At 43.6% G+C, this 144,179-nt stretch overlaps 2 protein-coding genes across 2 annotated transcripts; one reads left to right on the top strand and one right to left on the bottom strand.

The window, feature by feature from the left end:
• The first annotated feature begins 44,804 nt into the window (after positions 1 to 44,804).
• Positions 44,805 to 96,336, top strand: LOC144693549 (cytosolic carboxypeptidase 2-like). Its single transcript, XM_078563393.1, has 17 exons — positions 44,805 to 44,895; positions 46,590 to 46,760; positions 47,289 to 47,465; positions 50,898 to 51,005; positions 52,117 to 52,264; positions 53,776 to 54,558; positions 56,144 to 56,306; positions 56,966 to 57,092; positions 61,578 to 61,678; positions 66,907 to 66,990; positions 68,258 to 68,380; positions 72,013 to 72,183; positions 74,112 to 74,187; positions 83,118 to 83,198; positions 85,064 to 85,222; positions 95,362 to 95,638; positions 96,327 to 96,336. The coding sequence occupies exons 1-17, from the start codon at positions 44,805 to 44,807 to the stop codon at positions 96,334 to 96,336; spliced, it is 2,850 nt and encodes a 949-aa protein (XP_078419519.1).
• An 11,916-nt stretch (positions 96,337 to 108,252) lies between these two features.
• hhipl1 (HHIP-like 1) lies at positions 108,253 to 143,620 on the bottom strand. The gene is made up of 9 exons (XM_078561992.1): positions 143,147 to 143,620; positions 137,648 to 138,294; positions 133,533 to 133,676; positions 126,972 to 127,300; positions 117,685 to 117,811; positions 115,807 to 115,952; positions 111,931 to 112,012; positions 110,528 to 110,610; positions 108,253 to 109,118 (listed from the first exon to the last, which is right to left on the bottom strand). The coding sequence occupies exons 1-9, from the start codon at positions 143,432 to 143,434 to the stop codon at positions 108,526 to 108,528; spliced, it is 2,439 nt and encodes an 812-aa protein (XP_078418118.1). The 5' UTR covers positions 143,435 to 143,620; the 3' UTR covers positions 108,253 to 108,525.
• Between the last annotated feature and the right edge of the window lie 559 nt (positions 143,621 to 144,179).

Genomic DNA, 144,179 nt, shown 5'->3' with positions numbered 1-144,179 from the left:
TCGAGGCCAATAGGACAGCAGAGTCAGCAGGCTGTCTCTCAAGCCACTCCAAGCGATGGAGTGGCATCTAGACGTAGCACCCGAAAGCGTAAGCAATAAGGCACTTAGGCATCCCACGGGTATGTCACTGGTGATTTTGTGTTACCCTTAGAATAGGGACCCAAATTGTTCTTAATGCAATGGAGGATAGTTTGCTTTTCTTTTGGACATAATAAAGTCCACTTTTGTTACCATGGCTGAGGGTGTTTTGTTTGTGGTGCATTTTTCTTTTTCACATTTTTATCATGAGTGTTTGAGTGGACATTGATGTTTCTGTACTAAGCCCTTAGTTGCAGCTTAACAAGTGGAAGATGTGGCACCTAAGTGCCACGTGTGGAAGTGCCAAGCAATGCTGCTCCTGCTGATCCATGAGTGTGGAGCTCGCTGAAAGTTCGCTGGATTAAATTGTCCCGGGTGTCCCTGCCTCCTTGGTGTAATTGTGGGTCATCATCCTGCCCCTCATCATCGCCCTGTGCTTCCTCATCCTCAGGCACTTCTGAATTCATCATGTGCAGCCTCATCCAGGGTGTCAAGGTCTTCATCATCATCAACTGCATCCCCCCTTTCCAGCGCAAGATTGTGCAGGGCGCAGCATGCTACCACTATCAGAGAGACGCGATCTGGGGGGTACTGGAGTGCGCCCCCAAACGGTCCAGGCAATGGAAGCACATCTTGAGAAGACTGATGGTTCTCTCCACCACAGCCCTTGTGGAGGTATGGCTCCTATTGTACAGCTGCTCAGCTTCTGTTCTTGGATGGCGGGGAGGTGTCATGAGCCACCTTCACAGGGGATAGCCCTTGTCACCCAGCAGCCAACCATCCAGCCGGGCTGGAGCACTGAAGAGCCCCGGCACCTGGGAGTGTCTGAGGATGTAGGCGTCGTGGGAGCTGCCTGGGTACCTTGCACAGACTTGTAGAATCAGCATCCTGTGATCACACACTATCTGCACGTTCATGGAGTGGAAGCCCTTCCTGTTGACGAAGGCACCGGGCTCACCTGTTGGCACCTTAATGGCCACATGTGTACAGTCTATAGCACCCTGGACACGGGGGAAGCCAGCAATGGCCGCAAAGCCTCTGGTTCGCTGTGCCTGACTTGCCTGGTCACAGCGGAAGTGGATGAAGGTGGATACCCGTCTGAACAGAGCGTCCGTAACCTGCTTGACACAAGTGTGGACAGCTGATTGGGAGACACTGCAAAGATCACCCACCGAGCCCTGGAAGGAGCCAGAGGCATAGAAGTTGAGGGGAACTGTGAGCTTCACAGCCGTTGGTGTGGGGTGTCCACGCACACAGTTAGGGGAGATCTCAGGGCCAATCATCTGACAGATATAGTTGACTGTCTCCCTTGACAGTCGGAGCCTCCTTCGGTACTGCACCTCGGTCGTATTGAGGTAGCTGCTTCGCCGCCTGTATACCCTGGCAGCAGGATAGTGGCGTCTTCTGCGGCCCCTTTCACCTTGGACAACCTCTTGGCCCTGCGCCCCTTATGCCTGTGCCTGGCAACCCAAAGGTGGGTCCCCTGGAGGTTGATTGTCCAGTCCTGGCCTCCTCCTTATTCTATCCCTCTCTTCCTCCTCAGGGGAGCTGCCTCCAGTGGAGAGGTCAGAACCCATACCCCTGGGCTAAATGGAGGCCTCCGGAAAGCTGCAGGCCCGAGAAAGATAACTGTCTGCAGAGTGGTCTCAAAGTACACAAAAAGCCCTTGGAAATCAATGAGAACTGCTAACAATCACACAGGCAACTTTTAAACACTTTCAGCAATTAAAACTTCGTGTAAAACATGAACAACCCCTCTGAGTCCACATATCCCGAAAAAATCTCCTACCCACCTGCCCATTGGGCCCGTGCTCCGACCTGAAGTTCGCACGGGCCCCTCAAAATCCAGGACAATTGGCAAGTTAAGGGCCTTAACGAGGTCTTCAATTAATGCTGCTGATCGCGCCCGCTGACTGAAACATCGCGATGCTGCGCACTGACATTGGCACACTCGCGCGACGTCAGCACGCGACATTTTAAGCGCTGACGTGCGGGCTCCGGCACCCGCATGTCAGCCAGAAAATCCTGGCCTTACAATCTGATTTTTACTAAGTTTTGTTCTCCCTTGGCAAACTTCACAGTACAAAATAGGAGAGAACGGAAAGTTAACTGATGCAAAGCATGCAAAACAGTATTCAAATTATGTTAGAAGTAAAACAAGTGATCTCCTGTGGAGGATGCCTTTTAAAATTAACCTCTTCACTCAAGCTATTGGTCACTGGTCCTAATATCAGCTTATATTTTATTTGATAATGCTCCTGTGAAGTGTCTTGGGATATTTCACTGTGTTAAAGGCAGATTGTTGTTTGATATGTTGAAGCTACCACTCCCTTTGTGAACACATTTCTTCCAACTTCCCCTTTGTTCTCCTCCTGATAATATTCAGTCTATGCCCCCTTGTTACTCCAGTCTTACGAACGAGTTCTGTTTCCATTCACAGGATCCAGCCCCGAATATCGCTTCTGAGATTCCACCTTTCTTTATCAACCATTCCCATTATTTATTTACTTTCACATTCAGCAGCTGCAGCCACAGTTTGATCTCAGGTATGTAATGAATACTTTAAAGGGAGTACAAGAACTGTCTCTTTATGTTTGAGATTGATATATGTTCAGTCTATGCCTCCAAGCAGGAACATCTGGCAAAAACCCAGCATTATGGAGTCTGACTATTCCTGCCTGCATCTTTTATGGCCTTAGACATAGAAAGAGTGGAGGCTGCGCTAGTGTTGGAGCTAGGGCAGAGCAAGGAATTTCAACTGAAATTCCATCCCTCATGTTTCGAACCCACCCAGGATTACAGGTAACTCCGGGACATAAAACGTTTCTCAGACTGCTGTTCCCGTCGCATTCTGAGATCCACACTCAGTGCCATGCGCCGCCAACATTCCTTGTTCCAGTCCTACTCTGTCCCCCTCCCACAACTCTTTCTCCGGTACATCGATGATTACTTCGGTGCTGCTTCATGCTCTCGTCGGGACCTGGAAAAATTTATTAATTTTGCTTCCAATCTCCACCCCTCCATCATTTTCACATGGTCCATCTCTGACACTTCCCTTCCCTTCCTTGACCTCTCTGTCTCAATTTCTGGTGATAGACTGTCCACCAATATCCATTACAAGCCTACTGACTCCCACAGCTACCTCGACCACAGCTCCTCACACCCCGCTTCCATCCCATTCTCTCAGTTCCTTCGCCTCCGTCGCATCTGTTCTGATGATGCTACCTTCAAAAACAGTTCCTCTGACATGTCCTCCTTCTTCCTTAACCGAGGTTTTCCACCCACTGTCGTTGACAGGGCCCTCAACTGTGTCCGGCCCATCTCCCGCGCATCCGCCCTCACACCTTCTCCTCCCTCCCAGAAACATGATAGGGTCCCCCTTGTCCTCACTTATCACCCCACCAGCCTCCACATTCAAAGGATCATCCTCCACCTTTTCCGCCAACTCCAGCATGATGCCACCACCAAACACATCTTCCCTTCACCCACCCTGGTGGCATTCCGTAGGGATCATTCCCTCTGGGACACCCTGGTCCACTCCTCCATCACCCCCAACTCCTCAACCCCCACCTACGGCACCTCCCCATGCATACGCAAAAGATGCAACACCTGCCCCTTCACTTCCTCTCTCCTCACCATCCAAGGGCCCAAACACTCCTTTCAAGTGAAGCAGCATTTCACTTGCATTTCCCCCAACTTAGTCTACTGCATTCGTTGCTCCCAATGTGGTCTCCTCTATATTGGAGAGACCAAACGCAAACTGGGCGACCGCTTTGCAGAACACCTGCGGTCTGTCTGCAAGAAAGACCCAAACCTCCCTGTCGCTTGCCATTTTAACACACCACCCTGCTCTCTTGCCCACATGTCTGTCCTTGGCTTGCTGCATTGTTCCAGTGAAGCCCAACGCAAACTGGAGGAATAGCAACTCATCTTCCAACTAGGCACTTTACAGCCTTCTGGACTGAATATTGAGTTCAACAACTTTAGATCTTGAATTCCCTCCTCCATCCCCACCCCCTTTCCGTTTCTTCCCCCTCCCTTTTGTTTTTTCCAATAATTTATATAGATTTTTCTTTTCCCACCTATTTCCATTATTTTTAAATCTATACCTGTAATGCCCTGTCAGTCTTTCCACCCCACCCCCACTAGAGCTGTACCTTGAGTATCCTGCCATCCATTCTTAATTAGCACATTCTCTTAGATAATATCACCACCTTCAACACCTCTTTGTTCTTTTGTCTGTGACATCTTTTGATTATCTGCTCCTATCACTGCTTGCTTGTCCCTACAACCTTTCCCCCCACCCCGCCCCCCACCTTAAACCAGCTTATATTTCACCCCTCTCCTAATTTTACTCAGTTCTGTTGAAGGGTCATGAGGACTCGTCAACTTCATTCTTCTCCGCCGATGCTGCCAGACCTGCTGAGTTTTTCCAGGTAATTCTGTTTTTGTTTTGGAGCTAGGGGTGTTGGGTGTTATTTGGGTTCAGGTTTAATCTGTCTCAATTACCTGCCACTGCTGTATGCTTAGAGCACTGTGCAAGGCCTGGTTATTTACTTCACTTTTCCTGCTCATTATCAACAGAAAACAGACACAAAAAAAATCCACAGTCTACATGTGCAGTTGTTAGCTTCAGTGGAAGAACACTGGAATAAGGGTTGGAAGGAGTTAAACCTGAGAACCTATACTAAGCATAGGGCATGCAATGGAGAGATTAACTGAGAATCTTGTATTGAGGGTGGGGTCTAATAGACAATGTGTTATAACTAAGAGTTTGTGCTAATGGTGGGGTGTGATAGACAGTGTGCTATAACTGAGAGCCTTATACTGAGGGTGGAGTAACTAGAGAGAATGTTACAACTGAAAACCTTATATTAATGTGTTTGTTCAGATCATCAGTGAGAATGGTGATTACAAGCTTCCAACTACCAATGATGAAAGTTGAAAAGTGCAAACAACATCATAAAACAATGTAATAACTTGACTTGTTGATGGTGGGTGTAACAAAGAAAGTGTTGTAACTGACAGCTTTACACTGAAGGTGGGGTGTAACAGAGAGAGTACCAGAACACAAGAAATAGGAGCAAGAATCAACCATATGGCCCATTGAGCCTGCTCCACCATTCAATACAATCATGAGTAATCTTGAGCTTCAACTCCACTTTCCTGCCCATTCCCCATTCTCTGAGAGACCAAAAAATAATGGCTATCCCAGTCTTAAATGTACTAAACAATAGAGCATCCTTCTGGAGTAGCGATTTCCGAAAATTCACAACACTTTGAGTGAAGTAATTTCTCCTTATCTCAATCCTAAATGATCAGCCTCTTATCCTGAGACTGTGACCGTGTGTTTTAGATCCCCTGAACAGGGAAACAATCTCTCAGCATTTACCCTATCAAGCCCCATCAGAATTTTGCATGAGACCACCTCTCATTCTTCAAAATGCCAGAGAATATAGGCTCAATTTACTCAGCCTCTCATCATGACACAACCCCTTCATCCCAGGGACCAATTTAGTGAATCTTTGCTGTAACACCTCCAATGAAAGTATTTCCTTCCTTAAATATGGAGACCAAAATTGCACACAATACTCCAGGGGCAGGATTTTAAGCGTCGGCGAGTGGGGGCGGGGCCCGCTCGCCGACGCGTAAAATGACGCGTGGTGATGTCGGGCAGAACTCCCAATGTCAATGTGCTCCATTTAAATTTTCAGGTAGGTGGGGATGCAGCGAAATCAGCTGCGCGCCCGCTGACCTGTCAATGGCCAATTGAGGCGATTGACAGAGTCAATTAAGTAATTAAAGGACCTGCCCGTCCAACCTTAAGGCTGGCGGGCAGGCCAGGAGCCCCGGCACGAATCAGAAAAAGCATCAAACCTCATCCACCGGCGGGATGAGGCTTCATGTAGGTTTTTAAAAATTTTAATCAAGTTTTTATAAAAATTATGGACATGTCCAAACTCATGTGACATTGTCACATGAGGGGACATGTTAGGAAAATTTTATTTGTCTATTTTGAGCTTTTTTACATTTACAGCTGATCTCCCTGAGGCTGCACTTAGCCTCAGGGAGAAGAGTGCGCTCTTTCATGTGCATGCGCGAAAGAGCACACTCTCGATTTTCGGATTCCCCTCCCCCGCCCGCACAGGAAGTGTATAGCGCTTCTGTGCGGACGTCACGCTGGGCAGGTCTTAATTGGTCCGCCCACGTAAAATGGCGCCAATCGGAAGGCTGCCTGTGCACGCCCACCCTTCAACTTTGCCCCCCGACGGGGGGGCGAATCCTGCCCCACATGTATTCTCACCAAAGCCCTGTACAATTGTGTGTTATAACTTAGAGTGTAACATAAAGGGTAGAGTAAAAGATCCCATGATACCATTTGAATAAGGGCAGGGGAGTTCTCCCCAGTGCCTTGGCCAATATTTATCCTTCAACAAACATCACTACAAACGGATTACCCTCTCATTATCACACTGCTGTTTGTGTGCAAATTGGCTGCTGCATTTCCTGCATTATAGCATTGATCACATTTCAAATGTACTTCATTGGCTATGAAGCACTTTGGACATCCTGAAGTCAAGAAGGGTGGTATAGGCCTGAATTTTACCTTTGGCGGGCACGTGTAATCGGCGGGCCCGGGATCCAGCCACGATTGGCACCCGACCGTGATGTCACGCTGGCCGGCCAATTGGCAGCCAGCCAGTGCGAAATGCGTGCTGAAACCCGGGGTAGGGACAGGAAGAGGGCTGGCGATGATGTCACCGCGGGTGTGGGCGTGCGCTGTGAGAGAGGTCCCTGAGGGCAGATAGCTGCCTCAGGAAGCTGCAGACCTCCAAAGGATGAAATAAAGGTTTAAAAAGCTGCAAAAAAAAAATGTTCATGCATCACAATCAAGCACCTGAAAATACACCTCATAAAAATGCTGTCCACAGATATTTATTTCTCTTTTATTTCATAATGGAGATTTCATCCCACCCTTGGATGTGGTTTGATGAAAAATGTAAAAGGCTGCCTGGCCGATTTGCCCGTCCACCAACTGTAAGGTTGGACAGGCCACGGAAAATCGGAGACAAGTGCACCGTTAACGGGCTTACGACCCTCTTAATTGTCGGCGGGTGTGCTTCCGAGTTTTCCGCGCTCCTGTTGAGCGTCCTGACGTTATATCCCGCGATTTTACCCTCAGTCGGGTCGGGCGTGCTCCTGCCCGAGGGGCATAAAATCCTGCCCATAGAAATGTAAGTTCTTCCCTTTTCCACATGAACAAACCCCCGCTAGTAATTTCTCAACTTTCATCCAAATGCAGAATAATTTCATCCCGAAGGTTTACAAAGCCTGTACTGCTCTATGAAAGTATCTATGCAGACATCAGGCTGGCACAAGGCATTCTGCGTGTAGAAACATGCACCCAAGGAATCATTTGGTAGATTATTCTCAGGAAAACTTAAGTTTTGTGCTGCATGATTCCAACTTCAAAATGACGAGGGCTTTTGATCGATTAGATACTGGCAAGAGGATCGTTAACCAGAGGACACAGGTTTGAGATCATTGGCAAAAGAACCAGAAGCAGATGAGGAGGTCTTTTTTTTGCACAGTGAGTTGTTGTGATCTGGAATCCATTGCTTGAAAGCTTGGAGGTAGCATTTTCAATAGTAACTTTCAAAATGAAATTGGATAAATACTTGAAAAAGAAAAATTTACAGGCTTCTGGGGGAAAGGACAGGGGAGCGCCGATTAGTTGGCTAATTCTTTCACAGGCATCATGGGCTAAATTTTTCCTTCTGCGCTGTATCATTCAGCCCGTGATATATACAGCAAGAGATGGAAGGGAGCGGTTCTAGATGCAAAACCCAGAAATATGAGTTTCCCAGCTGTTGCACAGGTATTAACAGGCGTTCTCCGCATTTTTTCTGCATGCTTCTACCTGATAGGTTGATTGACAGGCTGGGAGCTGAGGAATAAGAGGGCGGTGATGGACAAGTTTGGGACAGACATAGGAAGGTTTTTTTTTAATACAGAATTGTGATCAGTGGCTGGAAAAGGGTTACTGGACTGGTGTGGGTGAGGCTGGACTTTGGACTTATATAAAATATTGAAACACAGTTAGGTGGTGAGTTGGTAACCTGAGCAGAACTTGACCTGAACTGATGGGGCAGGATTTTTAGTTTGGCAGGCGCACGTGATCGGTGGACCCAGGAGTGGCCGGGGAACGGACCAGCGACAGCGATTGGTCCCGGCCGCGATTTCACACTGGCTGGCCAATTAACAGCCAGCGTGAAATGTGAGCTGAAAGGCTCAGCGCTGCCAGAGTGGGGGGCGGGAGGAAGACGGGCGCTGACATAAGACCATAAGACCATAAGACATAGGAGCAGAAATTAGGCCATTTGGCCCATCGAGTCTGCTCCGCCATTCAATCATGGCTGATAAGTTTCTCAACCCCATTCCCCCGCCTTCTCCCCGTAACCTTTGATCCCCTTACCAATCAAGAACCTATCTATCTTGGTCTTAAATACACTCAATGACCTGGCCTCCACAGCCTTCTGTGACAATGAACTCCATAGATTCACCACTCTCTGGCTAAAGAAGTTTCTCCTCATCTCTGTTCTAAAAGGTCTTCCCTTTACTCTGAGGCTGTGCCCTCGGGTCCTAGTCTCTCCTATTAATGGAAACATCTTCCCCACGTCCACTCTATCCAGGCCTTTCAGTATTCTGTAAGTTTCAATCAGATCCCCCCTCATCCTTCTAAACTCCATCGAGTATAGACCCAGAGTCCTCAAACATTCCTCATATGTTAAGCCTTTCATTCCTGGGATCGTTCTCGTGAACCTCCTCTGGACCTTCTCCAGGGCCAGCACATCCTTCCTGAGATACGGGGCCCAAAATTGCTCACAATATTCTAAATGTGGTCTGACCAGAGCCTTATAAAGCCTCAGCAGCACATCCCTGCTTTTATATTCTAGTCCTCTCGAAATAAATGCCAACATTGCATTTGCCTTCCTAACTACCCCGTCAACCTGCAAGTTAACCTCAAGAGAATCCTGGACTAGAACTCCCAAGTCCCTTTGCACTCCAGATTTCTGAATTCTCTCCCCATTTAGAAAATAGTCTATGCCTCTATTCTTCCTACCAAAGTGCATGACCTCACACTTCCCCACGTTGTATTCCATCTGCCACTTCTTTGCCCATTCTCCTAACCTGTCCAAATCCTTCTGCAGCCTCCTCGCCTCCTCAATACTACCTGTCCCTCCACCTATCTTTGTATCATCTGCAAACTTAGCCAGGATGCCCTCCGTTCCTTCACCTAGATCATTAATGTATAAAGTGAAAAGTTGTGGTCCCAACACTGACCCCTGCGGAACTCCACTAGTCATCGGCCGCCATCCTGAGAAGGACCCCCTTATCCCCAGTCTCTGCCTCCTGCCAGACAGCCAATCTTCTATCCATGCTAGTACCTTGCCTCTAACACAATGGGCTCTTATCTTACTGAGCAGCCTCCTGTGCGGCACCTCCTGTGTCAAAGGCCTTCTGGAAGTCCAAGTAGATAACATCCATTGGCTCTCCTTTGTCTAACCTACTTGTTACCTCCTCAAAGAATTCTAACAGATTTGTCAGGCATGACCTCCCCTTGATGAAACCATGCTGACTTTGCCCGATTTTACCATGCACTTCCAAGTATTCTGAAATCTCATCCTTAATAATGGACTCTAAAATCTTACCAACGACCGAGGTCAGGCTAATCAGCCTGTAATTTCCTGTCTTTTGCCTCACTCCCTTCTTAAACAGGGGGGTTACATTAGCGATTTTCCAGTCCTCTGGGACCCTCCCTGACTCGAGTGATTCCTGAAAGATCACCACTAACGCCTCCACTATCTCTTCAGCTATCTCCTTCAGAACTCTGGGGTGTAATCCATCTGGTCCAGGTGATTTATCCACCTTCAGACCTTTCAGTTTTCCTAGCACCTTCTCCTTGGTAATGGCCACCATACTCAACTCTGCCCCCCGACTCTCTTGAACTTTGGGGATGTCACTCGTGTCTTCCACTGTGAAGACTGACGCAAAGTACCTATTCAGTTCCTCCGCCATTTCTTTGTTCCCCACTACTACTTCTCCAGCGTCATTTTCCAGTGGCCCAATGTCCACTTTTGCCTCTCTCTTACCCTTTATATATCTAAAAAAAACTCTTGCAATCTTCTTTTATATTACTGGCTAGTTTACCCTCATATTTAATCTTCTCCCTCCTTATTTCTTTTTTAGTTGTCCTCTGTTGGTATTTGTAGGCTTCCCAATCCCCCTGGTTTCTCACTGCTCTTCGCCGCATTGTACGCTTTCTGTTTAGCTTTTATGCTGTCCCTGACTTCCCTTGTCAGCCATGGTTGCCTCGTCCTCCCTTTAGTATGCTTCTTCTTCCTAGGGATGAATTTTTGATGTGTCTCCCAAATTACTCCCAGAAATTCCTGCCATTGCTGTTCCACTGTCTTTCCTGCTAGGCTTATCTCCCAGTCAGTTCTGGCCAGCTCCTCCCTCATGCCTCTGTAGTTGCCTTTATTCAACTGTAATACCGTTACATCTGATTCCAGCTTTTTCCTCTCAAACTGCAGGGTAATTTCTATCATATTATGGCCACTTCCTCCTAAGGGTTCCTTCACCTTAAGCTCCCTTATCAAATCTGCCTCATTACACATCACTAAATCTAGAATTGCCTGTTCCCTAGTGGGCTCCACCACAAGCTGCTCCAAAAAGCCATCTCATAGACATTCCACAAATTCCTTTTCTTGGGATCCACTACCAACCTGATTTTCCCAGTCTACCTGCATATTGAAATCCTCCATGATCACTGTAACCTTGCCTTTCTTATATGCCTTTTCTACCTCCTGGTGTATCTTGTGCCCCACATCCTGACTACTGTTCGGAGGCCTGTACATAACTCCCATTATGGTTTTTTTACCTTTGCGGTTCCTCAACTCTATCCACACAGATTCTACATCATCTGACCCTACATCATTTTTTGCTATCGATTTAATTTCATTTCTTACTAACAAAGCAACCCCACCCCCTCTGCCAACCTGCCTATCTTTTCGATAGGATGTATATCCTTGGATATTTAGCTCCCAGTCCTGATCCCCTTGCAGCCATGTCTCCGTGATGCCCACCACATCATACCTGCCAATTTCAATCTGCGCCACAAGCTCATTTACCTTATTTCGTATACTGCGTGCATTCAGATACAACACCTTCAATCCTGTATTTCCCGTCCCCTTTCTCATTGTCGTCCCTTTATCTGATGTGCTTGAAGTTAGATTCCTAGCCCTTTCCAAACATTCTGTCCTATTTTGTGTTCTGGGGACTTTAATAGCCTCTCCTGGGAACGCCTTTCTTTTCAGTTTTTTCATAATTTTCCATGAAGTTGAATCCACCCCCCCACACGCTAACCTGCTGCTTTGTTTCCCATTAGTCATACTTCTTGGAGTTTTACATAAGTGCGAGGAAGCACGGAAGGAAAGCTCCCTGAAGACAGAGAGCTGCTTCAGGGAGCTGAAGAATTTAAAAGCAATCAATAAAGATTTTAAAATCCAGAAAAAATTGTCCAGGCAACAGAGTCAGTCACCTGAACATATAGATGATGAAAATTCTGTCCAAACATTTTTTTTATTTAATAACTGAAACTTCATCCTGCTCTTGGATGAGATTTCATCAAAAATGCAAAGTCTACCTGGCAGATTCGCCCGTCTGCCAACTGTAAGGTTGGACAGACCATGGAAAATCAGAGTCCATTGGAACTCTAATGGGCTTAATTTCTCTCTTAAATGACGGTGGGTGCACTTCCGATTTTTGCGTGCGCCCGCCGACAGAAATAACGCGCGAGCGCGGGATGAGGCGGGACACTCACCCGACATCATCACGCACTATTTTACGCTGGAGCGGGTCAGGTGCGCGCTCACACAGCTAAAAATTCTGCCCCATGGTGTAAACAGGGCAATATTTCTTAATCTAATGCAAAAAGATCGTGGAAACTCGATTTGCACTGGATGCAACTTATGTATGAAATTCCGTGATCTTTTGCAATGGTTTGATCAGTTTCTGGTGAATTACATTGGAAGAACCAGTGCAACACAGCTCTATCCACCAATGTCCAATCCATTTAGTTCAGAGTGAGTGGCACAGCCAAGCTAGGTTCTCTATTTCTCACACACGCCCTTTGTAACATCCCTTGAGCAGTGACCCTTACTAATTTTACCCTTCTTAGCTAAATATAAGTAGAAACCAACCAAGGCTTCTCAGTTTATGCCCCACTTCAAGACTTCAACTCATGGCCCAGGCCAAGGTTGTGCTGAGAGTGCTGAACTGTCAGGGGTGCCATCTTTCAGATGTAACGTTAAACCAACACCGTGTTTGTCTAGTTGTGTTAGTGCTATAGATCGCATGGCTCTATTTGACGAAGATCAGGAAGTCCTCCTGGTGTCTTGGCCAATATTCCTCCCTCAGCCAACTCCACTCAAAACAGATGAACCGGTCATTCATCTCATTGCTGTTTGGTGAATCCTATTGTGTAAAAACAGAAATGCCTGCCATGTCTATCCACACAACAGCAGTCACTACACTTCAAGGTATTGGAAGCGCTTTTGAGATTTTTCTGAGCTAGGTGATAAGATGCAATTCTTTCTGTTTATTGAATTTAGTTAACCTAGTACAGACCAGGGATTCAATTTGGCACTGTATTTTGTGGTGGCAGGAGGGATTGGGGGGGAGTTGGTAGTGGCGTTAGTTTTACACCGTCCTGTGCATTGAACCAGCTGTTTGCAGCATTGGTAGAACAACTGGACTGAAGTTGTAACATAGCTCACCGGATTGCATTGACTCCATACATGCATATGGGAATGACACCGGGATCCTTGTTAACAATTCATGGGAGGAAAGCACTAAAAAGATGCTTTGGACTATTAAAGTTCTCCATACACAGCACAATGTTCAACATAGCATCTGTGCATAAACTTTGTTAACGTCTGCAGCTTGTATGGCCTATGTCAGAGGGCATTAAACTTAAAACGCTAATGAGCTTCTAATTACTGATTGTGTTGGGAAATCTCTCAGGCTCATCTGGAAACTGTAAAATTCCACTCACCACTCATTCAGTTACCTTCCACCTCTGACAGATGCAGGAAACACAGCCAATCCCTCTCTCTGATTTAGTGTATTTGTCACTTTGTCCTTGTAGGATTTGTGACCTCTCCAAAAAAAAAACTTCATAGTGCCTGTCACACCTGCAGGATGTCCCGAAGCACTTTACAAACAATTAAGTACTTATAAATTATATTAACTGTTGCAATGTATGAAATGCAGCAACAAATTTGTACACTAAAAACTCCCACATACAGCAATGTTTATAATGTTACGGCCACAGCTGATGTTATAGCTGAGCAAACCAGACCCCAGAATGAAGTCTGTCTCGCTGATCATAAACATTTTTTTCAGTATGAAGATGAGGAGGAAGAACTACTGACCTCAAAAGCACAGAACTCCAGTAACACCTTTAGAATTTTAAACATTAAAAGATTTATGAAAAAAACTTTAGCACACAAGATAAAAGTTATACAGTTAAAACATCTCACAGGGCAACTCCCACACAATCATGCTTAGTCAAAAGTATATAATTAAACTACCTTTCTGGCAACAACTCCTTATAGATTTTTAACCGTAAAAATCCAGCAAATATTACCCAAATCAAGGAATTGTTGTCACTTTAATAAAGGTACACCTCATGACTTCTCAGGCACTTCCACTCTGGTGTGGAATTCCAAAAGGAGGTTCAGAAACAAACTGTTTCCTAAAACGTAGACTCTCCTGGCTAAACACTGGGTGGCTGCTTCCAATTCAAAGCTTTCACAGTTTGTCAGCAGCTCACACATAAAGGAGCTGGTCTTCAGTGGGTTCCCCCACAGCAACTCTCGACAGTTAAACCTTTCCTTAAATACCTTTTTCCCCCTTTGAAACCCAAATTCTCCAAATATAAAAATCTTTCATGTTTTCTATTTTGCCTTTACTTTTGGGTCAATAAAATTGAATATACCTTCCCCTGTTTACTCCTTGCACCCCTGTCAGATGCAGATGTTCCTTTTTACCTCTGAACTCTCTTTGAAGTTCAACAGCTGAAAAACCAATTTCCTCACTATCTCACAATGCAAATTTCAGATCCAACATGTTTACTTGTAACTCAAACTCACCATAACTTCTCATTACAAATGCACAAACCTAACATCTTTAACCTTTCATCTCTTAGACTTCAAAGTCAACTTGTCTCTAGTAACCTTCCCCATGTTTAATTAAACCTGGACACACACACACACCCACAGTTTTCCACACAGCAAACATAATCACAAAAATACATCTCTCATCACAATAATATTAGCCACCATTCTGGGGAGAACTCTCCCGTTGTTCTTCAACATAGTGTCATGGGATTGTCTTCATCCATCTGAGAGTGCAAATAGTTTATCATCTCAACGGAAAGACAGAGCCTCTAACAATGCAGTGCTCCCTCAGTGCTGCATTGATGTGTTAGCCTATAGTTGTGCTCAAAGGCCAGATTTGTGCGGAGTTGGCTAACTCTGGAGACTTTTAAAAATAGCAGGTGGGTCCTGGATGCGGAAGTCCAACAGATCTTATTTTTCTCTGCAAGGGGAAGGGGGCCAGGGTGTGAATCTCACGGGCGGGAAGCCCAAACTCGGCGGGGCCACTTGATATTAGTGCTGAGTACAAACAGACTCTATATTCACTGTTTCAAGGACCTTTACCCACAGTGTGAAAGTCACGTATTAATAGAACATGGGACTTAGGAGCAGGAGTAGGCCATTTGGCCCTTCGAGCCTGCTGATTGGGTTGTGGTCTCAGTCTCACTTTCCTGTCTTTCTCTTGTAACACTTGACTCCCTTGGGCAGAATTTTACCCTTGGCGTGGGGGCTGGGTGGGGGTGTACAGGGGTGGTCAGAAAGCTACCCGCTGCCTGCAATCGACAGTGCTCCGCAATTTTACGCGTGCGGGCCAGCCAAGGGATGCCCAGCGTGAGACACGACCTTTGAGTGAGCGCCAAGGGGTGGGCGGGGCCGGGGGCATCATTTCCACCAGGTCCAATGGCGACCCGGCGGCCGGTTCAAATGCAGCCTTGGCAGCCCCTGGAGAGCTGCCACCAAAGGAGGCGGAAGTCGTGCAGTGGGTGGACATGGCAGGCAGGAGGGCAGGTTGGTGGGGCAGTCAGCTCCGCGTTTTTCGGACGAGTGCCTCGCTGCCCTCCTGGAGGAGGTGGCGGCCAGGAGAGAAATGCTTGTCCCCAGGGACGGGAGGAGGAGGCAGCACCCCCCACCTCACCAAAAAAGCCCGGGAGTAGGTGGCATCCAGGGTCAGCAGCCACGACGTGGGGAGGCGCAGATGGGCTCAGTGCTGGAGGCGCTTTAATGATCTCCTGTGATCGGGAAGGGTGAGTACCGTGTTGGCATAGGTCACTTTGCAGAACAAGTAAGAGATGCCCATCCCCTCTGTGGACCTCAGAGATGTTACAGTGTGAGTGGCAAATGTCAATGAGGCAGGATCCAGCCAAGGGGGTGAGCCCTGGCTGCTTGGACTGAGTGCCTTGCGGCTCACACAGGGTCACGAGTGTGCTGAACCCTGCGAGGTATTCCTCAGGTGGGATTGGCCAGGCTGCAAAGGCTGCAATGCTCCTCTATCCTTCCAGGAGAAAACATCCCATAACAATGCTGAGAGGTCACAGACTGGTGGGGGACCTTCACACCTCATCCTCAGATATGAACAGGAGGCCCTGGAGCTGGAGAGGCGCCATGCACCTCGGTCAAGTGGCTGTGGTGAGGTTGGGGTGCCAGAGTGCAGTGCACTGAAGTGAGCATGTCGATTACTGCAACCATTGCTGCGTAGTCTCTATATTGGTGTGAGCCTCAAACCTGGAATGCCCATTGATGGAAAGGCGAGGGCACCATGAAGCAGATCTCTGTCTCATCAGGGTGCCAGGCATGCACACTGACAGTCTAATTACTTAAACTAACGACATGTCCCTCTTCTCCCTTTCAGGCTCACCAGCAGCCCCTTGTGAGGAGCCTGAAGGCCCACCCCTGACCCCTGAGGACCAGCATGCTGAGCAGGCACCAGTGCCACACCCTCTCTGTGAAGTTGGCACAAGTGCAGATACCAGCACCCCGGTGGGCATAAGATCAGCATCTAGTGTCTCGATGCCCATTGGTGAGGGCACTTTACACTCGCTCGAGGCACAGACGGAGGCAGAGAGTGCCCAGGGCACCGGCAGTCGGAGGACTGCTGAGGACCAGGACAATGCTCAGTCTATAGCTGATGATGAGCCTCTGGAGTCGTCCCTGAGGCAGCAGCTGCTGGATGTCCAGCAGGGTGTGCGGGAGGATCTGGTGGAAATACAAGAGGGTCTGCGTGCCTTGGTGTCAGTTGTGCAGGAGTCGATGTGGAGCATAAGAGCTGCATTAACCCTCATGGCCGAGCGCAATGCCTCCTCCATGGAGAGAGTGGCGACTCTCACGGAGAGGCTCCTCCAGGGACTCAATCGGGTTCTGGGGATGCGCTCGGACCTGCAAGCCCTCACACAGGCAATGACCTCAGCTGGTCAGTGCCAGTGTGGGGGATGGATGAGGCACCCAGTATCCCAACCAGGTGCCCATATGTCAATGGTGAGCAGGGAGGTCCAGAGTGACCTGACGTTGGCGCACGAGCTGCTTGTCATCTCTGTGGGCTCCTCTCAGGGTGCTCTAGGTGATGGCAGCAGCTCCTCTGTCCCTCTGCAGTGACCGTGGTATCTGATGAGGCTGCGATGATTGGGGAGATGCCAGTCATGTCACTGGCTGCTCCCTCCCAGGCGGGACCAGCACAGGCTCCACGGGCCAGAGGACGCCCGCCAAAGTCATCAAGGCCAACAGGACAGCAGAGTGAGCAGGCTGTCTCCAATGCCGGTGCCAGCGAGGGGGGAAGCACTTAGATAGAACACTTGCAAACTCAAACTTAAAGCACCTTAAGCACTACACAGCCTGATCACGGGTGATATTTGTTTCCCTTGTTATTTTTTTAATGGGATGATGTAAAACACCGGTCAATGTTAATTTCTGAAATGTTTGTCGCTCAGGAGTAAATGGGATTTTTTTTGCAACTGGCCGCTGGATGTTTCTGTAGGTGCAGGATAGGCCATGATGTTATGATGGACGTGTGACTCCTTAAACTTTATTGCAAAGGCACATAGTGTTTGCTGTTGACCAAGGAACTGGTCCTGTCAGGGATCGAGTATGGAGCCTGCAGCTCTGGCATGTGGTGGTGGTTCTTATTTGGTCGGCTAGCTGAAGGAGCGTTGGATCAAAGCTTCCTGGGTGTCCCTGCCTCTCTGGAGGGTGCCCAGGTCTGCGACGATGCCCTCAGTGTTCTCATGACCGTGCTTGTCCTCCGACTCACTACTGGGCTCATCATCTGTTGCCTGTGCAGCTGCATCAAGATCTTCTTCCTCCACTGCATCCCCCCCCCTTTCCAGTGCCAGATTGTGTAGAGCGCAGCATGCAAACACTATCATTGACACATGATCTGGGAGGTACTGGAGTGCGCCCCCTGAAAGGTCCAGGCATCAGAAGCACATCTTGAGAAGGCCGATAGTTCTCTCTACCACTGCCCTACTCGTGGAGGCGTGGCTCCTATTGTACCGCTGCTCAGCTTCTGTTCTTGGATGGTGGAGAGGCGTCATGAGCCACTGTCTGAGGGGATAGCCCTTGTCACCCAGCAGCCATCCATCAAGCCGGGCTGGAGCACTGAAGAGCCCCGGCACCTGGGAGTGTCTGAGGATGTAGGCGTCGTGGGAGCTGCCTGGGTACCTTCCACAGACTTGTAGAATCAGCATCCTGTGGTCACACACTATCTGCACATTCATGGAGTGGAAGCCCTTCCTGTTGATGAAGGCACCGGGCTTACCTGTTGGCGCCTTGATGATCACGTGTGTACAGTCTATTGCACCCTGGACACGGGGGAAGCCAGCAATGGCCGCGAAGCCTCTGGCTCACTGTGTCTGGCTGGCCTCGTCTGTACGGTAATGAATGAAAGTCAATGCACACCAGTTTGACAGCTGATTGGAAGACTCCACACAATCCCCCACTGAGCCCTGGAAAGAGCTGGAGACATAGACGTTTAGGGCCACCGTGACCTTCAAAGCCACTGGCATGGAGTGTTCACCCACACAGTCGGAGCTGATCTCAGGGCCGATCCTCTGACAGATGGAGGTCACTATCTCCCTTGCGAGGTGGAGCCTCCTTTGGCATTGCACCTCACGTATTGAGGTAGCTGCATCGCCGCCAGTAAACCCTGGCAGCAGAACAGTAGCATCTTCTGCAGCCCCTTCCATCTTGGACTTCCTGCTGGCCCTGCGTCCCTTGTGCCTGCGCCTCTCCTCCCACAGGTCCCTCCCCAGAAGCTACATTGGGACACCCGGCCTCCTCCCCCTTCTACCCCTCTCTTCCTCCTCAGAGGAGGTGCCTCCAGCAGAGACCACAATCCCTGTTATCAGGGTAAGGGAAGGCTGTCTGATATCTGGAAGACCCAATGTGGTATGAATCCTCTGGGGGCCTGGAAGACAAGACTGAGCCCTGAACTGAAGTCTCTAAATGCCCTGAACACAGCGCTGAAGTGAAATGAAGTGAATTAGCGGTATTGTTACTGACTCATATTCAGGAAACCCAGGGTAATGCTCTGGGGACCTGGGTTCAAATCCCACCAAAGCAGATGATGAAATTTGAGTTCAATAAAAATCTGGAATTAAAGAAGTCTGATGATGACCATGAAACTATTGCTGATTATTGTAAAATCCCATCTGGTTCACTAACGTCCTTTAGGGAAGGAAATCTACATGTGATTCCAGACCCACAGTAATGTGGTTGACTCTTAAATGCCCTCTGAACAAGGGCAATTAGGGATGGGCAATAAATTCTGGCCTAGCCAGTGATGCCCACATCCCATGAAAGAATAAAAAAAGGGAAGCAAACAGCATATCCAAAACTAATCGCTATTTACTTTGTGAAACCCACTGACCCCTCTGATCCCGCCCATGGATGAGGTTCCATTCCCCTTGTAATAAATAAATTTAATAAATAAACATTGCATTTGCCTTCCTTGCTGTACCAGTATACTAACTTTTTTGTGACTCATGTCCCTGGACGCCTATATCCCTCTATACCATTGACTTCTGCAATCTCTCTCCATTTAAATAATATAGTGCTTTTCCATTCGTCCTGCCAAAGTGGGTAAGTTCACAATTTCCCATTTTATACTCCGTCTGCCAATCTTTGTCCCACTCACTTAACTTGTCCATATCCTTTGATGACTCTCTACAGTCTCTTGACAACTTATATTCCTACTTCATGAATATAAGTCGACACAGACACTCCTGAAGTTGGATAGGTCAGTGTAAGCATCATGATCTGAAGTTTCTCAAATCCTTATCCCTTTAAAAACAAAAAAAGAACCAGGCTGAAGCTGTCAGTTAGAGTTAAAAAAAAGTCATCTGCTGGACTGCTGCAACTCACTGGCCATCTGGTGTAGCTTAGGAAAAAACATGACCACCTGTTCCATAGTTTCAATAGAGTTCTTTGTTGGCATTTCCCAAGGGCTGTTATTATGGCTGGAATTTTCTGGCATCAGGCATCATGGCAGCCAGGGTGGGGGGTGGGGGGGTGGGTTGGGAGGGGACAAAATGGTGAGGCCAAAAATCGGCTTTACGCCATTGCGAAACCAGTTTGCGATCGTCCGCTCCACCCATCAATGGCAAGCCATGTTTCCCGCCGCTGCACATCGTTTTAATACATTTGCATCTAAATATAAGTCCTGCTTGCCAGAATCATCCCCCAATGTCAAAATTACCGTTCATGTGGCGTGACTTCAGAACAGTGTGCTTCACGACTGCCTTCAAAAGGCATGCACCTAGCGACCTGAACTTCGAGGGGAACTCGAAGATGAGTGCACACAAGCTTGCCCAGTGCTTGTGAGCATCACCCATAGGGCATCAAGGAAGAGGCGCTGCTCATTCGCAGGGGACACAGGCAAGTCACTTTTTCCCAGCCGGCTTTCAGTGCGGTGCCAGGGCAAGGGCTCCAGTGTGGGTCAGGCTAGGGGAGGGAGGGGGGATGTAAGGCAGCACAGACTGGAAGAAATACTCAGGCATACACCAGGGCTGTGGGGGGCAAAGCAACACAGACAGACTCAAGGAAATACTCAAGCACATTTCTGGGGTGAAGTGAGGGGAGGCGGGGGGGGTAGTGGGGAGAGTGAAGGAAGCAGCCACGTACTTGGAAAAGCTTGTCAAAAGTGAGCATTCTCCGCAGCTGAGACTGTTCAGCTGCAGCTCCATTGACCTGCTGGGAGTCAGGCCTCTGAAGCTTTTCTGCCACTCAAACAACACAAAAGCTTGGAAATACCATCAATGCTCCAGAACCTTTCACCCCTCAGGCACAGACTGCAAATTAATGTGCGTTTTAGGGGGCAGCATAGCAATTGGCCAGTTGGGCAAGTTGGAGAATCCTATTGCATCAGGTGGCCATGGTGCAGGCGCTGGTGGAGGCTCTCACAGCTCCCTGCAATGTCTTTATTAAGGTTTGGGCCAGTATCCATTATGGTTGAAGCTAACAGCGCAGCCTTGCAGTGCGGGTTAGGAGAATGCCTGTGCCTGAGCTGAGAGCACAGCAAGCAGTCCAATGGCCAAAGCTGCCGCCCATCGGTCAAATGGAGTGGGGCGGAGATGGGTGGGGTTTCGGAAAGCCAGTGAGCGCATTACACACTGACCATCCAAGTGGTGGCCAGCACTCTCCTGCATGCATGAAGGGGCCTTCAGACTTAACCAAGAGAGGTTCTTTGTACACCCATGCTAACCCATGCATCTCTCTCTTTGATCCTGCAGAAGGACAGCATCAGGATCATGGAACCTGGTGATTTAGCGGTCTGCCTCATGGCTTTCAGAGAGCAGAGAAGAAGAAGAAAGCGGCTGAGGCGCCTGGTTCAGCATAGGGAGGAGCACCTCCCCCAAGAGATCATTCATCCTCTTTCGGCACTGGGTGGCTGTCCTCTTTTGCAGTGGGTTGGCGCTAACCACCACTGCCACTGCCACTGCCACTGCCTCCCATGCTGAATTTGTCACCTTTCTTGCTGGTCTTCGCCCAGTATGGGGGTAGAGGTCTTCACGGCGTGCCTGCACTGCGTCCAATAGGCGCCCGAGGAAGACATCGCTAAATTTAGGGACAGCATACTTCCTCCCTTTGGCAGCCATGACTTTGTAGCAGCTTCCGATCCCTTAGAGAATGTTAGCTCTGGACAGGGCGCTCACTCTAAATATGGCGCCTGGTTTACTGACGGCCTGAGGTAACAGCAGGGCGGGAGAATCGGAGGCTGCCCCACCAGCGATCCAGTGTGTTTACCAGGAATTATTGATAGGCGGGGCATGCTGGGAATGTGATGATAAAGCGTGAAAACCCACCATTGTGGCCAGCGGGTAAAATGTTCTTTTTCCTGCTCGCTACCACACTTTGTGCAAATCTAGGACGATTCCGCCCTTTGGCTGGGATCATTATGAATGCATGGCTGAGTTTAAAAAGCTCCAAATGCAAGGGGTTCTGCATTCAATTTGAATGACAGATTAAAGAGGCTATTAAGGGATTGGATATCTTTAACGTGGGTACTGAATAGAAGTTTGTTTGTTTTTATAACAAATTGAACTCTTGAGTGGATTTAAAAACTCTGAATGGGACTTTTTTTCTCTATGAGTGTGTGTGAGTGGGAGCTGTATTAGATTGTTAGAAGTTTATTTTTTTCACTCCACATGGCCTCTGAGGTCTGCCCTTGGCGGATACTGGGTGAGTGGCTATGGAGGTGCAATGGGGGTATGAAGGGCCATGGAGGAATGAAAGGGCATGGGAGGGTGGTTTGTGAGGGCGTAAGTTAGTATAGAGGGGCCATTGGGAGTATGAGGGGCTGAAGAGATGTGAGCGGTGAGGTGTGGAGGGCCTAACAGCTTCTAAAACAATTGGGATGAAGTCCCAGAGAACCAAGGCTGGAAAATAGGGTGTAACGGGCCCTTTAAGCTGAGGCACATCTGTAGAATGGAGACATTTCTTGACTCGAGCTATCTACCTCAGTAACGAAAATCTGGCCCCAAGGCTCTGGAATAGAACTTAGATTGCACAACCTTCTGACTCAGAGTTGAGAGTGCTATTAGTTTAAATGTTAAGGATTAAACCATATTGCAATGTGGAAAATGTGGAAATGGGAACTTAGGACAAGAGAAGGAATTTGTATCTATAGAGCAATAAAATTCTGATTTACTGTTTTCCTCATTTCCAAAATATCCCCCAACACTATCTCCTGTTGCTAAAACCAAATCTCAACACAAAATAAAATTGAAAGTCCTGACCAAGCAACTCTAATATACAAACATCCAAATTAGGAGCAGGAGTAGGAGTAGGCTACACAAGACCGCTCTGCCATTCGACAAGATCATGGCTGATTGTAACCTCAACTTCACATTCCTGCCTACCGCTGTTAGCCTTTCACCCCCTTGCTTATCAAGAATCTATCTATCTATGTATTAAAAATATTCAAAGACTCTGCTTCCACTGCTTTTTGACGTAGAGAGTTCCAATGGCTCATGACCCTCCGGGAAAAAAATTCTTCTTTTCTTTGTCTTAAATGGGTGACCTTTATTTTTAAACAGTGACCCCTAGTTCTAGATTCTCCCAAAAGAGGAAAAGCCCTCTCCAAATCCACCCTGTCAAGACCCCTCAGGATCTTATATGTTTCAATCAAGTTGCCTCTTGCTCTTCTAAATTCCAGTGGATACAAGCCCAGCCTGCCCAACCTTTCCTCATAAGACAACCCAGGTATTAGGCTAGTAAACCTTTTCTGAACTGCTTCCAACACATTTACATCCTTCCTTAAATAAGGAGACCAATACTGTACACAGTGCTCCAGATGTGGTCTCACCAGTGGCCTGTACAACTGAAGCATAACCTCCCTACTTTTGTATTTGATTCCCCTCGCAATAAACGATAACATTCTATTAGCTTTCCTAATTACTTACGCTATCTGCATTTTAACCTTTTGAAATTCATGCACTAGGACACCCAAATCCTTCTGCATCTCAGAGCTCTGCAATCTCTCACCATTTAGATAATCACAGTATCACAGTGTCTTTACAGTGCAGAAGGAGGCCATTTGGCCTATCAAGTCTGCACTGGCTCTCTGAAAGAGCATTTCACCTAGCCCCACTCCCCTGTCTTATCCCTGTAACCTTGCACATTTTTTCTTTTCAAGTTGCAAACCAATTCCCTTTTGAATACCTCGATCGAACCTGCCCCCACCACCTTTCAGGAAGTTTGTTCCAGACCCAACTACCCTCTGAGTGAAAGATTTTTTCCTCACATCACATTTACTCTTGTTGCCAATTACTTTGAATCTGTGCCCTCTAGTTCTTAATGTTCCCTTCAGTGGGAACAGTTTCTCACTATTTACCCTGTCCATACCCCTCAGGATCTTGAATATCTCTATCAAGTCTCTTCTCAGCCTTCATTTCTCCAAGGAAAACAGTCCCAACCTTTCCAACCCATCCTCATAGTTACAGTTCTTTATCCTGGGAATCATTCTTGTGAATCTCCTCTGTACTCTCTCCAGTGCCGTCACATCCTTCCTTGAGTATGGTGCCCAGAACTGGATGCAGTACTCCAGATGAGGCCTAACTAGTGTCTTATACAAGTTCAACATGACCTCCTTACTCTTGTACTCAATGCCCCTATTAATAAAGCCTAAGATACTATAAGCTTTATTAACTTCTCTCTCAACATGTCCTGCCATCTTCTATGACCTATGTACGTATACACCGAGGTCCCTCTGTCCCTTTACCTCCTTTAGAGGCACTCCCTTTATTTTATGCTGCCTCGCCATATCTTCCCTGCCAAAATGAATCACCTCACACTTCTCTGCATTGAACTACTTCTGCTGCTTATCTGCCCAATCCACCAACATTTCTATGTAATAGACATATGTAATATGCTTCTTTCTTATTATTCCTGCCAAATTAGACAATCTCACATTTTCCCATAATATATTCCTTTTGCCAGATCTTTGCCCACTAACTTAACCTATCCATATCCCTTTGTAGCCTTCTTATATCCTCTTCACAACTTACTTTCCTACCTATCTTTGTGTTATCAACAAATTTAGCAACCATACCTGTGGCCCCTTCATCCAAGTCATTTATATAAATTGTAAAATGTTGAGCCCCAGCACTGATCCCTGTGGCACACCACTCATTACATATTGCCAACCGGAAAATGACCCATTTATGCCTACTCTCTGTTTCCTGTTAGCTAGCCAATCTTCTATCCATGCCAATATGTTACCCCCATATCATAAGGTTTTACTTTCTGCAATAACCTTGGGTGGGGCACCTTATCAAATGCCTTCTGGAAATCTAAGTACAGCACATCCACCACACATGTTACTTCTTCAAAAGCTCCAATAAACCTGGTTTTCCTCTCACAAAACTGTGTTGTCTCTGCCTGATTACCTTGAATTTACCTAAGTGCCCTGCTATAATCCCTTTAATAATAGTTTCTAACATTTTCCCTATGACAGATGTTAAGCTAACTGGCCTATGGTTTCCTGCTTCTGTCTCCCTTTTTGAATAAAGGGTTTACATTTGCTATTCTACAATCTAATGGAACCTTGCCCAAATCTAGGGAATTTTGAAAAATTAAAACCAACGCACCAACTATCTCACTAGCCACTTCTTTTAAGACCCTAGGATGAAGCCTATCAGAACCCTGGGACTGGTCTACCCACAGCTCCAACAATTCACTCTATTTGCTGCAAGTTGAACTATAATTCCATAAAGACCAGGAACAATCCCACTAACCCTTGATAGGAATAAAAAAAACAGGACAAGACGTACCAGAAAACATAAGCCAAATAGAGTGCTAAGCCCCGGACACCAGAATTTCCATCAATAAATGGAAAACAAAAGTGGCAGATGAAACAAATGAAACAAAAATTTTTAGCAAAATGAGAATATGAACCCAAGAGTGGACAACCATCCTCTTACCTGCACTCCCTAATCTAACCTAACCTACCATAATACTCACCCAAACCTGATGTTAGCCTGCTCCTAATCCTAACCTAAAGCTATCTACTGCTAATTCTAAAGATACTGCTAATCTTATCCTATCCTAATTTATTCTAACCCCAACTGTAATTCAAACCTTACCTCTAACCTGGGGAGGTTATCTGAAGGAAAATCAGTGTGGAATTCTGGAGAGAAGGAGCTTGGAGGCTGAAATTTGAGGATGCTGAGGAAAAACAACAAGACAAGGGGAGAAAGGAATTTAAAAACTGAACCTGTCAAGTTTGTCACTTAATGAGAACATCTAGTATTTTTGAAAAGAACACTGCATTAGGCCAACTATATAAACTACATTTTCCCATCAGTTATTGAATTGAACCTGACCTCATTCTGAAAATATGACCAAGCAGTTGTGCAATCCTAAAAGTTGTGGGGTCAAAGGTTACAGGGCAGTGTCAGAGTTTACACAAGTTGGGAAGGTTCAAGAAAACGAGTGTTCTTTCATGTCAAATTGCACTTTAAACACTACTCGGTCCTACTTCTCAAGTCCTCAATAACACGTTTACACCTGCTGTTAAACTAATAGCTTGGAATTAATGCAATTACATTAGTGAATCACATGCTGCGATATTTACTTTGCACACAGGAAAACAGAACTGGAAAATAAACACTTGCAAATTTAAACCACCCTTTGTGATGAACTGAGAGTTGGTGCCCTCTTGTGACAAGAGAAAGTACTGATGTCAGATGTTTTTAGACAGTTCCCAACCCAGCAACACCTCAATTTTAAAAATACTATCCTTGTTTTCAAAACTCTCCGTGGCCTTGTCCCTTCCCATCTCTGTATTTTCCTCCAGCCCAGAACCCTTTGAGATTCATGCACTCATCTAATTCTGGCTTCTTGCGCATCCCCCATTTTAATCGCTCTTCCATTGTTGGCCATACCTTTAACTGTCCAGTTTCAGACTTCAGCCTAAACCTTTCTGTCTCTCTAACTTTCTCCACTCCTTTAAGATGCTCCTTAAAACTCTTTAACCAAATTTTTGGTCACCTGTCCTAATGTCTCCTTATGAAAAAGGCTGACTGATAATGGCTCCTGTGATAGTCTTTATGATATTTTACTGCATAAATGTTTCAATATAAATACAAGTTGTTGTTGTATTTATACTTTGCTGGAGTAATTTAACACCTCACCACTATTGCTGGGAACAATTCACCGGCCAGGAACCTGCTTTGGAGATTCAGGAATGCCCTGTATATACATGATTTTCCAAATCATCAGTGAAGTTTCCTGAAAAGCATGCCCAACCCAAACCTGGAATTCCTGAGATTTTCAATGCTGAACAACGCACCTGCTGGGAGTGGAAATTGAAAATTACCCCAACTCATAAATTGACCCAGCAGAGGGTGCATAGTAAATTTGATCTTGGTTGTTGCTGGGAATGAATTGTACCAGGATACCAGCTGACTTGATACTGATTTCTTACATCAAAATATAACACATGTTCTCAACTTTTCTGCTTCTGAGGCCCCTACCCGTGTTTTCAAAAATTCTACGTGTCCCTTATAACACACCACAAGTATTTGTTCTGTATAAAAATTAGTTATACAATTAAACATATTTAATTATTATTATTTTTGGTTTACTTAATGTGAAACTCGTTGCTAGTGCTGAGCAGCAATTCTATAAAGACACAGAGGAATCTTTGTCAAGCATATGTGCATGTCATGGTTAGTCTTCAGTACAATGTTTTCATTGATGTCACTGCTGAATATCCAGCTTCACATAAGTAGGTTCTAAATGGGACAGCACTTTCAGTGCTGCAGCAGACGCAGTGCTGTATTCATCAAAGTATTCGCAACCAGATTCCTCACTGATTTCAAGGCCCAGAACTCCAATACTTGGAGCCCTCACCATGTCCAACACCCGAAGTCCTCACTGTCTCCAATATCCAGAGTCCTCACAGTATCCAATACCCGGAACCTTCACTGTCTCCAATACCCGAAATTCTCATTGTCTCCAAGACCCGGACTTCTCACTGTCTCCAATACCCAGAATTCTCACTGTCTCCAATACCTGGAATTCTCTCTCTAATACCCAGAGTCCTCACTGATTCCAAAGCCCAGAATTCTCACTCTCTCCAAAACGCTGAGAACACTTTCTTTACAAAAAGTTATAGCCCCACAAGTGCGGACAATTTAACAGAATGCTCGACTCATGCCATCCAGATTGATGGTTGCTGGGCAGTGGGGATTAAGTAGGGTGGTTGGGGAGAACATTAGGAGAGAATGATAATTAATCAGACATTACATGGTCATCAAATAATATTTCATTATTAAACCAAGACAGTGAATAATGTGTTAAAAATAATGTTGGCAGTTTAGTTTTAATGTTGAACTTTGTAAATGAATTGCTGTCTCATGAAAGGGATGTGAGAGGTCAGATAGGTCACATGACTGATGCTGCCTGTGATAGCTGCAGATCAGCAGTCAGTAAGAGTTAAGCCAATCCGGTGGCTGGATCGATGGTTTTGAGAGAAGTTGCAGTGATGGTAATTCATTCTCTCACGGATCCCTTCATCCCCTCATGTGCTCCCAGGATGTCACGGACCCTTGGTTGAGAATCCCTGTGATATAAGACTGCTTACTATTGACTGACAGTATCTTATTACAGTACTGTGAAATATCTTGAAGTGTTTGATACGCAATGAATTACTTTGTGATACAACTTGTGTTCAGCAAGATCTCAGAAACAGCAAATAAAATGAATGACCAGTTACTGTTTTGGTTGATGGTTGAGGGAGGAGTGTTGACTAGGAGTCTGGGAGAGCTCCCATTGATTCCACCCTCTCCCTCTGGTAGATTGATTGAGGCTGTTGGGAACCTCAGTTTCCTATTTAATCCTAAACTGAGTTCCCATATCCTCTGAATCACAAAGATTGTTGATTTTCAGTTCCTTAATATCAGCTGTCTCTACCTCTTCCCTCAGCCAATTTTTTGCTGAATCCCTCCCCCATGCCTTTGTTATATCCAGACTCGACTATTCCAATAGTTTCCCAGGCAACTTCCCATCCTCCATACAGAAAGATTTTGCAGTTCTTTAGCACCTTTCATGATCTCAGGGTATCCCAAAATGCTTTACAGTCAATTAATTAATATTGAAGTATAGTCAGTGTTGTAATGTAGGAAACAAGGCCACCAATTTACACATGGCAAAGTCACACAAGCGGCAATGCGGTAATAGCCAGATCATCTTTTTTTGTGTTGTTGGTTGATGGATAAACATTGGCCAGGACACTGTGGAAAACTACCCTGCCCTTCTTCAAAAATAGCATACTGGAATCTTTTTAGTCTATCTGCAAGTACAGTTAGGGCCTCAGTCATCTCATCTGGAAGATGGCATCTACAACAGTGCAGTATTCCCTCAGGACTGTACTAGAATGGTAACTTTGATTTGAAATGTCTGGTGTAGGCTTTGAACCCTGATCTACTGACTCACCAGGTGTGCATACTATCCAATGGGCCGCAGCTGAAATGACAACACATGCAAAACTCCGCTGCCTGTATCCTAACTCGCTCCAAGTCCCACTCACCCATTGCCCCTGACCCTGACCTACATTGGTCCCCTCTCCCTAACAACCAGAGTTCTGGGGCCAATTGTAACGTTCTTTCCTTACTGTGAAAGGTACAGAGCAGGATTGAAACTGGGACACTTGTTAAATGGCAATGTGAGGCTTGGTTGGTGGGTAACACTCTCACCTCTGATGAGGAAGGTTATGAGTTCAAGCCCTGCATCTGAGACTTGAAACTATATCCCAGGCTAATGCCCCAGTGCAGTGCTGGATGTGCTGTCCCTCGGATGAGAAATAAAACCGAGATCCAGTCTGCCTTCTCAGGTTGGATGTAAATGATCCCTCAGCACTATATCAAAGAAGAGCTGCGGAGCTCTCCCTGGTGTCCTGTCCAATATTTATCCCTCAGTCAACATCATTAAAAACAGGTTACTTGATCATTAATACACTTTGTTTGTGAGATCGTGCTGTGTGCTAATGGGCTGCTGAGTTACCTATACTACATCAGTGATTGATGCTTCAAAACATACTTAATTAACTGTAAAGTGCTTTGGGATGTCGTGAGGTTGTGAAAGGGACCGTATATATGTGAGCTTTCTTATAAACTCCCTGAGGGGTGATGAAATTCCATTCCCCGCTCCCTGCTGCTGCGATATCAGAATCTGACCACTGAACTTTCTGCCAAATAAATGTGTGTTTAATTACCATCTGTAACACAGGGATAGGCTTTGGCGCTAGACTCTTAAAAAAAAAGTCAGGGTCTCATCTGGTCTGGTGTTTATCGGGTTGTATTTGTTTGATTGCAAGTAAAATTTCCCTTTGGGAGTTTGTTTCTGTGTTTTGCTGGTCTATTTTCTGAAGCTTGACTTTGTCAACACCCACTATGCACAGGTGTTGGTAATATGTACAGAAGCCAGCACGCAGTCTAATGGAACGCACCCTGATTGAATTATGACTTAATCTGATTTGGATGACTGCACAAGCCAAGCTTTGAGACCTGTTTAATAATTCAGCCAGGAAAACTTTATCAGTCTTTGTTTAAGTAACTGTTAAGTCCTTTGCCTTAGCCTCATGTGGACTCACTAAAGACTGTGAGGCATGGATTTTGGAGTTTACAGTCTTTCTCAGCATTTGCCTGTTTATATTCTAGGGAGTCTTATTTTCTTTCTTAAGTGTTCAAGGCATATTAAAGCATTCCAAAGGTGCAACAGTAAGGGCAGGATTTTTACCTTGTCAGGCAGGCACGGCGGGCAGGCAGGCCTGGGAGCGGCCGTGAAAATGACCACCACCCGCCATCAGGCCCCGGCCGCGATTTCACGCTGGCTGGCCAATTAACGGCCAGTGTGAAAGGCGTGCTCAGAGCCTCAGCGCTGCTGGGGTGGGGGGCGAAAGGAGCGCGAGTGCTGAAGTGTACGCATGCACGGGGATGCACTCAGTGAAAGCTCAGAGCTGCCTCAGGGGGCTGAAGATTTTTAACATTACAAAGAAAGAATTGAAAAATAAGGAAAACGTGTCCCCTCATGTGACTCTGTCACATGAGCACGGACATGTTAAAATTTGGTTTTAAATTTTTAAAATTTTTTTTTAATCACTGGTCAAAACCTCATTCCACCCGTGAATGAGGTTTCGCAAAAAATGTGAAGGCCACTTGGCTATTCGCCAACCATAAGTTTGGACGGGCAGGGAAAAATTCAGTTAAATTAATTGATTAATGGGCTCTGCAGCCCTTTTAACTGTTGGTGGGCGCGCTGCTGATTCCTGCGCATGCCCACCGACCAAAATGTTATGCGCTATTTCATGCTTGTGTGTGTCCGGCACGTGCCCACACGCTGAGCCGAAAATCCTGGCCTAAAGGTTAAAATGCAAAGAAAGGGCTCATGGAGTTGGGGTAATATACAATGTTAGCAATGGATGGTTAATGGACAGGAAGCAGACAGTCGAGGTAAACAATATATTTTCAGGTTGGCAGGTTGTAAATGAAGAAGTGCCGCAAGGATCAGTGCTCGGGCCTCCGTTATATTTTCAATCTATATTCATGACTTAGATGAAGAGATTGAGAGCAATTATCTGAGTTTGCTGATGATACAAAGTTAGGTGGGAAAATTAAGCTGTGAGGAATCCTAGAATCATAGAGCCATTATGGCACAGAAGGAGGCCGTTCAGCCCATTGAGACCATGCCAGTGCTTTTTAGAGCAATCCAGTCAGTCCCGTCAGATCTCCCGTCAACCTCCTTTGCTGCAAGGAGAACAACCTCAGCTTCTCCAGCCTAACCTTGTAGCTAGGTTTCCTCATCCCTGGAACCATTTCAATAAATCCCCTCTGCTTCCTTTCAAGGGCACTCACATCCTTCCTACTTTGTGGTGCCCAGAACTGGGCATAATAATCTAACTGTGGCCTAACTAGAGCTTTATAAATAGTCCTGTGGTGGTATGGAACTTGAGTATTGCTGAAAAAGAGACATGCTATCTAAGCTTTTCACCTTGCACTCATCAGGACAGATTTGCAATAATAACAATTGTAAAGGGAATTTATACTGAATAAAAAGACAGTACTGATTGGTAGCAAGTGGACTCTGATTGGTAGAGGTGTTGCCATGAAGAATGCACCAGGGAACAATTAACTGCCAAGCTTTTGTTTAAATTCAAACCAGACAGGTCAACTCTGATTGGCCAAGGTATTGTCATAGGGAATGAACCAGTGAATGGCTGTCTCCCAAGCTTTTGGTTAGTTGAAAAAGGCGCTATGCGTGGACCTGCTCTTTCTGTTTACAAAGGACATGGCCTTGTGTGTGAATATATGCAGCTTCTAAGTGAACCACACTGAGAGCATAACTGATAATCATAAATTGTTTGTCAGTGTAATTCTTAGCATAATCAGGATTGTTCTAAACAATCAGCCCTAAAGCAGCCCAACTGAAGAGAGGAATTCCAAGTCCAGTACGCCACCAATCTGGAAAATCTTCACACACCTATCTCAATTTCTAAACAGTGAGATCAAATAAAGTCAGATGTACTAGACTCCTGTGCCTAGACCATTGGGTTCGAGCACCTTATCATCAGAACTGATTCAACGAAAATGATGCTCAAATAAGTGACCTCCTGGAACAAAACTGAGCAGCTTTCATCACCTGGCAGAACAACCCAAGGTTGCAAATCAAGAAAGCTGCATTTCAAAAACTCAAGGCTGACACCCAAAGACAAATCCGGAAGATAAAAGACAGTTTTTTAAATTCATTCATGGGATGTGGGTGTCGCTGGCTAGGGCAGCATTTATTGCCCATCCCTAATTGCCCTTGAGGAGGTGGTGGTGAGCTGCCTTCTTGAATTGCTGCAGTCCAGGAAGGCAGCTCACCACCACCAAGGGCAATTGGGGATGGGCAATAAATGCTGGCCTAGCCAGCGACACCCATATCCCATGAATGAATTTTTAAAAGTTCAAGGGATCCAACAATATACTGACCATCAAGACATGCAAAGCTTTTTTTGAAGCTACCAGGGCCACCTGCAGACTAAGGCCAAATGGACAAAATCCCCTTGGCACACAGGATGGTGTTTCTCTTTTTAAGGGTGACAATACCATCCATCAAAGCTGGAAAGAACGTTTTCAGTAACTTCTCAACTGTGAATCCACAGTGGCAGCTGACGCTGTCCAAGCTATCCCCCAGCACCCTATGGTAGAATCAATGGGTGAATCACCATTGATGGGGGAGCAGCAACAAGCAATCAAAACCAACAAAGCATGTGACACTGATGGTACTCCAGCTGAGGCCCTCAAAAATGGTGGGCTCATGCTCACATCAAGACTCCATGCACTTATCCTAAATGCCTTCAAGAAGGGAGATAAATCATGCTGTAAGGTATTTCGTTCTTATCCATAGCAGGGAAAATCTTGACTCGCATTCTCCTGAATTGTCCACTTCCTGTGGTTGAAGAAATCCTCTCAGAGGCACAACATGGACTTAGGCCTTCTAGAGGAACCTCTGACAGGTTCTTTGTTCCCAAAATATCCAAGAAAAATGTCAAGAACAACACCAGGAACTTTTCTTTGCATTCATCAACCTGACCAAAGCATTTGACTCAGCAAATCGCAAGACTCTGTGGATTGTGCTCCAAAGATTTGGATGTTCAAGAAACTTCATCACAATCCTGCAATTGCTTCATGATGGTATGACACCAGCTGTCTTCAGTGGGGGATCTGAAATAGATGTCTTCAAAATCGAGACCAGGCTCAAACAAGGCTGTGTGATAGCCCCGATACTATTTATAATCTACCTAACAGGGGCAATTCACCTCATCAATGATCAACTGCCCTCCGATGTCAGTATTAAATTCCTTAATACTGCTTAGATGAAAAATTCTTTCACCTCAGTCGCCTCTGCACCAAAACTAACTGACCGCCGTGTTGTGGGAGCTGCATTCATCCAGGCAAGTGGGGAGTAGGTAAATGCTGAGCTGTTCAAATCACAGAGGGAAACTTGAAACAGCTACCACAACTGTTTTGCAATTTGTATTTTTATTTCGAGATGCGTGCCTGGAATTCAGTAGTAATAAGCCCACTGAGTCTTAGAGGTTTTTGACAAAACTAAATTAAACATTTATTAATAAAAGAAATGATTTTAAGCACATACATAGGTCTACAAATTGCTACTATGATAACTCCTAAATCCCCTGATTAATCTAGCTCCCAGTTATGCTTCTGTTAAGGCAACAGTAAAACAACATAGATTTCAACAGGCCCAGGCAAAGCACACAATACCCTGGACAGAGATATTCAAAGTGAATTCATTCTCTTAGCTTTGGCTCCTGGAGACAGCAGCTTGGTACATGGAGGCTGGAAGCTTTTCACACTTGTTGGATCTTAGAATGCCTTCTTCCTTGCACATAACCTCATCTCCTTTATACAGGTTTCTCCCTTTTCAATGTAAATTCCAATGTCCCAATATGTCTTTGCAACTTTACTTTTTCCATAATATAAATCTTTCATAGTACTCATATTGTCAGTAATCTTTGGGAAAAATAAACGCACTGTTTGGCTTAGCCTCTGTTGGCTAGGTGTAACATCTTACCATCTCTTTGAAATTCACAACTCTGGTTTATCTAAAAATGCAAATGTTCCTCACACCTCACATTGTAAAACTTCAACCATGTTTATGTATTTAGCATTTCAAACCTAGTTTCCCTTTTGATACATCAAAGCACCCAGACCAACTTCTGTAATTCAATTAAAACCCCCTTACATACACACACCTACACACAGAGAAACTAATCCAAACCCCACTATTAACCTACCTTTACAATAATATTATGAAAATTATTATATTTTCATGACAGTATTCCATCACACTCCTGACCTGTGCCTTGTAGATGGTGGACAGGCTTTGGGAAGTCAGGAGGTGAGTTACTCACTGCAGGATTCCTAGCATCTGACCTGCTCTTGCAGCCACAGTATTTATATTATTTATTTTAGACCTTGAACTCCCTCCTCCATCCCCACCCCCTTTCCGTTTCTTCCCCCTCCCTTTTGTTTTTTCCAATAATTTATATAGATTTTTCTTTTCCCACCTATTTCCATTATTTTTAAATCTATACCTGTAATACCCTGTCAGTCTTTCCACCCCACCCCCACTAGAGCTGTACCTTGAGTGTCCTGCCATCCATTCTTAATTAACACATTCGTTTAGATAATATTCCTTCAACACCTCTTTGTTCCTTTGTCTGTGACATATTTTGATTATCTGCTCCTATCACTGCTTGCTTGTCCCTACAACCACCACTCCCCCACCACCAACCAACTTCTCGCCCCCCACCCCATCCCCCACCTTAAACCAGCTTATATTTCACCCCTCTCCTAATATTACTCAGTTCTGTTGAAGGGTCATGAGGACTCGAAAAGTCAACTCTTTTCTTCTCCGCCGATGCTGCCAGACCTGCTGAGTTTTTCCAGGTAATTCTGTTTTTGTTTTGTATTTATATGGCTAATCCAGTTCAGTTTCTGTTGGCAGAAAAGACGGTGGCTGATGAATGGGCCACCTTCAAAGAAAAAGTATTGCAGGCAAGGTCAAGGTATATTCCCTTGAAGCAGAGAGGTAGGACAAATAAATCCTGAGTGCCCTGAATGACAAGAGGAATAGAAGTGAAGATGAAACGGAAGAAGTGTGCATATGACAGATGTCAGGTAGAAAATACACTGGAGAATCGGGCTGAATATAGAAGGACCAGAGGGGAAGTGAAGAAGCTAATAAGAAAAGCAAAGAGAGAGCATGAAAAGAGACTGACAGCTAACATTAAAGGGAATCTTAAGGTCTTCTTTAAGCATATAAATAATAAAAGGGTGGTAAAAGAAAGAGTAGGGCCAATTAGGGATAAAAAAAGTACTTGCATATGGAGGCAGGAGAAATAGCGGAGGTGTTAAATGAGTACTTTGCATCTGTCTTTACAAAGGAAGAAGATGCTACCCAGGCCAAGGTGAGAGAGGAGGTAACTGGTACGGTAGAAGAATTAACAATTAGAAGGAGGGGATGTTAGAAAGGCTACCCTTACTTAAAATAGATGAGGTACCAGTACTGGATGAGATGCATCCAAGTGTACTGAGGGAAGTGAGAGTGGAAATTGCAGAGGCACTCGTGATTATCTTCCAGTCTTCATTAGACACTGGGGTGGTGCCAGAGGAGTGGAGAATTGTGAATGTTACACCCTTGTTCAAAATGGGGTGCAAGGATAAAGCTGTCAACTACAGACCAGTCAGCTTGACTTCAGTGGTAGGGAGATTTCCGGAAACTGTAGTTTGGGACAAAATCAATAATCATTTAGACAAATGTAGGATAATTAAGGAAAGCCAGCATGGATTCATTAAGGGGAAATCATGTTTAACTAGCTTGCTGGATTTTTTTGAAGAGGTAACAGAGAAGCTTGATAAGGGCAACACTGTTGATGTGGTTTATATGGATTTTCAAAAGGCATTCAATACAGTGCCACACAACAGACTTGTAAGCAAAATTCTAGCCCTTGGAATAAAAGGGAAAGTAGGATAAGAAATTGGCTGAGTGACAGGAAGCAGAGAGTAATGATAAATGGCTGTTTTTCAGATTTCAGGGAGGTTTGTAGTGGAGTTCCCCAGGGGTCAGTGTTGATATCCTTGCTCTTCCTGATATGTTAATGACCTAGGCTGTCGTGTTCAGAGCATGATTTCAAAATGTGCAGATGACACAAAGATTGGAAATGTTGTCAATTGTGATGAGGATAGTCTTGAACTTCAAAAGGACATAGACATGTTGGTGGATTGGGCAGAGAAGTGGCAGCTGAATTTCAATGCAGAGAAGTGTGAAGTGATTCATTTTGGCAGGAAGAATATCGGGAGACAGTATAAATTAAAGGGAGAAACTCTAAAGGAGGTGCAGGAATAGAGGGACTTTGGTGTATATGTATATACATCATTGAAGATAGCAGGGCATGTTGAGAGAGAAGTTAATAAAGCATATAGTATCTTAGGCTTTATTAATAGGGGCATGGGTAAAAGAGTAAGGAAGGCATGTTGAACTTGTATAAGACACTAGTTAGGCCGCATCTGGAGTACTGCATTCAGTTCTGGGTGCCATTCTTGAGGAAGGATGTGACGGCATTGGAGAGAGTACAGAGGAGATTCACAAGAATGATTCCCGGGATAAAGAACTGTAGCTATGAGGATAGATTGGAGAGGATGGGACTGTTTTCCCTGGAGAAATGAAGGCTGAGAGGAGACTTCATAGAGGTATTAAAGATCCTGAGGGGTATGGACAGGGTAAATAGTGAGAAACTGCTCCCACCCAAGGGAACATCAAGAACTTGAGAGCATAGATCCAAAATAATTGGCAAAAGGAGTAAAAGTGATGTGAGGAAAAATTTTTTCACCCCGGAATGAACTTCCTGAAAAGGTGGTGGATGCAGGTTTGATCGAGGTATTCAAAAGGGAATTGGATTGCTATCTGAAACTAGAGAATGCAGGGCTATGGAGATAAAGCACGGGAGTGGGACTAGATGGAATGCTCTTTCAGAGAGCCAGTGCAGCCTCGATGGGCCAAATGGCACCTTCTGCATTGTAAAGATTCTATGGTTCTGTGATTCTCTTGATCTTATAGAGGTCCCGCTGCCTCATGCTGCTCCGACCCTTGCTCCTCATGTCCCTGTGCCAAACGGTGATGGCCCCTCCTTCTCCACATCTGGATGAGAGCCATTATCAAGGCAGAGCTGCCTGTAGTCTATATCATCGTCGCCTCAGTGGATGTGTGAATAAATTGAAGTGATGCATTTAGTGAGCATCGCCTTTACAGGTTTCCCTCCATCTCAAAGCCAGCAGGCAAGAGATAAGCTCTTCACCTGGCCTCCATCTAGATATGGCATCCCCATGCCCTCACCCCCCCAACCCTTCCAGATAAAGGACATCCTAGAAGACCAGAGATAGGTGTTCCTCCCACTCATACATGAATGCATCTGGAGACATAGGAATATATGAATTAGGAGCAGGAGCAGGCCAATTGGCCCCTTGAGTCTGCTCTGCCATTCACAGGATCATGGCTGATCTTCAACTTCATATTCCCGCCTACCCCTGATAACATTTCACCCTCTTGCTCATCAAGAATCTATATAGCTCTGCCTTAAAAATATTCAAAGACTCTGTTTCCACTGCCTTTTGAGGAGGAGAGTTCCAAAGACTCATGACCCTCTGAGAAATAAAATGGCCCCTCATCTCTGTCATAAATGGACGACCCCTTATTTTTAAACAGTGACCCCTAATTCTAGATTCTCCCACAAGAAGAAACGTCCTCTCCACATCCACCCTGTCAAGACCCCTATGGCCAGGCTTTTATGGCCATGCCGTGGTGTGTCTTCCCCGGCAAATGCGGCAAGTCATTTAAATCTCCGTTTAGTTCAGCGGGACCATAATATCCCGCTGGGCGGGAGGGGCTGTAAAATCCTGGCCTACAGGTTTCAATCAAGTTGCCTCTTACTCTTCTAAACTCCAGCAGATACAAGCATAGCCTGTTCAACCTTTCCTCATAAAACAATCCTCCCATTCCGAGTATTAGTCTAGAAAACCTTCTCTGAACTACTTCCAGTGCATTCATATTTACAAAGAGACATTGCTGGTTGACCAGGGTGATAAGAACCATGTGGAAGAAGACTCAGACAGACACTTATCCGCTTGTCTCCAGTGCCCACGAGACTCTACACAAAGACCATTGTCTTGACAGCATAGAAAGACTAACCACATGATCCCTTGCCAGCCATAACCATTCAACTAGGAGGATGGAGGTTTGGAGTCACGAGTTGGCTGCCCTCCACCAACTATGCCCCTTAGAGGCATCCACCTCCCTCCCTTCCTGCCTCTGACTGCAGCCGATGGCAAATGGCACAGAACGAATGGCAGCTCCACACCTCGCTGGGATCTCGATGTTATGAAGCCTGTGAGTTGGGAACAAACTGGTTGCAATGTGGGCTTCACCACAGAGAGAACACAAGTGAACATCTTTGAAATCCAGTTGCCTCATAATTATTTGGGTGTCCCTTTAGTCGGCAACTTGCGCTGACCCTGTACCCCTACCCACCTGAAAAGACCCTCCCACTTCAAAGGATCTCACTGACTAACCAACTGTGTGGTCAAGGTCAGTCTGGAAAAATGGTGCGCGTCATCTTTCAAACTCGCTCCAGCACCTTCTACCCCTCAACCTGTACCCCCACCAACTAGACACTTCTTTTACCCGCCACCGAAGTCGGGAGAACAAAATTCCAAACTAATTTCCCGCCGGTAGGAAACCAACTTTTTCCATAACGCCAAATTTAGTGCCTCCACCCGCCATGATTCCTGCTGTTGGCAGAAACAGAAAATTCCGCCCATAAACTTTATTCACTAAACTGGTGCTGTGGCCCATCATCATCTGGAGGGAGTTGCATTTGTTGGTGAGATTTGTTACATGACATCATGAAGCACAGAAGAAAGCCATTCCCAATTTCCTTATGAAGGTCACAATTAAATCTTCCACAACCCTTTCAGGCATTGCATTCAACTTGCTGCATATAAAAAAAAATGACCTCATCTCCCCTTCTCTCTGATTCCTTTGCCAATTATTTTACATTGTGTCCTCTGGTTACTAACCCACCTGCCAGTGGAAAAAGAACATTTGCACTAAATCTTTTTTAGTATTTCGATTACCTCTTAAAAGTGCACTCAATGGAGTTGGTGGGCAGAAAATCACAGGATGTCAGGTGAAAAGGCATAACACCATGGCCAGTATGACCACTTTTGCACAGCCAACTTTCTTTTGCTGAAATCCCATTTCCCAGAACTGATGAGGGCAGCTGAGTTGAATCTGCTTTGTAATGTCATCAACACCCTGAGGTTACCATTGACCAAAAACTTAACTGGACCAGCCAGATAAAGACAAGACAGGTCAGAGGCTAGGAATTCTGTAGCAAGTAATTCACCTCCTTGATAATTGTATATTAATTATATTTGATTGGAAACAAGTGGTGGTTATTTACTGGGGATTCATTTGTGCCTTTATAGATAGAAGCAGACTGAAACTGCGGTTGTTGGTTTAGGAAGCGCAAGTTTGTAATGCGTATCTCTGTACATAAATGCTTATGAACGATGGATGTGAAGATTGGTTCTAGCTCTACCTTTCACCACCTGGAGTATAACAATCCTGACTCCCCAAAGCCTGTCCACCATCTACAAGGCACAAGTCGGGAGTGTGATGGAATACTGTCCACTTGCCTGGATCAGTGCAGCTCAACACCATGCAGGGCAATCAACCCACTTGATTGGCACCCCACCACCTTAAACATTCACTCCCTCCACCACCAGAGCACAGTGACAACAGCGGGTACCAGCAACAGGATGCACAGCAGCAACTCACCAGGGTTCCTTCAACAGCATCTTCCAAACCTGTGACTCTTACCACCTAGAAGAGCAAGGGCAGCAGGCACATAGGAATGCCTGCATATACCCCTTCGAGTGACACACTGTCATGACTTGGAACAGTTTTGCCATTCCTTCATTGTCATTGGGTCAAAATCCTGGAATTCACTCCCTAACAGCACTCTAGGTTTATCTACAACAGATGGAATGCAACGGTTCATGAAGGCAATTCATCGCCATTTTTTCAACGGCAATTAGGGATGGGCAATAAATGCTGGCCTAACCAGTGACAATTCACATTCCATGAATGAATAGAAAAGATTTGTGATGCCACTTGTCATTGTGATGTCACACCAATGAACCTATGACCTTTGCTCTCACAATTTCTGATATGCTTTCTTCTAAAAAAGAAGAAAGGGATTGCATGTCTTTTCTTTATTCTTTCATGGGATGAGTGTCGCTGGCAAGGCCAGAATTTGTTGCCCATCCCTAACTGCCCTTGAACTGAGTGGCTTGTTCGGCCATTTCAGAGGGCAGTTAAGAGTCAACCACATTCCTGTGGGTCTGGAGTCACATGTAGGCCAGGCCAGGTAAGGACGGCAGATTTCCTTCCCTAAAGGGCATTAGTGAACCAAATGGGTTTTTATGACAATTGACAACAGTTTCATGGTCACTATCACTGAGATTAGCTTTTAATTTCAGATTTTATTAATTGAATTCAAATTCCACCAGCTGCCACAATGGGATTTGAACCCATTACCACTATGTCACTGTCTGCCCTGAATAAATATAGCAACTTTCATGACCTCAGGGCTTCTGAAAACACTTTGCAGCTAATTAAGTAATTTCAAAGTGTGACCACAGTGATAGTGTAGGAACATAGCAGTCAATTTGCAAACTGTAAGATCCCACAAATAGGAACAAGGTAACGATCTGTTTTTTGTGATGTTTGTTGAGGAAAAATATGGGTTGATAAGGAAGAGCTAGCATGGATTAAAGGGGAAATCATGTTTAGCTAACATGCTGGAGTTTTTTGAAGAGGTGACAGAAAAGGTTGATGAGGGTAATGCTGTACATGGACTTTCAAAAGGCATTTGACACAGTGCCACACAACAGACTTGTGAGAAAAGTTATTGATCATGGAATAAAAGGGACAGTAACAACATTCATGCAAAATTGGCTGAAAAATAGGAAACCGAGAGTAATGGTCAATTGATATTTTTCAGGCTGGAGGAAGGTTTGTAGTGGAGTTCCCCAGGGGTGCGTATTGGGACCCTTGCTTTTCCTGATATGTATTAATGATCTAGAACTTGGTGTGCAGGGGACAATTTCAAAGATTGCGGGTGATACAAAGCTTGGGGGTGTTCTGAACTGCAAGGAGGATGGTGTGGAATTTCAAGAGGACATAGACAAGTTGGTGGAGTGGGCAGATAGGTGGCAGATGAAGTTCAATGTGGAGAAGTGTGAGGTGGTGCATTTTGATTGGAAGAATATGGACAGACAATATAAAATAAGGGGTGGAATTTTGAAGGGGGTACAGGAGCAGAACGACTTGGGTGTATATGTGCATAGATCATTGAAGGTGGCAGAACAGGTGGAGAGAGCAGTTAATAAAGCATATAGTATCCTGGGCATTATTAATAGGGGCATAGAGTACAAGAACAGGGAGGTTATGCTGAATTTATATAAGACACTCATTAGACCTCAGCTGGAATATTGTGTACCGTTCTAGGCACCATATTATAGGAAGGATGTGAACACATTGGAGAGAGTGCAGAAGAGGTTTACAAGAATGGTTCCAGGGATGAGACAGTTCAGTTATTAGGATAGATTGGAGAGGTTGGGACTGTTCGCCTTGGAGAGAAGAGGTCTAAGAGGAGATTTGATAGAGATGTTCTGAATCGTGTAGGGGCTGGACAGAGTAGATAGGGAGAAGTTGTTCCCGCTCGTAAAATGATCAAGAATGAGAGGGCACAGATTTAAAGTGACTTGCAAAAGAAGCAAATGTGGCGTGAGAAAACATTTTTTCACACAACGAGTGGTTCGGGTCTGGAATGCACTGCCTGGAAGTGTGGTGGAGGCAGATTCAATCAATGCATTCAAGAGGGCATTAGATGATTATTTGAATAGAAACAAGGGTACGGGGAAAAGGCAGGGCAATGGCACCAGGTCATAATGCTCATTTGGAGAGCTGATGCAGACATGATGGGCCAAATGGCCTCCTTCTATGTCTTTAAAATTCTGTGATTCTGTGAATAACTATTGGCCTGGACACCAGGGAGAACTCTCCATGTCTTGTTAGGTTTTTTCTTCCATGCGAGAGGGCAAATGGAGCCTTGGTTTAATGTTTTATCTGAAAGATGCCACCTCTGGCAACGCAGCACACCCTGAGCACTCCAATAGCATACATTATATGCTCAAGTCTCTGGAGCGGAACTTGAGCCTACAACCTCTGGCTCAGAAGTGAGAATGTTACTCAATGAGTGAAGCAGACACCTGGTAAGAGCACAAGAAAACGATCAGGAATATGAAGCCTAATTGACATCATTCCCTCCTCACCTTTGGCCCCCAACATAGCTGAGGCTGGTGAACTTGGCACCAATCAAGTATTGACTCTGGAACCATCTCAAAATGATTCAGTATCACATCATAAAGGATTTCTAAGCAAGCTAATAGGTGAGTTGCCATCTGCTTACTATAGGTGAGATGGGCTGCAGAATTCACAAGTGCCCCCATTTCAGGTAATGCATGCTGATTGTGTAACAATGAATTACATTTCATGAATGTGCTTTCTGATTGGTTAGATGAAGTTTCTATGACAACGGCAAAACCTCTGACTTCAGCAGTAGCTGCTTTAGTAAGCTTTTGCTAGCCAATCAAAAATGAAAATACATCGATGCGGGTACAGTTAAGTGATGGTTTTTATTTGTTTCAACTGGCTTGACTCACTAGTTGTTAATTCTGGAAGATTATGTTCAAGAAGATAATGGATTTGTCCTTTCTATATTTAAAGAATTTGGCCTGTCTTAAGTTGATCAGCTGGATCAAAAAAAGAAAATTTTAAACAGAAAGGAGCTGTGATAGAGGCCATGGAAGATGCTGTCTTTGTGAGTATGCTACCCCCTGGCAACCAAATTAAAATAATATGCATTTCTCTTGTGCTTTTCGCAACCATAGAATGCCCCAAATGACTTACACCTGATGAAAAACTTTTTGAAATGTAGTCATTGTTGTAATATAGGGAACACGGCAGCCAATTTATGCACAGCAAGCTCACACAAACAGCAATGTGATAGTAACCAGAGAATATGATTTCGAGGTGTTGCTTGAGGGATAAGTATTGACCAGGTCACCATCAAACTAACCAAACCTAAAAAAGTACTACGTAATGAGCCATGGCAGAGTTACCTCTAAGTTGCTGCTAAGTTGGTACAAAATTGAGACAACACAATGGTTTGTGTGAGAATCAGAAAAACAGTACCCAGGTAGAGCTGGGGGCACAACTAAGCTTGGGGCTGAATTGCTTTATTCACATAGTAATCAACAAGGCAAATGAAATGTTGGCCTTTATCTCAAAGGGGTTAGATATTAAAGGAGAGGCAGTGATACTTCAGCTGTACGGGGCCTGGGTTAGGCCCCATCTGGCGGGCTGTGTTCAGTTTTGGGCACCAAACCTCCGGAAGGGTTGTAGAAGAGATTCACCAGAATGATATCATTTTGGGACCTTGAAGGGTTCAATTAGGAGATGTTGCATAAAGGTACTGTATTCCCTTGAGATTAGATGGTTGAGGAATGACCTAAATGAGCTGTTTACATGATAAAGAGGTTTGCTTGGGTAGGTACAGAGAAATAATCTCCTTTTGCAGTGGAATCCAGAATAGGGATATCTCCAAACTAAATCTAGGTCACTGGGAGTGAAATCTGGAAGCATCTTTTACCACAAAGGGTGTGAGAAATTTGAAGCTCCTCCAAAAGGATGCTGGGGATCACTTGAAATTTTCAAGAATTTTTATTGGGCAAGACTCTCAAGGGATGTGGAAAAAGGTGGGTAAATGGAGTTGAGGTACAGATCAGCAATGATCTGATTGAATGGTGGAATATGTTCAATGAGCTGAATGGCCTCCTCCTGTTCTTATCTAAGGGAGTTTTACTCTGTGTCTAATCTGATCTGGAAGTGTTTGATGCGAACAGTGGTTGCCTGAAATAAGAGAAGTGTTCCATCCCTTAACAGTAACAGCCTTGGTAAGCACAAAATAAAACTTAAAAAGAGTTTTGTGTTGATAGTGCCAAGGAATGAAACTCTTTACACTCAGACAACCAATATCAACATTAAACACTCCTGGATCAGGTACAATGGATTCAAATGCAGCTTAAAGTCCCCTCAACTCTATCCCAGCAACTTGCTGTGACTCCACCCTCTACAATGGTATAGGGCATTGGTGAGACCAGGCCTAGGGTATTTTGCACTCCTTACTTAAAGATCTACTTACCTCCTTACTTGTCTTTATGGGAATGTAACTTAGGTTTACTAGCTGATTTCTGGCACATGCGTATTAACCTATGAGGAGGGATTGGCTAGACTGGGTTTTCATTCTTTTAAATTTAGTAGAATGAAAGGTGATCTTATTGAAATATATAAAATTCTTAAAGGGCTTTACAGGGTAGAAGGTGTAGGATGTTCCCCCTGATTGGGAGTTGAGCTAGGGGGTCATGGTTGCAGAATAAGAGGTTGGTCATTTAGGACTTAAATTACAAGAAATGTCTTCATTTAAAGGGTTGTGAATCTTTGGATTTCTCTACCCTAGGGAGCTGTGGATGCTCAATTATTGAGCATGTTCAAGACAGAGATAGATTTTGGACACTAAGGCAATCAAGGGATATGGACAGAGTATGGGAAGGTGGAGTTGAGATAAAAGATCAGCCATGATCTTATTGAATAGTGGGCCAGGCTTGAAGGGCTGAATGGCTGACTCCTGCTCCCATTTTTATGCCCTTATGTTCTAACAGCACTCTCTACTGTGTTGGTGAGTTTGTACAAGTATCTTCGGATGGTTGACACCTGCAGTGCTTGTTTTTCATCCTCTCCTTGTGAGGGATTTCATGATGCAAGATGGCTTCCTACTGTTTAGTGCAGAAAGCTGTTTGCCTTGGATTCACCATGGACTGTGCACTCCCCAAGAACCACATCCAATCAAAACCAAGTAGTCAACATTGCCCCAATCTGGTTTTTAGTTTGCAATCACACATGGAGAAACCACATGATATCTTGTGTGGGAAATGGAAACTGTCACATTGGTGTAGTGGAGAAGGGCATGGAACAGGCACATTGTTGGGGCAGAGTAAAGGGAGCATTACTCTGTATCTAACCCTGCTGAATCTGCCATGGAAGTACTTGACTGGACAGTATTGTGGGAGCTTTACCCTGTATCTAGTCCATGATGTAACTGCCTTGGAGTATTTGATTCAACAGTATAGAGCGTAGTATTCAAATGTTCTGTGTTTGATTATGTATCTGTTTAATATCTGTTCACTATGTTTGATTAGTTAAGCCTGGGTGTGATTTCTCAAAAAAGTAAACAAACTGCAACTAGCTGCTAGAAGCTGCTAGAAAGTAAGGTCCAATGGCATGGAGCAGACATTTTAAAGCATTGAATAGAACACATAGAAGCTTGTGTGTCATCTCTGCAAAACTCTGAGGCATATAAAATACACAACATGGAAGGAGCTTTACTCTGTATCTAAACCAACCTGTAACTGCCTGGGAAAGCATTTGATTAGACACTGTAGAAGGATCTAATCCATCCTGTACCTGCATTGAGAGTGTTTGACGGGACAGTGTAGAGGGAGCTTTACTCTGTATCTAGCCCTGTACTGTACCTGCCCTGGGAGGGTTTGTTTCAACAGTAAAGAGGGAGCTTTACTGTGTACTAGCCTCTGCCCTACCTGCCTTGGGAGTATTTGATCTGACAATGAGAGATTTGCTCTGTAACTAGGCAGTGGTGTAAGTGGTCAGTGAATACCATTAATGAGTTTGATTCCATTTTTCTGTTTGCAATTGTTTCACCTTGAATTGGCCAAATATTTAACATACATGGTGTAAAAAGTTATGTTGGCTCTCTCTTGACAGGCTGAAGATATATATGTCCAATATATGAGAAAGCATTTTCCAGAGGTCTTTGCAGGTTAGTTGCCAACGCCTTCAGTCTGTACTTCTAGTAAAACCATTCAATGAAAGAAAGGTAGAATTAGAGCTTCAGTGATTAAGAGTTTGTAAAGATTATTTCTGACTGTGCATATGAGCAGCCTAACACTGTCCCATTTCCTTCTTATACTCTATGGTCAATTATTAGAGTGTTGCAATTTGCACAGAAACATAGATGGTAGTCATGAGATATCATTAACCAGCACTTGAACACTCCACACATTCAATAATGAAGGGTGCTCAGAACATGCTATGTGTTTGATACAGAGGGTTGGGGGTGGTGGTGTGGGGGTGGTGGTTGGGGGCACAGAATGCTCCATATATTTGGTAGGAATGCACAGAATGTTCTATGTGTTTTATATGGAGGGGGCACTTGGAATGTGCTATGTTTGATACGTACTCTGCCTGTTCCTGGTGTTTGATACAGGGGAGCACTTGGAATGTTCCAAAATTTGAAATAGAGGGAGACAATTAGAATGTTCTTTGTGTTGATGTTTGGTGGTACTTGGATCACACCATGCATTGAATAAGGAAAAAACATTTGGTTCATCAAACCCCTTACTTCCACCAAATATAAGCAGTCAAAACAATCATGGATTCAACCAAAGGGAATTATTTGACAGAACTTAAAAATCTAGCTGGGCAAATTTAATAGTCAGTCATAGAGTTATTTGTCTCTTGTGATATTTTTAGCTCAACAGAAGGCCCATCGAGCAGATGTGGGAGTTAAAGTGAGGCATAAGGATCATGTGTTTTTGCTTTCAACGGGAAATGATTATGAGGATGAAATAGAAGAATTCCTACAGGATTCAGATGATGAATGTGATGAAAGAGATATTCCATTAACTGCCAAAAATTCTAAATGTAGGACATGAGTTTTGCAAATTCTTTTGAATTTTTCAAAAATTAAATCTTTAACAGTATGTTTCTATTTGTGTATCCCTTCTGGCTTTCCTTATTGTGAACAATGAACCTTTACCCGATTTCTCAATTTTCATGAAAAGTCTTGTATATTGGAGCATTCCTGTAACACTCTCCTTGCCACATTTTCTTCACACTTTCCTTCTCACTCTTACTTGTAACACTTGATCGCCACACTTTATCATATTCACTTCCTGAAACACTTTCCTCATTACACTTTCTCCTTCACACTTACTTCCTGTCACACTTTGCTTGTCATGACAATTATAATGATAACACTCCTACCTTTATAAAATAGTGTGTCCCCTGCCTAATCATGAGAAATACCGTGGGAGATCAATTAATAATTGCACCATGCATGAGCTGCTTATTGTCAATCTCGCTCTAATCAAGACAATATGTTTTAACTAGGAAGTTTGTTGTTAATGCAAAAAGAATCTCTTATCTTTCTTCCCACCCTTCCCCCTGCAGGGTGTCAACAAAAGCGTCGTTTACCTCGTACAACTCAGATCGTGATTGAGGATGGCTTTGGAGGGCTTGTCCATCGTTTGCGTGAGCCTTGGGACCTATATGGCCTTTCCACCAAACACCAATTGCCCTGCTGGCCACAGGAATGCGAAGTGATCAAAGAACGCATTAGGCACATTGGTGAGTTCTGACTGTAGACCAGGGAATGTGTCAGGAATTGGATGTGCAAACAGCAGCAAAAAGGATGCAAAGCAGATGGCGTTTAAGATGATGCACGTGTCACTCAAGCAGTCTATTGCTGCTTAGAACTACTTCAAGACTTGAGCACATAAACAAGGCCAACACTCTCACAGAACCAGGTATCAAGTCCTGACTCAGTGGTGGCAGCCCAACCTCAGAAATTTGGGGGTTCAGGTCTTACTCTGTACACCTGAGCACATAATCCAAGCTGACATTTCAGCACAGTGCTGAGGGAGAGCTACACTATCGGAGGTGCCATCTTTTGGATGAAACATTAAACTGTGGCCTTCTTCTTCCTCTCAGATGGATGTAAATTATCCCTGGAACTATTTTGAAGAAGAGAAGAGAAAAAGAAGGCTTTGCATTTATGAAGCGCTTTTCATGACCACTGGATGTCCCAAAGCACTTTACAGCCAATGAAGTACTTTTGAAGTTGGTCACTGTTGTAGTGTAGGACACATAGCAATCAATTTGGGCACCTATAAACTCTTGCAAACAGCAATGTAATAATGACCAAATAATCTGTGTTATTTTTAGATGTTTTTTGATGATTGAGGAATAGATATTGGCTAGGACACAAGGGATAACTCTCCTGTTCTTTTTCAAAATAGAAGCATGGGATCTTTTACTTCCACCTGACAGGGCCTCAGTTTATCATCTCATCCAAAAGACAATGCCCCCAACAGTGCAGCACTCCCTCAGTGCTGCGCTGGAGTGCCAGCCTTGATTTTTTTAGCTTAAGTCCTATAGTGAGACTTGAACCCAGAACTTTGTGACTGACAGACAAGAGTGAGCCACGGCTGATACAGAGCAGGGAAGTTTTCCCCAGTGTCCGTGGCCAATGTTTGTTCCTCAACCAACATCGCTAAAAACAGATTATCCAGTCATTTATCACGTTGCTGTCTGTGGGTGCTTGCTGTGTTTCCAACATTACAACAGTGCCTTAATTTCCAAAGTACGCTATTAGTTGTAAAGTGCTTCCAGATGTCAGATTGTGAAAGGTGCCGTATAAATGCAAGTCTTTCTTGGATAAAAACAGAACGTTCTGCAAACATCTACGAGAGAAAAGACAGACTAATGTTTGGGTTTGCCCCTGTATCAGATTGCACTTCTCTTTTCAGATGATGACAGGTCTGTTGCTTGGTTCTAGTACATCGTACAGCAGATTTGCATTTTATTGAATTTGGGTGTGATGGATGACATTGGTGAGCGTGTAAAAGAAAACTAGGACAGACTGTACCACACATGTGGTCAAGTCTATCTGATTTTCCATTCCTCTAAATTAATGAAGGGAAGATCACCCGGACTTTCTTCCTGCCTCCCTGCCTGATGTTCCTCTGAATTCCAACTAGGAAATCCTCTTCACCCAGGAGCAGGAACAAGAAAATAAATTTCCACTTTTTTTGAATTTAGATTTCCATTTTTGCAGTGTTTCTGTAATTCTGTTCCAGGTCTGAGCTCCCTTTCTTTTTATCAATTTTTTGAGATGATGCTATTGCCTTTTAGCTCCAGACTGAACTTGTATTTAGCTTAGTGTTGAAACTTCTTTAGCCAGAGAGTGGTGAATCTATGGAATTCATTGCCACAGAAGGTTGTGGAGGCCAGGTCATTGAGTGTATTTAAGACGGAGTTAGATAGGTTCTTGATTGGTAAGGGGATCAAAGGTTACGGGGAGAAGGCGGGAGAGTGGGGTTGAGAAACTTATCAGCCATAATTGAATGGCGGAGCAGACTCGATGGGCCGAATGGCCTAATTTCTGCTCCTATGTCTTATGGTCTATGGTCTTAGTGGCAGCAATCCTGCCTCTCAGTCAGAAGGTGCAGCATTTAAACCCCCAGTCCCAGATCTCTGGTCCTGGAATCTTGGCTGACATTCAGCAGGATACTCACATCTGGTGTGTGTAGGTAATCCCACCCCCTCTTCAGGTAGGTCGTGGGAGCCTATGAAACCCTCTCATTGTACCGGACTAACCAACCTGGATCGGCTGGTATCAAGGTGGTTGCTGCCATAGAAGGAGTAGAATGATGGGCCAAATGGTCTCCTTCTGTCCTTTAACCTTCTTTGGTCCTCTAACATCATACTGAGAGAGGGACAATCAATAAAAAGAAGGGAAACGCTTGAAAATAACTCGGAACAAAGGAAGGACATAACATTAACACCCAATCTGTAAATACTTACCAAGAAAGTTTGTTGCTTGAGGGAGCTGTGGAGGTTATCTTTCTCACTTGATCTAAGGACACTGGCATAATTCTGTTTCAAAGCTGAGATCCTCTTGCATTCTAGGAGCATTCCTCTGCACCAGAGGGAACAATTCTGTATCCACAGTTGTGCCAAACGGTTATGAGTGCAGGCTCAGAGGCTTGGATTACCAACTGTGCAGTCTTTTGAAAAAAAAAAAGGCAGGGTCTGGGACTAGCTAAATTGCTTTTGCATAGAGTCAGCACAGGTTTGAAAGGCCAAATGGCCTCCATCTGTGCTGTAGTCGTTTTATGAATTGAGATTAAATTTATGCACACCTTTGTGAACAAACTGAGAGAATTGTGAAATGACTATTGAATGGTGAATCAGGTCCATCTTGTTATCAGCTTATTATTAGGGTTGTAGATTCCTGGAGATTCTCTAATCTGATGTTTGAAATATCACAGTAATGTGCACTGCCCTCTACTATCTTATTACCACAAACTACACCACTAGCCTAAAGTCAATGTTCCAATTTCCTTTATTGGAATATGTTCATTCAGAATTGGCAACCCTCCTACAGGTATGTCCAGTTAATAGGATCTACATAGGGCCACAGCTGAAAAGAGATGAACAATATCTGGCCGCTGAGCTGCATTCTAAGCATCATTATTCTATAGTCCATTCCAATTGTCACCATTTTCTTGCTTTAGATGTACTGAGTGGAAGCCCCATTCATAACATGGTATTTTTAACACAGAAACTGGCATTAGTTTAACTGGTCTCTGCCAGTGTTTATGCTCTATGTTAGTTCCCTCACATCCTATTTCATCCCACTCATCAGCATATTCTTCAATTCCTTTCTCCCGCATGTGTTTATCTAGGTTGCCCTTAACTGCATCTATCTGATTCACCTCAACCACTCCTTGTGGTAGTGAGCTTCACATTCAAAACCATTGCGATGTAACGATAGGCTCTTTTAATTATTTTGTGGTGTAGGCAGACCAGTAAAAGTTCTTCTCCTTTTCTCTTCTTTGGACCTAACAATGAATGGGAGTGATCTTCCTCACGGTGTCCACCTGTAGAAAAAGAGAAGCACCAAGGAAATTCACCACCGATGTGCCCCATATATCTTGTGTAGAATACAATGCAAAGTCTTGTGGCAATTCTCGACTGTTCTCTGTCTTTTTACAGTGGGCATTTCATTAGGCCCAGAGCCCCTGTACAGAGCAACGGGATTGGAGCAAGCACCAATCTACATAAACTCTGAGGAAGGTGAAGTGGTTTATAGTGCCAATAAAGGTATGGTAATCTGAGATGTGCTACACGGTTTGTACAAAGACGAAATGTTAACTTGAAAGACATGAAGTATTTATAAGGAGCTGTCCTTAGATTCTTAACCGTCCAAATAAAAGGCAGTAATTTCCATTGATGCTAGGTGTAATTTGTCTCAATGGGTTTTCACTGTTTTCCATGACTGTGGTGGTACAGGACGTTAACAGGGTGTTTGGTGGCGTTCTGGGCCTAGTGGGACAATCTTCAATCTGTCCAAAATGAGTGTAAAAGCAGCGGTGTTAACGCACCAAAAGTGCCTGTGAGATCGGAAACATCATGAGGACGAGCAGCCACATTAACACTCAGGTGAACAGCTGCAGACGACAAGCTCACCAATTGTGGAAGATGGGAAATTAGCTGGCTCCTGTGCGGAGCTGGACTGGCCAGCAGGGTGAGATTTGACATGGGTGGCCACTGGTTAAGCTGCTTAATGATCAATACTACTGGTTGATAGAACACATTCGGGGTCCTCCAACCAGTCTAGGACTAGAAGGCAGGGTTTAAAAAATAGAGCCAAATCTTTCGATCATGCAACTCTCCAGCCTTTCCCAGGTTGGGGAAGAGCTAGACAGTGAGGAAGAAGTAAGGTATTGTAGAGGAATGACAAAAAGTGCAGTCAGAGAGATGAGTTTAAGGAGACATTGGGTGGAATGGCGCAAAGACCTATGGAAATCTTTTGCACTGTTTAATTAATGGAGTAACTCGCTGATGGCAATCGGCACCTCCAAGAGTGGAGTAGAGAGAAATAATTGAGAGGGGAAACAAATAAAAACCTGACTGAATTAAATAGATTGCATTGATGCTTTGGGGTAAATGTTCTGAATGCACACTCCCACGATTGAGTATCACCTGTAAGGGGAGGGGATGCATGTCAGGAAATAGTGAGTGTCCAGCCCCACGATTTTCTGTCCACGATGTATATGAAAACCACAGTTGCACAACTGGAGATTTTTTTGAAATGTGCTCCCACCGTGTCATGCTCCCCACCAGGTGCTTAAGATCATATCATTTACCCTCTCATGTCAAAATAGAGAGAACTGGAAGTAAAAGTAAAACATGTGACATGTTTATCTTGCAGCTTATTTGGAACCTTACTTCACCTTTTCCCGAGTGAGTGGGAGTCCCAATCCGCTGAAGCAGGCAGCCATTAATCCTAGCAGGCAAGACAACACACTGATATTTGAGGCCCGATTTGAGAGTGGGAATCTCCAGAAAGTTTTTAAAGTGTGCGTAAGATTTTTCAGTAGAATGCCACTTCCTAATGTCGTAATGTATGTCGTAATGTGCGGAGTTGAAACCTAACACATGCCAATGATTAATGTTGTGGGGCCGGTGAAACTCCCTTCAGATTCAACTCCCCACTGGGAGCACAGATTAGTGGATTTGGCTATCTGTGTGTTGATCATGGTTCAGTGGCTACCATTCTTGCCTCTGAGTCTCCAGTGCATAATGCAGGCTGATACTTTCAGTGCAGTACTCACTGACTGAAGTGCTGACTTTCAGAGGGGATATTAAAGCAAGGCCCTGTCTACTCTCTCAGGTGGATGTAAAAGGTACCATGGCCGCTATTTTGAAGCAGAGTGAAGGAATTCTCACTCCTATAGGCCCATAATTATCCCTCAACCAACATTGTTATTTGTAAATTAATTGTGTTTAATTGTATGCAGGTAGTTGGCATAAACTGGGGATTTACTTGAGCTCCATAACTAGACACAGGCTAAATCTGTGGTCATTGGGTTAGGAGGTATATGATTGTATTATAACTCTGTCAACAAATATATAAGAGTGTAAATATTGGCTCCAGTTCCATCCTTCACCACTTGGCTTTCTAATTGGAACAGTTCAAAGCACTCCTGGCCAGCCTCCCATGTTCTACCCTTCATAAACTTGAGCTCATTCATAACCCTACTGCCCATAATCTCACTTGCAACAAATCCTGTTCACCCACCATCTCTGTGCTTGCTGACCTACATTTAGTTCTGGTTAAGTAAAGTCTCAATTTTAAAATTTTCACCCTTTTTTCTCAAATCCCTCCATTGCCCTCAAACCTTTACAATCACTTCTAGTCCCTCCAAGAGATCAGGGTTCCTTCAATTCAGACCTCTTACACAACCCAATTTTAATTGGTCCATCATTAGCTGCTGTGCCTTTATTTGCTGAGGTCCTAATCCCTGGAATTCCCATTCCCCTCCATCTCTCTATCTCTTTTTCATCCTCTATGATACTCCTTAAAACCTACCTCTTTGGTCATCTGCCCTAATATCTCCTAATGTTGTTTGGTGTCAAATTTGCTAATTGCTCCATCAAACACCTTGGGGTGTTTCACTATCTTAAAGATGATATGTGAATACATGTTTTTGTTGCTGGTGCACCTGCCCTAGGGAGCATTACTCAGTGTTTACGCTGTGCTGTGATTGTCCTGGGAGTATTTGATGAGACAGTGTAGAAGGAGCTTTGCTCTGCATCTAACAACGATTCATTTTGTACAAATCTTGCTGCTGATGATGATGAAATTGCAGTGATCTGGTACTGATGGATTAGTACTAACACATTTGTTTGAAATTCCTCTAAGTACATACTTCAGCTATAGTTTAACTCTATTCAAAATAAATAACTTTTTAATACAGATATAGAGTGTTATTACGCTAATATTTGCACAGCCTAAATTCTCAGGACATTGTGCACTTAATACTTCCCTGCCTCTTAATCTGCTGTTATTTCCTTTCTGCTTCTGCAGAGGGGAACATGAATATAACTTGATCTTACGCACTGACCTCTACACAGCAAAACATACCCAGTGGTATTACTTCCAGGTACAGAACATGCAGGAGGCAGTTGAGTACCGCTTCACCATCATCAACCTGATGAAGCCCACCAGCTTGTACAACATGGGAATGAAACCATTGATGTACTCCACAAAGGATGCTGAGCTGTACCAGGTGGGGTGGCGCAGGGTGGGTAGCCAAATCAAGTACTACAGAAACAATTATGGCAATGACAAGCACCAATATTACTCACTCACCTGGACATTTGAGTTCCCTCATGACATGGACACTTGCTACTTTGCCCACTGCTACCCCTACACCTACTCTGACCTCCAAGACTATCTGATGGATGTTGTCAGTGATCCAGCCAAGTCCAAGTTCTGCAAAGTCCGGGTGCTGTGCCGCTCACTGGCTGGGAACATGGTTTATGTCCTGACTGTGACCAATCCCTCCGAGAGTACTGAGGCTACGGCTGAAAAGAAGGCGGTGATCCTGACAGCCCGCGTCCACCCGGGTGAGACCAACAGCTCCTGGATGATGAAGGGTTTCCTCGACTGCCTTCTTGGCAACTCGATGGATGCCAAGCTTCTGCGGGATACATTCCTCTTCAAAATCGTGCCGATGCTGAACCCTGACGGGGTCATAGTAGGGAATTACCGGTGCTCACTCTCTGGCCAGGATTTAAACCGGAAATACCAGTCCTTTTTGAAGGAGACATACCCTCCTGTGTGGTACACCCGGAAACTGATCAAACGGTGAGAGGAATGATACAGGTACTGTGTGTGCTAGAAGATAAAGGTTAGTTCTACTGTCCCTATTCTCTATTCCGCCCAGGTCATATCTTAACTGGTGAAGGTAAACACGTTATCCAGTATAACATTGACTATTCCAACCAGGAAGATCTGAGGATCAATCACTGGCTGAACTCAGTTGAGGATGGTGTGATTGGGAGGGAGTGTGATTGATGCAGTTCATGTCTGAGTGTGGCCTGCCAGCAAGGGACAATATGAGAAATACATAGGCAGAGAACAGTGAGAGAGTACAACTCAGGACTTTCACATGACCAGGAGCAGTGCTGTGGGAGGTACAGAATTAAAAACACATTGCTCCTTTTTTGAACAAAAGGCTCCATTTCCAACTCCAACGAGGATTCACCATTTTGGGTCCGCTCCCTCCAGGCTGCACTGGTGACATCTCTGCCCCATCAATCTCCCAGGGCAGGTACAGCACGAGGTTAGATACAGTGCAAAACTCCCTCTACACTGCCCCATCAATCTCCCAGGGCAGGTATAGCACGAGGTTAGATACAGAGCAAAACTCCCGCTACACTGTCCCCATCAAACACTCCCAAGACAGGTAGAGCATGGGGTTAGATACAGAGCAAAGCTCCTTCTACACTGTCCCCATCAAACACTCCCAAGACAGGTAGAGTATGGGGTTAGATACAGAGCAAAACTCCCTCTACACTGTCCCCATCAAACACTCCCAAGACAGTAGAGAATGGGGTTAGATACAGAGCAAAGCTCCTTCTACACTGTCCCTATCAAGCACTACCAGGACAGGTACAGCACAGGGTTAGATACAGAGTAAAGCTGCCTCTACACTGTCCCTTATTAAACACTCCCAGGACAGATACAGCACAGGGTTAGATACAGAGTAAAGCTCCCTCTATAATGTCCCCATCAAACACTCCCAGGGCAGGTACAGCACGGGGTTAGATACAGAGTAAAGCTCCCTCTGCACTGTCCCCATCATACACTCCCAGGACAGGTACAGCATGGGGTTAGATACAGAGTAAAGCTCCCTCTACACTGTCCCCATCAAACACTCCCAGGACAGGTACAGCACGGGGTTAGGCAGAGTAACTCTCCCTCTACACTGTCCCCATCAAACACTCCCAGGACAGGTACAGCACGGGGTTAGGCAGAGTAACTCTCCCTCTACAATGCTGCCGCCTCAGAACAGCATTGTCTCTTAGAGCAATATATTTCACAGATTGCACAGATGGAACTTATTTTCAACTTGACACCTGGTGTAAAGCTGCTCGCCTTATAGAAACTGCCCGATGTTTCCTCGTGTTGAAATCATTTTGAAATGAAAATCAGGCTGTTCTGATAATGGGCAGCAGATCCGATCCCGGTTTACACCCAGAGGGGAAAGTTGAAAACTTATCCTCACGTGTCCTCTCTGAATTAAATAGCCTTTTATACCTCCTGAGGGCTGCTGTTGTACTGTGAATCCCCCACCCTGCTGATATTACCCGGAACTTAGAGCTTTTTGAAGGGGGAGGTTTGTCTCTGCTCCGTTTGCTCTGTTGTTATGTTTCTAGTTTCTTTTCAGATTGATGGAGGAGCGGACAGTTTTTCTTTACTGTGATCTCCACGGACACAGTCGGAAGCAGAACATTTTCATTTATGGCTGTCAGAGTAGGAGGCGCACAGTGTCATCATGTGCCAAACAACGAGTCTTCCCTCTCATGCTTAGTAAGAACTGCTATAACAAGGTATAGTCTAAAGATCTGGGTTTTAGATAGATATTGCAGTTCTTCCTTAGGAATATTAAATCATTTGTTGAGAGTCTAATTTTTTGAATGTTTGGTCTCGACTGACCAGTTACAACTGGGTAAGCTTACCTTTCGGTTATATTTTAGAAATTTCTGTGCACCCACTTAAAAAGGACTTGATTAGGTTTCAAGGGAGCGTTGACAAGACAAAAGGACAGGGAGCGGGACTAATTAGATAGTTCTTTCAAAGAGCCAGCACAGGCACGATGGGCTGAATGGCCTCCTCGTGTGCTGCAAGATTCCATCATTTATGAAATCCTTCCATCCCAGAATTTGAACATGAGTAAACCATTCAAGCTCTGCCCTCAAGTCTGTTTCACCATTCAATTAAATCATGGCTGATCTGTACCTCAACTCCTTTACTTGCTTATGCTCCATGTATCTGGATACCTTTACCTATCAAAATCTATCAAGCTCTAAAGCTTAATACACACGGATACATTGCTGTCTATGCTCTGTTACTGCTAGCTGTTTATCTGAAACCGGATAATGATTACATATGGGAATGCGCTAAAAGGTTAACTTTGAACGTTCAAATGTCCAAAAGCAACAAGTGAACATGATTATGACTTTTACCTGCTGACTGCTTTTCATTCCAGTTCTCTTTCAAAAGCTGTAAATTCCATGTTAAGCGGGCTAAGGAAGGAACAGGCCGTGTAGTGATGTGGAGGATGGGCGTCACTAACAGTTACACTCTGGAGGCAACTTTCTGTGGCTCCACACTGGGTAAGAGCAGCGTGACTGAGCAGAACTACCTCAATCTATTTATGGGATTAGAAATCAGGGTTTGTAAGACTGAGTGTAGAGGGATGAAGTAGCAGGTGAAAAAGACCTGAGAATACGGAGGAATACATTTACAGATGTGTGTAGCTTCTAGCAAGTGTAAGTGAGCCACTTTGCGAGCCCAACTGATAATCTTAAATTTGTTGTTATTAAAATTCTTAGCACACTTGGGATTGTTCAACAACTGCTGTCCAATGATGGAATCAGAAGCTACATACATTCATAGGCAGGGGCCTGTCCTCTGTAGGAAAAAGGAACATGTCTAGGCATTATACCTTTTTTCAATTGAGTGGGGGACAATAGTTCCCTGGTGCATTCTCCATGACAACACCTCGACCAATCAGAGTTGACTTTCCAACCAATCAGCACCCTTTTCTCATACAGTATAAACTTGGCATTCTTGCATCTGTCCTGATGACTGCTAAATGAAAACCTTTGACATCATGTTTCTATTTTTAGCAATAAAAAGTGCTGTAGACATCAATGGGACTAAAAGCCAACAAATCCCCTGGACTACGGCTTATATCTAAAAGAGGCAGCTATAGATATAGTGGCTGCATTGGTTGTGATCTTCCAGAATTCCTTATATTCTTAATTGTCCCCATGGATTGGAAGATATCAAAGACAACCTCATTGTTCAATAAAGGAGGGAAGAGAGAAAACAGGGAACTACAGATTAGTTAGTCTGAAATCAATTGACAGGAAAATGCTGGAATCTATTATTAGCGAAGCGGTAACAGGACACTTGGAATATCATAGTATGATCAGACAGAGTCAATATAATCTTATGAAAAGGAAATCATGTTTGACAAATCTATTAGTTTTTGAAGATATAAGTCAATAATGGGAAATTATATTTGGATTTTCAAAAGGCATTGATTGCTTAATTCCTGATAGCCAGTTGGTGAAGGATGAACCCAGAGCTAATCTTTACTCAGTGTAGATTTATTCACAGAGCGAAACATTACAAGTATATACCTTCAAACCCTCAACCCAGTGTCAGTACCTATCTCTTATATGTATTCAAGTAACAATGCAATCAATGCCCTCCACCTGCACAAAGTTATACAATTGATAAACAATTAACAATGATAAGGTGTACAGAGCATTAAGTGCAGAGGTTGGAGGTAATACATTAACATGGTTAAGGAACAGACAGTAGGATAAGCAGAACAAGAATAAAAATACCTGGAAAAACTCAACAGGTCTGGCAGCATCTGCGGAGAGGAACACAGTTAATGTTTCAAGTCTGTATGATTCTTCAACAGAACTAAGTAAAAATAGAAAAGAGGTGAAATACAAGCTGGTTTAAGGGGGGTGGGGTGGGACAAGTAGAGCTGGATAGAGGGCCAGTGATAGGTGGAGATAGCCAAGATGTCATAGACAAAAGAACAAAGAGGTGTTGAAGGTGGTGAAATTATCTAAGGAATGTGCTAATAAGTGACATTAAGGGTAGAAAGCAGGACAAGCAAGGTACAGATAGCCCTAATGGGGGTGGGGTGGGGGGAAGGGATCAAAATAGGCTAAAAGGTAGAGATAAAAGAATGGATGGAAATACATTTAAAAATAATGGAAATAGGTGGGAAAAGAAAAATCTATATAAATTATTGGGGAAAAATAAAGGGGGAAATCGGAAAGGGGGTGGGGATGGAGGAGAGAGTTCATGATCTAAAATTGTTGAACTCAATATTCAGTCCGGAAGGCTGTAAAGTGCCTAGTCGGAAGATGAGGTGCTGTTCCTCCAGTTTGCGTTGAGCTTCATTGGAACAATACAGCATGTATGACGGACATGTGGGCATGAGAGCAGGGTGGAGTGTTGAAATGGCAAGCAACAGGGAGGTCTGGGTCATGCTTGAGGACAGACCGAAGGTGTTCCGCAAAGCGGTCACCCAGTCTGTGTTTGGTCTCTCCAATGTAGAGGAAATCGCATTGAGAGCAACGAATGCAGTAGACTAAATTGAGGGAGGTGCAAGTAAAATGCTGCTTCACTTGAAAGGAGTGTTTGGGCCCTTGGACGGTGAGGAGAGGGGAAGTAAAGGGGCAGGTGTTGCACCTTCTGTGGTTGCATGTGAAGATGCCGTGGGAGGGGGTTGAGGTGTAGGGGGTGATGGAGGAGTGGACCGGGGTGTCCCGGAGGGAACGATCCCTGCGGAATGCCGCTGGGGGGGTGAAGGGAAGATGTGTTTAGTGGTGGCATCATGCTGGAGTTGGCGGAAATGGCGGAGGATGATCCTTTGAATGTGGAGGCTGGTGGGGTGATAAGTGAGGATAAGGGGGTCCTATCATGGTTCTGGGAGGGAGAGGAAGGTGTGAGGGCGGATGCATGGGAGATGGGCCGGACATGGTTGAGTAGGATAAGCAGGATACTTTAAGGTTGGCAGGCTGTGGAATACCACAAAGATCAATGCTGGGGCCTCAGCTATTTACAGTCCATATTAATGAGTTAGATGAAGGGACCGAGTGTAATGTATCCAAGTCCAAGCAACCCGCCCAAGGCCCTGTGGTAGTACCTCTCAAACCTGCAACCTATACCATACCTGCAACTGCCTAGAAGAATAAGGGCAGCAGATGCATGGGAACATCATCCCTTCCAGATTCCCCTCCAAGTCATACACCATCCTGACTTAGAACTATATCGCAGTTCTTTCACTGTTGCTGGGTCAAATCTGGCATTCCCTCCCTGACAGCACTATGGGTGTACCTATACCACATGAACTTCAGCGGTTCAAGATGCAGCTCACCACCACCTTCTCAAGTGCAATTAGGGATGAGAAATAAATGCTGGTATACAAAGCTATTTGGGAAAGTAAGTTATGAGGACACAAAGGGTCTAAAAAGGTATATTGACAGGTTAAGGGAGTGGGCAAGAAGGAGGCAGATAGGGTGTAATGTGGGGAACTGTGAAATTATTTGCTTTGGAAGAAAGAATTGAAAAACAGAATATTTTTAAACAGTAAGGAACTATTAAACACTAGGGGATTTGAATGTCCTTGTCCATGAAATACAGGAGGTTAGCATACAGGTACAGCAAGCAATTAGGAAGGCAAATGGTATTTTGGCTTTTATTGCAAGGAGGTTGAAGTACAAGAGTAAGGAAGTCTTGCTGCAATTGTAGAGGACTTTGGTGAGACCATAGCTGGAGCACTGTGTACAGTTTAGGTCTTTGTACCCAAACAAAGGTATATTTGCCGTAGAGGGGCTGCAAAGCTTCATTAGATTGATTCCTGGGCGAGAGGGTTGTCCTATGTGGAGTGATTAAATAGAATGGGCCTATACTCTTGGGAGCTTAGAAGAATGGGAGATAATCTCACTGAAACACATAATATTGTGAAGGGCTTGACAGAGTAGATGTAGAGAGGTTGTTTTCCCTGGCTGGAGAGTTTAGAACTAAAGGCACAGCCTCTGGGGTCAGCCATTAAGAACTGAGATGGGGAGAAATTTCTTCACTCGATCAGAAGGCTATGAATCTTTGGAATTCCCCAACATAGAGGTCTGTGTATGCTCAGTCATTGAGTATATTCAATAATCAATAATCAGTATGGGGAAAATAATGTTCAAGTCAAAGATCAGCCATGATCCTACTGAATGCCAGAACAGGCTTGAGGCATAGTATGGTCTACTCCTGTTCCTACTTCTTATGTTCGTCATGTAATTCTATGTAATATAAAGCCTACTTTAGCAATATGCTCTACCCAGCAAGGTTCAATGTTAACCACACCTTCCTGGTGAAAATTGGGAACATGTGCCGTTAAAGATGAGCAGTTAAAAAAACTTGTGTAGATCCTGTTCATTTCCAACTGTTTATGATGTTAATCTGATTTTGCATGTGGGTCAGGTGACCCCTAAAGCACACACAAGAGCCTCACAAAAGTACGTGAATTGTGGTCCTTTTAAATGAATACGCCATGGGTGGAATTTTATGGCCTCTCCCGCCAGCGGGATTTTCCGGTCTCACCGAAGTCAATGGTCTTTTGAATGCCTCACCATATTTTACGGCCCCATCCCCACTGCGACGGGGCTGTTAAATTCCGTCCCATGGCTTTCTTCTGTCCCCTAAATCCTCGGAGAAGCCCTTGCCCCCACCTTGGCCTTGGCCTGGCCCCAGGTGAAGCTTCCTTCAGGTGCGCATGGCGAGATAGGCATCTTAGTCTTGACTGAGGATGCAGAAGCAGGAGTTGCTTGTCTTGGGGAATCTGTTCCTGTCCATTGACTGTGCCGCCAAGTCCATGGCCTTACAGGGATAGGTAGAAGCTTTGGCCACCACAGGTCCATACAGAAAACTCCTGTTTAAGGTATTTCTGGATCATGACCGAGTTAGCAGCTTTCCCAGTTAGACCACCAGTGAACATATGGTGGCAGTCCCCCTGCCCAACCAAAAAAAACTGAAAAGAAGCTACATGAGTCTTGACTCTGATTGTTTCATTGCAGGGAACAGTCGGGATTTTCATTTCAATGTGAACGATCTGGAATCAGTGGGTTTTGAGTTTTGTGACACTTTGTTGGACTACTGTGATCCTGATCAATCCAAGGTAAACTTGTGGTTTGCAGAATGAAACTGCGTTAATATAGCCTTCCCATAGTGATTAAATTAAAATTCTAAGCTTCTTCATACTTCTAAATGTTATAAGAGGTATTTGTCTTATTTACTGGTTTCTCTTCATTATCTATTCATTTTAGCATTAGGATTAATTTCAGAGAGGACATTTTTGGATGCATCTTCGAGTATAAAGGCAATCTGCCTGAATAAGAAATTTGAATGGTGCCTGCTCTTTCTTGCACCTCTTAATTTGAACATAGCCCAATGGCTCCTGATCAGATTTAATACAGCCCCTCATGGTGAGAAACATGGTAGCAGTTCCCATCTCGACCTCTATCTTGTCTTACATCTAACTATACACCTCAACATCTGTCAAATCTCATAGAGTGCATTCTGAAGATCATATCAATTTCACATCCCATATTCTTCATTCCAACACCTATTGAACCTCAGATCTAATACTGCCTTGCAAAATCTGTCCAAATTAATTTCTTGTACTATTACCCCAACATGTATCTAATCTCACATCCCATACTATTACTGCAATATACAATTAACCTCATATCTCTCTTCCCATGTGGACAATATCCATAGACCATATCTACCATGCTAGCAGCTGCCTCAGAGAATTCAATTACATCAGTCTTAAGATCCTGAATATTGGACAAAATGTAAAGTGAGGGCCTGATTCATTATCACCCATTTTGCTCTATGGCCAAAGACCAATTTCACCCTCATTTAATGAAGTGAGCTAGTTGATTCTGTGTGTCCTCTCTAGTACATGCAATGCAAAAGGCAGTTGCAGAATCAAATAAAAGAAGATGTTGCTGCCAAAATGAAGATGTCTGGCGCAAGATATGATTCTGATGCATCGCTCGGTGATATCCTTTCCTACATTGAATCCAGGTACATGACAATATTTCTTTAGTGGTTACAGTAATGACCTACAGAGCAAGCTCTCCTTCACTTCCTGTACATTTAGCCTAGTATAATTCATTGGTGTTTCATTAAGGGCCACAATACCAAGCAATATCTTAGTTTAAGGAATTATAGAAGATTTTGTACCATGTATTGATGAGCTGCTGGACTCCACATTCGATTTCTCATGCAGTGAGTTACGGATTTCCATCTTGCAAAGTGTAGTTGAGGCACGTCCCTACAAGTGGGGGGGAAAACAAGTTCTATTAAATTGCTATTTCACATGCTACATGGAGTTGGGATTACACTACTTCCTGATAGTATTCTGTTGTCACCTTCTAATGGAGAACAAAAGTAGAGGGAGCAGTGTTAGATCCCAGCCTGATGAACATCCTGCACCAATCATACAGCTAGTGTCTCAGTATCATGTTCAAGATATAAAAGTTATAACATTTCCTTCTCCTCCCCACTGCTGAGGGAATGTGTGCCTAACTGATTGATGTGGATTTATGCCAAGATGTACCTATGGGCAAATTTCCTCAATCATTTGCATTACTTGCCAGCTGAAACCCCACTTAGCTCATTAACAGACTCTCTGTGCAAAAGGTGAAGGCATATGAGTTTCCTGCATTTACACAAGTTCTGAATAGGTGTAAATTTGGAGCCAAGCCTAACTGCAGTAAGGCCTGACATTATTATTACTGCTGCTTTTTATGTTGTTTATGAGGTTTTTATTTATTTCCCCTTACTGAAACCTATAGTGTATTTTCCAATTCAGTAAACACCATTTTTAATGGCATTCAAATGTTTTACATTAAAAGAGAAAAGCTTTCGCAATTGCTTATAGATAATTTGCTCTGTAGAAAAGACAAAATAACTTGCATTTATATAATTTCAGTTACAATCTCAATTACAGCCAATGAATTGTTGTAATGTGGATGCACGGCAGCAAATTTGCACACAAGCTCCAACAAATAGCACTGTAAAAATGACCAGATAATACATTTTAGTAATGTTGGTTGAGGAATAAATATTAGTCAGGACACTGGGGAGGACTTCTTTGAAATGGCACCATGGGATCTTTGCATCTAGCTGAGAGAGCAGATAGAGTCTTAATTTAATATCTCATCTAACCACAGTGCCTCCAACTGTGCAACTCTCCCTCAGTACTACACCAACCTAGATTATGTGCTCAAGTTTTTGCACTGGGCCTTAAACCCACAGCCTTCTAACTTAGAGGCAAGAATGTTACCCACTGAGCCACAATGGAATTTGAGCTGCTGTTATTGGTGAAATGTTTGTTACTTTCTCCTCTCATTTCAGCACCACTGGCTCAAACAGCTCCGAGTCCGATTACCAGCCTTTGCATTTTGGAAGAGAGGTATACAAGGTATGCACTGAATGGGAAGGTTGACCCCCTGCTCAACAAACACGCCTACTTTTTCTTGATTTACCTCATCTTCTCTCCTGCCTTTTTCATCATTGATGGTGCCAGCTACTCCGAATGGTCTACTGGGTAAAGGTATTGCTAGTCCTGCCATTGAGTAGTGCAGTGGTTATGTTAATGGACTTGTAATCCAGAGGCCTGGACTAATCTTGCAGTAGAATATGAATTCAAATTCCACCCCAGAAAATACTGAATTCAATTTAAAAGGAAAGCTGAAAGCAAAAATCAGATGTCAGTAAAATGACCATAAACCTGTAGGATTATCATAAAAAACTAACTGGATCACTGATGTCCTTTAGAGGAGGAAATCTGCTGTTGTTACCTGGTCTGGGTCTACATGTAATTCCAGTCCCACACCAATGTAAAGGACTGCAGCACTTTAAGAAATAGGTCCACCATCACCTTATCTCGGTAACTAGGGATGGGCAATAAATGTTGGCTTTACCAGGAAGACTCCACCTCAGGAATGAATAAAAGTCGTGTAAAACAGAAGTCCCCAAGTTACATCTTAGTCTGAGCTGAGTTAACTGATTTCAATCAGGCTGCACTGGGGAGCAGGATTTTCCCCTCATCGGGTGGGCCTGGCCGGTGGGCCCAGGAACAGCCACGAGACTGACCACCGCCCAGCCAGCGTGAAAGGCATGCTAAGATCCTAAGCGCTGCCGGGGTGGGGGCAGGAGGAGCACAAGCGCTGAAGAGTGCGCATGCGTGGGGGAGTGCGCAATGACAGCCTCCTGAAGACACAGAGCTGTCTCAGGGAGCTGAAGGACTTTAAAATGAAAAGAACTTTTTACATATTATATAAACATGTCCCCACATGTGACTCAGTCACATGAAGAGGCACATGTAAAAGAGGATGTTAAAAAATTTTCATTGATTTTTTTTTTAGTGACCTTTGGTAACCTCATCCTGCCCATGGATGAGGTTTTATTAAAAATGCAAAGGTCGCCTGGCCTGTTTGCTCGCCTGCCAACCGAACGGTTGAGCGGGCAGTGAAAAATGCTACTTAATTAATTACTTAAGGGCCATAATAGGCCTTTTAATTGTCGGCAGGCGTGCTACCACCTCTCACTCATGCTCACTGACTGAAAGATCGCGAGAGCACGTGATGACATCGGGACACTTGCCCGACATCATCGCACATCACTTTTCAGCGCAAATTTCTGCCCGGGGTGTTATCCCATTAACACTTTTGTGCCTCTGGGCTAGTGAGGGGAAAAGTATTTGGGACTTCCACTCCTGAATGTTATGCAGCGTTAGTGTACAGGCAATCAATGAGAACTGAATGAGCCTAGTTACGTAGCCACAGCATGATTGGCTGTCTTGCTGCTGCTCTTTCTTTGAGCTCATGTGTAAGGATGAGGCACTAAAAGGGTGTGGGAAGCTTGGGAATTGTACTCTAAAGCGCAACATGCCTCTTGGTAAACAAAGGAGAAAACCTTGTTTGCACGATGGATTCTGGCCCAATAATTGTTGCAACCAGGTTGCATTTGTTTAGAACTTGAGGGAGTTCGGGTGATGGATTCAGGAATATTTGAAGTGATAGTTTTATGAAAGGTGGGGAGAAGGGGAAATGATGGAGCAGATGCGCTTAGAGAGAGAGTTCCAGTGTTTGGGAGTGAGCTGCTGAAGGCAATGCCACTGATAGTGGCTGTACCAGAGTTCAAATAATGGAGGATCAAATAATGGGTCAGAGAGATGGGAGAAATTTGCAGAGATAGGGAAGAGCTGTGCCATGGAAGAATTTGTAGTTGATGACAAGTGATGTTTTCAAGGACAGGAATAATGGGTGAGCAGGAGATTGTGTGGGAAATGTGGTAGTTAGCAGAGTTTTGAATGTGATGAAGTTGATGGAGAGTGCTGCTTGGAAGCCCTGTGAGGAGAGTGGGGTGTTCAAGTTTGAGCAGGTCATTGAGGCTGTGCAGTGAGCTTGATTGGCCATTCAGAAATTGGATTGAGACATTGGATGAGAGGCATAGTCACACAGGGTGGCCTCAGCTTAATATGTCAACTGAAATTAAACATACTACTGCACTAAGCAGCTTAAGTGGAAAATTTATTGTTTGGTTTTCCTTGCTTCTCTTCATGCCCTTGTGAATCAAATACGAGTCCCTGACAAAAGTTCTGCTTAATGGACACTGTCAAGATGCACTACTTGATCACGACTACTTGACTGTAATTATCTATTCTTATAGATCATTGGCATTGGTGAAAGTAATTGATCACTCATTGAAAGGCCGTTGTAAGAGTTTTCCTCAAGGAAGGATACATATGGTTACCTGAGTGAATGAAAATATTTATCCCGATGGTTCAGCTGGTTAATTGGCACAAGTAGACTCATTTAGACCAGAAGGACCCAGGTTTGGTGCCCAGTTAGTTGATCTCAGCCAGGTTGCTGCTGGGTAAGGGAGATTAAATCCTCCAGATACTCATTTCTGTTCAACAACTCCTGCTGGAACTGGAGACTGGTTGAGGACTAGATTGGGTTTAGTTCTGATGCCACTGTTGTTGAATAATCAATCTGCTGGGGTATATACAATGCATAATCTTGCATAATTTTGGCAGGTTCCTTGGTTTCCACCAGTGAGTCTGCCTGTGAAAGAGTGGAGAGTGACTGAAGTATGTCTGTCTTAGCACAGTATAGTTGATGGGCCTGTAGTCTGTGGCTCTAGCACCACAGTGTCATTGTTATTACACCTTTGTATTATTAAGAGCAGATGAATGCCTGGGGCACTTTTACACTCAGTATTTATGGAGAGATACACTGGCTTTGACTATGAGAAAACTTTTACTGCAGCATTTGAACTGTGAATAAATCACAGCACCCTCTTCCCTTTTTGCAGAATGTGACAAAGAGGAAAAAACAACTGAAAACCAAAAAAGAGAGACAAAACTCCTACTTGATCCGGAAAGTGTTGGATACTGCAAAGCATTACCAGGTGTGGAATCTTAGATAGATATACAGCAAGAGAGAGAGAGAGAGAGGGACAGAGAAAGACATGAGAGAGAGGGAACAATTTAAAACGAGATACATGAAGAGAGATACAGGGAGAGAGACATAAAGAGAAAAATACAGTGAGAGAGATACAGAGGGAGAGAGACACACAGACACAAAGAAAAGGTCAGAGAGAGAGAGAAACTGTGATCTGGAATGCACTGCTTGAAAAGGCTATGGAAGAAGATTCAGTAGTAACTTTCAAAATGGAACTGGATGAGTACTTGAATATGAAAATCATTGGGAAAGAGCAGGGGATAATAGAAACAATTAGATAGCCCAATCAAATAGCTGACACAGACCAGATGGGCTGAATGGCCTCCTTGCTGTAAGATGCTACTCTGTGAGAAAGTAGGATGATCTCAAGTATGAAGGGAATCAATAATCATGAAATCAGGTGAACTATTGTAAAAATGCAATGAGTTCCTAAAGTGAAGGGAACCTGCCACCCATGCTCTGCCCTACATATGACTCCAGTCCAATACTACAAGGTTAACTCTTAATGATTCCTGGGTAACCCAGGTTTGTAAGTCTCACCCTCCATACAAGAACATGCAAATAAAAAAGATAAGATACTCCTAGATGGGAAAAGTTAAACCCCAGTCCTATCTATCATGACTGCAAGATAAAGGATGAAAAACATGGGCAATGAGCCCAGTTCTGTGACCAAATTTTTCATGTACAAAAGCTGCATGCTGGGAGTGTTAATTTGTGAACTCTGCCATTTTAGTGGGTATGGTAGAGTAGGGGTTATGGTACTGGACTAATAATTTAAATCCCACAGTGGCACCAGGTAAACTGGCCATTTCAAGCTACCAGATTGTCATTAAAAACCCACTTGGTTCATAGTGTCCTTCAGGAAAGGGCCATAGCAACCCTACATTCTCTGCCTTACACGTGGCTCCAGTTCCACTCAAAAGCAAAAACGAAATACTGCAACGTTGGAAATTTAAAATAAAAACAGAAAATGCAGAAAAACGCTCAGTAGAACAGGCAGCATCTGTGGAGAGAAACAGAGTTCGTGCCAATGGCAAAAGGTTGAGTTAACAAATACTTGTTGAGTATTTCCACCATTTTCTGTTTTTACTTCAGTATCTTCCTACGTTGTAAACTCTTTTCAGGAAAATTTAGAGATGGTCAAAAATGCTGTCTTGCCAGTATCACCTACATCCTGAGTACAGATTAACATTTTCATCATGTTTTGCCTTTAGTTTGTACAGCAACCAAAGGCACACAAGAAACCTGAAAAAACACATGCAGGAAAACATCAAGGTTGTTCACTTCAAGCCCCTTACCAAAGTGGCAGTGACTTGGAATCTGCTGTAAATGTGTTGGTAAGTGCTATATTACTCATGCATGTGCTCTCTTCTCGCTTGGCAAAGAGGATGAAAATCAATCTCTGAGCTCTTAGCATGTGCAGCCAGGAATCCAATCACTGGATAGAACAATAGTACAATTGCAGAGGGGCCATAGAGATACTCTTTCAAAGAGTAATCCAGCTAGTTCCACTTTCCCACTCTTTTTCCATAAACCCTGCAATTTTTTTCACCTTGGCAACATCTAAGTATTCCCCTGCTCCCAGAACACCACTTAGTCTCTCCTCGTTAGGTCTACTAGTTCCTCCGTTCCCTGCTGAAAGCAAAGTGCCAACACCTATTGTTTTGCAGCTTTATATCCAGCTCACCAGGAGCTATACAAAAAAAATATATACAGAATGGTTGGGCCTCTGATGTTGCTTGTCCTCTCACCACATAAGGACTTCAAAAGTACTTCATTGGCTGTAAAATGATTTTGGACGTCATGAGATCATGAAAGGCAGCGTGTACAGATGAAAACTCTTTATTTTCTGACTCTAGTTGTTTTCCTGTTGCTTTTGGACCTACTCTTGGCATAAGGGAGGCAGGTGTTGGAGTATATGTCGCCTTCCTGACTCCATTCAATTTACTTGGGCAGGGAAGGTCGAGAACGGTCCAGAGGCCAACTGAGGCCCTTAAGTGACTACAGAGGGCCCCCAGTGAAACAACATTCCCTGCCCTCATCAGCAGCCCCCATCGCTTTGGCGGGACATGCCTGACTGGTCCCAGAGAGCCTGACCCCACTTGGCTGGGTTCTGTGGCCTTCTCTGGAGTTACTGGTCAGGTGTAGTCCTAGCAGTGCCCACTGCTCCTGGCGGCTCTTGGAGGTGGGATCTCTACCCTTAAAGGAATGGGAGCCGGGATGCCAGGCAGTTAAATGCCTGATGGGCATAGAATTGGGTCAGTGTGCCAGAAACAGCCATTGCATCCTTGGCTTTCCAGCTTGCCTCAGGGCCACTGCTGCTGGCATTAAATTCAGTTCATGAGTTGAAGTTTCGTCAGTCATTTGTTCTTTAAGTGATTATTCTCCCCTTTTCCCCTTTTTAAGTATCTTCATCTTAAACCTTAACCAACTAGGCAGGTGCATGACCTTTTTGACCCATAAACATGCATTATTCCACACTGTGGCTTAGCATCAGTGCCTAACCATGATCCACCTGGAACTGTTTACTTCTTCCTTTATTATTTTTTTATTATTCATTTGTGGGATATGGGTGTCACTGGCTAGGCCAGCATTTATTTCCCATCCCAGTTATTGTGCTAACTGTGCTCCCTCAGCAGCAGGAATATTCAAGAAATGGTAGCAAACGGAAAAGGACGGAGGATCTACAGAGTGCTGATCGTCATCCTTTCCAAAAGGTTTGGATAAGCTTCATTATTAAGATAGAAATGTTGCACATTCTGGATCTTTTACCATTCCTAGTGATGAATTGTTGCTTGATAATGTCCATCGAGCTTGAGGTGGGCAGAAAGAGCTGAGCAGAATGAGCCTACCTTCCGACTCCACCTAAGCCTCCCCCAAAAACTGTTCTGAGAACCCTAACTGTCATAGTCAGGCCTCAGTACCATTCTGTTGTAACAGTTCATTGGTCAGTGAGGATCAAAATTGTGTCTGCTCCACAGCAGACTTCAGTATATCCAGAGGAGTTAAAGGGAAAGCCGGGAAAGGAATCTTCTGGGAAAGCCGTAAAGGGGTGGATATCACGCGTAACAATTTCTGTGGGCTGACTCCCTCCAAAAATAAACTAATTTATGAGCCGTTTTGTAAGTCTTTATCAGAGCAGTCCCTTTTAAGACTGCTATTGCGGTTATAAGGCCCTAATTTGCATGAGCCAATGAGGGTCATGCCTATTTCTGATGGCTGCCAGGGTCGATCATGTCAAGACCCTTACCATTATGGTGGTGACTTGGATGACGGCACCAAAGACGTGGTAGGCATTGTATTGCTAAGAGTAGCCTGCTAAAGACTTCAAGACCAGAGCAATTGTAGTGCATTTTTGCAGATGACACAAATATAGGTGGGAAGGCAAGTGATGACACAAAGAGTCTACAGAGGGATATAGACAGGTTAAGTGACCGGGCAAAAACTTGGCAGATGGAATATAATGTGGGAAAATGTGAAGTTATGCATTTTGGCTGGAAGAATGGAGGAGCTGAATATTATTTAAATGGAGAAAGACTGCAGAAAGCTGCTGCACAGAGGGATTTGGTGTTCCTCATGCATGAATCCCAAAAAGCTAGCATACAAGTTCAACAGGTAATAGGGAAGGCAAATGGAATGTTGACCTATATTTCAAAGGGAATGGAGTATAAAAATAGGGAAGTCTTGCTAAAACTATACAAGGCTCTAGTTAGACCATACCTAGAATACTGTGAAATGTTTTGGTCCCCTTATCTAAGGAAAGATGTACTGGTATTGGAGGCAGCCCAGAGAAGGTTCACTAGGTTCATCCCGGGTATGGAGGGATTTTCTTGTGAGGAGAGGTTGAGTAGATTGGGCCTGCACTCATTGGAGTTTAGAGGCGACCTAATTGAAACATATAAGATTCTTAGGGGGTGTGACAGAATAGATGCTGGGAGGTTGTTTCCCCTTGTAGGAGAGTCTAGGACCAGAGGGCATAATCTCAGGGTAAGGGGTCACCCATTTAAGACAGAGATGAGGAGGAATTTTTTCTCTCAGAGGGTAGTCAATCTGTGGAATTCTTTACTGCAGAGGGCTGTAGAGGCTTGGTTGTTAGGTATATTCAAGGCTGAGATAGACAGATTTTTAATCAGTAAGGGAATAAATCAATAATTTAATCAATAAGGTAATGGGGAAAAGGCAAGAAAGTGGAGTTGAGGATTATCAGATCAGCCATGCTCTCATTGAATAGTGGAGCAGACTCGATGGGCCGAATGGCCTATTTCTGCTCCTACGTCTTATGGTCATCCTGTCCCTCAGGGATTCAGGATCTTAGGCATTTTTAGATCGGGCATTGAATTGAGTTGTGGGTGACAGATTCAGGGCCCAGTGGAATAGTAATGACTGGAGTCCACCTGCCTAAATTCTTATTTCTCAGGACATGAGCACAGGCCAGGTTTTGGCCTTCACCGTTTAAGTGCCATATGTGTGAACAGTTACCAGGCTATCCACTGCAAGTCATTGACTCAAAGGTAGTGCATGACTGAGTGAGTAACATTCTTCCCTCTGAGTCAGTTGGTTGTGGGTTTAAGTCCCACACCAGATACTTAAGCACATATTAAGTAGATATACCGAGTCCAGGACTGGAGGTCTGCTGCTCTGTCAGAGATGTTGTCTTTCTGATGAGACATTAAACTGGGTCTCCTAACCTCTCAGATGAACATAAAAGATGCTGTAGCCCTATTTGAAGAAGAACACTGGAGTTCTCTCTGGAATCCGAGCCAATGGTTTCCCTGAAATCAAAAATGACTAAACAGTTGATCTGATCAATACCTTATTGCTGTTTGTGGGGTCTTCCAATGTAAATATCTGTGGTTGTGTTTCCTACAATACAACTTTAAAGGTATTTTAATGGTTGTAAAGTGCTTGTGGATGTACTGAGGTTGTGAAAGGTGCTATCGAAATTCAAGTCTTTCTTTCTTTCTTATAGATGCAGCCAACGGCAACTCCTTGCCAGATGGAAGGTGCCACAGTAAGAACACAACCTCAGTCCCATGATCACTTTGAAGAGCATGAGCCTGTGTATGAACATGGGCAGGAGGAAGAGCAGCCTGGTCATCAGGTTGTACCCCAGGGAATCACTACAGTGGATGAAAGAAAGGTACTTGTAGACTTTTGCAGAAGAATAGTTCATCCTTTGAGGTGAGGATGACCATGTTCACCATATGGGGTGTTTGGTTGTCGGGTTCCAGTGGGTATGTAGATGATTGTTGAGGCCACTCTGCAGCCAGAAGGTTCAGCTGCAAACAGGACAGGATAGTGCCGATGATTGAGTTTTGGATGATGCTTGCTCGGGATCTTCTTTCCTGTGTTTTCTCTCTGCCTCTGATACGCACTTGCTTTTGAAGGAGGCTACAGCCTTTTTTATTTGGTTGTGCCAGGTGCAGTGATCCTGGACCAATTTCTCCCAGGACTCGGGGTCGATATCAAAACTCCTAAGCAAAGCTTTCAGAATGCCCTTGTACTGTTTCCTTTGACTGCCATGATAGCACACCCCAGACTCAAGATCTCCATAGAAGGTTTGCTTTGGTAAGCGAGTGTCAGGCATTCTGGCTGCATGACCAGCCCAACTCAGTTGTGACTGTCTCACTATAGTGTGGATGCTTGGCATGTCACCTTGGATAAGCACCTCAGTGTCTGGTATTTTCTCCTGCCATGTGATCTTCAGGAGCTTCTCAAGGCAGCTCCAGTGAAAGTGGTTGAGCTTCTTGACATGACGATGTTACACAGTCCAAGTCTCACATATTTAGAGTAGAGTGGGCAAGATTATTGCTCTATAGACTTCCAGTTTGGTAGGCAGACTTACTCCTCTTCATTCCCAGACTGATATCCGAAGTCTGCTGAGGACCACACTTGCTTTGGCAATTCTTGGATGTGTTTCATCATTGATAGACAGCTTAAGAGAGTGTGCTGCAAGAGATAAGTGAACTTATCTGCTGCTGACAGGTCCTGGTCATGGTCTTGAAATAGTACTTTCCTGAAGCAGGCTGGTACATTACTTCACGTTGAACACAAGACTGAAGTTGGTACATGCATTGGAGAACAAGTTGTGTGTCCAGCTCTGATCTGGCAGCTAGTACACAGTCATCGGCAAGCACCAAATCATGAAGTATGTTCTTGGAGACCTTGGTCTTTGCCTGGAGTTGTCTCAAATTGAGAAGCTTCCTGTCCACACAGTATCTGATCTCGATGCCGGGATCACCATCATGGTAGGCATTGGAGAGCATGACGAAGAAAATATGCTGAAAATGGTTTGCATTAGCACGCAGCCTTTTTAACTCCATTAATGACTGGGAATGGGTCAGAAAACTCACCATCATCCAGGGCACATGCAAGCATGCCATCATGGAACTGTCGAACCATTGTGATGAATTTCTCAGGTCAACCAAATTTCTCTATTACCTTCCAAGGGCCCTCATGGCTGACTGTGTCAAAGGCCTTGGTCAGGTCAACAATCATGGTTCCGTTCTTGTATTTCTCCTGAAACTGTCTAACCGCAATCTCCGTATCAGTGGTCCCTTGATCTTTTCTGAAACTACACTGACTCTCTGGCAGCAGATTCTGGTTGAGATGTTGCACTAAACGAAGGATTCTGGTGAAGATTTTGCTGGTGATGGAGAGGTGTGAAATTCCTATATGAATATCGCAATGTCGCGAGTTCTTTTCTGCTTGTACAGGTGGGTAATGGGGGCACCTTTGTATTCTTGCAGGATTGTCCCTTACTGCCAGACAGGAGTTTGATAGCTTTCATTGTTTATAATGTGGGAGGATCATCAAGAGAAAATTTGATGGCAACCTGTTGATTGTTTCTTTATTGATAGATGAAGGCCAATTATGGACGTGGTTAAAGTGCTCTGCCCATGTTTCCAGAATTTGGGCTTTTTCTGTGGGTGGTGTTGACCCACCGGCGCCAAGGATTGGTGATGAAATAATAGACTGGGGCACGTAGACAGATTTCAAAGCATCACAGAATCTCTTCAGGTCTTTGCAGTCAGCATATGACTGAAGATTGTCTGTTTTCTGATTCAGCCAAATGTCTTGCATCTCTCTGAGTTTCTGAATCACCTCATTGTTTTCATCGAAGAAATCTTAATACTTATGAAAGGTAGGGCCAAGGGCCTCTAGAGCCATAGAGTACACTGTATCCCTGAAAATTGCCCAGTCATCCTCATTTGAGTGAGTGATCATTTTCATTGTACTCAGGCAACAATCAAGTTTGTCTGAGAGAGATTCTTTCATGATTGCCTGGATGAGCCTTGAGGTATTTCTGGATTTTCATGCCCTGAGGACGTTTTGGGGGATCCATCTTGATGTTTAGCTTTGAACAAATAAGACGGTGATCAGTCCAGCAGTTAGCACTACACATGGCTTTTGTTACACACACATCCTGCCTGCACCTTTATCTGGTGATGACATAGTCAATTAAATGCCAATGCATGGAACAGGAGTGCATCCAAGATGCATTTTTGCGATTAGATAGGTGGAAAACTGTGTTGGTGATTAAGAGCTTACGCTTAGCACACATCTTCAGCAAGTGGAGGTTGCTGTTGCAACTGCCAACCCTGCTATTTCCAATGGTCCATTCCCATGCCTGGTGAGCAAGCCAACTCTTGTGTTGAAGTCACCAAGAACGATTTTGGTACAGCAGCAATCAAGGAAAGAAGATCATCATGGAATTTATCTTTGACTTCCTCAGGGTTGAGCATTGTAGGAATGTACATACTGATGAGATTTGCTTACTTGTTGTGCAGGGGGACTTTAAGCATCATCAGACGATCACTAACATTCTTAGGAAGTCAAATCAACTTATTGACAAGATGGTTCACGACAGCAAAGCCCTCCCCAGCTTTGCGCCGTCCTTCTTTTCCATGGCCACTCCTAAAGAATGTGTAACCTGCACTGATTTCCTTGAACTGACTCAAGTAGATAAGTATCATTGAAGGCATTGATCTGGACTTTGTACTTAGCCAGCTCTGCATCAACAAAAGCAAATCTTCTCTCAGGTGTTATCCATGTACGTTCAATGCGCCAACGTTCCAATGTTACTTTTACTTTCTTTTTTGAGATTGCCTTATGACCAAGTTGATAGGATCCCCACCAGCTGCAGCTACTGGCCAAAGTAGATGAAACAGAAAATGTTTAGGACACCTTTTCTAGTCCATTCCACATACTAGGGATGTTGTGTGGTCCTGAAAAAGGCTGCTTAGTCACTCAGGAGGCTGTCGAGTTCCACTTCAGCTTCTTTCCAGTGAAAAATGACCCTATGGCCAGAGCCACCTGTGTGGAGGATCAACATTGATTTTAAAAGGGAAAACCCTGCTTGACCAATTTAATTAAATTTCTTGAGGAGGTGATAGAGAATAGACAATGGTAACGTAGTAGATGTAATTTATCTAGACTTGTCATGACAATATAATAATTTTTCATAATATTATTGTGATTTATTGTAAAATGGGTTAATAATGGGGTTTGGATAGTTTCTCTGTGTGTATGTGTGTGTGTGTAGGGGATTTAATTGAATTGGAAACAGCTGGCCTGGAGGATTTGAATCATCAACAAGAAGCTAGGTTTGAAAAGCTAAATACGTAAACATGGTGGAAGTTTTAGAATATGAGGTATGAGGAACATTTGCATTTTTAGATAAATTAGATTAGTTTGAATTTCAAAGAGATGGTAAGATGTTACACCTAGCCAGAAGAAGCCAAGCCAAACAGTGTGTTGTTTTTTCCCAAAGGTTACTGATAAAATTAGTACTATGAAAAGATTCGTATTATGAGAGGGGTAAAGTTCCAAAGACATATCGGAACAATGCAATTTACATTAAAAAGGGAGAAACATGTATAAAGGAGATGAGGATATGTGTCAGAGGAGAAGGAATTCTAAGATCTAACACAAGTGTGAAAAGCCTTCAGCCTCTGTGCATCAAGTTGCTGTCTACAGGAACCGAAGCTGAGAAAACTCACTTTGAAACTCACTGTCCAGGGTATCGTGTGGCTTTGCCTGGATCTGTTTAAATCTATTTGTTTTTACTGTTGCCTTAACGGAGGTGTAACTGGGGGCCAGATTCATTAGGGGTTTCAGGAGTTATAATAGAAATTCGTAGACCTATGTATGTGCTTGAAATCCTTTCTTTCGTTAATAAATGTTTAATTTAGTTTTCTAAAAACTTCGGAAGTCGCGGTAGTCTTATTACTTCTGAATTCAGGGCACGCATCTCGGAGTAAAATACAAATTGCAAAACAGCTGTGACCGCGAGATCAAGTTTCCCTCATGGATTTGAGGCATATCATCTGCCACGTCATAGCAAGACTAATGAATAAGATCAGAGAATATGGAATCATAGGAGAAGTGGCAGAATGGATTGCTAGCTGGCTTCAAGGAAGAAAGCAGAGAGTGGGAGTAAAGGGTAGTTATTCAGATGGTAGTAGATGGAAAGTGGTGTTCCACAAAGATCAGTGCTGCGACCACTGCTGTTCATAGGATGTTATTGGTGGGGGATTCAGCAGTGTCAAGGGGAGATGCTTAGACTCTCTCTTGTTGGAGATGGTCATTGCCTGGCATGTGTGTGGCATGGAAGCTGCTTGCTATTTATCAGCCCAAGTCTGATCATTGTCCAGATCTTGCTGCATTTGGGCACAGACTGCTTCATTTTCTGAGGAACTAAGAATGAAACTGAACACTGTGCACATCCCCACTCTCACTTTATGTTGGAGGATTACTATTGCTGCGATGGTCGTCCTCCAACAACCACAACCAACTTCCTTTGTGCTAGGTATGACTCCAGCCAGTGGAGAGCTTTTTCCCTGATTCCCACTGACTTCAATTTTGCTCAGGCTCCTGAATTCTACAATTGGACAAATGCGGTCTAGATATCAGTCACTCTTACCCTGCCTCTGGAATTCAGTTTATTTGTCCATGTTTGGACAAAGGCTGTAATGAGGTCTCCAGGTGGAACCTGCTAGTTTACCACGTGAGGGAAAAAGGAATAGAAAGATGTGTTGATGGGGTTAGATGAAGCAGGTTGGGCGAAGTCTCATGTGGAACATAAACACTGGCATAAACCTGTTAGTTCAATGGCTTGCATGCTGTAAATTTTAGATAATTCTATGTAATATATAAAACTGCAGATGAGGATGTTTGTGCCATTCCGCAACAGCAATTATAGCTGACTAACCCTGAACTGTCTTCACTTTCTCCCAAAGATTTCTCCGGGCTTGAGTGCTGAAGAAAATATAGCTATTTCAGAGGTACCTGCTTCCTATGTTCTCTTTTATTTCCAAGGATAAGTGGACATTAAAGTTTTATTGCGCAAATAAACAAAGACTTTAAAAAAGTGTATTCATAATGGGTGTGAACCTCCTTGGAGATTGTCCTGTTCTGACAACGTAGCTTTCATGGAAACACCATTTACATGTGTAAACCAGGATTTTTGCTGATGTTATGGTGGCAAAGCAGGAGAAATTTCAAGAAAATTCACCCAGCATAGTGTTTTTATTATGTCTCCCATACACACTATAAAGCAGTTCACATATAATTTAATGAATTACTTTGAAGTCAGTGACTTGTTATCACCTTGTTAAAGTGGTGGCCATTTTGCACACAGCCACAAACCCCAAATAGCAGAGGGATAAATACCCAGTGTGGCAAGCTCAAGCAGGCTGAGGACCAAGTGGTTTGACACAGACTAGAATTTAAAACAAGTGCTGTCTATTCACATTTAATGTGTAATTCATTGGAGTTCTTTGGAAAGTCCTGGGGATATGAAGATGTGAAATAAATGTAAATTCTTTCTAAAGCTAAAAAAAACATGAAGGGGTAATCTATGGAATTTGTGTTGCCAATGGGCTTCCCAATTCAAATTTTTAAATTCACTTAAATGGTCAGAACATCATGGATAGTACGTGCTGAACCTTTTGATATACATTCTAGGCAAATGAGTTTCTCCTCTGGCATAACATCAAAAAACCACATCTTAAAAAAAGGAAATGCTAATACCTAATGGAAGACACAGCTATCAAAGGGAGCACTGTTTTGAAGTTAGATTATAGTATTGTAATCCCGATTCTGTGTATAACTGTGGCTGGTGGTGATCTTGCTCTGAATCAGAAGTCACAACATTCAGGCTGAAACTTGATTGCAGCACTGAAGGAATGCTGCATTGTCAGATAACACATTAAACTGAGGCCTGACTGCAGTTCCATAGGCCCCATAGCATTATTTTGATGAAGACATGTTTTCCCTGGTGCTTTGGCCAACATTTATCCTTCAACTGACATGACTAGAGCAGATTAGCTAGCCATTTTCAGATTTGTGTTTGTTGGAGTTTGCTGTGTGCAAGTTGGCTGCTGCATTTCCTACATTACAATAGTGACTACAGTTGAAAACGTAATTGGACGTAAAATGTTTTCGGATGTTGTGAAAGACTCAATATATTTTTATTCTTCAACTTATCTTTACTTCTACCCTGCAGGTTAGGCTTGAGACTGGTGAAGATTCTGTGAATAATGACTATGTGTCTGGCGGAATAAGCATGAGACTACATCACCCTACAAATAGTAAGATACTAGCTTACTCGGTAGTGACCCGAGATCATTGATAGTATTAAAAAGATAGAGTCAGAGTTGATGTTGGAAGGAGAGGGAGTAATTCTATTAAAACATCCAAAAATCATAAGAATGGGCCATTGAAGTTCATCCTCTAGTACCAGAGCTCTATAATGTTAGAAATCAACTTTATCCTAAGCATACATAAAGGTTTAAATGCTAATATCATACCCAAAAAATTATTCCATGGAGTAATTGCCATCTTGAAGCAATTCCTGATTAATTTAAATTTATGATCCTCTTTATGCCCTACTATTCTGGCTAATTTAAAGTAAAATTCTTAGTTTACCCTACCTGTACACATCATAACTTTGGGATTACTCTGGCCTGTTGTTCTCCTTTCATCCCACTGTTTGTGGCAGATCCTATAACATTCTTGGTCCTACTTGTTAATTTATTCTGAAGCCAGCTGGTGAAGTAGGAAACCAGACACCAATATTTTACTTAAATCTAGATTTATTACAGAATTAAACATTACAATTGCCTGCCTCCTGTTTAACCAACACCCAGTGTTCCAGAAGTCTCTCTTTATAGTTTTATCTCAGGATGCAGACAGAATCAAGTGGAAACTGCGGAGTTGCGGTGATTTGTGTCACCCAGCCACAGTGGCCTTTCAGGGTCCTGTGAAGGTTCATCTGTTCATCATTTTGAGTGAAGATGAGTCATTCTGAGGTCGGATGGAGGCGGATTGTGGCAGAAGGCTCAGCTGAGCTTACCTCAGATCACAGAGAGGACAGGTGGGGCCTCAGTTTAACATCTCATTTGAGAGAGGGGCACTTCCGATATTGCAACCCTACCTTAAAACTGCATTGGAGTGTCAGCCTGGATTTTTGCACTCAAGTCTGGAGTGGGACGAACTCAGAACTTTGTGACTCAGAGGCAAGAATGCTTTCCAATAAGCCACAGTTACTAATAAATAGCTCCTCTGACAGTATAATGCTCCCTCAAGACTATTGAGCTCACAACAATCTGGCTTTGAGGCAAGATTGCTACCCACTGGGCCACATTATTAATTGAATTCAAATCCCACTAGCCGCCATGGTGGGATTTGAACTCACATTCCCAGCGCATTAGCTGGGGTCTCAGGACTACTAGGCCAGTGACATTACCAATACACCACCCCGTTTCCCCAAAATTCGCAAACATCTTGCAATGAGTTCTAAAGGAGAAAGTTTCCATCTCTGTGTGGGCTTGAACAACCGACCTTTGGTTAACTGCCTGATGTTTTGTGCTCAAGCTCAATAGTGGGACTTGAACCTAATACCTTGTGATTCAGAGGCAAGAGTGTTAGCAACTTTGCCTCTGAGAAGCTGGGGAGGTCTCTCTTTATATTCTTTTGGAGGAACCTGTCAGAAGTAAACAAAACAATGATTAACCCCTTTGAAAGGGGCACTTTACATCAATCTTAATGAAACAAACAGTTTAATGGAAACCGGTGGTAATGATGCACTTTAGCCTCCTCAGCGCCCTTTGGTCGTGGAAGGCCTCAAGCTGTGGACACAGTGTGCTCCCTTTCCAGGGACACCGAGGTATGAACATCACCTCAGAAAGTCTATAAACTCCTTTGAGTACCCACTAATGAATAAACAAATCAATGAATGGTCAACCCCTTAAAGGTGGAGTCTATCTTCATATGTGCTCAAAGTACTTAATCAATTAATGCCCTCCACCTGTGTTCCTTAACCTTAATAATACAATTAACACACCATTAACATGACTTACTGAAGCACCCTCCCTAAACTTCTCCATTTCCCTCTCCTTCCCATTAGAAAGCAATGATTATAGGGCCATATGATCGGAGTGTTCAAAAAGTATGAAAGGATGGGACAGGGCAAATTGAAGCTGACGGTTTCCAGAAGTTGAGAGATCCAGAATGAGTGGTTATAGGTATAAGATCAAACGTAAGAACACAACTGAAATAATTCATTTCAAAACAAACTGTGCTTAAAAATACACAAGGTTCAGCCAATTGGACCCAAGTAAACTTTTCTACTGTACACAGCATTTAAGCACAAGGGATGATAGTTACAAACTCAAGAAAAAAGAGGTCCCATTTTTTAACAACTACGTGAAATAGATTGCTGGTACTGGTGGTAAAACAAGAGACCTTCAATGGGTTTCAATGAGGACCTAAACAGGCGCTTGTCAACAAACAAGATCCAAAGTTATTTGAAATGGACCAAAGGAATACTGTGGATAGGTGGGCTAGATATGGGAATACAGCGCAAGGAGGAATAATTAGTGCAAAGCCATTCAAGGGTGAAGACAGGAAGCACTTCCTCACAGTAGTGGTAGTGGAAATCTGGACTGCTACCTCTTTCCAGTGCAAGTGAAAATCTTTTTCACATAGGGAGTGGCTAAGATCTGGAGTACACTGCTTGAGAGTGTGGTGGAGGCAGGGTCAATCGAAGCATTGAAAAGAGAATTAGACTGTTATCCGGAAAGGAAGAATTTGCAGGGTTGCGGGGAGATGGCGGGAGAATGGCACTAAGGGAACTGCTCACTCGGAGAGCTGGTGCAAACACGATGGGCCAAGTGGCCTCCTTCTGCATTGTAACAATTCTGTGATTCAGTGATTCCCCACACCGTGTCTCCTGAGAAAACTGTTGAGCCTAGATCAATTGAAAATGTCAAAACTTTGATTGAAAGATATTTGGGTAATGGATATTGAACCAAGATGGATAAATGGAGTTAAGAGCCATGATCTAACTGAAATGTCAGACAGGCCTGGGGTGCTGAATGGTGTACACCTGTTCCTACAGGTAAGGGTCCTCCCAACTTGTGATCTCACAGATTTCATGGAAATCATGAAATGTGGAATTGCTGAAAAAAGAGACGTGTCTAAGCTTTTTGCCTTGCATTCATCAGGACACTCGCTAGAAGATCAATATAAGGGGGAAAACAACAATTTATACTGCATGTGAAGAGTGTGCTGATTGATTGGCAAGCGGTGTTGCCATGGAGTATGCACCACTGATGGTGACTGACAGTGAACTGCATTGTTTGAAATTTAAACCAAGCAGCTTGACCCTGATTGTTCAAGGCATTGCCCTGAGGAATGAATCAGTGAATGGCTCTCTTTCCCCCTTATATTGGTATTCTTGCGAATGTCCTGATCAGTGTAAGACAAAAAGCTTAGACATGTCTCTTTTTTCAGAAATACTCAAGTTCTGTACTAAAAAATGTCTAAATATGGAATTGTCCTCAAAACTAACCTTCAAAGCATTGTTTAAAATAAAATTGGAATTACTAATAAAATAGTTGTTTTAAAACCGCTCAGTGGTCACTGTGATGAAAAGCATTTTACTTTTTTATGTGATCATATGATCTTTGAAAAGGAAATGGAGAAAACACTTGGCTCAGGAGTAAGAATTCTTTCAGTCACCAGGTGTAAAGTTAAAGGTGCCAACAACATCTTCCCCTGCCAAGTGTTTCCACCACAATCACAAGCAGGTTTTAATAGAACAAAGCAAGTATTTATGAACATATATATGCAGGATGTCAGTCTATGCTAGTTTCAGGAAAGGGAGATGGGAACAGGAAAGGGACATGGGATTAGGATGACTGCTCATGTGGAGGATAATCACCAGCATCTTATAGGTCAGGGAGACTCAAAAAAGGAAACTTGAGTTGAATTTATGATCCTTGCTTTGCTTTAGCGTTTGGTGAGAATGTTAATCCAATGACATTTTGCCCCTGTAGGATGACAGTTACCTGAATAGATACTGTAATATTTAATTGCAACATTAAGGTATTGTGTGTACTGAGTGTAACAAGCTTTGTAGCACCTAATATATTGTTACCTAAATCGTATGAGTATAGTAATATGAAAAACTGGAAGTATCCATGACTTTTGCTATTTATGCTGTGACAGACAGGTGGAAAATCTTTGAAAGAGCTATCCAATTAGCCCCACATCCCTGTCCTTTCCCCAGAACCTCTTAAAAAAGAGAATCTGTTCAAGTGACCATGCCCTTTTGAAAGTTATTATTGAATCTGCTTCCATCATCCTTTCAGGCAATGCATTCCAGATCACAACAACTCGTTATGTGAAATAAACATTTCCTAATGTTGCCGCTGGTTCTTTTGCCAATCACCTTAAATCTATGTCCTCTGGTTATTGACCCTACTTTCACTGAAAACAGTTTCTCCTTATTTACCCTATCAAAATCATTCAGATTTCAAACACCCCTATTAAATCTCCTCTTAAGTCTCTCTTCACTCAGGAGAACAACCCCTGCTTCTCCAGTTTCTTTATATAACTGAAAGTCCCCATCCCTGATACCACTCTAGTAATTCTCCTTTTCATGATCTCCAAGGCCTTGACATCCTTCCTAAAGTGTGATACCATGGGCTTCTAATTTTGCTAAAATATCTATTATGTAGTACTCCATCAGCCTTTTGAAAATGGCTGCTTTTTATCTCTTTGCAGCGATTACAAGGGAATATCAGAATTCAGATTCTATCTTCCCAGCTCAGGTCCACAAAAAGAATTTAAATGGTCCCAAATATGGTGAGTTGAAATCAATTATGTTAGGAGCAGAAGGAATGTTGAGAAGATAAAGACTGACCTTGAATTTAGTACTAACCTGTCAGATTGTCTACCTGAGGCAGTCAAATATTAGATGCAGGGACTGAGAACATCTCATCCAACTGCCTTGCTTCATGTCAGCACCAGAAAGCTGTTTGAACAAGGGAACTAGCTTAGCCTCCCCCAGAATCTATACTCGTGCTTTCATGTTACTGGATGCAGATGTTGTGTTCCCCCCGCTCCCATACCCCATGAACACTCCAAATATGAAGCACTGTTTCTCTTGCTACCCACATTAGATCAGCTAACTCAGCAGATAACGTGGGATGGAAACTTGGGCTTAACCATTCGGAATTGTTCCACATCATTGGTAGCTGTGCATTTACACCAGGACTATCAGGAGGAACTTTGAAACGATGGCATTTATTTCTCATTGTTGACATAATCTGAGGTGTAATCTAAGCTACTGACTGAGCTGACAATGGGGTTTGCTTGGAAAACATGGGCGTATTCACTGGGTCCTCGTGACACTGCATGTTCTACATGACCCATTGAACCCAGTGAAGAACAGTCAACTCTTTTTGATTTAAGGCTGTTTCATGTGGCCTCTGTGGTTTTGAGTGTGATTGAAGCACAGTCCATGTCAGTCTATAAGAAAGTTCCACATGTTATTCAGGTAATTGAAGGAAAAGGGGATAAAGGGATTTTTAAAAAAATTCATTCACGGGATGTGGGCTTCGCTGGCTGGGCCAGCATTTATTCCCCATCCCTAACTGCTCTTGGGAAGGTGGTGGTGAGCTGCCTTTTTGAACTGCTACAGTCCATGTGGTGTAGGTACACCCACAGTGCTGTTAGGGAGGGAGTTCCAGGATTTTGACCCAATGACAGTGAAGAAATGGCGATATATTTCCAAGTCAGGATGGTGAGTGATTTAGAGGGGAACTTCCAGGTGGTGGTGTTCCCATGTATCTGATGCCCTTGTCCTTCTAGATGGTAGTGGTCAGGGGTTTGGAAGGTGCTGTTGAAGGAGCCTTGGTGAATTTCTGCAGTGCATCTTGTAGATGGTACACACACTGCTGCTACTGTGCATTGGCGGTGGAGGGAGTGAATATTTGTGGATGTGGTGCCAATCAAGCACCAATCAAGGATATGGGGAAATAAGGGAGTATGAGAACAAAGAGCAGTCACGTGAAGAATAAGCATCAACATGCAATGGTTCAGCCAAATGGCTGTTCATGTAAACCCTTGTGCGGGGAAATTGAGTTAAGGTACAGATCAACCATGTCATAATTGAGTGGTAGAGCAGGCTCGAGGAGCCAAATGGCCTACTCTTGTTCCTTTTTTCCTTCCTTTGGGTAGGATGTTACGGATGTTAGTGCGAAGAAGTGGAGCATTTTACACTTTGCACAACCAGTTTTACTGCCTTGCACTTCCTGGACAGGTTTAGCATGGTAAAATGCAGAGTAAAGCTCCCAATCAACTCTGTACCAACCTCCACCCCCACTTCACCACCCCACTCTGCCGCACGCCACCACTGTTTCCCACACTAGTCTTTCTGTGGCTTCTCTCAGGCACAGGATTGAGACTGCTCAATTCCCATTGCATATTACAGCTAACAGTGAATGATTTTCATATCATCTGTCTGGGCTGGATTTGAACTCAAAGTACCAGAGGTAACCGTGACTAACCGCTAACCCTCCATTTCACTTTGAGCTAAAGAAAGTAACGAAAGAGCTGCTCCCATACATGCTGCTGTCATCTGCAATTTCCACACTTCAATACATACTCTCGACTTTGAAGAATTAGTTCAAACAAAAGTGCTTGTGACTTCTTGTTTCATCCTTCAGAATTTGAGTGGGTTCCAAAAAAACAGACTGCCAACCTGAAAACGTCTCACTTAAAACCACAGTCATTGGCATCACCAGCATGCTTCTACCCAGTTAGCAAAACAAAGCTTCCTGTCATTGGCCATGTGCAGAACAGGGACTTGAGGATGACCAGAAGAGGTAAGAGAAAGTCCGAGGAATTTGTTTAAGAAGCCCTTTAAATTAGAATTAGAATTAGCCCTTAGAATTAGACCTGTCAGTACACCTCCTACTCCTAGTTGTGTGTCACCTAGTAAGATTGTTTTAAGTATATCAGTCTGTTAACGCCTTCGTTTTTATTTTCTTCATGACCAGGTGGGTGTATGCAATATTCAAACTCATAAGACAAGAGAGAACTTACATTTCTGTAATGCCTCAGGAAATTTAAAAGCTCTTCACATCCATGAAATACGTTGTCACTCTTATGCTAGAAAATGTGGCAAACAATGGCAAGCAACAAATAAGAAGTATCAGTTAATGGGATAGAAATTAGTTTGTGATTCAATCCTTTTCCAGCCATTAAATGGGTGCAAATCTGACCAATTTAGCACTGGGGCAACATATGTTGTTCGGGCCACTCTTAAATGCATGGGGCCCATTTTTTACATGTCACTTTAAACAGTGATTGGCTCCTTGGGATATGTTAATGAGGGGCCTAACACCTATATAAAGAGTCCTCTGAGAAATTAGTTTCTGCTGAGTGGAGCAGTTGTGATGCCTTAGCTGCGGGGGTGGTCATTCCCACCATGGAGCCCTTCCTTGTGGCATGGAGCAGCCATAAAGGATAGTACCGCTGGGAACACACTCGTGGTCTTCCTATGCAAGTGTAAACCCTCCTGACAACCAGTAAAATGCCAGTGGGGTGGGAAGTGGCTTATAATTGGTCAGTTAATTGGCTGCACCACTGTGGTTCCCATTGATTACCATATCCCATGGAGCCGGAAAGATGTCAGCCTCTCCTCCCAACACCTTTCTCCACCATTTTACGTGGCCTCTCATCTCTCAGCCTACATTCAGAGTGTTGGTAAAACATGTACTCTCAGCAGAAGGCCTTGTCCATCTTGATTTTTCAGAGAACATCTCTCCTAGCTGCACCTAAGCCAAAAGCAGTTTGTTCACCGGCTGCACTTCACTAAGGAGGTGGGTACAGACTGTGTCACTTTTTGCAACTGGATCTGCAGCCACAAAGCAGGGTGAGGGCAGTGGCATCAGTTGTCATCAAGGTGACTGGGACCATCAGTTTTTATGCCAGCAAATCATTCCAGGCTGGAACACGTGACATTGCCAACATATTGCGGTTCACCATCCCTTACTATAGCCAAGAAGTCACATAGGTCTGAATGCCAAAAAAGGGAACTTCATTGTTTTCTCTCTAAACAGAGAAAAGCAGGAGCAGTGGGCATGTGGCTTTGCCAGGAATTCTGAGATTCCCCTTGGTGCAGGGAGCCATCGACTGTGTGCTTTTGGCCTTTGCAGGCACTGCATCACAATGTGGAGATGTACTGAAACTGCAAGGTGTGCCATTCACTCAAGGTGCAGTTGATGTGTGACCACTCCCAGAACATCATGTTGGTGAATGCTTGCTATCCTGGCAGCAGTCATGATACTTCCACCTGCACCGGTCCTTAACACCAAACACCTTCAAAGCACCACACTGAGCCGAGAAGGGATACCTGATGCAAACTTGGCTAATGACTCCCCTCCACATTCTGACTATGTGGCCAGCACTCCTACAACAAGAGCTACGCTGCAACGTGAAGCATCAGCATCCTGAAACAATAGTTCCACTGCCTGGACTGGTCTCGGTGGGGTGGTGGAGGAGGTGGGGGGGGTGGCGGTGGGTTGGGGGGGATGCGGGGAGTCCTCCAGTAATGGTGTGTATCTCCAAATTTGGGGTGGTCAGCTGCATCCTCCATAACCTGGCCGTAATGGGGGTGCAGCCCTTGCCACCAGGGATTCAGCAACCACCTCAGGCGGAGGTAGCTGCATATCTCAGGTGCAGGAAAGCTATCTGTGAGTGTATCATCAGACTCTGCTTCCTCTGAAAGATCCGCAGATCACTTTTGCTCAACACTTCCTCGTCTTATCATCCTTTTGTTACAAATCATCATGGTGCCCCTTTGGCCATAATGCTGAAATAAAAAAAAACCACAAAACAATCATTCCATACCAACTTTATCCAACAATACACCATAGAATACTTAACTAATCATCCTTCTGCATTCCCTTAGTCCTATTGGCGTAATTGGTGCTCCTACGTAATGCTACTACCCCAGTGGCTGGTGGAAGGCTGCAGTGGGGAGACTGCAAATGGCCTTGCAGGATGCTGTCGAGCAGCTCTGTGCCTTGAAGTCCCAGTTCCATCACCTCAATAGTCTGGGCTGGCTGGCTGACAGGCAGCGGCAGGAGCAGGGGCGATGTGATAGTGGTGGATGCATGAATGCTCTCATCCTGACAGGCTTTGTGCACCATGCCATTCCCCTGGGGTGACGCTTCAGCAAACCTAATAATCTGGAAAGCAGATTGCCTGACTACTGTGAGACTACTGGCTGCAGGCCCACATGTGTTTTTGAAGAGTTCACTGCAACTTCCATGCTGGAAAGGATGGGCAGCGCACTCTGTGCGAATCCCTGTGCCAAGTTGGAACTCCTCCATGCCCCTCAGCAGTGACAGAAGACTCTCTGACAGGCTTGCCAATATTACTAATTTGGCCAATATTATAATATCAAGCTTTTATGCATGCATGCCCATTAGCTTTTTCCTATATGCCACCCCATTAAAGTTCTCATGTGAGTCCTCTGCAGCAGATCTTGTGTACAACCTTGCCATCTGGTGTACTGACACAAGTGCTACTGGCCTGGCTGCAGCCAGCTTCTGCCTGCTGACTCACCACTACATGCAGATCCCACCGCTATGATACCGTTTAAGGTACACACTGTGTACCAGTATATCTGCATTTGAGCTGGTGACTGTGATTGTGAGATCAGGTATCATTGCTTCTTCTTCCTCAGTATCTTGTTAACCCCCTCCAGCTCTTGTTCTTCCAGCACTGGCTGTCCAGGTGGCAGTTCTGAAATGAGAAAAGGCGGGCAGAGAAGGGTGGAAAGCAAGATGTACCTGCTTACACCATTTGCAAAGCGTACGTCAGTGGAGATTGTGGAATTTGGGGGAATTGGAATCTGAGAAGATGCAGTAGATAGGGACATTGCATCACACTAATGGTTCCAGCTATGGTGCTGGTCATTGCCGTGCCAAGAATGTTGAGCATTGTCTCCTCCAATAGAATGAGGGCATGCAACCATGTTGCCTGCCCTCCGCCAGTTTGTTGCTGTTGCTTCCTGTTATGGCCACCTTTTGCTGCAATAGAGAAGGAAGATTGTCAGTGAGCATCATGCTATTTGTTTGGGTTATTCAAGGAAGGAATGGTTTGGTTAAAGAAAGCCGAGTCATTTTTTAATTAATTCATGTGATGTGGGTACCGCTGGTAAGGGCAGAATTTATTGCCAATCCCTAACCGCCCCCGAGGAGATGATCTGTATTCAGTAAAATTGGTTGTGGGATAAATATTGACCAAGACACCAGGAAGAACTGCTTTTCTTCAAAAATGAGTACCTTTGGATCTTTCACATCCACTTGAGAGGGCATATGCATCTCATTTGACAGATGACACCTCTGACTGTGCAGCAGTCCCTAAGAACTGCACCGGTAATGTCAACTTAAATTATGTGCTCAAGCCTCTGGAGTGAAATTTGAACCCATAACCTTATGACTCAGAGGCACGAGTGCTACCACTGAGTCATAGTTGACAATATAAATGTGTCATTGTTGTTTTAATCCCAATGTCCGCTCCACTGAATTGCCACCTGAAAGTGCAGAAAACATCAAAAAAGTCAACTTGGTTGTATAGAACTTGAATATTGCTGAAAAAAATATACTATTGAAGCTTTTCATCGTGCACTCATCAGGGCACTTCTCAAGAAAACCAGATCTCAAAGTGAACAACAATTTAAACTGCACGAGGCAAGGTGCTAAGAAAACATTTACTGATTTACATTCTTTTACTTTTTTCTAATATAGAAACTTTCTATAAAGTTTTCGCAGTGCCACCATCCCTCCTAACAGCAGGCAGTGTCAAGTAAGTGGAAAGGATTAGCTCATGAAAGTGTGAGATCATGCACTTTGGTAGGAAAAATGAAAAGGCAGACAATTATTTAAATGGAGAAAGACTCCAAAAAATTGCAGCACTGAGGGATCTGGGTGTTCTTGTGCATGAAACACAAAAGTTAGTATGCAGGTGCAGCAAGTAATTAAGAAGGCAAATGGAATTTTGGCCTGTATTGCTAGGGGGTTGGAGTTTAAAAATAGGGAAGTCTTGTTACAACTGTACAGGGTGTTGGTGAGGCTGCACCTGGAGTTCTGTGTACAGTTTTGGTCCCCATATTTAAGAAAGGATATACTGGCTTTGGAGGCAGTTCAAAAGAGATTCATTAGGCTGATTCTTGGGATGAAGGGGTTGACTTACCAAGAACAGCTAAACAAATTAGGCCTTTATTCATTAGAGTTTGAAGAGTGAGGGGTGATCTTATTGAAACGTACACGATTCTGAGGGGGCCTGACAGGGTAGATGTTGAGAAGATGTTTCCACTAGTGGGGGAATCTCAAACTAGGGGACATAGTTACAGGATAAGGGGACACTCATTTAAAACTGAGATGCAAAGGAATTTCTTCTCTCAGAGGGTAGTGAATGTCTGGAATTCTTGACCTAAGAGAGTTGTGGAAGCTAGATCACCGAAAGTATTTAAAGAGGAGATAGATGGATGTTTGAAATATCGGGGAGTTGAGAAGTATGAGGAGCTGGCATGAAAGAGGCATTGAGGCTGGGGCAGATCAGCCAAGACCTTATTGAATGGCAGGGCAGGCTTGAGGGGCCAAATGGCCTACTCCTGCTCCTATTTCTTATGTTCCTTATGTTCCTAAAGTTTCATTTGCTGGTGTGATTTTCATAGTTGCAGAAACTTCAGTACAGAAAGTGGCTCTATTGTGCCTGTACCACATCAGAATCATCTTTTTCCTTTCTCCATTTCATATTTTCTTCAACTGTTTAAGTAATTCCCTTTTAAACATTTTGATTGAGTCAAAACTGAATTGAAATTCTCAAGGTATAGATTTAAATTCACATTCTCTGGGTTACTAGTCCAGTAACATAACCACTCACTGCATTACCATACCCCTGTGATCATGATCTTAAATCCTGGAGTTGAGCTTCAACCACCAACCCTCATGATTCAAAGATTTACAGTACAACCAACTGAGCCAAGCTGACTCTCAGTGTTTTTTATATATTAAGAATATATGAAATGGGAGCAGGAATAGGCCATTCAGCCCTTCGAGACCGCTCCACCATTCAATGAGATCATGGCTGATCTTCTCACTCAACACCTTTTATCTGCACTATCCCCATATCCATTGATGTTTTTTATACGTAAAAATCCATCAATCTCAGTCTTGTACATACTCAACAACTGAGCCTTCACAGCCCCCTGGGCAGAGAATTCCAAAGATTCAACATCCTTGCGGGGGGTTACCATTAACCAGAAACTGAACTGGACCAGGCATATAAATACTGTGGCGACAAGAGCAGGTCAGAGGCTAGGAATCCTGCGATGGGTAACTCACCTCCTGACTCCCCAAAGCCTGTCCACCATCTACAAGGCACAAATCAGGATGGAATACTCTCCACTTGCCTGGATGAGTGCAGCTTCAACAACACTCTAGGAAGCTTGGCACCATCCAGGACAAAGCAGCCCGCTTGATTGGCACCACATCCACAAACATTCACTTCCTCCTCCACCGACGCACAGTGGCAGCAGTATGTACCATCTACAAGATGCACTGCAGGAACTCACAAAGACTCCTTAGACAGCACCTTCCAAACTCACGACCACTACCTTCTAAAAGGACAAGGGCAGCAGACACATGGGAACATCACTACCTGGAAATTCCTCTCCAAGCCACTCACCATTCTGACTTGGAAATATATCACCATTCCTTGACTGTCGCTGGGTCAAAATCCTGGAACTCCCTCCATAATACCATTGTGGGTGTACCTACACCACATGGACTGCAGTGGTTCAAGAATGCAGCTCACTACCACCTTCTCAAGGGCAACTAGGAATGCGCAATAAATGCTGGCCTAGCCAGCAACGCCCACATCCCATGAATGAATTTTTAAAAATTCACCGCCTTCTGAGTGAAGAAATTCCTCCTCATCTCAGTCCTAAATGGTCTGCCCCTCATTCTGAGACTGTATTGTCCCCTGGTTCTAAACAGCAACCCCCAGCCAGGGGGAGCATCCTTCCTGCATCTACCCTGTCGAGCCCTGTAAGAATTTTATATTTTTGAATGAGATCATCTCTCATTCTTCTAAACTCCAGAGAATAAAGGCCCAGTCTACTTGATCTTTCCTCATTGGACAATCCCTCCATCCCAGTAATTAGTCTGGTGAACCTTTGTTGTACTCCCTGTACAGCAAATATATTTTTCCACATGCAAGGAGACCAAAACTATACACAACACTCCAGGTGTGGTCTCACCAAGGCTGTACACAATTGCAGCAAGACATCTTTACTCCAATACTCAAATCCTCTTGTCATAAAATTTGCCTTCTTAATTGCTTGCTGTACCTGCATGTTAGCTTTCACTGACTCATGAACAAGAACATCCAAGTTCCTTTGAAGTTCATTGTGATTATTCATACAGGAGAATGAATTATATATAGAATTTACAGTACAGAAATAGGCCATTCAGCACGATTGGTCTGTGCAGTTGTTTATGCTCCACATGAGCCTCCTCCCACTCTATTTATACATCCACCATTCTCCTATTCCTTTCTCTCCAGTATTTTCCCAGCATCCCCTTAAAATGTATCACATTTCACAATTTTACAAATGACTATGCCCCCATCCAAGAAAATGTGTGCATTGATGTTGTTATAAAGATTACAAATCCTGGTCATGGTGTTAATTGTTAAAAGGTGTTTTTAATGTGTTTGTGCACAATATCTCACAGCAGTGAAAACCCCGCAACAACAGCTGATTGCCAGTCTGCACTAGATTCAGCTCAGGTGGAGCAGGCACATTCACGTGATGCGGATCCTAATAATCAAGAGGAGGTGTGTTTAGTTGAAAACCCGTCCACAGTCCCAACTGGTTTGGCCAGTAGCAGATTAGGAAATGGGGGCAGAAGCTATCGGCCTTGCTCTGGAAAACAAGGTAATGTCTTTTCCAGGCTAGTGCTTGTTTTTTTTCCCTTAGGAATGTTCCTTATCCTGGTGTACACTTTTTAAGAGGCGGATTGAGAAATTTAATTTTGATTCATTAATATTAATGAATAAGAGTATTATAACATTGGTAAATCATTATTAACTGTATATTAATTGTAGGCAAATGGTGGGCATTAACTGTACCCCTGTAAATACACACCGACTGCAACTGTGGTTGTTGGGTTTGGGAGTGCTTGTTTGTAATTTGTAAATTTGTCAATAAATCTTTATAAAATTGGTTCCATGTCCATCCTTCACCAACTGGCATATAACATGGTGGTAGAAAATGGCTGCTTAAAGGTGAAGTTTGGAAGCTAAGAAAAATTCAGACAGAAAACTTGAATCCAAGTAGCCATTGTGGAAAATATTAGAAAGTAAGTGTAAATTGTTGGGGCATGATTATCATCTGCTGTCCTTGGAGTATGAATTACATGACCAGTGGAAGTATGAAGTGGATATGTGACATGGATAATGTCCCTACTAAAGAGGAAACAGGAATAGCCTTGTTGTTGTCACTTCTTACATGAAGTAAAATTATAAGGTATTTTGTGAGCTAGATGCCCATCAGTTGGATAGTGAGCCAGGTTTGGACCTTTGTTAAGAGTCCATGGATAAAATTGACAGGAAAGATGATCTGTTAAATGCCTATGAGGCATGGTTAGACTTTGATAGATTTCAGAAAACATTCCATGGAAATATATATCATGGACTTTAACAGATTACACAAGAGAATTGACAAAATTAAATTTGGGGATCTCTGGGTCAGTACTAACATTTAAATTTCTGGATTGTGCTAGGGTGTCTCATTTGGACTGGTTCTAACAGGTGTTCGGTTCTTGGCAAGGGAGATTCTGTTGAATTAGATGTCTGTTGCCTTGAACAAATCCCGAGTAAAGTAACTTCCTACATCCTTCATGGAATAAATGGGACATTACATATTGGCACCAAGAAAAGAGGACTCTATGATTGCTAGATTTCAAAATGGTCCAGATTCTGAATGCAGGTGGCAGCACAGTGAGGATCAAAGCATCTTTAACAGATTTGGCTGTTACAGTAGAAGATAGAATTGGAATGGCAATAATGGGTAAATGAATTCCAGGAATGCTGAAGGAACTGTTAATAGATGCTTCAGGTGTGACTCCAAGTGTCATTTTACAAAGAACTGCCCAAAACAGAGAGGCTGGATCCTCAAAATGTCACACAATGAAGACATTTCTGAGGAAGAGGATGAAGATAATGATGAATCTGAATGAAATATCATTGGTCATAAGGAATTTTAATCCTGTGATGAATGTGTTGGTTGTTTTTGTGCTGTGCTCGATTCACTAAGTAGTGAGGGTTGATGCAAGGTTAAGCACATAAAAAGTGTGACTTGTTTTAGCTTTAGTGATGACAACACATTGAGGTCACTAAAGGCAGTTGTAATTCCATGTGAAATAGCTGGAGCAAGCCATTTTATAATTTGATACAAAAGCAAAATACTGCAGATGCTGGCAATCTGAAATAAAAACAGAAAGTGCTGGAAAACCCAGGTCAGGTAGCATTTATGGAGAAAGAGAAAGAGTTAACATTTCAGGTCGAAGACATTTGATCAGAACTGAGGAAAGATAGAACTGTAATAAATTTGAAGAAGTGAAAGGGAGGAAGGAGGGGGGTGAGGAAGAATGAAAGGGAAGGTCTGTAATCGGGTAGCAGGCAGAAGAGATTAAATGTCAAAAGGTTTCATGATACAAAAGCCAAAGGAAGTGGTAATGGATAAAGTAAAGAAACAAAAGATGTGTCCAGATGAGGTGTGAATAGCTAGACAGCAGCCATCCGAATGCAAAGTAAAGGACAAAGAGGAAATAAGGTAAAACTAACATGCAGGTACAGCATGAAACAAAATGGAGGCAAAGGTTATAATCTAAAATTGTTGAACTCAATGTTGAGTCCAGAAGACTGTAGTGTGCTGAGCTGAAAGATGAGGTACTGTTCCTTGAGAGTATGCATTGAGCTTTATTGGAACACTATAGCAGGCCGAGGACAGAAAGGTCAGACTGCGATTAAGGTGGAGAAATGAAATGACAAGTGAAAAGAATATCAGGAAGATGCTTGTGGACTGAACAGAGATATTCCGCAAGGGGACCACCCATTCTGTGTTGTGCCCAATGGAGAGTCAACCCCTATGGTACTCCAGCAACCCCCCCCCACCCACCGAGTGTTTGCCCCTCTGTCCACTATCCTGAACCCAATTCTCCACCCCTCTCACCGGGGCCTCCCAAACTGGCCCAACAGAAAACCCCATTTACCTTCTAATCCTGCTCCATCGACAAGTGTTGTTATTGACTGCCTACAGTCCCAGCAATGGCCACTGAGTGACTGGGACTAGAGAGCTGCCGGCCATTTGATTGAGGGACTTAGGGCAACCTGGCCTTGCGGAGGTGCGTTCACCCATGACTTTTCAGATGGGGAATGGGACCACACCCCTGCATAAAATTCCAGCCATATGCACTTTCTAGGAGTAATCACAAAACATTAGAAACAAGCTATTTGGTACAAGCTTGAGCTAATGTTGTTCTGGGAAATTCTTGGAAACAGTGGGGACCTGACATAACCGGATGCCTGCTGTTGGAGTTTCAGCAAGAGACCAGCAAACATCCCAACACCCTTTTAGGAATTTCAGGGACTAAGTGACGGCATCAGGCAGTATCAGGACCGGAATGACATGGTGAGAAGCAAGTTAAAACTCCCTTTACAGTACCCTATCAGTATGCTTCAGTGTAGAGCAGAGCATTCCCTACTGTGTGTTCGGGTGTCAAGTGAGGATGAGATTGGACTCAGCAGTGATCGCTCCCATATATGAATAGTCTGCTGACTTTTAGCTGCCTAGGTTCAAACATTAGACTCAACAGACACATTACATTGAGTGACTCTGGCTTTCAATTTCAATTTTTGTAACATTTTTTCTCTCCTTTCTCAGTTTTCAGTGAGGAGGAGGTGAATACCTCTGATGATGCAAATAAGATGTTGGCAATCACAGGGGAAGGAATAGAGAACCAGGCTGGATCAGATCAAAGGACTGCATTGACACAAATGTGGCGGGGCATGCCTTCACACAGCAGTGTGTCTGCAAGTAAGCAGCTATCAGGGGTTGTCTCCCGCACCTTGTCAGCAAATTCCACCAGGGGTAACTTGCCAATGACACCAAAATACAGACCAGAATTAAGGACCAGCAAAGAGTCAATCACTCAAAACAGGTGAGGGAAAGATCTGGACAGTTTCACTGATTGTCCTCGCTTATTTAACCTCTGTGATACCTGTGTATCCATTCCTAGCTGTTATCCCAGGTCTTGTGTGCACAGCTAGCCACCCATTCAATCTTCACATAGCCCTTACCTGGAAGTCAACATTCGCCAGTCTCCTTGCCTAGTGTTGTCCAATAGTACCAGCACATGTGGCTAATTGGGAACCCGAATATTGTGAGTATGAATACTGAATGAAAAAAACAAATCTTTTTTTGCTGAAATTGGGCATGTGATTTCAATTTACATGACATAGGCTTCTTCTATTTTACCTTTTTGTGTGTTTGTTGGTAAAATGGTGAGATGAAGAACAGTGTATGAATGTTTTATTTATCATTGTGATTGTTTAATTTCCTAGGTTACTAAATAGTGGCAGATATTTGTTAATAAAATACCTGAAATATATTTACCTGTATTTTATGTTGGACAATTCCTACTAAAATTAATGTATATGGTTGAAGTGTTTTTGCCATAACCACACCTGGTGCTCAGTTAGCAATTTCTACTGGACAACACTGTCCTAGTCAGTATGTAAACCTGAGTTTTACCTTCCCACTACTGAGGGCCATACCTTCAGCTGCCTAGGTCCTAAACTCTGGAGTTCCTTCTCTAACCTCTCAACATTTCTCTTTCTTCCTTTTAGACATTCCTAAAACCTAACTCTTTTGACCAACTTTGATCACCTGTCCTAATATATTCTCATGCAGCTCAATGTCAATTTTCATATAATAACGCTTCTGTGAAGAACTTTACGGCATTTTACTATGTTAAAGATGCTATATAAATGCAGTTTATTATTGATAATGCATGCATAACATTAGCTGCCCAATCTTGTGTGCACCCCCACTTACTGCCCTCCTCACTTGGTACACATCTTCCCTAACCATCCTCTAACCCATGTACATATCTCTATGCATAACAAACTGGGATTATAACCACTGGAATATAACAGTTGGTGCTCTGAAGTATGGGGTTATGGCTTAGCAATGGATTTTGAAAGTACTGATTGGAAGATACAGGGGTCAATGTCCTGATTATTGATTTGTAATGGGGTTCTGCTGAATTCTAACTTAAGCTTGGAGACAGTTATTTAGAATTGAACTGAAAAAAAGTAAAAGATACATCGCTTCTTCAAAGATAGCCAAGTCAGAATGAAGGTTAATGCCATGGGGCAACATTTTCCCCCCGTTGTGGGGGGGGTGTGCGGGAGCGGGTGCGGGCAAGCGGGTTCCCGATCGGCGCCCCCAGTTGGGGGAGTGCTGCCATATTACGTGGGCGGGCCAATTAAGGCCTGCCCAGCGCGACCTCTGCCAGGAAGCTCCCTGTGCGGGTGTGAGGGGATTTCCTGAGCCACGCATGCACATGAAAGAGCGCACAGATCTCCCTGAGGTAAAGTGCTGCCTCAGGGAGATCGGCTCAGGTTTGAAACATTAAATAAAGATGAGAAAAAAATGTTGCTGCCATGTCCCTTCATGTGACACTGTCACATGAGTTGGGACATGTCCATAATTTTTATTTTAAAATATTCTGAAATTTTTAAATCGCTCACGAAACGTTTTTCAGAAGCCCGACAGGGCTCCCGGCCTGCCCGCCAACCTTAAGGTTGGACGGGCAGGTCCATTAATGGTTTCAATTACTTTTTTAATGGCCTTAATAGGCTGTTGACAGGTTGGCGGGCACGTAGCCAACTCGACTGCGCGCCCGCCCACCTGAAAATGTAAGTGACACGGGGTGGACATCGGGACACCCACCCGACGTCACCCCGCATCATTTTATGCGTTGGTGACCTCGCCAACTGGAAGATGCAGCCCCATGATGCGTAAGCTACCTGTCCTTCAATAAGATAAAAGCAAAATACTGCGGATGCTGGAAATCTGAAACAAAAACAAAAATTGCTGGAAAAACTCAGCAGGTCTGACGGCATCTGTGGAGAGGAAGACAGACTTAATTTGAGTCCGTATGACTCTTCATCAAAACTAAAGAGAAATAGAAATGTGGTCAAATATAAGCTGTTTAAGGGAGGGTGGGACAGGTGGAGCTAGGTAGAGGGCCAGTGATAGATGGAGGCAAAGGAGAGATTGCCAAAGATGTCATAAACAAAAGGTCAAAGGGGTATTGACAGTGGTGATATTAGCTAAAGGATGTGCTAATGGTGACATTAAGGGTAGAAAGCAGGAGGAGCAAGTAACAGATGGCCCTAGTGGGGGTGGGGTGGGGGGAAGAGATCAAAATAGGCTAAAAGGTGGAGACAAAACAATGGATGGAAATTAATTTTAAAAATAATAATGGAAATAGGTAGGAAAAGGAAAAAATATATATTAAAAAAATAATAATTATTAGAAAAAAGGGGATCAAAAAGGGGGTGAGGATGGAGGAGAGAGTTCATGATCTGAAGTTGTTGAACTCAATGTTAAGTCCGGAAGGCTGTAAAGTGCCGAATCGGAAGATGAGGTGCTGTTTCTCCAGTTTGCGTTGAGCTTCACTAGAACATTGCAGCAGGCCAAGGACAGACATGTGGGCATGAGAACAGGATGGTGTGTTGAAATGGCAAGCAACAGGAAGGTCTGGGTCATGCTTGCGGACAGACCGAAGGTGTTCCGCAAAGCAGTCACCCAGTCTGTGTTTGGTCTCTCCAGTGTACAGGAAACCGCATTGGGAGCAGCGAATGCAGTAGACTAAATTGAGGGAAGTGCAAGTGAAATGCTGTTTCACTTGAAAGGAGTGTTTGGGCCCTTGGACGGTGAGGAGGGGGGAAGTAAAGGGGCAGGTGTTGCACCTTCTGCGGTTGCATGGGAAGGTGCCGTGGGAGGGGGTTGAGGTGTAGAGGGTGACGGAGGAGTGGACCAGGGTGTCCCGGAGGGAACGGTACCTACGGAATGCCGACAAGGGGTGAAGGCAAGATGCGTTTGGTGGTAGCATCATGCTGGAGTTGGCAGAAATGGCAGAGGATGATTCTTTGAATGTGGAGGCTGGTGGGGTGATAAGTGAGGACAAGGGGGACCCTATCATGGTCTGGGAGGGAGAGGAAGTGAGGGTGGATGCGTGGGAGATGGGCCAGACACAGTTGAGGGCCCTGTCAACCACCGTGGGCGGAAAACTCGGTTAAGGAAGACATGTCAGAAGAACTGTTTTGGAATGTGGCATCATCGGAACAGATGCGACGGAATTGAGAGTATGGGATGGAGTCCTTACAGGAAGCAGGGTGTGAGGAGCTGTAGTCGAGGTAGCTGTGGGAGTCGGTGAACTTGTAATGAATATTGGTGGATAGTCTATCACCAGAAATTGAGACAGAGGTCAAGGAAGGGAAGAGAAGTGTCAGTGATGGACCATGTGAAAGTGATGGAGGGGTGGAAATTGGAAGCAAAATTAATACATTTTTCCAGGTCCTTCAATGGTTTGGATCTCCTAGGCTATCTTCCTTTATCCCATGTGTGAAATCCAGAACTAAGCTTTGTGCTGGGTTTGTGGCAAAAAGGGGAACTGGCTGCAAGTAGAAATGATTGCAACCTACCTTGGCCCACTGCTCAGCTTGTTGGATCAGGCAATTTGTATTTATCCAGCCAGGTGTGACACACTGGCCTTCACTGCCTAGAACACATTGCAAGCTGTCCTTGTAAATGTCTTTCTGCCACACTGAAAGCAGATGTCTAATGTAAGGTTGATGAAGAAATTCTACATTCTGCTTGTTGGCATTAACTGGCAGGAGAATGCACAGCTAAATATCCTGGGTTCAGTGTGATCATGAATGAGCTGCAGACAGGCAAGTAGCTGCTGAAGTTTTGCAGCAGCATCTAGTGGAACCACTGCTGAGTGGCTACATGTGTGTCTGTGTTGTTGTCAGGATGATGATAATTATTTACCTGCGCATTTCTTGTAGCTGGGCTGCTCCCTTTGTCACTCGTAACAAGATCCTGGAACCTGTTGTTCGCTAGCACGGACTTGGACCTTCGCTTATTTGTTGTCCAATGGCTAACTGGTGACTATCCTCCTTCAAGAAAGGCAAGAGGGGTGTCCTTGGGGCTTAGGTGGGTTCAAGGTATAGCCAACGATGAAATATTGGAGCTGAGTCAGATTTCTGTTGTAGACTTGATATGTTGAGGATGATATATTAATATGGATGGAGGATTGACTAACTAATAAGAAACAGGGACAGGGTAAATGGGTCATTTTCAAGTTGGCAAACACTAACCAATGGAATGCCATAGGGATCACCGGGGCCTCAATATTTATAATCTACATTAATGACTTACATGAAGGGACCCACTGTACTGTAGCCAAATTTGCTGATGATACAAAGATAAGTAGGAAAATAAGTTGTGAGGAGCATACAAAGAGCCTGCAAAGGGATATAGATAATATAGATATGTTGAGTGAGTGGGCAAAAATTCGGCAGAGTATAATGTGGGAAAATGTGAAGTTGTTTACTTTTACTTTATGAAGAATAGAAAAGCAGAATATTATTTAAATGGAGAGAGACCACAGAATGCTGCGGTACTAGGATCTAGGTGTCCTTGTACGTGAATCACCAGAAGTTAGCAAGCAGGTACAGCAAGCAATTAGGAAGGCAAATAGAATGTTGGCCTTTATTGCAAGAGGACTGGAGAATAAAAGTAAGGAAGTCTTGCTGCAACTGCACATTGGTGAGACCACACCTGGAGTACTCTGTACAGTTTTGGTCTCCTTATTTAAGGAGGAAATAACTTGCATTAGAAACAGTTCAGAGAAGGTTCACTAGGCTGATGCTTAGGATGAAGGAATTGTCTTCTGAGAAAAGGTTGGGCTTATACTCATTGGAGTTTAGAAGAATGAGAGGTGATCTTATTGAAATGTATAAGATTCTGAGGGGACCTGACACGGTAGATGCTGACAGAATGTTTCCCTTCATGGGGGAATCTAGACCTAGGGGTCACAGTTTAAAAATAAGGGGTCTCCCATTTAAGACTGAGATGAGAAGAGTTTCTTCTCTCAGAGGGTCGTTAGTCTTTGGAATTTTCTTCCCCAGAGACCAGTGGAGGCTGGGTATATTCAAGGCTGAGTTAGATAGATTTTTGATGTACAAGGGAGTTAAGGGTTATAGGAAGTCAGCAAGAAAGTACAGTTAAGGCCACAATCGAATTAGCCACAATCTCACTGAATGGAAGAGCAGGCTTGAGGGGCCAAATGGCCTACTCCTGTTCCTATTTCTTATGATCTTCGAACCAGGCAGGCCTGCAATACTTAGAGGCTTTGTTAATAACTGGAAAGCCCAGGTGACTCATTAACAGAACTTGAAGGGATGGAGGTGTCATGACAGTATAGGATTCTTCCCAATTGGCTCCTGATAGCCATGCAAGCCACTGACCTAACAGGCTTGTTGGTTCTAACCAGACAAGCAGCTGCCAAGCTCACCAACATTCTGTGCTGGTAATTGGTTTGGCTTTAGCTGGTTCAACTGCAGCAATACCAATGTGTACTTTGCTAATGTGCATGGGATTGGTCCCTTTTGAGGGACCATCTGCACCCCATAGTAGGCATATAAGCACCGTACTTGTATAGGTTTCTCAGTAGTTTAGAGATTGGTAATGGGTTTCTATGCCAGTCAAACACCCAGCCAACCAAAATTAAATAGACACAGAAGCCATCACCTAAACTCACACTAATATGATCTCCCTGCATTCCAAGCATAAACTTCATGTAGATACACAAACTTTGCATAACACATAGTATGCATTCCACCACATCATTGTGCCCCAAGGATTGAACTTGCTATGGATCTTTTTGTAGTTCTTAGCCAGTATGTAAGTTCTTTTCCTGTTATTTATAATGCAGTAAAGCTGTTATAAAGACTTATTATGCTAAATGCAATATTGAATTCACAGAACATCATCAGCTGCCTCCAAGCCAATAATGTGCAATTGTTTAGCCTTCTTGGATATGTCACGTGGGAACCAAGAGGAAACTGCAGGAAAGGGAGGGTCGCTCCTGCCTCAGCACTGGGTCACATGCCTGATAAATAAACAACAAGAACCCGCAAGTTACTCTCTGCAGAATGGGAATGATGCACAGCAGCAGAGGAAAAATCTGAAAATGGGTATTAAGGAAAGTCAACATAGATTCCACATGAAGACAGAGAGTTCCTCATTGAGCCAGAAGAAGAAGTTGAGAGTGTGGGCAGATAGGACTCCATTGCATCAAGATACTAGGATTCAGAATTACAGTGTTGAGCAAAGTCATGGTGAAGCCAACACTCTCTCAAGTATCTACACTGAGGAAGTGGCAGAATCACCAAAGTCCAATTTATTGAAATCCCTGAAATGGGGCTTAGTACCATCTCCTTACAGCACTTCAGCTGTCTTGATGGATAGGGTTGGGACCTGAGTCCAAGTACTTCTCTACTGACTGGTTACTCTGACGAACCAGGCTGCAGTTCCCTAGTCAGGGAGAGGGGATTTGTGTCTTAGGCTCATATCAATAAATAGTTTAGTTTAAACAATTGATTATTTAGGATCAGATTTCTCCACATACATAAATCTCACTTCAGGTGCCTTAGTTCAGTGAAAGACAGGTGTGTTAACAGAACAGCTTATGTACACAACAGCAACATAACCAAAAAAAGTAAACTCAATCAATCTGTTGTCAGCCAAGCAGGCAAGTACAGATCAACTACTACTTAGATTTATCTTGTACTGAGTTCCCAGTGAAGTAGGACAGTTTCATTGTCTGTTAGATTCTGGCTGTTAGATCTTAAATTGATTGCTTAGATGGACAGTTAACAAAAAACATTTAGAAAGAGGAAAATGGGACTGCTTTCATTCTCAACAGAGCACTGTCCCCAAGAACATCATGACCCCCTATCAGAGGAAATATTGATTTCTGGGAGCGATTGCACTGCTTGAGGTAAATAGTCCGAGGAAGAACAATCAGAAGATTCTGCTTGGTAATGGAATGAAAAGGGGAATGCCAACTTCTGAATCCAAAGTGATCTGGAATTCCATAGGTGGAATAAGAGTCATTAGTGAACTGGTACCAGACAACAGCCATCTCAACAGGAAGTCAAAGGATTTTCATTTTAAAAGATTCATCAATGTATTTTAATTTGTTTTCAGCAATAAATGTCAACTAAAAGAAAGAAAATTACACTTTGAAAAACTGGATTGTGAGATTCATTCCTCTGTCCTCTTCCCTTGCTTTTCATAATTTATTCATATTTGTGTGGGTGTATGTGTATTTCTGTGAGACAGGTCCATTCTGGGTACCAACACATTTCTGGATCTTTCTCCCCTTCACTTTCCGACTCCATCCCTTCTTGCAATCTCAGCCCTTGCCATTTATTCATGATACCCTCCGACCCTCCTCTCTCTCTGACTCTGAACAATCTGTCCTTAGCACAGGCCTCAGCTTCATCTTCTTATGCCCCTACCAAAATGAATTTCAAGCTCGGCATGATGCTGAGCTCTTCCTCTGTGCCTTTGACTCGACGCCCTCCTCTTTGGCCAGGAGTTTTTCCCTTGTACAGCAGACCATTTTACATGTCTTCAAAATTCTTCCTCCAATTGAAACTCTCCTTCTTTACTCTTTCCTTTTCTATATCTTTTTTTGAGAACTGCCAGCATTACATCAGCCACCTCAATTTCTCTGCCTTCCTCATTCACTCTAACCTATCTCTCTCTGACCTTGCAGCACTCCTTTCATTTATGGTCCAATCCAATCATTGTCATAAAACCTGCTGACAATGGTAGTGCATTGTTGTTTGGTGTTTCTACCTCTACCTAGCAGAGTCTGAAAGCCAACTTTCATACTTCCTCCTGCCTCCCCATTGATAACGACCCTGACCACTGAACATTAAACCATTGTTTCCAAGACTGTCACTGATCTCATCTCCCCTGGAGAACCTCCCTCCACAGCCTCCAATCTGATAGTTCCCCAAACCTGAGAAAACTGCCTCTATATTCTTCCCAAGATCCACAAGCAGGACTGCCCTGATATATTCATTGTTTCAGCCTGTTCCTGTCCCACTAAACCGATTTCTTCTATTTTGACTCTATTTTTACCCCCTTATCCAGTCCCTTCCCACCTACATCTGTGACTCATCTGGTGCCCTCTGTCATTTCATCATTTTCCTGCTTCCTGGCCCGAACTGCCTCCTTTTTTATCATGGATGTCCAATTTCCCTACACCTTCGTTCCCACTATCAGGACAGTCTGTGGGTTCTCCGCTTCCTCCTTGAATGAAGCCCAACTAGTCCACATCAGTCACCACCCTCTTCCACCTGCTTGAACTTGTTCTCACATTAACAACTTCACTTATAACTCCAATCACTTTCTCCAGACAGATGTTGCAATGGAAACCGGCATGAGATCTAGCTATGCCTGCCTTTTTCTGGGCTATGTCAAACAGTCTTTGTTCCAGTCCTACTCAGACCCTCTTCATCACCTCTTTTTCAAATACATTGATGACTGTATTGATGCTATTTCCTGTGCTTTTGCCCTGAAACTTTCATCAACTTTTTGCTTCCAATTTTAATCCTTTCCTTGTCTTCACATGGTTCATCTCCAACTCTTCCCTTCCCTTCTTCGACTTGTCTTCTCCATTTCTCAGGATAAGCTATCAACTGATATTCACTATTAGTCCACTGACTCCTACAGCTACCTTGACTACACTTCCTCTGTTTCATCTAATGACTCTATTCCATTCTCCGAGTTTCTCTGTTTGCATTGCATCTGTTCTGATCATGCAATTTTCCATGATAACACTTCCAATATGTTTTCCTTTTTCCCCAACTGAGGATTCCCCTGACATTGTGGCAGACAGAGCCCTTGACCATGTCCATTCCATTTCCTTCACTTCTGCTCTGACCCTTTTCCTTCCCTCCCAGACCATGATAGGGATCCTCTTGTGCTCACCTTCCATCGCACCAGCCTCCATATTCAACAGATCATCCTCCGCCATTTCCACCACCTCCAGTGTGATGCCACCACCAAACACATATTCCCCTCCCCTCCTCTTTCAGCATTTTGAAGAGAACATTCCATCCACAAAACCTTGGTCTACTCCTTAATCACACTAAAAACAGCTCGCCTTCTTCCCACTATGACTTTCCATGCAAACGCAGGAAATGCAAAACTCTTCAGGTGAAACAGCGATTTACTTGTACTTTTAATTTAGTATGCTGTGTTCACTGCTCACGATGCAGTGTTCTCTACACTGGGGAGACCAAATGCAGATTGTGTGACTGTTTTGCAGAAAATCTCTGTTCAGTCCACAACTTCTGATGGGTAATTAGGGTTGGGCAATAAATGCTGGCCTTGCCAGCAAGGCCCACATCCCATGAATAAATAGAAAGAAATTATTTTACTGAAATTTCTTAATGTGATGGTTTTTCCTATTATTTAACATAATTGGATTTCTGCATTCCATCTTCTAACTGTCACTTGCATTTTTAGAGCGGTATTTAATGGAAATGACGGGGCTCTCGCCCACCGGCTAGAGAGTTGGTGATAACCATTCTTCACCTCTTTTAGGGAAGGTCCCACCACATTAAGTCCCACTCAGGTTGACCTTCCCCAGGATCAAGAGCCCTGAAGATGGAAGTCCCGCTTACTGAGAGCTGCCGGCTGGCAGTTCTCGGTGCTCATCAGCTCCAAGGAGGTGTAGTGGCTGCTGGTGGCACTGCCTCGGAAAGGCCTTGGATCAGCACCAGATCCCATGGTCCCAGGCCATCAGGAGAGTGGGGCAGGAATGGGGTTTGTGGAGAGGGGGTCGCTGGTTGGGGGGGGAGGAGGGGTTTGCAGCAAGGGCGATGGGGTGGTGCTCCACAGGCCCCTCCCCTTCCTGATGCCTGGTTCCTCAATCAGGCACTGAGTACCTGACAAAGAGGGTCACCCCTCTTCCCCCAGTGTCTGAAAGCAAACTGCATTAATTGCCCACTTAAGGGCCTCAAGTGACGGCTGTTGGGAAGGGTCAGGAAGGCCGTCCATGAGCCTTCTGCACTGGATTTAATTTTGGTTAGGAGGGAAGGTGATGGTGCCAACCCGCCATCTCCCTTCCGATTAAATGCCCTCCCTGCAATACACTTGCCATGGAGTAGGGTTTTAAATTCCCCCTTAGTGTGATTAATGCAGTTTCTGAAGAAAATGCACACTTATTAATCGAAGTCAGCTGGGATGGACATGATTGGCCAACACATTTTTTGCTTATGCCCATGCTGGGGCAGTTTATTTCAGTGGTGAATCGACATTAACAGATCTAGCACCTTTTACAGCCACTGAGGCCTGCCAGTGCAGCTTTTCAATGTTGCTCACGTTTCTGAGATCAACTGATAAATAAAAAAAAACATTTTATACAAGTAGGTGCCACACATTAGCCAGATTTTACGGGTGACAGGGTTTCCCACCCATCATCCAAAGAGACAGTGGGGAACACATCCCCACCGATGCTGACTGCCCTGCAGCCTTTTAACGCTCCAAGGTTGGGTTAATGGGCTGGAGGTGGCGTTTTCGCCCCTCACTTGGGACGAAATTCCGCTCAGAAAGTTGCCGGCTGATTGGCCACCAGCTTTGTAGTCCCAGGAGTTCCATGGGAGCAGTGACCAGTGCTGACAATTCAAGCAGTCCCCAGATTTCTAAGTCCTGGAAGCGTTTGTGCAGGCATTGTGGCAGGGACAGCAGGTGAGGTCTAGGGCTGGTGGAGAGTGCAGGTTGGTGGTTGTGATGATCCAGGGGTGGGGGCTGGAGGGACACCATGTGGGGGAAAGTGCTCAATCGTGAAAGGGGGTCAGTAATGGAGGTCCATCCCCCCCCAAATTTCCTGCCCAAGGCTCAAGCAGAATGACTCATCCCTGATCTACTCCTGCTGGCCATAAAATTGCGGTAGGGTGGCAAGTGGCCCCTCAATTGGGCTGAGGGTAGGCAGGCCAGCCTAAGCCTTGTCAGCCCCGACAAAAAGTCGGAGATGGGTGGGAAGACAACCCATGGAATTTTACAGACACCCTGCCATCAGCAAATCAGCCAACATTCTGCCCAAAGAGTTGCCAACTCTGGTTGGACATATTCCAGGAGGTTTTATCACAGGATCTCCCGCTTCCAATCATCCTGTCCAGTTAAACGGTGTTCCTAATTTAAAATATTTTAATAAATTATAAGCAAAAATGAAAACCAACACACAGTTTATTTTTAATGCTCCCCATGATTTTTGTTCTGGGATGCTCAAGGCAGTGTATAGAAGATTAACCTTTACTTCTAGAGACCCTAGCGCAAACCTGGACAGTTCACAACCCTACCAATACACACTACAGTAGCACATAAAATAAAACCTACTAGCCATCTTTGTTCTTCTGATGGTGATGAGGGCCCAGTTTCTCCTGAAACTCCAGATTGTGGGTCTATACATCCTTCACTGGGCATTAAAATGTGCTGAGATGGGCCAGTGTGCTAATATCACGAGCCATATTGCATTGTGACACATGGAGGCTGGATTCACCTGGTTAAAGGAGCAGGTGTACAGAATGGCATGGTATAGGAATCATACTTTTTCAAACTTGTGATGTCCTTCTCTTCACCTTGGTCATCCCTAATAACTGTTGTCCACATTTGCCTAGAGTACACAAGGACAGATTAAAAATACACTATGTTGAAAAGAGAGACATGTTGTGGACGCTTTTCATCTTGCACTCATCAGGACAAATGCAAGAATGCCAAATTTCAAACGATCGCAACAACTTATACTACAGGAAAAAAGGTTGGCAAGTCGACTCTGTTTGGCCGAGGTGTGCTATGGAGAGAGTAATGGGGAACTATAGACTCCCCAGGCTCCCAGGTAGTTCAAAAAAGGTGCAAGGTTTGAACATATTCCTTTTGTTACAGAGAACAGGTCCCTGTGTATGAATATATGTTGCCTCTAGCAAGTTTAAATAAGTCACTTTATGTGCTCTTAAATTGGCTGTTAGTGTAGCTATTAGTGCACTCAGGATTGTTGAGCAAGTGCTGCCCAATCGCGGAGTCCCATCTAACACCTCGGCCAATCAGAGTCGACTTGCCAACAAATCAGCACCCTTTCCTCCTGTAGTATAAGTTGTGACCGCTTGAAATTTGGCATTGGGGTGATGGTGGTGTGGCAATAATTTCACTGGGCTAATAATCCAGAGGCCAGGCTAATATCCTAGGGACACAGGTTCAAGTCCTCTATGGCAGCTGGTAGAATTTAAATTCAGTCAATAAAATCTGGAATTGATAGCTAGTATTAGTAATAGTGATGATGAAACTATCATCGATTATCATAAAAATCCATTTGGTTCACTAATGTCCTTTATGGACGGAAAGCTTCCATCCTTACCTGGTCTGGCATACATGTGACTCCAGACCCATAGCAGTGTGGTTGACTTAACTGCCCTCTGAAATGGCCTAGCAAGTCACTCAGTTCAAGGGTAATTCTATCCTTCAAGGGATGGGCAAAAAATAATGGCCTAGCCAGTGTCGCCCACTCGCCATGAAAGAATCAATTAACAAAAATTTTTGTGTTCGTCCTGATGAGTGCAAGGCGAAAAGCTTCGGCAACACGTCTCTTTTCAGCAATAAAAACACACCGTTCGATAGTTACAATGTGTTTAAAATGTATTATTCTGAAAATGATATACAGCTTCAAAAAGAATGATTTTGCCGCAATTATTTATAAGCGCCTTATGCCAATAGTTGCAATAACCTTCAGTTAAAGCTGCTGCTAGCTGCAGTAGGCACTCTTCTGCGCCAACCACCTTCCACTCACACCCAAGAAATGGGCATCTGTTTTGGAAAGATCATTCTTGATTATGGTTTCATAGATGGATTGCATTGCAATGTTCACTGTGCACTAGGAGTATCCAGAGCTGCTTAAGGTTCTGTGTGCCCACACATAACGCCTGCGTCTTCTTGGTGCGAACAGTTGGTTTCCCCGGTTCCTGAGTGGCGACAGTGCAAAAGGCTGCTTTCATTCCCTTCACATTCCACATCATCCAGAAGGATTGGCCCACTTCCTTGTCCAAACTCTGCTCTCCGATATGCCTTAATGGCATATGGGAATCCAAGTTGGCGACACACAACGGCAGCTGACTGGCTGTTCCACAAGTCATCACACACTGTCCCCCATACCCCATTGATGTAAATCTCCACCCTCCCACGGTCTGTCCTGGCATGCTCATCCACTAGACGCACTGCTCCATTTGGAGGAGTATTTTGTGGTCTCCTGTTTGCTGGGTCATGACTACTCCGCTCCCTGCCAGTATTTGTATGCACTTTAGCAGGTCTTGGTGCCAAAGTAGTTGCTGGCTGACCAGGAGCAGTATCCCATTCTGTTTGCAACATTTCCAAGGTCTTGAGGAGCTCCTGGAACCAGTCTGGGGTATTTCCATCTTGCCGTACACTGGGTCTTTGCCTTCCTTTGGATTTGTTCTTTGTAGGCCTACTCCTAGGACGTTGTGTCAGCTCTGTATGCACAAAGAACACTTCCATTTAAGGATAGAATTATATTTAAAGAGCACCTTCCCAAGGCTATTATAAACATTTAAAATAATAGGTATGTGGAGTCTTTTGTTTATGCGTAATTTGGCTTACTCCAATCTCTTATAATGCAACGCTCCATTCACACATTAAAAGAGGGTAAACCTAGATTGTGTGCTTAAGTCCTGGTAAGAAATCCTCAGAAGTAAAAATTATACCAAGTGACAGAGGTGATTTTACAAAAGTATAATACATAACAGCAAATGTGACAAACACTTTTCAATGTAGGCAAATGTGAAGTCAGCCACTTAGAACCTAAAATGGATAGAACAGGGTAGTTTTTAAATGGTGAAAAACTAGAAAAAGTAGCGATCCAAAGAAACTTGGGGATCAAAGTATATGGCTCATTAAATGTAGTGAACATATACAGAAAGCATTCAAAAATGCTAATGGAATGCTGGCCCTGACATCTAGAAGACTATAATAAAAGAGGGTAGAAGTCATGCTTCAGCCATACAAAGCTCTAGTTAGATCACATTTGGACTACATAAGCCATTCTGGGCACTACATTTTTGGAAGGATATATTCGCCTTGGAGGGAGTGCGGTGTATATTTACCAAAATGATAGCTGGACTACAAGGATAAATTACACAAACTGGGGTTATATTCCCTGTAATTTGATAAAAGTTTTCAAGCTATTAAAGAGAACAGAGGGTAGATAGAGAGAAACAATTTCCATTGGTTGAGGAGTCTAGGACTAGGGGACATAGTTCCATAAAACAGTCACAGATCAGATACAGTACTAGTTAGATACAGAGTTAATCTCCCTATTCATGGTCTTGTCAAACATTCCTAGGTCAGGTATTACTATAAAGATACAATAAAACCTTTTCTAAACTGTCTTATGAAGCAACAAAAGTCAGATACAGCACAGATCTGATGCAGAGTACAACCACAATCCTCCACAATCCCATCAAGTTCTCCCAGGTGAGGCACAATAGAGAGATTCAGATCAAGACATCCTACATCATACTCTATCAAATATCCCTAGATGAAAAATAGCATGGGATAAATCAAAAGTAAAGCTCTCTCTACGAAGTTGCCTATTTTAAATCAACCATTAGAGGCAACACTGGTTGCCCCAGAGTCACTGCTAGAAAACCAACTGCACAAACTGAGGAGGTACCAAAATTTATTCCAAGTGTGTCAGTTACAATACAAGGCCACTACAATAGGTAGCAACTGTATTTTCTGTTTTTGTTACAGTCTATAGTTCTTTATCTGCAAACAGCAGTCACCAGCCTGTTACAGTCAAAAGCAAATCCCATTGATGACCATAATGCATAAATCGCATTGTACTTAAGAAGAAAACCCCTGCCAAGAGTAGCACACTTACTTGGTTTGGGTACAAAATTAATGAGCCGGCTTTTCACTTTAACTGGTAAGGGGTTGTAATGACATGTTCGGGGTGGTGCTCTCCTGTGGGGGTGAGGTGCAGAACAAGAATTAGGATTTAATGGTTTCAACCTCCAAGAAAGCATCTGAAGTTTCCTTTCACTTTTAAAAATCTGAGACCAGGTTCAAAACTTGAACAAAACACCTTTATTAAACAAACGCATTATCTACTTGAAACAAAAATGTACCAAGACTTCAAATACAATCTTTTCCCAGAACTAAGAATCATTGATTGACTTTTATATTCAAAGGCTGGAGCTCTACCAAATGACACAATGAGTAAATGAGCCAAACAGTGTGACGTGATAGGCCAATATGGTCAAAGATTCGATTCCTTGTAGGTTAGCGATGTCAACTGAAAGGACAGTAATCTTAGGCAGTAAAAAATATCAGCCAGGGTTCCCACGCCTGATTGCTATCCAGTGACTCTTGCTGGTAAGTGCACATGTGTATTTGTCACTTGTGAAGACAGAGTCAGAATTGGCTGTGATGGTTCAGGAGTTAAATATTCCATTGACACTCATTGTGTAGGTTTAACCATGAAGGATGGATAACTCAGGTGAGGAATTCCACAAAGGGTCAGCACTTTCAGGAGTAATGGGGAGAAAATTAGAGAAGAAACTGCTTTGGCTTTACTGACATCTGATTGAATTGTAACTTTGAGAGAAGTACTTGCTTATGTTTAGGTTGTAAAGAAAATTTCTGGTGGTATGCCCCATATACAGACCTTCATTTGGCATGAGCATGTATCAGGAAATCATGCACATCCCATGATTTTCTGTTCGTTAAAATAGATGGCGAATCACTTGTGCAAGTGCACAGTAAATACTCCCAGCGATTGAGGCTCTGCACTGGGAGCATATAATCACATATTCCCAAATGCTCATTTGGCTGTAGGATTTTTTTCAATTCATGTCCTAATTGTTTTTCCTGTTGAGGTGCTTTCACATTACAGGAATGAGACTGAAGGCAATTTCTGCCTCCAAAAATAGGCTCTGCAAATAGAAAGGGTGACTGACCCACAAAAAATGTACATATCAATGTTCTGTCAGATTAAGAGAGTCATTTCCTGTGGTGAGCTGGTACATGTATTTCCTTTTGGGTCATTGTGTCACACTGTTACAGATCTACAAAGATTAGTTCCCAACACATGGACTAAGGACAGGAGAGAGGTTCGAAGATGCTGTTCTCCTGTAAAAGAGCCATGAAGCAAGTACTTTAAATTATAATGTCCTGGGTGTGCAGATTATGAGTCAGGTACATTTATCTACAAGATGCACAACAATTGTTAAGGCACTCCACTTCTACTTATTTTTATCGTATGAATTTGTTACTGTGTCTTACCGTGAAGGGTCAACTATTTTGTAAACCATTCCAGTAGTCGATGTGGCTGTAGGAATCCGTGTAGACAGGAAATATAATTCTCCTGGAGAGAAAAATGTTTTGGAAGAGACAGCTGTGGATACATTCCGACTTCATTACTATATACAGATTCAGAAGTTACTGTTCATCTTGAGAAGGCCAAAGTGGGTTTCCACTTCATTTGTATTTCTATAGCCCAAGCTGTGTCACATTTAATGAATTAATTATCAAAGAGCAACCATTGTTGTTATGTCGGCAAAAAGAACAGTCAATGTGCACGCTGAAAGATCTGAAATGAAAGGCCAGTTAAACCCTTTGTTGTCAAGGCACCAAGAGAAACTCCCTGCTCGTCTTCAAATAATGTCATGGGGTCAGACAGCTAAGACCTCAGTTTAACATCTCATTCAAAAGATGGCACTTCCGGCGGTGGAGGGCTCCCTCTGCAATCTTAAAATTAGAGCTAGGCCATTTAGCAATAAACTTAGGAAGTACATTTCCACATAATGGGTATATGGAACTTGCCCTTCAAAAGTCTTTGCGTGCTGTTCCCATTGAAATTTTCAAGACTGAGATCAATAGATTTTTGTTGAGTAAGGGTACCATGGGATATGGGGCAAGTAAATGGAATTGAATTACAGATCAGCCATGATCTGATTGTAGCAGGCTCAAGGGGCTTAATGATCTAGTCCTGATCCTAGGTGTCAGCCTTGGTTCAGTGACAACACTCGCATCTATCTCTAAGAGGACAGCACTCCCTCCATACTGCAGAGAAATGTCAGCCTGGATTATGTGGTCAAATCTCTAGAGTGGGATTGGACCTTCTGACTCAGGGGCAAGAGGAATATGACTGAGTTAAAGTTGACACAATCTGGGTTAGGTTTTAGAAGGCTATAGGACGTATGAGGCTGGCAACACTGACGGAGACAAACTTCAGCAGTTTTGAGGCCCTGAGGAAGATTAAGTTAAAATAGGATTTAACGTGGCCAGTCTTGATTTCAGTAATTATGTAGATGGGAGCATAGGAATCTACAATAACCTGCCTTCAAATAGCACTTTCAACAGAGTAATATGACCCAAGGAACTTCGCAGGACCTTTATCAAGAAAGATTTGTTTCTGAGGTCAGCCAGGAGAACATTGAAATAGTCAAGTCTAAAGGTAACAAAAACATGGATGGCGGCTTTAGCAGCAGATGTGCTGAGGCAGGGTGGAGACGGTAATGTTATAGAGACAAAAGTATATGGTCTTGATGATGTGGATTTGTAGTCAGAAAAGCATATCAGGGTCAAAAACACCAAGGCCTGAATCTTCATGTAAAATGACACACGGTGACGTTGGGCGTGCATCCCGACGTCACCGCGCATCATTCAGATTTTGAGTTCGGCGGGCGCACACCGGAGTTTGCTGCGCGCCCACCGAACTGTCATAGGCCAATTAAGGCCATTTAAATAGCAATTAAAATAATTAACAGGGCTTCCCATCCAATCTTAAGGTTGGCGGGCAAGCGAAGAGCCCAGGAGGCCTTTGCATTTTTCATGAAACCTCATCCACAGGCGGGATGAGGTTTCATGAATGGTTTTTAAATGTAATAAAAATTCTTATTAAAATTCATTGACATGTCCCACCTCATGTGGGACATGTCACATGAGGGGACATGTCAGAATAATTTTTTTTCTTTATTTCAATTTTTCAGTACCAACTTAATCTCCCTGAGGCAGCTCCGTGCCTCAAGAATATTTCTGCGCTGTTTCGCGTGCAAGAGCAAAAGAACGCAGGCCCCAACTCTCCCTCCTCCCCCCGCCCGCATAGGGAGTGCTCAGTGCTTCTGGGTGCGCGTCATGCTGGGTGGGCCTTAATTGGCCTGCCCATCTAAAATGGCGGCACACGGCTGATCGCGGGCGACGATCAGCTGCGCGCGCGCCCGCGCCCGCTCAGCCCCCCCCGACGGGGAGAAAACTCTCCCCCAAGACTGCGAATGGTGTGTTTAAACTTCAGACAGTAGCCAGGGAGACGGATGGAGACCATAACTAAGAAAATGAGTTTGTGGCGGAGACTGCAAACAATAGTTTCAGTCTTTCAATATTCATTTGAAGGAAGTTTCTGCTCATCCAGGACTGGATGTTGGACAAGCAGAGTGATAAATCAGGCAGTGGAGGAGTTGAGAGAGGTGGTGGTGAGGCAGAATTGGGAATCGTCAGCATATTATGGAACCTGACACTGTTTTCAGGTGATGACCAGGATTTTCCGTGCACCCCAGCGTCGGACGTGGTCAGTGGCGTGAGCGGACATTATGGCACAATCGGTTTCATGATGGAGTGAAACCAGTTTGTGATTGCCTGCTCAGCCCGCCAATGGAGAGCCGCGTTTCCCACGTTCGTTTGCCTACCTTGCGTTGGTCGGCACTCGCAGTCATCAGGGCCAGGCTTCACAGACAGCACCACATCACTTTAAGGGAGGCTCACGGGTAGGTCTCTATCTACCAGATCAGCCATATGTGGGTGGACTTTCAATGGCCGCAGGATTGTGGCTTGCTTGACAAACGGGGAGAAGTGGTCTCAGGCAAGGGAAGAGGCTGCAGGACGAGGGCAGTACTGGGGAAGGAGGGTAACCCAGGGTGTGGGGCCACATGTTGTTCTGTGCAAATGGCCTCAAGATGGTGAGGGCTGAGGAGCCAGTCTCCAGAGGAGATGAGGCGAGATGGACATGTGAGGGTATGTATGTGAGAATGGGTGGTGATGTCCCTTGAGCTGGCAGTGAGTGAGATGCCAGTGAATGTGTGATGGGCTTCAGTGTATGAGTTTAGAGTGATGAGATGGTTGCCATACCCTGGCTGCACGGATGAGATCCTTCATCCTCTATCTGCATTGGATGGCCAGCATCTTCTGTGCAGCATTTGCACTGATCACCACTGCCATCGCCTCCTAAGCCTGGTTGGTCGCACCACTGCCCATTCTGTGGCCAGAGCGGGGTGGAGGACATTGCGGCACGCCTCCATGGCGTGCAAAAGGCGTTCCAGTGACGCGTCACTAAACCTGGGGGCTGCAGTCTTTTTGCCTTTCGTGGACATCTTCCCTGCAGTAGTCGTGGGCTGGAAGCACTGAGATGTGTGCGCGTGTCTGGACTTTAAATATGGTGCCCGGCATGATGGAGTAGCGAATAAGAGCCCGCCCTCCATCGAAACAGCGTGTTTCCCGGAAATGCATAAATAATACGGCGGGTTTGGGACGATATGACGTGAAAACCCGTCTTTGTCGCCGACGTCATTTTATCCACCCGCTACTGCACTTAGTGCAAATCTGGGACGATTCCGTCTGATGTTGCCGAGGGGATGAAAAATAGGAAGAGGCCAAGGGTAGATCCTTGGGGGACTCCAGAGTTTAAAATACAGGAGTGGGAAAAGAAGCCATTGCAGGTGATTCTCTAGCTACAACAGGACAGATAAGATTGGAACCCAATTCCACCCAGTTTGATGATAGAGGAGAAATGTTAAAGGAGGATGATGTGGTCATCTGTGTAAAATGCTGCAGACAGATCAAAAAGAATGGTGAGGAATAGTTTACCATGGTCACAGTCAAATAGGATGTAATTTGTCACTTTAACAAGGGCTTTTTCATAGCTGTGGTGGGGAAGAAACTTCACTGGAGGGGTTCAAACATGATATTTCTGGAAAGGTGGGCATGGAAGGCAGAAAAGACATCTGAAAACATATGCTACATCTGGCTGATCTCAGAATCTGGAAAATATCACAAATATGGTTGAGGAGAAGTGTGTAGGATGGTCAACTCAGAATTAAATATTTAAGCTGATATTAAAAATATAATGGGTGTAAATCACAGTATATGTTGGACAGATGAAAATACCTGCTTCATCCTCAGCAAAGGAGATGATGTACCGATAATACTTATTCAAGAGTCCTGGGAAAAAACATGTCTGACCCTTTCCCATACAGATCTTATGATCATGCCACTTTCCTGTTGTAGAATCCTCAGCCAGTGCCATTAGACGTCTGTTTAGGGAGAAGAGCAACGAGTTAACAAGCAGATGAAATAACATGATTGTTACTGAAGAGCATACTGTTGCATGGAAATTTTAGGCTCAGCTAAATGAAGGTTATGGTGAGGAAATGGAACACTTTATGTTCAACATCCAGTGTCAGTACCAAGTACTCCCATGTAATAAAGTTAAGATACTCTTCCTCAACTCTTAACCAGACGGTTATGTTTCATTGGCCCATAACCCAATTTTATTACAGATAACACAATCCCTTCTCAAAACCCATGTTATCACATTCTCCATGATTATCTAGTTGGCTGTTTCAACTTCTGCCACCTGACGGCCCTTAAATTTATACAATTTCTCTTTTTTTTCAATTTACAGCTTCTCTGGGGCCCACTGCTTGTGCTCTCAATCCAATCGCCATTAAGCTCCCAACTACCTAAATCCCTTTAACTGACATTCTTGGTCTATATGATATCCATGGTTGAGATGTTTGTTTTCACTTTTATTACATTGCTGTCCTCTGCCCTATCTCACCCTACTACTGGTTAAACTCTGAACCATGCCTTTGTCACCTTCAGGCTCAACCTCTTCAATGCTTTTCTCATTGGTTCTGCTTTATGTAACTAACCCCACCCTAACTCCAACTGGTCCAAACCCTACTGCTTGCATCCTGTTCATACTGAGTTTGGCTCCACAATCCTCACCAGCCACCAGTTTCCAACTTTCCCAAAGTATTGAATTCAAAATCCTAGCCCACATTTATAAATCTCTTAATAGGCTCATGCACCTCTAACTTGGAGCTTCTTCCTGTGCTATGTCCCAGTTTATTCACTTTGTAACTCTGACTCTGCATTCTCTATCCCTCCATTCCACCATAATAAGTGCAATCATATCCAATTTCTTTGCCCTCTGTTGGAATGAATACATTGTTGTTGATTTGACAACCTCACACTCCCATTAAGAATTTACATGTACTGTAGGGGGCATGGGTTGGAGTTAAGGCCTTTTTAAAATGCCATACTTTTTACTCCATCTCCACCTCTTTCTCTGTTTCTCAGCTTGAATGAGACAGTTCGCAATCACATTTGAGTACAAAGTGAGCTTAAAACCCCATGTCCTATGCGTCAACAGAGCTGCTTAATTCAACTCTGCAACACTGTCCTTACCTTATCATAGTCATGACTGACATCCTAACCCAGACCTGACTCCTCTAACATCTTCCTTAAGAGCCTCCTGAACTCCACATAAACTGTAACTCATTAAAACTTGTTGCCTGTACCCTGTCCTGCATTAAGTCTCACTCATCACCAATCTTCTTTCGCTTCATGTTCCCAACATGTTAATATTGATGATGTTAAATAAAATTAAATTAAATGAAATTCAATTATAATCCCTCATCCTCCTTTATAAATTCTTCAATGGTGTCACTCCACTCTATTTCTGTAACCTCCTCCAGCTCTATGTTCTAACCTACCCCAAGACTCTGGCCTCCTATGCATTGATTGACCTCTTATTCCAGCATCAGTGTCAGAGCCTTCAACCACCTTGACCTTCAGAAACTCCATCCTTGTTGCCTCTTCCCCTTCTCCATTAAAAACCTCTGCAAAACCAGAACCTAGAATATAGTTTGGGTTATGTTCTAACATTGCCACCAATGCTTGACATCAATTTCTCCTCTGTGAAGTCCATGGATTGTTTATTATGTCAATATAAATACAAGTCGGTTGTTAATGACTTACCCACTCATAAAATCTCCGAATATGTAGAGTCCATTAAGGTTGGGAGATTCGCATCCTCTGTAAATATAACCCCCAGTGATAGACTTTCCAACGCTATGTGCATAAGCAAATATAGGCAAGACATCATCTGTGAAAGACCAAAACAGTCAAAGTGTTAATGTCTCAGTCAGCCAGTGAGGAGAAAAACTGAGGTAAGTTATTGTGAATAAAGGATATGTTTCTATTTAAAACAGCTGAGGAATATTGGACATGCAGTTTCCTGGTACCATCCTCACCATATTCTCTGAATATACACAAGGTCTTTTATTATTATAATCACATCTGCCAGTTTCTTAGATTGACCTTCAGAAACTCTATCCTTGTTGCCTCTTCCCCTTCTCCATTAAAAACCTCTGGTGGAGTTTGTGGGGAACTGGGACCTATTAGTTAGCGGAGCTTATTCTCTATAATGTGCACAAGAGCTGATGTTCTCTACGAGTGCTATTCCACTTTAAGACATTGCCCTTGAAATCAGTGGACACCATGGTGGGTGGTGTGTGCACATATTCTATGCAGGATGCATGCCATCCCACTGGTAAAGGCACCTGCATAAACATCCAACACCAGAGGTTGAAACAAGTGTTAGCCTTTTTGCATCTAAAAACAGAGGGCCTAATGTCTATTTCAGGGATTTTTACAATGTTTGTTAGCAGCTGAGTAAGTTGTGCTAATAGCAGTCAGTCTTCTCAGGTGATTGGTAGGGTGCTTTTTTCTACTAATCTTATTGTGGAGTCAGGAAGAGCAGAAGTGCTCCTCGAGGCTCATCAGCAACATTGTCCCCCCCTCTCTCCCCACATGAGGGGCATACTTGCAACAGGCAAGCTACTGCAGAAGGTCTACTTCCAACCCATGCCTGCCCTTATTCAAGGACCTTCTCAACCTGCCAGCAGTACATCTTATAGGGTTAAACCCACCATGCCGAGGAGTAACAGCTGAGGACATATGGCAGGAGGATTGGCAGGAGAAAACCAGAATCCATTCTCTCATCATGGACCCCACTGCTTGTCCCCCCAGCTTTGATCTCCCATGGCGACATTGGGCCCTTTTAAACTGTTTCCGGACTGGCCAAGGCCTTTGTGCAGCCACCCAACATCGGTGAGATCGTCAAGATTATCAAGGCTGTGATGCAGTACAAACAACGACTCACATTGTCAAGGAATTTCCACTGACTAAACTTGAAGGTGGGCTTAAAGAACCCCAACTAGCCACTGACAAGGCTATTGCTTAGCTCTATGATTTTGCACATGCTAAATAGATAAATCAGTAAATTCATGATCCATGAATGGCTACCACTCATACCAGGTCTCGAGTGGCAACCTCCCACCCCAAGACACTGCTTACCACCTTAGTTAGCATATGAGCCAACTGTTCTTCATGCTTCCAAGAACTAACAAGCACCCTCCAGGGCCCCAACTGACACCCAGAACTTGCTCAAATGAACCCACCTGAATAATTTCCCATGGTCTAGTCATTGGTCTCATTTGGTACATGCAGTGTGTGCTGATCCAATTTCTATGCCACCTTGTTTGTTATTCCCTAAGAAATAAATAGTGCCTGCTATTTCCTTCTTCAAATAAGGAACTTTTATTCCTTATAATATCTATTGAGGTGCTATTATTTTAATAATGCAACAGGAGAGATTCTACAGCCTGGAATATCAGAAAACTAGGTGGTTGGAGTGCACACCAGCAAAGAAATTTGCATGACTTCTCTTCCATTGAAGCTAATGGCAGTAAATTTGGGTGGATTCTTTTACAGGGCTACACTTCAACCTGCAAATTTACCAATGTTAATTGGACTCAGAAATTCCAGCCTTTTGCGTGCAGGAAATTCATCATTCGGATTATTTAGCGCCTATACTATCTAAAGGATCTGCTACTTTCCCATATTATAAACGGGATTTTAAAAAAATTTATTCTTTCATGGAATGTGGGAGTCACTGGCAAGGCCAACATTTGTTACCCATCTCTTCTTGCCCTTGAACTGAGTGGCTTGCCACACCATTTCAGAGGGCCGTTAAGAGTCAACCACATTGCTGTGGGTCTGGAGTCACATGTAGGCCAGATCAGGTAAGGGCAGAAGATTTCCTTCCCTAAAGGACATTATTGAACCAGATAGGTTTTTATGACAATCGACAATGGTTTCATGGTCACCACTGAGAGGGGCTTTCCAATTTCACATCATAAATTAAATTTCAATTCCACCAACTGCCGTGGTGGGATTTGCAACCCTCTCCCCAGAGCATTAGCCTGGACCTCCGGATTACCAGTCCAGTGTCAGAAACACTGTGCAACCATCCACCCCCATATGGCATTCATTATACTGAACACAGGTCTGCCATTGATCTACCATTCCTTATGAGCCTGACATTTCATATGAGTCTGCCATTTCTTAAGGAGTTTAGCATTCATTATAATGCACGGAATATGTCATTCCTATAATAAACATGTATAATAGTTATGTGGTTGATAGTGAAGAAAATGCTGTAGACTGCAAGAAAATATCAATAGACCAATCAGATGTGCAGAAAAGTGGCAAATGGAGTGTAATCTTAAGAAACGTGAGTTAGTACATTTGGGTAGAGCAAACAAGGCAAAGGGTTACACAATGAATGGTAGGATACCGAGAAATATAGGGCTGAATTTTATGTGCCCCCAGCGGGTGTGTTTCCCACAGAGGAGAGCATAAAACGGGGTGGGCACTCATCCCACAACCTTCCCATCCACCCCTGAGCTCACCCCCATAATGGGGGGGGTGATGGGTGGGCACCAAAATCAGCAGCCCACCCACCATATTAAAATGACCAATTAAAGGTCAATGGTTAAAGGGCAGGAAGGAAGCAGGGGATGTCACTCTTTGGGGACTGCCCTTTGCCGATTGTGGGGTGGCCCCCCCTTGCACTTAAACCCCCTTCCTTCCTACCCACTCCCTCTCTTAAACTACCCTCTCCCCCCTACATGCTCCCTAACGCTCCCAAACCCTCCAGCTCCAAGACCCAGACTTACCTGCTCTGGGGATCCTAGGCCTTGGGGTTCTCCCTTCACCTGCAATCCCAGCAGCTACCATTGGTGCCTTCCTCGCACTGCTGGGACTGATGGAGCTGCTGGCCAATCGGATTGGCTGGCAGCTCCAGAAGGCGGGACGTCCGCCCCAATGAGGGGTGGGAGTCCCACTCAGCCCTCGTTAATAAGCCTCGCAGCACTTTATTACTGCAGGGCTGTTGAGTGTGGAGCTGGTTGGCATCACGGCAACGTGGTTTCCAAGGGGGCATGCCGTCCATGCCCCTTCCCCTCCCCTGCTCGAATTGTCTGACCATAGAGTAACAGATGGATGTAAAGTGCATGTCCATAGATCCCTGAACGTATCAGGACAGAAGGATTAGGTGGCATACAGGTTCCTTTCCTTGACTAGCCAAGGCATAGAATCTAAAATATGCTACAACGTTATAAAACACTAGTTAGGCTACAGCTGGATTTCTGCATATAGTTGCGGTCACTGCATTACATAAAGGATATGAACACACTTAAGACAGAGAAGATTAACAAAGATAAGGCAGAAATGGAGATTTTTAGCTATGGGGAAAGTTTGGGATTATTTTCTTTGAAACAGAGGAGGCCTGAACGGAGTTTTAATTCAGGTGTACAAAATTGAGGAGTCTAGATGGAGGGATAGGAAGGATCTGTTTCCCTCAGCAGCGGGGTCAATTACCAGCGAACATAAATTTAGAATAATTGGCAGAAGAATTATTCAGGCATATAAGAGAATCTAGGGATCTGAAACTTCTTGTCTGAAAGAGTGGTATGGATAGAAACCCTCTTTGCATCTAAAAAATACTTGGCTATGCACTTGAAGTGCTGTAACCTACAAGACTGTGGACCAAGAGCTGGAAAGTGGGATTAAGCTGGATAGCTCATTTTTTGGCTGGCACAGACATGATGGGCCAAATGGTCTCCTTCTTTGCCATAAATTTTTACGTTTTTATGTTTCTCTTTAGATATAGAGGTGGCGCTGAAGTACCAGAAAATTGCAAATATTCCACTCTTGTTCAAGAAAGGGAGTAGGATAAACCTGGAAGTTACAGACTAGTCAGTTGGTGATTAGAAACAATTTTAGAAACAATAATTTGGGAGAAAATTAATAGCCACTTGGACACGCATACACTAATAAAGGAAAGCCAGCATGAGGGAGGTGAAGAGTAAACCATGTTTAACTAACTTCATTAAATTTTTGATGCAGTAACAGAGAAGGTGGATGAGGACAGTGCAAATGATGTTGTGTATGTGGACTTTCAGAATGCATTTGAAGAGTATCATAAATTAGGCTTTTTAGCAAAATTGAAGCCCATGAGATAAAAGGCTCAGTAGCAGCATGGATACAAAATACAAAACCGAAAGTCGTGAATGGTTGTTTTTCAAACTGGAGGGGGGGTATAGTGGAGCTCCCAAAGTTTCAGTGTTAGGACCACTGCTAACTTTGTTACATATGAATGACTTGGACTCCTAAGGGGTACAAGGCAAAACTGCAGATAACATGAAACTGGTAAGTGTGGTGAACACTGAGGAAGATGGTAATAGTCATCAAGAGGATATAGACAGGGTGGTGAAATAGGTGTTCATATGGCAGATGAAATTCAATGAAGAAAAGTGTGAGGGGATACATTTAGGTAGGAAGAATGAGGAGAGACAACACATAAATGATACAATTCTAAAGGGAGTGCAATAAGAGAGAGACCTGGACTTGTTTGTGTACAACTGAGAGTGGCAGGACAGGTTAACAAGGCTAAGAGGAGATTTAATAGATTTTTTAAATGATGAATGGTTTTGATAGAATAAATAAAGAAAACTGTTTCTCATGTCTGAAGTGTCAATAATGAGAGGGCACAGATTTAAGATGACTGGCAAAAGAACCAGAGGTGGACGAGAGGAATTTTCTTTTTTACTCAACAAGTGGTTAAGATCTAATTGCACTGCCTGATAGGGTCGTGGATACTGATTCATTAGTAGCCTTCAAAAGGGAATTTGATAGGAACAGGAGTAGGCCATTTGGCCCTTCGAGTCTGCTCCACCATCAATAAGGTCATGGCTGATCTGGTTTTGGTCTCAACTCCACTTTCCTGTCTACCCCCTCCATAACCTTTGATTCCCTGTCTATCAAAAATCTGTCTAATTCAGCCTTGAATAAAGTCAATAACCCAGCCTCCACTGCTTTCTGGGGGAGAGAATTGCACAAACTAATGACCCCGCTGAGAGTAAAGATAAAAAGGGAAAAAAAAATTGCAGAAGTATTGGGGAAATAGCGAGAGAGTGGGATTGACTGGATTGTCCTGTGAGAGCCAGTGCAGACTTGATGTGCTGTACTAGTCTAAGATTCTATGATAAACACAGGTATACCATTCCTGATAAGGAGGGATGCTATTTCCTAACATTTTCTAATGTCAATTGTGGCCAAACTCTGAATTTATTATTCATGTTAAATTAGTGAGCATGTAAGTAAATGAGTTAAGCCAGCACATCCAGCACGATTTGTTAAAGGCAAGTTATATTTGACAGATTTAACAGTTGTTCGAAGAGCTGGATCAATAAAAGGAATACAATAATGTGATGTATATGGATCTTCAGAAATCATTTGACAATGTCGCTCACAAGAAGCTTATCAGAAAATTTGAGTCTGCAGTATAAGGAAATGTACAGTAAAAAAATTGGTTGATAGGGATGGGTCTTTGTTCAGACTGAAGAAGGGTTGGAGGTGGTATATCCCAGGATCAGGGCTGGGCCCCTTTGGTTCTCAGTATGTGTAGATGATATAGGGAACATAATCTCAAAATCTGCAATGACACAAAAGTATGAAATTTCCGGCAAAAAGGTTCTAAAAGATTTCAAATATATACAGATATATTGCTGAAAAAAGACACATGTTGTCAAAGCTTCGATAAATGTGCTTTTTTTCAGCAATACTCAAGTCTGTACTACCAAATGACTATGCATAGATATATGAAGACTTTAAATAGATAGAGACAGGTCAGCTGAATCGGCAGGTTGTATTAATGTGAATAAGTAAGAGAATAGATTTTTGGAGAAAAATCAGGCAATAATAACATAGTTGCAACAGAATGGCAATGAAGGGCGTGGATGAATAGGCAGATCTAGGAATTCAGATATATAATTCCTTGGAAGTGTGGTTGCAGGTAGAATGTTAATAAATTGGGGCACAGAGGACAAGATTAAACAATGGCTAGACCACAATTGAACTAGTGTGTGTAGTTTTCAATGCACCATTATAGAATGGACAATAAAGGTGTAGATTCACTAGGGTGACATCAGGGATGGGAACCTATAGTTATGAGGATATATATTGAGACTGTTTCCATTGGAAGGGAGAAAGCCAAGTGGAGATTTAATATATGTTTTAAAATATATTTAGAAGTTTTATAAAGTGGATGAGAAAAATTACTTCCTCTGGTTAGGAAATCATCAATTTAAAATGGTCATTATCAGAGTGAGTTTCAGAGAGATTTCTTTACACAGAACGTTGTGGGTGTAGAATGTTTTGTCACAGGGAGTGACTGAAGCAGATTATTGCATTTTTAAAGGAAAACTGGATAAACATTTGAAGTAGGAGAAATTACAAGGCCATGGAGCCATTGCTTCTGAGTTGCTCCTGTAAAGTGCCAGCACAGATAATGGTCCAAATGACCTCCTTTTGTGCTGTAAACTTCAATGGTTTATAACACGTATATACTGATTTCTCTATAACATACCGAGAGGCTGATATTCACTATAATATTAAGAGGTTCTCCAATTCTCTTTGTTATAAATAGGGTTTGATATTTTCTGTAATATACACAAAAATGTAGACAGAGGCCACTATTCCCTACAACATATACAGGAACTGCCAGAGTCTATAATATACGTGGGGTCTATGATTCCCCCACAATAAGGACTTCCAAGTTCTTTGTCTTGTGCGTCACTTCAGTGTGTACAACGAAATTTCAGAAACTACATATAAAATTTAAATTTATCCCCCCATGGTTTATCTATCTAAAATTGCTGATATAGGTCTTGGTATTGTGATTTAGATTTTTCCCACCAATGATAATCATAAGAAACATAAGCAGGATTAAGTCATTCAACCCTTTGTTCCTGCTCTGCCATTCAATAGGATCATGGCTGATCTGATTGTGGTCTTAACTTTACTTTCCTGCCTGTCCCCATTATCCTTGACTCCCTTGTAAATCAAACTCAGCCTTGAGTATATTCAATGACCCTAGCACCTACTGCTCTCTGGGGAAGAGAATTAATGACCCTCTGAAAGAAAAAAATCCTCCTCATCTCCATCTTAAATAGGAGACCCTTTATTTTGAAACTGTGGCCCCTAGTTCTAGATTTCCCCATGAGGAGAAACATCCTCTCAGCATCTACCCTGTCAAGTCCGCTAAGAATCTTATGGGCAGAATATTATGCTCGGCATGCGGGCGCACACCCGACGTCATCACACACTCGCACAATATTTTGTTCAGTGGGCACGCGCTGGAGTCGGCTGCGCGCTCGCTGATAATTAAAAGGCCTATTAAGGCCATTAACGATCTGATTAAATTCGAATCTACATTGCTCGTGCAATCTAACGGTTGGTGGGCAGGCAAAAAGGCCTTCACATTTTTTAGGAAACCTCATCCATGAGCGGGATGAGGTTGCCTAAAGAAAATAAACATTAAAGGGAAATGTTACTTTGGAATTAAAAACATGTTCCATCTCATGTGACAGAGTCACATGTGGGGACATGTTTTATTAAGCTTTTACTGTCTTTATTAATTTTTTAAACAGCGCTTCAATCTCCCTGAGGTAGCTCCATGCCTCTGGGAGATTGAAGCGTTCTTTCTCGTGCATGTGCGAACTGCGTGCGAGGCCCGCTCGCCCTCGCAGGCAGCGCTCAGCACTGCCGCTCGCGATCCGGCAGGGCGTGAAATCGCGGTGAGGAGCCGATCGCGGACGGATGTCGGCTTCCCAACCGCCCCCGCCTGCTCCCGCCAAGCACCCCTACCAAGGGCAAAATCCTGCCCTCTATGTTTCAATAAGATCATCTCTCACTCTTCTTTGCTCCAATGCGTATTGGCCCAACTTGTTCAATCCTCATTTGGTTGGCAGTGCTAACAATCAAGAAAACAACATTAAGAACAGCACTTTTCAGCCTTCAGGCCTATAAATTTGAAACAGAAACAAACTAATTAATAAGGGAGAACTTGTATTTATGTAGCACCTTTCAGGACCTCAGAACACCCTAGAGCACTTCACAGCCAATGAAGGACCTTGGAATTGCCATCATTGCTCTAATGTAGGGAAATATGGTACTAAATCTGTGTATGCAAAGTCCCACAGCATCAGTGAGGTAAATGCCAATTGAAAGGTTGTCCCTCTATAATATATTCATGATAATTTCCTCCTGTGAAATGTAGTAGAAGGGTCTGATGTACACAGAGATGTGAGACCGAAAACAGTGCTGTCCACACGGTCATGTAAGAAGGCACATGATCTAGACTTAGAGTCAGTGTGGTGTTGGCCAGAGATGTGTTAAGACCTAAGATGGTGATAGCTCCATGCCTGTACCCTTTACTGTATTACTGTATAGTTGTATATGGTTACAAGTATTTATTAAAGACTTGCTGTTAACATACAGAAGACTATGAAGACTTCTTTAACAGGCAAGTTCTGTAACCAACATCACCCCAACATGAAACACCTTGGTACATTCTTCTCTGTCAAAGATGCTAACTAAATGTACATTGTCCTTAGACACAGAATCCATGATTTGACAATTCATTATTTACTATAGAATTGTTTTCATAAATTTGCTTATCCAATCGCTCCATCTGATAAGGTACTTAAATTACCAGACAGAAGAAGTTAGAAAGGAGGTAAGTCAAGCAAAAAGTTTTCACCCAAAGGGTAATGAAGTTATGGAACGAATTATCAACAAAGGGCAGTGAAGGGATACATTGGAAAAAGTGTTGAGATGGTGAAATCAAAACAGAAATTGCTGAAAATATAAAGCAGGTCAATCAGCGTCCGTAAAGAGAAAGGACAGTTAAACATTGAGGTTGTAGAACCTTCCAGAGAACTGAAAGGACAGTAGAAATGGGATCACAAAGATTTGGATGCAGGTGTTCAGAGATCTGTCTGAAAATATACTGATGATGAAGAGATTTATGTGGGTTTAAGGACCATAGATGAGCATTAAAAAAAATGGTTTCTCACTCAGGGAGGAATTTGCACAGAGCTTCTTGTCGTAGCATGAAAACCCCTCTCTCGCTTTCCAGCCATAGTTTTTCCCTTTCTCAATAATATCTACTTCCTCAAATTTGTTCTGTCCGACATCCCCACAGAAGATCCTTCCTTTTCCATCCTTTGTTTGAGGGTCACCACGATCCACAGAGCATCGCCACATATTCCGTACACCATAGGCATAAACCTCTGGCCGTGCATCTGGATCCAGGATAAATGGATTGTCTGGTGGAATCTTATAAAGGGGACCACGATTATTATTGTTGACGTCAATCCGAAGCACTTTCCCCAGTAAGGCTGACCTGGAGAGGTGTGGAGACACAGATTAAATTGCAATGATGACATTTAACACTTCAGTATTTGAAACTTTACATGCTGGCTCATTTTGTAATATTTCCTTTATGGTTGAGAAGGTTGAATCTTTTATCTATGTGCATCTATGTTCATCTAAGAGATAAAGGAAAAACAGAGAAAAAGGGTAATTTAAAGGAGAAAAATCTGGAAATACTACACCATTATCCAAGCAAGGAAGAAAGATTTAGACAAAAAAAACTTGGATAAAGATGTGGTATGTCAGATTTCCTGAAATATTTTCAGTCATAGAGTCATTATAGCACGGAAGGAGGCCATTCAGCCCATTAGATCCATGCCAGCTCTCTATAAAATTCCACTCAGTCCCATTTCCACATTCTATCCCCTAAAAGTTTCTTTCCCTTAGGTTCCTATCCAATTTCCTTCTGAAATCATTCATCAACTCCACTCCTCAACCTCGTACAAAGTGGGTTCATTACCAATTACTGTGTAAAGGAATTCTTCCTCACATCTCCCCCCACATTTCTTGACAAGATCTGAAATCTGTGACCTGAATTTTTAGGATGGTGGTATCTTGTTTCCCGCCATCCGAAGAGTTGGCAGGGAACATATCCCCACCGACTCCGACTGCCCCGCAGCCAATTTACATTCCGACGAGCGTTGATTCACTGCACACGGGCCTTCGGCCCCTCACTCAGGAGGAAGACCCGCATTAGAGAACTGCCGACCAATCTGATTGGCCAGCAACTCTCCACTCCCTGCAGTGACAGCGCTGCAGGGGGTAGAAGAGGAAGTTCAAGAAGACACTGGAGACTAAGTCTGGGAACTGGAGGCCCAGGCAAGTTCAAGAGGTCCTAGGGCATAGAGGATAGGGAAGGCCTGGCGGGAGGGCGGCAAGAGGGAGGTGCATGAGGGGTCTTGAGGAGAGGCTGGGGGGAGGGAGGTCCAGAGGCCACCGGACATTGAGGGGGGAGGGCGCCTGACTTCAGAAGGGGGCTTCTGACGGAGGTGCCCATCCCCCACCCTGGTTATAACTTTGATGTGTTTCAGGCTTCCCCCATGGAGGCTCAATCTTCCCACCAGCCTGAAAATTGAGGCTGGGTGGAAAAAGGCCCTTAAGTGGCCATTAATTGGCCACTTAAGGGTCTCAATTGGGGAAAGGGTGGGCTTCCCGTCTGAGGCCTTGCCCGCCCCAGCATAAAATTGCTGTGTGGTCAGGGCGGGCGGAAACCCAGAGGGAATCCTGTCCCTTCAATATCACACTCCTGCCACCCCTCCTAAAATCCTGCCAATGGGGAGCATAAACTTCAGGCCTATGTCCCCTATTCCTTTTGCATCAGCTAATGGGAGCAGCTTTTCTTTGTCTATGCTGTCTAAACCTGTCAGAATATTGTAAACCTCTATCAAATTTCTCAATCGCCTTTGCTCCAAGTAGCACAACCCCAGAACTGCCTTTCCTCTTTGTAACATAACATCATTTTAGATGGGTCAAGGGGAATTAGGAAGAATCTGCATGTGTGGTAACCAAAGCAGCACAATGTTTAACATTTATACAGTTTAATTTGTGATCTGTGCTGAAATAACTGATCTCAAATGTGGTGTCAGTAAAGATGCCACAGTTAGTTGTTCCCTATGGAGCTATGCTATAGGGGGAGTACGAGTTTGAGCTGCAGAGATGTTTTTTACATTTTGATAGTTTACAGACACTCGTAAAAGAACATTGGGGTGAAATTCAACTTTCATGGGAGTTTCAACATAACAATTTCAACAATTGCTATTTATTTGTGCATCAACCATGACTAATAGCTGGTAGCACACCTGCCTCTGAGTCACAAAGCTCTAGGTTCAAGTCCCACTCCAGGGCTTAAGAACAAAAATCAAAGCTGCCACTTCAGTGCAGTGCTGAGGGATTGCTGCAATGTGAGATATTAAATGTGAACGCTGCAATGAGATATTAAATCAAGGCCCTATTTGTCTGTTCAGGAGGATGTAAAAGATCCAACGGCACTGTTCTGGAGGACAGCAGGGGAGTGAGTCCCTTATATCCTATCCAATATTTATCCCTCAATCAACATCACAAAAACCAGATTATCTGATCATTATCATATTGCTGCCTGTGGGAGTTTGCTGCGCCCAAATTGGCTGCTGTGTTCCCTACATTACAACAGTATTTCATTGCCAGCAAAGTGCTTTGAAACGTCTGGTGGTCATGAAAAGTGCTATATAAAACACAAGGCTTTCTTTTTTAAATTTCAAGTTCTTACTTCCCTTTCACTCGCTGCACCAGTTGCATTTGCAAGGTCACTCTACTGGTTGAAAAGCTGAAGCCACGAAGTATGTACATCAAAACAGAACCGGTCATTCCTCTTTTACAGATGCTGGCAGAATTGCCATATATATCCAGCATTTTCCACATCCTATTTCAGATTTCAAAGCACTTACAGCTTTTAAAAAAACTTTTTAACCCTTGCCTGCTAAATTACCTGCATTATGAGAGTTCTGACGATGGAACTTTTCTGTGAAAATTAAATCAAGAAAGTTGGGAAAAAAGGAACTATTGGTTTCAATGACATGTAAAAATAATGTTACATGACAAAAGGTGGTTAGATATCTGTCATCTGACTTCTACTTTACAAATGAACAAATAAACACCCAAAGATTTGCAACCTAGGTGTTATATCACTTAAATAATCAGAAGCTGTAAACTGTTAAATTATTATAAATTATAAGTTGTTTTTATAAGTTGTTGTTTAAACTGTTAAGTTAAACACTGGCGCCTGTATTATCTTTCATGACAAGTGATCCTCAAATTGAGCCACGTCCAGTGTAAGGAAATAAATGTTTCAATTAAGAAAAAGATGTTTTTAAAATTTTTCAACAGGAACATTGTCTTTATGCCAATGTTTAAGCCTTTAAACTCATACCAAGCAAACACTGAAATTAATATCATCATTATTAGTCACAGATGTCCAATAGAGCCGGAGCATTTAATGGAAGAGGGAAAGAAAACAAAATATGAGTGAAGTCTGGCTATGATTTTTTTAAGTCCCGTTATTAATATGACCTTTGATCTACTGAGTACATTTCATCAACTGATCTTTCAGTCTGTACTCATACTAAACTAGATGCACACCAGCAGCTCTGGCAACTGAGGTTATAGCTATTAGGAAAGCTTGGACAGCCTGGGGCTCTTTTCATAGAATCATAGAATGCTTGGAGCACAAAAGGAAGCCATTTAGCTCTCACTAAGAGCTACTCAGCTAGTCCCACTCCCCTGCCTCTTCCCTGTAGTCGCACAACTTTTTTTCATCAAACAATTATCCAATTCCCTTTTGAAAGCCATGTTTGAATCTTCCTCGACCACAGACCCAGACAGTGTATTCCAGATCCTAACCAGTATAAAAAAGGTTTTCCTCATATCACCATTGCCCCTTTTGCCAATCAAATCTCCTCTCAACCTTCTCTCCTCTAAGGAGAACAGACTTAGCTTCTCCAATCTATCTACAAAACTGAAGTCCCTCATCCCTGGAACCGTTCTTGTAAATCTGTTCTGCACCCTCTCTTGGCTTGCACATCCTTTCGAAAGTGCGGTGCCCAGAATTGGACACAATACTCCAGTTGAGTCCAAACTACTGTTTTATAAAGATTCATCATAACTTCCCAGTTTTTGTACATTATCCTTCTATTTATAAAGCCTAAGATCCCATATGCTGTGATAACTGTTGTAAAAGTTGTTTGGTGTATCACCAAGAGGTCTGGAGGCTTGAATGGTTGAACATAAACCACTCATTGTTAACCAATAACTATTTACAAATCCAAAGTGCTGCCATGCATGGGTGCTGTTTCCATGCTGGCTCTTTCCAGGCTCTACTCCAGTCTCCTATCATGTGACTCTCTACATCATACCGTGGATGGTACTGTTCTCCAGCCCCACACCTTCGGCGGGATTTTCTGCACCCGCCCGCCGCCGTGATCTTCCAGTCCCGCCGCAAGTCAATGGACTTCTGGCTGATGAGCCTTCTCGCCCGTGGCGGGTCCCGCCTGTGACAGGGCCAGAAAATCCCAGCCTTTTATACTACAATGGCATGCTGCTACCTCATAAAGGCATATTACAACATTAACCACTTTCTCAACCATACCACCTTCAATGATTTCTGTACATATTTCCCAGGTCCCTCAGCTCTTGCACCTCCTTTAGAATTGTACATCAACTGTATTAGACAGTCTCTTCTTAAAAGGCAGCCCGTTCAATTTGTTTTTTTGCTACTCTTTGATTCCAGTTTGCCTGGGCCAGATCCATTCTCACCCCATTGAAATTGGCTCTCCTTCAATTAATTATTGTTACTTTGGTTTGTTCTTTGCCCTTTTCCTAGCTAATCTAAAAGTTATGATACTATGATCACTATTGCCTAATTGTTCCCCACTGACACTTGATCCATTTGTGCCACTTCATTCCCTAAAATCAGATCCAGCAATGCCTCCTTCCTCATTGAACTGGGAACAAGATAATGTAGAAAATTCTCCTGACTACACTTTGGCAATTTTTCCTGGTCTCTGTCCTTTACACTGTTACTATCTCGTTGATATTAGGATAACTAAAGTCCCTCATTGTAACTATAGTTTAGGTACCTCTCTGTAATTTCCTTGCTAATATTTTCATCTATATCCTTCCCACTAGGCAGAGGTCTATAGAATGCACATAGTGTGTAATGGTACCTATATTGTTTATTAGCTCTAAGTAAATAGATTCTGTACTTGACACTTCTGGGACATCATCCATCCCTCTCTCTCTACCTCTTCAGCATAATATCTTAATCAACATAATTTTATTCTTAATCAATACTGCCACCCTCCTCCTTTCTTTCCTTCCCTATCTTTCCTGAACAGCTTCTATCCAGGAATTTTCCTTATTTTCCTTGGAGCAGGGGAGATTGAGGGGGGACATGATTGAGGTGTATAAAATTATGAGGGGCATAGATAGGTTAGAGAGGAAGGAACTTTTCCCCTTGGTGGAGGGATCAATAACCAGGGGGCATAGGTTTAAGTAAGGGGCAGGAGTTTTAGTGGGGATGTGAAGAAGAATTTTTTCACCCAGAGGGTGGTGGGAATCTGAAACTCACTGCCTGAAAGGGTGGTAGAAGCAGAAACCCTCATGACATTTAAGAAGTATTTGGATGTGCACTTGTGATGCCATGGCATACAAGGCTATGGGCCTAGTGCTGGAAAATGGGATTAGAATAGTTAGGTATTTGTTTGACCGGTGCAGACTTGATGGGCCGAAGGGCCTTTTTCTGTGCTGTAAACCTCTATGACTCTAATATTTAGTACCTAGTTCTGCCCTTTTTTGATAAAGGCAAAATACTGCGGATGCTGGAAATCTGAAACAAAAACAAAAAATGCTGGAAAAATTCAGCAGGTCTGACAGTATGTGTGGAGAGAGAGAGAGACAGAGTTAACATTTCGAGTCCGTATGACTCTTCTTCAGATCCGTTTTTTGAGCTTGGTCTCCATTATTACCACAACATCTAACTCCTATGTGGCTACCCACAGCTCACCAACCTTATTTACAATACTCTGTGCTTTTCACATACATGCACTGAAAATGTACTTTAGACCTTATTGCATTATTTCTTACTCTGGCACAATCTAATAGCAATACCTTACTGTTTCGTGCTCTACCGCTACCTTTCTCTCCCGATTCTTTGTGCATCTTGTTTATCCTCTCCGATGTTAGCTCCTGGTTCCCATGACCCTGCCAGATGTTTCTACTTGTGGGAAGTACAAATTTAGAGTCATATATTTAGCTTGGTCAATAATAAAGATATTATGGAATTGAGGAGAAAATTCTTTCTCCAGCAAGTGGAACTAACCAATACATGGAGCAGTTGAGGCGAAGCCTTTAAGGGCAAGCTGGATAAATACATGAGAGAGAAAGGAATAAAAGAATATGTTGTTGGGTGAGATGAAGCAGGGTTGAAGGAACCTATTGTGGAACACAAACATCAGCACAGACCAGTTGGACTGAAAGGCCTGATTCTGTGCTGTAACTTGTATGTATGTATGAAAATCATATGGGGGTATATAACAAATGGCTGACATACTAGAATCTATTCTATGCTTCTGCCATATTCAATTAAATGTTTCATAAAATAATCCTGTCACGTGGCTCCTTTTAGAAAAATATTGCTGAAACTATAATGAATGCAGGAAATAATACATTACTTGTTTTGTGCATTTCCGTACTTCCCAAACGGATCACCAGCCATTCCACCATCTCCAGTGAAAATGTAGAGATAGCCATCATCCCCAAAAAGGAGTTGACCTCCATTATGGTTTGATGCTGGTTCGTCTACTTCTAAAATGATCCTGTAAAATTAGAACGTTTGGTGAAAATTGGCAATAACTTAGAAAATAATCAATGTCTTTAGAAACAAAAGTTAGGCTCTTTATTGGTTTTGTTTGTGGCATTGCATAATAGGAACCACACCATGAGTTGTGAATACAGTATAATAAATTAAAAAGAGTACACCTAAGTCACTGTTTCATCTGGAAAGAGTGTTTGGGGCCCATGGACAGTGAGGAGACAGAAGGTAAAATATCAGGCATTGCATCTTCTACACTTGTATGGGAAGGGGAGGGGATGTTGGGGGTGCCTGAGGAATGGACGAACGTGTTGTGGAAGGAATGGTCCCTTCGGAATGCAGAAAGGGGAAGGGAGGCAAAGGTGTGCTTGGTGGTGGTATCATGCTAGAGATGGCGGAAATGGCAGAAGATAATCCATTGATACGGAGGATGGTGGTGTGGAACATGTGGTCAAGGGAACCCTATCATGGTCTGAAAGGAAAGGGAAGGACTGAGAACAAAATTGCAGGAAATAGGATGGATATGGTCAAGGCCCCTGCCAACCGCAGCTGGGGGGAATCTTTGATTGAGGAAAAGGGAGACATAAGAACATAAGAAATAGGAGCAGGAGTAGACCACATGGCCCGGCAAGCTTCTTCTGCCATTAAGTACGATCATGGCTGATCTTCAGCTTCAACTCCACTTCCCTGCCCACTCCCATATGCCTTGAGAGGCCAAAAATCTGTGTATTTCAGCCTTATATATATTTAACGATGGAGCATCCACAAACCTCTGGGGCAGAGAATTCCAAAGATTCACAACCCCTTGAGTGAAGGAATTTCCCCTCATCTCAGTCCTAAACGACCAGCCTCTTATCCTGCCACTGTGTTTTAGGTTCCCCAGCCAGGGGGAAACAACCTCTTAGTGTCGACCCTGTCAAACCCCTTCAGAATCTTGTATGTTTCAACAAAATTATCTCTCATTCTTCTAACCTCCAGAGAATATAGACCCAATTTACTAAGCCTCTCTTCATAGGACAATCCCTTACTCCAGGGACCAACCTAATTAAATTTCGCTGTACCGCCTCCAAATCAAGTATATCCTTCCTTAAATATGGAGGCCAAAACTACATTCAGTGTTCCAGGTGTGGTCTCATCAGAGACCTGTACAATTGTGTTTCAATGAGGTTTCCCTCATTCTATGAGTGACTTGTGATAGTTAATATATAGTTTTTTGAGAAACTATTCAGTCATACTATTTACAAGACTTCATGGTAAGTACATGGTTCCATGGACACAATCTATCCTGTGTCTTGTTCTCTCAAAGCCTCTTGATCATCTGACTCTTGATGTCATGCTTACATCATCACCAATATCATTGTCTCATTAACATAACTATTAACCCTTTACTCTATATCTCCCCAAATATAACATCAAAACTGTTTAATTCTTTTGTTAAACTATTTATATTACATAGCCACTGTCTGTAAACCTCGTATACTGCTTCCAGTTTCCATCCAACTCCTCCCCTCTAAGTCATGTCACCAAAGGCGTCAATATCCAACAACGTTTTCGGCTCTCTTGGAGGATGTGTTGGACATATGTGTTCCACTATCTTCTCCATGGAAGGCAAACGCATTAATGGAGTGAGCTAGCAGCTTCTCATGACAGCTGGTTCCTGGGCTTTACTCTTACAGCAACCTGACTGCAAAGGCTGTGAAAACCAATCAAGGGAAAACTGATTCAATAGAGAAATCTTCAGGACTCGGATGATCACAACCCCTTGAAAAAGAAGACAACAAACTGACATTCTTTCTGTAATCATATTCCTCTGCATTACACACTGGAGAAAAGTGAAAGCATTGGCTTGAGAAAATGAAGTATTTTCAATTTCTATGAAGAACTTCACAGCTGTATCATTCACTGCAGCTGTGAGATGAGAGGAGTATTCAAACCTGAGACAGGACTGAATCGGGTGGACAAAAAGAAAAACGAAGAATATCCTGAAGACATTGCAGGATACCAAAAAAATACTTCCCTACTACCTTAGAGTAAGATTTCTACTTTCTGTAGGTAGTGGTATCATTTCCACACTTGCTTCAGCGTGAGACTGCTCCTCTGCAGAAAATGGGATTGCGGGGTTAGCATGAGAAAGTAGAACTGCACAATCATCAACAATGGAATAAACGCCAAGACCAGGATCCAAATGGAGTTCCTGCGTAGTATTCTTCAGCTGTAGGAGTTCTGTAGTTTGGACCTCAGCTTCTTTATTGAATGAAGATTTGAATGTATAATAACTTTCTGGTGGGACTCAAGTGTGAGCTGCAGCTTACATTTGCACAAATTAATAAGCTCTGAATTTCCTTTATTGGTTTGAGTTAAGGTGTTCATTCTCCCTAGATAGCTTTTTGTTGGCTCCAAGCAATTATTATTGCATGTCATTGGTGGATTCAGTGGAGTAACTAGACAAATTCACCTCTTTATTACCTTCTTCACGGAAGGATGATTCTCCTCGAGAAAGACAACAGAGACTTCAGGGGCATTGGCAGTGGAGTCAAAGAGTGCAGCAAGATCTAGGACCTCTTCTTCCAACAGATCATCTGCTTCTGCAAAAGCCTCATTCTCCTGAACGCTGTTCAGAAAAAGCTAACCAAGGTCTAGAAGATCCTCCAGCAGATGGTCATTGTCTTTTTCAGCACCTCCTATTTCCACCTCTTCGAGCCTGTCTGCAAAGAGGAGGAAGTGCTGTCTATATACCCTGGGCCTAGTGAGGTGCCCATGAATGATGGCTCTCTGTGGATCTTCCTCTACATGTGGACAAGGCCCTGCTGCCCCTTCATTTTGAAGGTTGTGTTTCTCCCTTTGCCGAGGCAGGTGCCTCCATCGCATTCTTCTCCTTCTACCCTGCCTTTAAGCAATGAGGCAGATAGTGAGAGCACCAGGCTCCATGTTCCTGGTGGTCTCCTCACTGCAGTATCAAAGAGAGAGATGTGAGGGTCAGAATATATCTCCTAAGGACCTCTCTTGGTTAAGTCTCTGGCTCCAGCTGTATCTCAAGGCCCCTTCACGAATGGCAGAGAATCCTGGCCACCACTTGGATCGCCAGTGCTTAGTCCACTTGATGCCTGACCAAAGCTCCACACCACATGATCGAGTGGTGACAGCTTCGGCCACTCAACTGCATCCTGTGCTCTCAGCTCAGGTGCAGGTATTATCCTAACCTGCACTCCAAGGCTGCACGGTTAGCTTGAACCATGAGGGTCACTGCTCAAAGCCTGAATAACTATAAAGCAAGGGGTTTTGAGCATCTCCCTCAGTAACTCTACCATGCCCACCTCTCGAATGGCGATCTTCTAACTTGTCCAGTCACCCAACTGTTCTGCAGCCCCATGAAACTTAGATTATTTTGCAGTCTGCGCCTGAGGGGTTATAAGGAGCAATCAGTGGCACTATCAGGAATTTGTGTTGCTTGAGTGGGCATAATTGATTAAGGAGCCAGACTCCAAGCGTGTCAATGGACCTGATGCTGAGCGGTCTCGGCAGCGGAAGAATGCTCAGCCTTGAAATGCTTTTCCAAATGGCTGGTCAATTTCTTATCCCCTCCTCCCTCAACCCCGGAATATGCTTGTGTACTTCCTTCAGTCTAGGTCTTGCAGATATATATGGACTCTAGATAGAATGCTTTGGGTTGACTGAACTTTCCCAAGCACCATCGCTGGCTCCTGCCTCCTGCTGCTGGTCCAAAGGATTGTACACAATCACAGTGTGGGAAGGATTTTTTTTTCTTTATTCTTTCATGGGATGTGGGCGTCTCTGACAAAGCCTGCATTTATTGCCCACCCATAATTGTCCTTGAACTGAACATTTCAGAGGACAGTTCAGGGTCAACAACATTGCTGTGGGTCTGGAGTCAAATGTAGGCCAGTGTAGACCTTCTTTTGTTTTGGATTTTATAATGTTTGCATATAGAGTTTAACTGTAATTATTTGCACCTACCTCTCAGAACCATGATCCAACATATTCATGTCATTGGAAGAAATTCTAAACTCACTGATTCTGATCTTCTCTTCAAAATTCACCTCAACTGAGTAATATACGTAGACCTTTCCTGTGAATTTGAATTTAGGGTGAAATACCAGACCCAGAAAACCTCGCTCATCCCCTTCCCAGGGAGAGGTTAAGACTGCCTGAGTAATGTTCAAAAATGGCTTCTCAAGTCTGGCCCGGTTGTGCAGGTATGCCCATACAATGCCAATTTGTTCTGCAATAAAAAAACGATGAGTTCCATCATTCGCATGTACCATAGCAACAGGATTCCGCAGACCATTTGCAATTTCCTCCAGGCACAGCTGGAGACAACCATCAGAGCCAGCCACTACTGCCCCAAGGTTTTTCGTCAGATTGCTGTTGGACAGCACACGGGGGTAGCAATAATCTGGGTCCTGTAGTTGTAAGACTTCACAGAATTTGTTTCTGTTGGGTACAAGGTCCAGGAGCTTTCTGTCTTCCACTAAGGAACCCACAGTTGTCTTGCATTTATTCCAGAAATCAATGCAGTATTCTCCACAAAGACCAAGCAACTGCCTCACTGGGGTTGTTGGATCTTCTGCATCATATAAATGAGCAGCATATGGAGAGCATTCCTGCAAAGGAAAACAGATCACGGTCAAGTAATTACCATGTCAGCAACAATAAATTACATTCATAAATATATTTCATGGAAGCAGTCTCCCTAGGTGCTTTGCAAAGGCAAGAAAAACACTGAGCAAGTTGGAGAAATGTTAGGAAATGTGACAGAAGACATTGTCAAAGAGGTCCATTGTGAAGAGGTTTTTTCAACTTGGGTGAAGTACAGGAAAATGATGGCTGAAGTCGTAGAATGAAGAGAATGGAGCACAATGTATATGACAAGTAGAATGTTTCCCCTTATTATATAGCATTGGAGAATATGCAGAAGTAAATTGGAGCTAGCCTATGGAGAGATTTGAAAATTTGGACAAAGTATTTTAAATCGATGCACTGGGGAATGGAAAGTCAAAAGAGGATGGGTGGGTCAAGCAATAGGTGCATGAAACATAATGCAGGATATAACACCAGTGGCAGAGACCTGAATGAGTTGGGAGTTAAGAGGGTGAAGCTACATACTTGTTTCCCCCTCTTTCTAGGTTGGTGTTGGCACTGTCATGTTCTTCCCCTGGATCTCAGCTCGTGCCTTCTTCTCCTTCTTCATCCCAAATTCATACTGTTATCCATCTCTCCCTTACCCCAGAATTCATAAAGCCACACCTTTCCCAAGTACCACTGCTGTCTCCTGCCTCCTGCTGCTGGTCCAAAGGATTGAGCACAGTTACAGTGTGGGAAGGAATTCCTGATCCTGTGAAGTATTCCAGCCACAGTATGGAGCGATTTTCACTCACAACATCAGAAGGTGTCCTGAGCAGTGCTGAGTGAAGGCATTTGCTGAGTGAAGGCATTTGCTGAGTGGCGTTAAGCAACTATGAAGTGAGTAAACTAAAGTATGATATGTATGGGATTGTCTATAGAGTGTGTAACCACAATATAATGCATAAGGGATTATGTAGAGTGACTTACTTACAGTATGTGTATGAGATTGTGTACAGTGAGTTACCTATAATGTATTGTGTGTGGGACAGTAGCCGGATTTTACCATAAGCATAATGGTCAGGCTAATAGTGCTCACCATTATAGAATCTATAGAATGGTTACAGCACAGGAGGCCATTCTGCCCATCATGTCTATGCGAAAGCAACTTAGCCAGTCGCCCTCTTGCCTTTTCCCACAGCCCTGCAGGTTTTTCTTTTTAATAATTATCCGATTCCTTTTGAAAGCCATGATTCATTGTGTCTCCTCAAACTCTCAGGCAGTGCACTACGGATCCTAACAACTCATTGTGTAAAAAAATCATCCCTCATGTTGCCTCTGGTTCTTTTGCCAATCACTTTAAACCGGTGTCATCTGCTTATCAACCCTTCCGAAAATATGAACAGTTTCTCCCTACCTGCTTTGCCGAGAGCACTAAGGATATTGAACAGCCTGAAGTCATAGAGTAATTGCGGCAGAAAAAGAGGCTATTCGGCCCACTGAGTCTAGGTCAGCTCATTGTAGAATAGAGCAGTCAGTTCCATCCCCTCACTCCATCCCTGTAGCCCTCCTTCAGATAATTAATGTTGGAGACTTTTTAACAAATTTTTAAAAACTTTTTCTTCCCTATTAATCCCATCTGTATTTCCCAATTGTTAGTTTCTTTTCTGTACATGTTTTAAATCTAATTTATATTTTCTGCTTTATACTTCCTGGTTTAGTCCCTGCGTGAGGATTTTTCAATCTGATTTGTTGAAGAGTTTTGCTGTTTTGTGCCTTACCGATGTCACAGATTCTCTATCAAGGCCCCGCATTGGACCAGATGCTGGATTAAAGTAAATTCTGCTCTAAAGCTTGTGAAAACATGTTGGGTAGCTGTTGGCAAGGTTAACAGTCAGCACCATGACTGCAAAATCTGGCCAGTGAGTTATTGAGATTATTTTTTTCGGATTGTGTAAAGAATACCTCACCAAAAGTATGATATGTGTTGTAATGTGGGTTCTATAGATGTTTCAGTGAGATGCTGCAGAGTTGAATGTTTAAACATGAGGCCTTTATTGGTTGTCTTTAACTATTTACATTTCTTAGGCTACCATCTTGCATGGAGCTGCTCACCATGCAGACTGGCTTACTTACAGAGCTTTGCTCCTAGACTGTTCTCTGAGAGTATACCATATGACCAAACATCATATCATGGGCGCTGCTATTCTCCAGTCCCACATTAACCCTTGCTATGCTGAGCACCTTTACATTACAATGCATGCAGGCACAATATCACAACAATGCGCATGGGATTGTGTACAACTGAAGTTACACACAGTGTGATGTGTATGGGATTGTGCACAGCTGGAGTTACACACAGTGTGATGTGTATGGGATTGTGCACAGCTGGAGTTACACACAGTGTGATGTGTATGGGATTGTGCACAGCTGGAGTTACACACAGTGTGATGTGTATGGGATTGTGCACAGCTGGAGTTACACAGTGTGATGTGTATGGGATTGTGTACAACTGGATGTGTATGGGATTGTGTGTGGGTACACAGTGAGACATCTACATACTCATGTATGTGCAGTTGTTAATAAGTTACCTACAGCACTTTGTGTGTTGTAACATCTGCGTGGTAAATAAACTGCAGGCTGCCTTGAATGTTTGTTTCATCAAGACCTGGCAGAACATTTAGTTAAACGTCAACATTAAAATGGTGACTGTTAATAGTCATGACATTTATTACGATGTAATTACAAAGGGGCAAGGTCAGTGGCAAATTAATTCATCCATCTTGAGAGGTCCTACATTTCCCCCATTGCAGATTGTAATGACCTCTAAAGGGTGAATTTTACAGGGCGGCGTTGGGGAGTGTATTCTTCGCCCCCTTGCCCGGTAGAAAAGTCGGGGACTTTAAAACGAGCTACCCCACAGTGATAATACGCTGGGGGAAGCCTTAACAAGCTTCGGCCCCTCAGGCAGAGGAAGCTCTGTCCTTGAAGGATGACTAGTTCCAGTAGTGTCAGAACACAGTAGTGGCCGCTGCGGGTATTACAATGGAGTCTTGAGAAGAAGATCCTAGAATGCAGACTTAAAGCTAAGTCCAGGGATTTTGGTCAAGGAGGGATCAGGGACTCTAGTGAGATGGGGGAGAGGTTACAGAGTTGGGTTTTAAGGGCCGGTGGGGGAGGAACAAAGTGGGGGAGTACCATCTTTGGGGATTACCCCCAATGGGCACAGTGAACCCCCTGGAAGGAGGTACCCCTCCTTCCTTCCTGCCATAGCATGACTTGCAAAAGTAGTGGACAGGCTTCCTTTATTCAGGCTTTCCAAGCCGCACATACTAATGTGGTAGAGGCAGAGTGAGGCCCTTAATTGGTCATTAATTGGCCAGTTAAGGGTCAATAGGACTGCCTGAAGCCTTACTCACCAACGTAATATGGTGGACACGGGGGTGGGTGGGAATGCTGTGGGCTGGGCACCCGTTTTATTTTATGTGCTTCCTGCCGCAGGGGAGGGGGGGTGTAGGGTGGGTGGGGGCGCAGAAGGCCATAAAATTTCCACTACTCTATCCATTATAGGGTCAATTTTACTATTCCCCACTGCCAATGTGTGTAGTAAATCATGGACTACATTCCATTATCATATTAAAATTGTGGATTTTGTCCTTTAAATGTGCAATCTGCGAGTGGTAGTCGTGCACAACCTCCACACACAGAAATGATTGATCCAAATTGCACGTGCTGCTTAATATTTAATTACTCTATCAACAAACCACATTCCACCTCTATGGGGAGGTGGCTTTAATGAGCCTGTTGGGAGTTTGCCAATCAGGGTTTTCTGGGAATGGCTTGTCTCATGCCGTTAAGATTTGCAGGGACTTGTTTTAGAGTAGGATTCTCTGTCATATTGATTCTTAAGCTTTTACTCTAACCTCAAGTTCAAAATTGTAAATGTTGTTTGTACTGCACATGGAAAAACAAGCTAAATTATTTAATTGGATTTCTAAAAACCTTCAAAATGAAACTGCAGTTTCTTTCCCTTTCTTTTTTCAGAAAAGATATTTTTATGAGATCTGCTGAGTACTTCCAGCATTTTCTGTTTTTATTTGAGCCAAATTCCTATGTCTGATGGGAGTATGTTAATTCATTGTTCTATTAGACATTTTATCTCTGGGAACTGGGTTAAAATCCAGCCCAGTCAGAAATAATTGAAGGCCTCATCCTCTGAGAGGCAAAGGTGGTTCCCTGCCTCCACCTCTGACACCTAGGTTCATAATGCAAACCAGACTGCTTGGTGGCATAGCATAAGATGGGAAAAGGTATTGGGAAGTAACTAAATAACATTTAAATATCAATATAAAATCTGATTCCTACACTGACTTTAGGGTTTAATATTGAATCCTATGTAACCACCTAGTGTGACTACCTTTTTCTGTCACACGAGGCATATGAGAAATCGTGAAGGGGAGAAACAGGGCACTCTACCTTACTCAGTTGATCTATCTTGAACTCAAGAATGGGAATTTCAAATCTGAGCATTGCTGCAGACTATGAGCCAGCGAGGATAGGGGTAATAAGGAAGCAAGGAGGTGAAAGGTTATCGAGGGTAGGTGGGAATGTAGAATTGAAGTTGCAATCAGATCAGCCATGATCTTAATGAATGGTGGAGCAGGCTCGAGGAGCCAAGTGGCCTACTCCTGGTCCTAATTTGTATCTTGTATGTATGTATGTTTGTAATAGGTAAGTGCATCTTGCTACAAGTTAGGAGATGGGCAGTACAGTTTTGGAAGAGCTCAAGTTTATGGAGGGTGGAGGATGGGAGATTGCTCGTGAGAAACTGGAGTAGTTGAGTCTGGAGGAGGCAAAATTATAGATTAGTAACATCCAATTAAAGTCACTTACCCCGCACAGAATATCCTGGATGTATACAGCACACGTGGCATACAGAGAGTAGTCAAAATTATCAACGGTTCTGTAGAAACGATTCATGATTTCCCTATCTTTGGTGGAGTCACAACAACCAAACTGACTGTACATGGCACAGAATGACAGACCATTCACTGGTCGGAAGGGGGGCTTGAAATCCAAGCACTGGGGGTGACTTTTCACTAGCAGTGCAGGAAATATAATGGGAATAAGGAGGGCAAGGACTTGCCACCCCCAGTCATGCCTGTGATTACCACATGCCATACTTGCCTTTGGTTCTAGCTTAAGTAAAAGAAAACAGCCAGTGACACACAGGCAGGCTCACAGCCTAAACACAGCAAGCTGGACCTGTGAAAATTAAGATTCTATAACGAAGATCTTGACTGCGTACTTTGTTCTGCTCATTGGATGACCTCAGCCTCTCACAGCAGCACTAGATATTGTCAGGTCAGATAAACTTTAAACTTTTTTTATCAGCTAACATGTGTTGTACAAAGCAAACAGAACTCTGCAACAACAAAAAAAGAACTGAGTTCCTGACAGTTAAAATATAACTACTCTTAATTGCAGATCTCCAATAAAACACTCAGCAATGTTTGGCCCGCCTTAGTAATTCCTGTTTTGCCATTCCAGCAGTCAATCATAATCTTGTTTACTTTTACCCTTTTTTTTGGACACTAGAAACATTTGAAAATTGCTATTTGTACAGGTTTAGGGATTGTTTGGACTACATTAGAAATATGTTGTATTTTTATGTTCCTGAGGTGGGATGAGAAACAGATTAATATATATGGATACTCGGCTAGGTGGATAGCACCAAAGCACCTTTTTTGCATTAGAAGTACAGGCAAAAGAGACAGAAATAAAGGGGAAAAAGCACAACAAAGATAAGCAAAAAACAGATAATGCAGCAAAATGGGAGAGAATAAAGGGAAGCAAGATGATAGGAAAGAGAGAGAGAGAAATACAGAGAAAAGAAAGCAAAATACAGTGGACAAAGAAATGCAGT

Source organism: Cetorhinus maximus, chromosome 18 (genome assembly GCF_964194155.1).
Source record: "Cetorhinus maximus chromosome 18, sCetMax3.hap1.1, whole genome shotgun sequence".
Lineage (NCBI taxonomy): Eukaryota > Metazoa > Chordata > Chondrichthyes > Lamniformes > Cetorhinidae > Cetorhinus > Cetorhinus maximus.
The sequence above is the reverse complement of the archived record's forward strand: the minus strand, read 5'-3'. Positions and strand labels throughout refer to the sequence as shown.

Coding starts and splice junctions, on each gene's coding strand:
- hhipl1 (XM_078561992.1), bottom strand. CDS start 143,434: ATGGCATGTGGTAATCACAGGCATGACTGGGGGTGGCAAGTCCTTGCC. Junction 133,677..137,647: donor TTGGATCATGGTTCTGAGAG/GTAGGTGCAAAT, acceptor CTAATTTTACAG/GATCATTTTAGAAGTAGACG. Junction 112,013..115,806: donor CTTTGCTGAGGATGAAGCAG/GTATTTTCATCT, acceptor TTTTCTCTCCAG/GAGAATTATATTTCCTGTCT.
- LOC144693549 (XM_078563393.1), top strand. CDS start 44,805: ATGGCTTCCTACTGTTTAGTGCAGAAAGCTGTTTGCCTTGGATTCACC. Junction 44,896..46,589: donor CCACATCCAATCAAAACCAA/GTAGTCAACATT, acceptor TGATATTTTTAG/CTCAACAGAAGGCCCATCGA. Junction 57,093..61,577: donor TTTCTGTGGCTCCACACTGG/GTAAGAGCAGCG, acceptor GTTTCATTGCAG/GGAACAGTCGGGATTTTCAT.